Source organism: Semicossyphus pulcher, unplaced genomic scaffold (assembly GCF_022749685.1).
Source record: "Semicossyphus pulcher isolate SPU_LCO1_2020_fin unplaced genomic scaffold, fSemPul1.0.p SCAF_6, whole genome shotgun sequence".
Lineage (NCBI taxonomy): Eukaryota > Metazoa > Chordata > Actinopteri > Labriformes > Labridae > Semicossyphus > Semicossyphus pulcher.
In genome coordinates, this window is record NW_027211737.1 from 4,620,689 (window position 1) to 4,735,667 (window position 114,979).

The window sequence follows — 114,979 nt, forward strand, 5'->3', positions numbered from 1 at the left end:
TTGCACGGCGGCCATTTTCTTCCAACCTCACGCTTAGGGTGGGAAGCTCACATATTTAACATCATTTAAAACAAGCAGTGAACTTATGGTGATTTATATAATTCCCTACAAATTGTAAATTTGTACACATGTGACTCAGTAGTGCAACATGTTAGCAAGTTAGCTTCACACCCTTAGTGTCTGTCAGAGGAAATGCCTATCATACAAGTATGGTGAATTGTAGACACTCTCAAATAGGTTGGATCACCCACATGGACCAATCAGATCACACTACGAAGGACTCATCACTCAGGTCTCTGTACAAAAACATTGTTCTTATTAAATCTCCCACAATTGCACGTGCAGAAGACAGTGAACAATTACACTACCAACAGAGACAAAAGCATCCCAGAATATCAGTGCAGAACATGCTATGGACAAAGTGACATTTTACAGAGTTTTGCCCAACTGGATTTTGAGCCACGTTTATTCCAGCTGGAGTAAACAGCTAAAGAAATCAGCAGAGCCAGGCCTCAGCTGCTTGTTCACAACGTACCCTTGTACATGCAGACACTGCAAGCACCACTCTACAAGCATGTGAACGCAGCTTTTGTTGGTCAATTTAGCACGCACTTGTATACATTTCCTTCTCTAATTTACTACATTAAGCATCAAAACAGTTTCGACATCCACAATTAACATTAACACATTAAACCAAAATCCCTGTTGGTTGACTACACCTGCTCGGTTAGACGGTGTAAACAGGACAAATGTTTGAGATTTAAGCAGCTTTTTGTCCATTGAGCAAACGAATGGTTTCATGCTGCTTATTTGTTCTGCTCACCATTAGCCTTCACATCTGCACTTACAATCCACAGCCACATTCATTGTTTTCTTATGCTGTACCTCGTCTATGTAATTACCCTGGCAAAGCAGGTTATGTAGACTTCTTTCTCCATCTCCATCTCTCGTTTATCTGATTGTGCTCCAAGAAGCAGCTTTAAATGAGTTTGGAAGATCAGGCCTGCTCTGTAATGTTACCCTCTGATGGTGCTTTATAAATGATTATCTGCCATTTAAAGGGCAAATAACCCTAAAATACACTATAAAAGCATATTTTAACAATTCCTTGGTACACAAATGTTATTTCTTTCTACTACATTCTAATAAGTGACTGCTCATGCAGATATGTCATGTTGATCTTTAGTTTGGCCTGTGTGACATATATAGTTTATTGCATGTGCCATCTTGCATTTTACTGATGTGTGACACAAGTTTTGCTTGAATTAAACTTAGTCCCAAACTTCTCATGCAGGATTTAGGTAAGTAATGTAGAGGGTTGTGTAGCTGTGGTGAAGGGTGAGCTTCCTCTATACTTGCTGTTTACTGTATTTTATTTGAATTTCTGTTTAGCTTACTCAGGTACAGATTTTTCTGTGACTTAAGTTTGTAACAATGAACGTCTGCTGGCTAAACACAGTGAACAAAGACAAAAGATTAACTTCATTTTGTTGTTTTGGTCAGTCAGTGATTAAAATAAAGCAACAAAGTCCATAAAACATTTTGCTCAAAGCCTGGAAGATAAAAGGGTTATTATTCATCATTCAAACCTCTGATTAGTAAAGCAGCAGTGAGACATTCCAAACATTTTCTCTAACTAGCTTGGCATTCAGACAGAAAGTGACATTCTTCCTGCGACAAAGTGACGGCACAAGGAAAGGAAAGATTTGTGTTGAAAAAAAAAAAGAGTCTCCTTTGGATACAAAAATGATGACGACATACAGTGACTATGCACTGAAGCTAACCACAACGATGGCCCTGAAGGGAATAAACGAAAGGAAGGGAGGTACAACACCACACCACAGGTCTTACAATGTCTTTACATATTTAGTGGATTATAGAAATGCATGAATCTCACTCTCCAAGTGAGATTATTTAATTGATTAACAAAGTTAACATCCAATGAAACTTGAGACTATTTCTATTTTTTATTTTATTTGGCCACTTGATAAAACACTTTTGAGGGGCCCAAGGGCTCAGGAGGGCTGCCTAAAATAACGCAGAAGAGATGCAAAGAGATGGACTATATCAAAACAAACAACAAATAGCTACATGACATGAACACACTAGTGACTGTAAAGACTACAAAGGGTCGTAAAACGACTACAAAGAGAAACAAAACCCTTCAAAGAGATGCAAAACAAAAAAAAACACAGAAGTGAAACAAGCAAAAAGAAACAGTGGCAGTACTTCTAAATGACCTCAACATATCTAAATATTTAAGTCAATAGCGCGCCAACAACTCGTAGTTTACTTCCCATCCGACTAACGCTAAAAGCTGTTCCAACACTTCTGAAATCAGGAGACCGGCTGTCACAGCGTCCTCCAGAATGACACAAAGGAGGGGGATGATGATATTTCTGCTTATATCCACTATTGAGGAAATACAGGTACAGGTGCACATTTTGTCATCACTTACATCATTAAGAGCTACACGTTCATATTTTCTCAACATTATATATTTACAGTGTTTGCATCATGACAGTAGAGCCAGTGATGTATCAGCTACACATGGATGGTTGTAGTAAATATAAGCTTTAAGTTCACCATTCAGGCAGTCTGTCACAAACGCATTCAACATATAGACATGACACGCAAGGACCATGGTCAGTTTCAGTAAGGCAGCATTTAAAAGTCAGTTAAACTCACCGACTCTGCAGGGATCATTTGTTCAAAGGTAAAACTCTTAGGTGTGTTGTCATGGGGGAACAAAGGTATTCAAAAAAATCACTTCATGACTTGTGTATTTACCTACAGATGTCTTTACTCTGCAGGCGGCTCCTCTGTGCCCTCTGCCTGGGCGTTGGGGTCCAGGAAGTCTGGGTGCTGGAGTTCCTTCAGGTATTTAGGGGGTGTGAGAATGTGGGTGGAGCCTGCAGGGGACAAAAGCATGAACGCTCAGCAAGGACTAAATCATGTATGAAAGCTTGTGACGGATACATTTTGGACTTTTCTTTGTCAGTTTGAATAATGAACGGGGAGCTACAGATGATTTTGCAGGTTGTTCTCCTTCAGCAATTCCATGAGATTCACAAGAACATATTCGCTCTCGCAGATAACCTGATTAAAGCCGTTCCAGTGAAGTGGAGCTCTGCTGAATCAGCTGCACAGGGAACGTATACATCACATTCCTAACAGCAAGATCCAAACACTCAGGAGGGGTTTTCCAGCTTTCATCCATGTATGTCAGTAGAGGCATGCTGGATCAAACATCATCATGAACCCTCTAAATGTTGCAAATACCCGATCACAGCTTAATAACGAGATTAAAAATGTTAAATTGGCCTACGAATAAAAATTAGATGTTATCATCTCATTAGCTGACACTTAAGAATTTATAATGCCTTTTAACTATTTTCTATTAAAGAAATAAGACTGTTTTTAGCAGTATAATTACTATTGTAAAGCTGCATCACAGGAGAGTTCAGTCCCTTGAATGATTGACATGTTGATAGGAATAACATTTAGAGTCAAACACTGTAGGTGCTTCTTTACTGAAGATAATTACAAACTGTTACTACATATTTCACTCTGTGTCCAGTAAACTCACCGATCAGAGCCTCCCACTTGCCGTTGGCCTGGGTGACCTCGTACACGCAACGCATCTCGCTGTACGTCATCCCTCCGATGATGAAGACGATGATCCTGGGCCCCGTCTTCATCTCTGTGGGGCCCCGGTTCTTGTGCCAGTTACCATAGCGTGCACTGCAAAATGTGAAGTAAGGAAAGAAATGCAAAATATAGAAAGTTTCTCATTAGGAACATTTTTTATTAAGACTATTTCTTGAAGTTTTGTGTATATTAAAGACTACACACCTGGATGGAGCGCTAGCTTTGGAAGAAACTTGTCTCTGAGAAATGTACGGGTACTGCTTAGGGTCAAGTTTGTCTTCAATGGCGTCCTGAGGGAACACATTTAAGTTACTACATCTGGCAGACGAAACAGAAACACGAACAAAAATATTCTCACCCAAAATAATATCTAAAGACACAATCAGACAGCATTAACATTCTTAGAGAAACAGGGTGACAAAGTCTTGAACAGGATGCTGTCTGTTACAAGACGTGGACATTCAGCAGGACAGAGCCGAAAGAATACCAGCAGCACCTACATGAACCTGTAGCTGACATTACAGCCACACAGAAGCTCTCTCCCGATTGTTTTTTTTTTTAATTCTGTAGTATTATTGGTTCCTGAATAGGCCTGTGTGTTTTGAGAGCTTATTTCCATCTAACAGATTAGCAAGAATACTCAGCATCAGAACCAGAACAATGTGTCATGATTTCTGATGTGAACGCATCTTCAATAGGATAAATCTGAATACATTTTCATGACCACTAAATGATCTGCACAACAGCAGATGGGAAACAGAGTACATACACTAAAATGTGACCTCCACATATCGTTAATAAAATGTGACAGTTCCACTTTTTAAAGAAATACAATTTATAACAGGAGTGCATTTCAAGGACCATAGTTTTTCACAACAGCGCCACCTAGTGCTTGGATGACTGCAAAACAACAATTGAGGCAGTATTCAACCAACAATACTACTTTCTGTATAATGACTTCTGTGAAATGTTGTTGGGCTCAAGAAAAGCTGAAAGCCGAGTATGACATTTTTAACTCGTCAATACCAAATGTTGCATATGTGTAATAGATAGAAATGCATTTTCAGGGAAGGGTTACAAAGTACTAATCCCCCATATTGTGTGAAGTATTACTGTGTCCTTCATGTTAGCATGTGAGTGAAGTACCTCGATGAGATCCTTGATGAGAGGAGTCCACCTGGAGAGCTGGTAGGTCTGCTCACTGATTCGCTCCTTGCGGTCGGGCTTCTTGGCTTTCTTGATGGTGACCTAAAAAGAGACGACACTGATCAATTATGACACGAGGTAGGTAGAAGGACCCAGAAGCAGATTCAGACAAAGGAGTTGGTAAGTTGAAATTCTTTTACTGAAGATTTCAAAAACTTAAGTACAAAACAGGAGCACTCTCGAAGCAAAACCAAAGCACAAAACCTAAAAACTGAGAGGCTGAGAAACACCGTGCTCATTTGCTAAATGCTCTCAGGCAGAAATAACAAAAACAGACTACTGTCTAGACAAAGAGCTTGCTGATGCCAGCTCTCAACTTAAATAAACTCTTGATGAAACTCCTCCACAGGTGTGCTCTCAGCAGTCCAATGATCTGATTGCACACAGGTGTGCTGGTACCATGGATGGCAAGAGAAAACAGTACTCAAGGGGGTGGGATCGTGACAAATGATGTGTTTTTACACATCAGCAGATCAACTCAGTCAGACAACCAAAGAGGGAGTCATTTCAAGACTAAGTGCCAAATATAAGGCTTTTATTTAGGCTGATTTTCTTTGTCCCAAAAGCAAATATTGAGCCACTGGGTTGAGGTACAAGTGTTTAATCATTAAACATATTTTATTAGAGATTTAGGCCCTGAATGAGGTTCAGTTTGACTCAATCCCACGCACACTGTCTTTCTGCTCCAAATACTCACTTGTGCACCAGATTTGGATTGAAAAATAGTCCCCAACCACTGCATTACTTCCTTCTGCTTATTTGCTAAAGATACACTAACTATTTTAACGACTGAGACTTTTTCAAAAACTATATATTTGTGACAACATGATGGTTTTGAATCTTTTTTAAAATGGGATCAACAGAGTTGATCCAGCTTTATCTTTAGGAACAACTCATTTTGAGTGATCAAGATTAGATTAAAGATGGTATATAATAAAAGGTCCCGGGTCAGGACAGGTCCGCTCACCTCGGAGACAATGGGTACACCCATGTGGGCCATGTTGGAAATGATGTCACTGTCCTCTGGTGGGATGTTGGCATGCTGAAGGAGCTTACACAGGTTTTCCTCAGTCACACCTGACACACACATGAAGACACACAAACACGTGCAGCATACATTTACACACATGCATGACAGCATGCACTTTCACAACTTTGGTATAATGCATGCAGACACAAGACAAACTGAAAATTCACTGAAGGCACTCAAAAGACAACAGAAGATAATGTCAATGCATGCATATTTAAGATAATGTGAGGGCTTTTCATTATAATGCAGATGGTCCAAATGCTATGAGGTGATATGAAAAGCAGCAGGGCAGATATCTGACCGTTCTTCATGAAGATGTAGAGCAGGATGATGCGGATCTTGTCGGACACGCTGACATTGGCGTCCAGCAGAATGGGAACAATGAGCCTCATGGGATCTTTGATCTTCTCTCCCTCTGCGTCGATGCCCATTGCCAGATCCTTAGAGCAATCAAGCATAGAAGAGTTTAGCAAGAGTTCTTCCAGAGTACACATTTACCAAAACAGGAATTTATCCAAGACGTTAGAGAACCTGTATGAGTCTGCAAATACCTAAAGGGTCTGAAGGTTTTCCTTTGACCTTTCGTTTTAAAACTGTCAGACATTTGTGTGATATTGGGTCGGTTTCAGCAAATTCACTTTTGAGACATTTGGAGAGATTTAGTGACCTTTGACCTTTAACCAGCAAAATCGAATAATGCCACCGCCTTGCTAGCCCCAGCTAGAGGGCATAAGAACACGTCTGCAACTCTAAAATTACTGTAAAAACTAATTGCCAACATTACACAGTGTGGAGACAGATCTAACTCCATAACAGAGGTATGTGTGTGATTCACCTGTTCTACACGACACAGTTTGTCCACTGTGCCCTGGTAGCGGTTCATACAGTCCTCAGCCAGGTGGAGGTGGGTCGAATACTGAGGTCAGACAGGAGAGATACTGTCAGTCGGATTAACACACAGAACACAATGAGCTGCAGTGTTTAAATACTCTGTTTTTCAGGGTTTTTATTTAAACTTTGGGAAATATTCAAAACAAAGTTGACACCTTTGAAGTGCAATATATAAAACACCTGTTCAACATCACATGGCACGGTGTGAATGTCTTCTAATCACGGTTACAATTGTATTTTTAATGTGTCTATACACACATGCACATTGAGGCCACACTATCTTTAACTTGACCTTTCTAACTCAGAGAGGGATGTACTAACTCTGCAATGAGCTTTGGATGTTAAAACCAAACATAAAAACAGACCCATGCCATCCTGTAACTGTACAGAGAACAGTGACTCTTCAGCTCGTACCTTGCTGAGCTCCTTCTGGTACTGAGGCATCTTCTTCAGCATCTGAGACAGCTCCTTCATGGTGGTCTGAAAAACACAGATGCAGATACACTCTTTACTGTTATTACCAACATTATAACCAGTTAGGTATTAACAATGGGTAAATCTGGTTAATATTAAGCCTCTTTCACACATGAAAATGAGAGCGCCTGGACATTTTTACACTAGACTAAAGAGGACCATTTGACCTGCATAGGGAGAACTTCTGCTTTGATACTTTTATCGTAATTATTTCATTATTTGAATGCAGGACAAACTGAAGATCTGACTCCTTTTCTAAGGCTAATCCAAAATGTTTTATCTTATATGTGTTTTGCTTAAGAACAGGTGAAGCACTCAAAGCTTTTTATATTCGTACATCCTTTAGAAGTCCATGTTGTGTCCTCTTCCCATGCGTCCCCAACTAAATATATAAATTCAAATGACTCTTTTTGAAACTTTGGATCCACGCCACCTCCTTATCATCTTCACCTGTCTCATGAAACATAAGTGTTCTTTCAATCTGAGTTACTTCTACTATCAAATTCTTGTGTGTGAAACCTCGGCTCTGTGTGAGTGTATGAAGGACATTTGGGAGCAGAATCACAGTAACACACCCTGAAACCAGAGCAGACACAGTGATACATTTTGTCCTCTACCTTTTCTCCTGTGTTCATCTTTTTGCTGGCAGAGAATTCTTTGAGAGAACGAGTCACAGCCCTGAGCACGAGAAGGACAGGGAGACAGAAAAAGACAGAGAAGGTCAGGAGAAATCACTGGGATGGTTCTCTGTATGCAACAGCCTGGTGTCAGAGCTGCAGGTCTGTGGTGGCAGAAGTTGCTGCTGTGGTTATTTAACTATCCCAGGTGTGTGTTTGTGTGAGTGGAAAGTGCAAGCCGCTCACGTTGACACCTCTGCGATATGTTTGTGTCTCAGAGTCAGCCACAGGTCGTCATCCTCGTCCAGAACCACCTCCTTCAGTCTTGTCTCTCCCATCCCACTGGTCTCAAAGCTACGGAGAGAGAGTTTCAAACACTTTGTAAGTGTTCGTCTGACGGCGGGAAAACATTGTTTTTTTCCAATGCAGAACTTTTTTCTTTATGTTGTGAAGTATGATTTATTTGTTTCTTCCCTGCAGAGAGATATGGCTTGATTTGGCAATGTTCCTGAGAAAAAGATGTTGTTATTGCCTTGTGAACTAAACTGAGACATTGGGGTTGTATTTCACCCATGCAACATTTTCAACTACGTGACTAAAAAAACCTAGAAGAAAAAAGACAAACATTGAAATAAGAGGTAAACCTCTTTCAATAGATCATTTACCTGTAGACGTCGTTCTCGACGCCCAGCAGGTCGTAGGCCATGGCCTGCAGCGTGAGCTCGTGCAGGACGGGTGTAACACAATCAAAGCCTCGATCCAGGATGAGCAGCTGAGTGCGAGACTTGTCGGGACCCTGAAGGCATCAGAAGGGACAGAAAATGAACCACATTTTAATCTCTTTACTGAGAACGCTTTATTTAAAATTGCAGACTTCAGGTATCAGCACTACTTTTCATCCTTTAACAAAACATTGCAGCTGATTACTGAGGAACAAAATCTGCACAATGTGAGTTATTAAAACTTATTTTAAAAACTTAAACTTGATGACAATTAATTATTGAAAAGGTCTCAAAATGTAATAATTAACAACATGTGAGGTGTATTTACTGTTTTACCACCGGTCATTTAGAGTTGAGATATGAGAGAGTTTAAAATACCTTCATTAGAAAAAATTAAAATAACCTGCACTTTATATCACATTGTGCCAGGAAAGTGTTCATTATTTAGTGTCAATAGAATTAATGTATTCCCATTACTGTGTCATTATAGAACATCTAAAACAAATCAAATGATCTGAAAGGCGCTGACATCTCGTTTAACCCTGCTCCCCTACCTCTCCCATGGAGGGGTCGTCCGCCTTGTATCCATCCAGCTTCTCCTGAAGCATCTGGGCCAGAACTGCACAGTCTTTGTACTCCCTGAACCAACACACAAGATCATTGAAGATCATACAGGAACAGCTTTTTAACCAGAACATGCTGATAATACAAGAAATGATCATATGTACATAAGAATGTGTGTTTGATTTGAACAAGGTGAGCAAGCTGCACTGAGGCCCAATCAATCCATCCCTAAGCCCCATTATCTGGCACTACCCCACTGTTTTCTACACTGCCCCCTAGGGTAGCTTGTCCTGTTTCTTCTGGGGGTCAAAGGGTAGATGTCATTTGGCACTCTAAGTGGACCTTTTTAAATTGAGGCACCAAACAGAGTGGACTATAAAGAACTCATAGAATGACTTGCAAATTAATCGGCGTAACACAAAAGAACCAAGTCCCGCATCTTTGCAAATATTCATGCAAAATCTTTAACTTGCTGGATCATCTTGGTTTCATGTTGATGCATGATGTGTGTGTAATTGGATTGTTATAACAAGTTTTTCAGGAAATTGTCTGAAAATGTCTGTAGAACACTCACCGATTTGTGATGCAGTTATTTTTGTGTCCTGTTAATAAAATATGAACTAACAAGTGGTGTTCCATTTCCTTTGTAAAGATTTCAACCCATACACCTTTGAGCACCTTTTAGCTAAGCTCTGAAAGGCCACAATCAAGTTGAGGGCACTCAAGCTAGGTGTCGGGAAAGGAGAGGGAAAACTCGTTCATGCATAATTTGAAGACATTGTTAAAATGACTGTTGAAAGTGGTTGTGGTTGCTGGTCTCACACTCTGTATCGGACTCCAGGATACTCTTTGAGAGTGGCACAGAGGGTGGCGATCTGCTCTGCACAACGCTCCAGCATGTTGTTCTTCACGTCAGCCTTGAACGGGCTGTAGAAGTCCTGAAAGGCATCCACTTTATCCAGGGAGAAGACCTGCACACAGGGGACACGACGGAGACGACATAAGGTGCTATGACAACTTCAGTTATATCTGCAGGACTAGGGTTAGGGTTGTTTACATGAATCCATTAAAGTACTTTATTATATTCAGCTTTTAAAAGGGGTTTTGGCTTTCTATGGTTATCTAAATGGAGTTTTAACATTTAATTATCAGGGCTTGAAAATTGTTAAAGGTACAAAACTAAATGAAATATATTGGCAACATATAGAAGTATTGGCTCTGGCACTGAAAGCTGACTCCAATCAAACCCTTTCCCACACACACTCGTGAAGAGCACATGTAAACATGCACCCATCTGTTCCTGACTGCATCACATGATAACATCCCTGTGCTTTCACTTGTCACACATCTTATCTGCGCTCCCATTGGCTGCAGAGAATAAGCGTTGGTTCCATCAGCCAATCAGGTAACAGGATGGGGGGGCTGACAGGATGTGCCCCGCCCTCTCAGGATTAAAACAACAGGACAGCAGAGGATTGAAGGCTAAAGCTGATCACAAAACACTGTCAGCTCTCTTCAGCACTCTTCCTCCCTCTGTGGAGGTGAGGAGGAGGGATGGAAATTCTCTTTTAGATTCTGTTCCCAACCTTTGTGTTTGAAATGTGCCTCTTTTCTTAACTCTGCAACAAAAAAAACTATAATCCTGCAAAATTCTGCTAAAATATACTTTTAATGACATGTTTTAAGTTGAATGGAGGGAAAGACGTTCCAACTTCTCCGATTGCAGCTATAAATCCTCCTGTTATGGGAACAGTGTCATTTGTATTGATGAACTTGATGAACAAAATATCATCATTATCTCTTGAGTTCAAACACGTGTTACTTGCAACTCGTCAAATACAGCAGCTTGGTCAGCTGCCCAACGCTTAAAAAATGTGACAGTCTCGGTCCCGGTCAGTTTTGCACCTGCAGGGCTCCAGAAATAATAAATATGCAACATACGATTACACGTCCAAATTTAAATGATAACTTAACAATAATAAATAGGTCTGGTTAGACTTTCAAAATAAAGCTTGCTGACACATGTTCACAGCTCAGTTTTAGAGGTGCAACAATAATTGACACTGGGTAACATTGTGAAATGGTTGCACTAATTGTCTTATTGAATTATTATTATTATTATTATTATTTGAATGCTTGGATTGAATAGTTTGACTTTGATCTTGGATTATATGTCAATAAACTCTGTTCTGAGTCATGTTCAAACGCTGTTGAACACGACTCTGTATAATCGTTCAGTTCCTTAAAGACCTCCACCAGTGAAAATCCAGTGTTTAACCTTGTAAACATCTCCATGTGGTGTTCTTCATGTGCTACAAGACATATCAGGGACAACATCAGCAGTCATCTCCATGGCTGGGCCTGTCTGCTTTTAAACTGCAGTGTACCAAGGACAGGCTGAACAACACGTGTTCAGATTGGCAGGTTTGAGACGTCACAAACCTAAGGAGCCAATCCCGTTAATGGACAGGGTGACGCCATGCATATCATTATGTGCAACCATGGCAACCACTTCAGCAATGTGTGAGCCAGCTGTAACCGTCATCGTAGCAAACTCACTACTGACTACTAACGTTAACGTTACTACTACTAATCACTACATTTCAAGCTAGCTAAGTTTCAAACCACTAAACGATAGCAGAGATGGTTTTGTTTTCGCGACGGAGGGGGCGGTTGGAAATATCTGCATAGTCCCCGCCCACTATTCAGATAGGGGAATTTTTAATGAGGGAGAAGGAGGAGATGCCTTGGAAGGATTTTTAAAAGGTACACATCATATCAAAAAGGTACATATCAGACACAATTTATTTTTTCATGCAGAGCATTTTATACGTGCTAACACATAATTTGCATCCAAAGCACAAAAACTGCTAGTTCTGAAGCACTTCATAAATGGCAGTAGTAGAAATAGAGATACTTCAGTAAAATAGAAAATAAAAATGTCTCTGCTTCAATCCAAAGTGAAGATACCTGAAAGCTCTACTTAAGTGCAGTAATGAAGTATATATATGTAACCGCTGCAGACAGCAGGTTGAGAGAAAACAAATCCAATTTTTTTTCATTGCACAGGATAACTTTTGAGCCCACAAATCCAAGAAGCATAGTAGGTCAAGGTTGAAGCACTAGTGTGAACTGTAATGGATTTTTACATCTGACAGTGTAGGTAATTATTTCACTCAACCCCCGTCAACCCCTAGTGGTTATATACCAGGTAGGTGTGTCTTTTAAGGTGAGTTTTTACTAATTTTGTTGACATCATGAAAATCTTTTACCATGTTTTTTTCAAAAACAAATTTCCTAAGTGTCGAAAAAAGATAAACCTTACACAACACCTTCTTATAAAAACAAACTTCAAACAACAAGAGAAGAGCAGGTTTTCTGTGCAGCTTTTACACACAGCTGGCTAAAATCCCTTCAAATCGTCACCCATCATACCTGTGCGGGTTGATTATGGGCAGCTGCTGTGGTCTAATCCCAGTCTAGACAGAGTCTCACCTGAGATTCATAGGGCAGAAAGGCGATGTGGATCTCAGTCAAGGCCTTCATGGCTTTGGAGGCGCGGGATTTGGTCAACAGTCCGAACAACATGTCTGGGATGGCTGCGGAGATTCACAGAGGAACATGTGGTGACTGAATGAGATACTGAGTTAGTAGCATTTTGTTAATCAATTAGAAAATATTTAAATTCACCTGATAAGATCAAATAAGTTGGTTCTCTTAAAGGGGAACAAGTGGTAAACTTAAAGGTCAGTTTTATATTTACAGGTAGTATAACACATCCTGTGAAATTCTGCTGCTCTGACATAAAAGTAACCCTGATGATATCAGCATTTATTTCAGCTTTTACTGGGAGAAAGATTATTAACAAGAGCCCAGTGGAGCATGGAGAAGTATCCAGGTGACTGAGACCCGACATCTTTTAAACCGGACCCCTGTCATGTTGGGTTTAACAGGAAGTGTTGCTTAAGTTAGCGGTGAGATATGAAAAAGATCCATGAGTCCAGAATGTGTAACAGAAGTCTAAGTCAACACTTTACGGTGGATGTGATCTAAAACTCTCTCTTGTGTGCAGATGCATTTAATTGGAGGAGCTGTGTGACATGTGCAAAACTGATGACTACATTGTACATTCATCTTTTAATGGCAACCTCACAGCACAGACACATTCAGAGATATCTCTTTGGTACGCTGTTTGATCAGCTTGCTGAAGATGGATATCTAACGTCCTTTAAGAAGAACAGATGCTGTTATTACGTTGCTCTTACTTTAGCAACAGTTTACAACAACACACTTTTATAACAATGTATGTATGTCCCATGCATGTATGTTAAGATGGACGGCATTTGCAGAAAGAACACAGCCAGAAGCTAATTGCTAATTGTTTACCCAGAACAATTTTTCTTTTGTCTGGTTATTAAAAGGTTTAAACTTTCCCTCTGCAAAGATTGGAAATGTAATCTGTTTGGGGCTGTTTACCAGAAATAGGTGATCATGAGTCTAGTCTGAACAGCAGGCTTTATGTAAACTTAGATACTAATGACCAGGTAAATTATCATGATCTTTATGTCACAAGACATTTTTTGCGAATGGGGTCCTGCAACAAAGCTTTCTGCATCTGCGCCTCCTCTCCATCCGCAGGGTCTCATTGAAATAAACAAAGAAATGTGTTTTTTCTTCAGGACTTTTATCAGACTGAAAACAGCCTGATACCTGAGTGGATATCAGCAGCGTCACTATCAGCTCTGATGAAGTGATACATTGTTATCATGGAAGGACAGCACGTTTGTCTTTTGGGGTGGACAGAGAGTTTGAATCATGACGTGTAAGAAATATGACACATACCTCTGCTCTTTTGGACCATGGTTGCTGGTTAGACAGTGGAGCTTAATGCTGCTTCAAGTGTTTGTGTTTATCCATCAGGTTAAAAAAGTCTGTTTCTGCGTTTATTGAGCTCAAGTCTGACTGTCATGTCTGAAAGGGGCCCTTTCAGATCAGCTCTCTTTATGATTAGGTAGTATTAAGCAGTATACCGTCAACAGTCAAGTTGCTTTTTCCCACAGCTACGACATGTTATTGAAGTGGGTACATTTTCTAACTCTGGAGCCACTGAGGAACATTTTGTTTAGCTTAGAGTGAGCACAAGTATCTCATTAAGGAGTCTGACATGTCCCGCTCATACTTTGTTGGTGCGTAATGGATGTACTCACTGTCGGTGAAGAAGACGTGAGCCGCTCGGTACCTCGGATTTTGAGGGTCTCTGAAGTCGTCGATCAGAGCCTCGACAGACTGAGACAGAAGAGATCAAAGTTTAAGCTCATGAATTGTGAATGTGGATGGGAAGGATTGACAATACATTTAAAACTATAATTTCATAACATTTAAATGGACAAAAAATGCTTCATGAACTAATTGGAATTTAACTTTAACATCTTGAAATGACAATAAAGTGGAATTTCTCAGCTGTTGGTCAATTTTGCAATACACTGTAGGATGAAGAAAGACAATGATGCATCAATGGAGACTGTATGTAATATACTTTAGAGCTATAACCAGCCTGTCGAGGAGCTGTTCTCGTTACCTCGTCTGAGGGTGTGATCAGGTAGATGGCCTCCATGCTGGGCAGAGGCTCACGCCGCTTGGTTATGTCTTCAACAACTGGAGAGCACAAACAGATGATAATAATCAATCCTCATCATAATCATCCATAAGATTTAATAGACCAGAGCTATTTTTACCACCTATAGTATAGTAGAACATGAATGCCCTCAGCTGAATCATTGTTTAAAGTGTCTGCAGAAGCCCTGCACAAGGAAACCCATCTTTTTTTACTCAAAGGACTATAAAAACATCGAATGTCTCAGCAAGTTTTCAAAAATCATTTCTTTGAGTCATTTCAAAAAGAAGGCAACCAAACCATTTTGAATATGTCTGTATATCAGAGCCAGTAACAATCATTAGTTAAGGAGTTACTGGCAGGGCTTTGGTCTCATTGATAGCTTACTGGACCTACAGTAATAATAATGCAGTTCCTCTTTTGTCCACTTGAGACTGTCTCTAGCGCTGAGTCCAACTTTACAGCAGAAATAAACACATTTACAGCCCGGTACAAAGAACAGTTTTGGTTTCTATAGCTCATTTCTCTCTTCATGACGACTGTACGGGGCTGGAAAACACTGTTATTAGATATCCGACAGCTAATAAAGTAACCTGAAGCATAGACTATAACTGATCATTTTGCGTCTTCTAGCTCCACCCTTTCATCAGAATATGGTCACTTCTGTCTACAAAATAAAACTAAAAAAAGATAGTGATGGCTTCAATGCCAAAATCAAGGCTGAATGGCCACAAACCAATGTTTGACACCTTGGTGGTGATGTCATATTGGGAACCTTGAGTGCTCTTCAGTTTTACCATTTGATCTTTTTGGAGAGATACAACAGGGCCGGTATTTGTGGCCTAGTATAAGATTATAAACCGGGTATAAGTCAGTGAATATTGTGTAAGAAAAAACAAGAGCTTCTGCTGTCTTTGAGTTTGCTGTTATGGTCAGTTAAAGTTGTAATCGTGAAGATTTCATTTTCGTTCTCTTTGGCAGCACCTTATGGTGATAAACGGTAATTGTGGGAGCACACTTCCCAGAAATCCAGACAGTGCTGCATGTGTGACGTCCACGGTTGGCTGCAGTTGTAACTCTTGATTTTCCTCTCTAATGGTCGCTTTCCTTTTTAGACTGTTTGCTTCATCTGAGCGTTGAATTTGTTTCTTTTTCTTTGGATTTTCACTTATTGTGGAAGTTGTATCTGTAGTCATCCATCTTTTCTTTGTTTGTTCAGCCATAGTAGATTACTGTTTACTCGCAACACTTGCAGGGACCGCTTAGCTCCGCCTACCCTCTCTGGCAGACCAAACAATGCTGGCTGATGGAAAACGCGTCACTAACTGGGCGCCGCTTGTGATTTTTTCTGCAAAAGTCGCCAGACACCCAGTCTTTAATAATACTATATACTGCAAATGCAAAGGCTTTCATCAGTGGGCCATAGGCTCAATCACCATTGTGTTTCCTCATTTGGCGATAGATAGAGACTTAACATTTATTTAAAAGAAAATCTCAGAGATGATCACTTTAATCTCAAAGTCCTTCATTTTTGGCCAATGTTCCAAAGACAGCAACAGTAAGGCTCCCATAAAGAGCTATCTGTATAGCCAACTGACTTCAAAGCTCCAGCTGAAGTGACCTGAGCTGACCTGTGTGGTTGTACTTACTGGTGATTCCCTCTGACATGATGTCTGTCATCTTACAGCAGGAGGAAACCATCCTCATGCTCAGCTTGTCAACCACCAGCACCTGAAACACAGTCACACACTCAGTCAGGGCCTTTATTTTCATTACTTCAGGGTCAAGATCACAAAGAAAGAAGCCAGACAGGCCTGTTACCTTCCATTTTCCTTTTTCTCTTGCCTTCTTGATGACATCATTCATGACCTCTGTAACAAAGGAAAAGTGTTATTAGAGTTCAGTCTGTTAAGAACTCAACATGAAACCTTGACTCGCAAAATAATTCTCAACAGCTTAGTGTAAGATCCGTCATCATCATCATCATCATTTAGTTTTTTGCTATTAAGACATATTGATATCTTGAAATGGCAAGATGAAGCAAATCATCTATGAACCTGCACTTTATATAAATTCTACAGATTTTGTTCCCCAGAGTTACGACAGGTCTAAGAAAAAAATAGAAATAAGCAGCTGTTATTGCCTGGAAATTATGTAAAGGACCCGGAACTCTCAGAACTTTTTGAATTTAAGTCAATGTTAACAAATCAAGGAAACAAAACAGTTTGTAATTCTGATCGCTGCAAAAAGATTTGATTAAAGTTATACCTGTTTGGATATCTCTTTTGCCTTATGTATATTAACTGCATACTGTGTTAACTCATTTGTAACCTAATTACGTCAGGTCACTTTTGAAAAAGACATTTTACTCTGAATGAGCCTTTTACCTGTTTAAATTTAAAATAAACCCAAGATACTTGTGCCCTAATGATAAGAATAGGCGTAGGCGCTCAGTGAAGAAACCCCTCCCCTTGTGCCCTTATCCCAATACTTATAATTAACATACCACATGACCCTTAGTGGTCACCGCAAACCAAGCAGCTTTGTCAGCTTCAACAGACCCAGACTCCAAGCTCCAGGTTCTGACAGATACTACCTACCCTACCGCATGGCTTTTAACGGCCCCCTCAACTCAAATTTGTAATTCGATGGGTAGTGAGAGCCAGCACATCAACAGGGTTATCAAGTGGGCACCTCCCTTCACCTTTGTCCATTAGAAGCCATAGAGTCATAACTGTATTTATATAGTCTGATCCTTTTTTTAACCAGTTCTAATCCTGTTTTCTTGCTGTACATTGTAAAGTGTTGAAATGTACTTATCATAAATCTTGTGACCAAAGAGTCCTCCAGTGAGTGGACAGAAGATCTGAGCAGCAGGAAGCTGTTTGGTTCAGGGATACAGTCGGTAAGTTTATCTAATGTCATTTTAAAATGACTTGCATTAGGAAAGAAACAAAAGTCCCATCAGCAGTTATACTAAAACTGTGATCATTAAAGCTGTCTTCAAGGCTCGACCACTGTATGAGCATTACGCCGTAGTGTAACCAACTGTTAGCGTCGGTGTGTTAGTTTTTTCACGATAGAGTTGTTCTTAGTCCCGCCTACTTTGCTGTGATTGGCTAGGAACATGTCAACATTTACTTTATATTTTAACCCACACCACGGTCTTTTCCTAATCTTGTAGTTGAACATAAACATAACCAGGTATGTGGTTACAGCTGTGAAACTGTTTGGCTGGGTTTAGGCACCAACACAACTTGGTTTAGTCTAGGAGAAAATGTGGTTTTGGTTCAGATCATTTCTAACATACATACATCAAAAACAATGAGTCAAGTGAACTTATACATATGACAGCGGTCACTTGTACTCCTGTGTGAAAGAGCTTCCTGGCAGAAAGCACCGGAGTCATTGCCTGAGTTCAGACCTTAAACTCGCCAACTCCATCCCATTGATGGAAACAGAGTGTAACAAGTTCACAATTTGGTCTGGTATAAATTTAATGAAGGCAAACGTTGAGGCTACGTGTACTTGTCAATCACAGCACAGTCGGTCGGATTGAGGGGGTAAATAAGGCGGCAAAGACCATGAAAGCAACTATTAGAGGCACCTGGATCTTAAAGGACAGCAGAGGCTAAGAGGCTGAAAACATGAAAGAGAGGGAACAAACAGTGCAAACTATGGAGGATAAAGGACCCTCCAGTTGTTAAAAGATTATGTTTCTCACATCCGCCGAAAATATTTTTTCAGTTATACACCTGCAGCCCCAAGTAGCAGGAATAAGTGCTTTTTCTCCAAATGATGCAGTTTTTTTGATTCACAGTATGTACGTAATGTTAATAGGTCTTATTTCAGTGTTAATAGGACTTATTGTAGTGTTAATATGTCTTATTTTAGTGTTAATATGTCTTATTTTAGTATTAATAGGACCTATTGCAGTGTTAATAGGTCTTATGTTAGTGTTAATAGTACCCATTGTAGTGTTAATAGGTCTTATGTTAGTGTTAATAGGACCTATTGTAGTGTTAATAGGTCTTATGTTAGTGTTAATAGTACCCATTGTAGTGTTAATAGGTCTTATGTTAGTGTTAATAGGACCTATTGTAGTGTTAATAGGTCTTATGTTAGTGTTAATAGTACCCATTGTAGTGTTAATAGGTCTTATGTTAGTGTTAATAGTACCCATTGTAGTGTTAATAGGTCTTATGTTAGTGTTAATAGTACCCATTGTAGTGTTAATAGGTCTTATGTTAGTGTTAATAGGACCCATTGTAGTGTTAATAGGTCTTGTGTTAGTGTTAATAGGACCTATTGCAGTGTTAATAGGTCTTATGTTAGTGTTAATAGTACCCATTGTAGTGTTAATAGGTCTTATGTTAGTGTTAATAGTACCCATTGTAGTGTTAATAGGTCTTATGTTAGTGTTAATAGGACCCATTGTAGTGTTAATAGGTCTTGTGTTAGTGTTAATAGGACCTATTGTAGTGTTAATATGTCTTATTTTAGTGTTAATAGGACCTATTGTAGTGTTAATAGGACTTATTGAAGTGTTAATATGTCTTATTGTAGTGTTAATAGGTCTTATTTTAGTGTTCATAGGACTTATTGAAGTGTTAATATGTCTTATTGTAGTGTTAATAGGTCTTATTTTAGTGTTTTTAGTGAGTTTGAAGTTTCCTGATGAAATAACACACTAGTTTTATAGTGATCGTGTTACGAATGGACGCCAAGTGCAGTCTCTCTGGTTGTCGAGAATAAATGACACCTGATTGGCTGCTGTGTAATGTCACACTGGATAGGTCAGAAGAGAGGTATTATAACGTCAAATTTGATCACATCTGTCGAGTCTGAACTTTACACTAAACTGTGTAAAGAGCCGTCCCCTCCCTGCTCATCATCTACATGTAGAACTGAACTCTGTCAGCGTGAAAGCTCGGTGCTGCAGCAGAGAGATCAAACTGCAGCACTGAGCTGGGATATCATCACCACCAGTTGTTAAGACGCGGCATATAAAGAGGTCGCAACCCATTCTTTGTGAGTTAGCCCTTCAGTGTATCAGTTAAGAATAGCTTATTAGTTTGTGGAAACAACAGCATTTCGAACATCACCAAGCAACTGAACACTGAGCCCTACAAAAACACCATATACACTGATCAAACTTGGACACTATCTCATGTCACCGTGATTGAGTAAATCCTTCACAGCGAGCAGCAGGGACGCAGAGGGACAAAAGGGAAACACATGATCCCTCAGGAGGAAACATGACGGTCAGAGCAGCAGAGTAAAACTGTTTCTACTGTGATTGAAACTGATGTTTGAGAGACACAATCCAGCGGTTCACAACTTCCTGTCACTCGTTCTGATGAGCAGCGTCCCAGTTTCACTCTCCCACTCTCTGGGGGTTTAAAGTGTCTGTCCAGCGTGCAGAGTAAACATGAACGGACTCACTGCAGGAGGGGGGTGGGGGGATGGTGGATGAGGGGGGGCGGGTCCACTGCAATCAGCGCCTCTAATCTGCTCCCAATCCTCTTACCCGTCCACCGCTCCCCAACGCTATTTCTGTGCTGTTTCTGTGTCAGCGGACGTGATGTCACGGGGAAGCAGCATCATTCACACACACACACACACACACACACACACAGCACTCATCCTACAAAATAAGTCAGCATGTCCTGTTTCGACAGAACGAGGGAGACATTTCACTTGAAGAGTGTTTCCTAAGATGCCACAATCACATTGTACTTGTATCATGAGATATAAAGAGTGGTTTATAACAAAAATCATGAAAACTATAGATGGTTTATCACAACAAATTCCCATAGAGTTGTACGAGGAGTTGTACGAGGAGTACGAGGAGAGTTAATGACAGTAACTGGTGTTCGCAGAGTCAATGGTTCTGTTCATCCAATTACTGAACAGGATTAAGAGGAGGTGTGTGTGAGAGAATGGGACGCCAGCTAACAAGCAGAGGGGACAAACAACAACACAATGCTGCTCAGACATTGGCAGTGATGGAAATCACATACTACTGTAGTACGGAGCTGTTCAAATGTATTTTGCAGTATGCAACGCCAGGCGCCAGCTCCTGGTTTTGGAAAACAGAAGTAAACAACAGCCCGCCAATAGCAAAAAGCTGCTTCTTTAGCTATAGCGCCCCCTTCTGCTCGAATGCTGCTGCCGTCTGCCATTTCGACTGCCGTTTTGACGTTTTAGCGCTTTGCATTGTGGGATACAGTACATACTGGATGCTTTTCAAAAGCATCATATATTTTTTCAATTTAGCTTTTGACCATACCATTTATTCTATACCGCTGACCCTCACAGGGCTGAGAGACAGACAACAGACAACACTCACATTCACACCTACAGGCAATTTGGAGCCACCAATGAACCTAACGAGCATGTCTTTGGACTGTGGGAGTAGGCTGGAGTACACAGAGGGAACCCACACATGCATGGGGAGAACATGCTCCACACAGAAAGGCCCGCTACGTCTGAACCAGGATTCAAACCATGAACCTTCTCTCTGTGAGGGGACAGCACTGCTACTGCTACTATTATGACATGGCCAAATTGTTTATACTAGAATAAGTGCAGCTATGAGGGTTAATTTCAGGACTTACAAAACAGGTACTAAAACGTCAACAAATGTAAAGAAACTATGTCCTGAAGGATCAATACGATCCTGAATACTGTGGTTATGTTCAGAATCAGACCTCTGTGTGAGGCCATACTGCTGCCATATCTCTCTGTCTGAGCACTATCCTTTAGTCTTATGTAATAGTTCCACCATCTTCTGTCCTCGTGTGACTCTGGTCCCACACATGATCAGGTTCACAATCATTAAGAACAATCCAGCTCTCTGACTCCTGCTCTGAGCCCCTGATCATGTCAGTGACAGACTGCTTTACAGACTGAAACCTGACCATAGGCTTGATGTGATCTTTAAACTTTTCCTGATGATGTTCTTTTTTATATTCTTGGTGTTTTACTGAGCTCCAAACACAACCATTTCTGCCTTTGTGTTTGCTCACGTTGATCACAGCCAGTGTTGATACTGTACATAAGAGCAACACTCAGCGTCCAGATAAAGACGCTAAAAACTGAGGACAGAAACTGAAGAGAAGTTCAGAATTTTAGGATCCTCAGCTCAGGTACATCACGGCTCCACACTGCTGATGATTTTAAGATGTAATCATCCATATTTTATAAATTAGCAGTGTCTCAATTAATAATGGCTGTATGTAACATGTCTTTTTGGTAGCAGGCTGTTCTCACGCACTGGTCGTACCCAATTTATGCATGATCATGAACCAGGTTGGACCCATTGATAGCATCATTAGATGCTCAGTATGTGGTCCGTAGCGAAAGACTTTTACAGTCTTGCAGTGGTGGTTGAGGTGGATGAAATGAGCAGACTGGGGTGTGAGTCCGGTGTAAAACATACGTCTATGTTGACTTGTTATTATGATGGTTTGGGTTAAAATATTACACTTAATCATGTAGTTTTTGTGCCTAAACCAAACAAACCATTTCAGGTTAACCACCATCTAAACAGTCCTTAAACAGGTGCCCAGAGGATCTTTGATTGACATTAACTTCTGCTTCTGTATGTTTTGGGATTGGATTATCAGGGATGAGAATACATTCAATATTCATACGATACGACACGAAAAACGTGCATGACTTCTGGTAGGTTATCATGGGAGCCGTTGTATGAGGATCATTTTGTTGTCGTGATGATGACAAGAGAAATAAATTAAAACTGTGAAGTTTGCTCTTCTCTTTTGAGCTTTTTAGCCTGTTTGACGTTTCCTTTGTTTTTAAGGCCCACAGGTTCGAGCTCGAATAAACCACAAGTTCAGCAGCTGTTTTAGTGAAATAGCTGTCATGAGACCCAACCAGCTCAGCCCCAAACAGCAGACAAACACAGTCAGAGACTATAGCTGGTGAACATCCTGGAGCATTTCGCAGCTTACAGCTAACAGAACCACATATATGTTTCCCAGGAGCAGTCTGCTGTCTGAAAGCAGTTTTTATACTAAGATGGGTTTTTTTCGGCTTTTGCCTTTATTTGATAGGACAGCTGAAGAGAGACAGTAAATGTGGGGAGTGGAGAGTGGGGGATGACATGCTCCATGATGATGATCGGCAGGCCTGGAGTTGAACCTACGACCAATGTGTCGAGGACTGTAGCCTCTGTATATGGGGCACCTGCTCTACCAGCTGAGCTTACTGAGCTCAAGTTTGAAACCCAGTGGATGAAAGCAATCAGACTGAACCAAAAACAACAGTGATCACTATAAAACCAAATCACTGAGCTTGAGGAGACTAAATTGCTCCTTAAAGCTGAGGGGAAGTTCAGTGTTTGTGATATTTGTGGGTTGTCAATAAAAGAAACTCTTTTCACATACCCTTTACTAATTTCGTCCATTGTGAAAATGAACATAAATACATGTTATTTTATGAAGCTTTTAATTCAAGCTCCTGTAGCACCTGTGTGACTGGCCAACCCCAAAGACATCCATTAAAACCTTCACTGGCCAGTTGTCTCCGATAACAATATAAAGTAAATTAAAACATTTAGTTTCTAATCAACAGGAATGCATGCTAGAGGAATGTAGGTTGAATGTGTACAAATCGGAACCCCAAATGCCACTTTACTGCTGGAACTGTATGACAAGATGTGGCAGTAGAATTGATCATCTGTGGACCTGCCTCCCTTTTGTTGCTAAAGAAAAAACAGATCCGATGAAAATGCTCTAAAACGTCTCTGTTCCCTTAAATCACTGATGTCATGTCTCAGGTAATTTTATTCCCCACGTCCTCCTTGCTGGAGATCTACAGATGTCTCTGCTGTCTGTTAACTCTGTGGCATGGCTATAAGTATTTATCCTAACATTTGTTCTATTGATTCAAATATAAAATATATGATTTTCAAGCATCCAAGTTTAAAAAATAATCCACTTGACCTAACAGAGGAGGGCGGAGGAAGATCACTACTACAAAATAAAAGCATAAACAGCAGTCAGTGGCGCTTTCACAACACTTTGTTCTTCTTAGATTAAACACACATCAGCTTACCTTCATTACCACTTAACTAAGTCTGAGTCTTGTTTCAAAAGGCACAATTTAATGTGACACCCAGGCTAAAGTGGAAACCTGTAACATTAAATTATTAAATGATTCCCAATTTAAACGAACTTGTTTCTTCTAGCGAAACGATCAGATTGTTCAGACTTTGCCAGAACTTGTAAAAATCGTTAATTTGATCTTTTCTTTTCATCTTCATTTAATTTTCTTCTCTTTTCCAGTAAATGCATTGTCACATGTATTCTCGTGAGAACAGGAGAGTACAGGACCAGGCTTAAAAATACAAAATGAGAGGAGGAGGATTTAATTTTTATTTTGCATTTTGAAATAAAGTTGAAATGTCGAGAATAAAGTAAGATTTACTCTATAAAACGATATACTGTAATACTCTCCGTTCATGAGAGCGTCACGGTTGTCGTGTGACCGAACACCACACAGCTGGCCATTGATGTATTTTTATATTATAATAATGTCTACATGATATATAACGATGGACTACTGAGTAACGATGCTGATAGACAGTGAAACACACACTTGTTTGGTTGTTAGCTCCTCTTCCTCTGAGGATGATGTCAAAGCGCTTAATCCGCACAGACAGGAGATTAGTGAGCAGGATTTACACCGAACCGAACCAAACCAGGATCTCACAAAAACAAAAAAAAAGGCTCAATAATCGATAAAAACTTCCTCCAGAGTCTAACAAAACACCACCTAACAATTCATTGTTCGTAAAATTGATTTAATTCACAATAAAATCTGGTGAAATAACCGTTTGGAGGACAGCGTGGCTCGGATGTGTGCGCGCGTCTCTTACGCGCCGAGTTCCCAAAATAAAAGTGTCACCAGGAGCTTCAATTTCACCACCAATCATTTAAAATGAACTTAAAGCAAGATATCTTCACTGGAGGCTGAGAGGGGTGTTCCATCATACCAATACAATGTTTTAAGCCTCATGGCTTTGGAACCAAAAATAAAATAATGAAACCAGCTGTTAACGTGTCAGCATGTCAGTAAAACAAAAATAGTATATTGAAATAATAAAGTTCTTACTTTCTCCAACAATGGCTTTTAGTCCCATTGGTGCCATGATGAGCCCTCTGCTGCGCGTCCACCTCCAACCACAAAATTCACCGAGACTATAACACTGTAAAGACAATCAAAATAAACAACACACTTCCGCTGCGATTGAATACAAAGTAAAAGCCTTCAGGTGACAACGGTATAAGCCCACAGTGCGATTGTTAAAAGAAGAACAATTAAATAAATTCGCACAGTTGTTTAGTAAAAAGCCTACTGGGTGTTTTAAAAGGGAATTTAAATGTGGAAGTATGAACATTTTGTTACATGTGGAAGTTCATTCTTGACTTTGGGATCAGTACTATGTGTGACACATCAGCATGTGTGTGTGCTTTGAGCTGTACATTTAGAGTTCTGACACTTTGATACCATTGAATGGGACTCGACTTGTTCGATTGAACGCAGTCCAAAGGGGAAGATTTAAACAGCATAAAGTTTAAAGTCTTTTATTTAGAAGACAATCTGTCAAAACCGGAAACACAAAGCTTGCTCTTTAGTTATGACTTACCTCTCAGAAGGCTGTCAAACACTATAACATTGAAATGAAACTTAAAATAAAAAATGTATTTATAAGTTTAATATTTTGTGGTTAGATACACAGGATTTTTCATACTTCACGGTGAAGCTGTTGGAAGATGTCCTAAAATATCCTCAACATCTGCTGCAGAGTAAAAGTAAGAAAGCATGAAAGAGAAATGCAGACCAGAGTGGGATATTAAAGATATTATATTATTATTCCTGGTGTCCACACAGACATGGCAACAGGAGAATATAATGTCAGAGCGCAGTACAGGTGAGTCTAGAGAAAGGTGAATGTTGAGTATGTCCGCGAGAGGGCAGCAGAGGAGAAGTTAACAACTCATCTGCTCTTCAAGTCTGACGAGCAGAACAGAAAGGAGGTCTCACTCTGTGGGAGGAAAAAATCATCACAAACGTCCTGCTGTGGATTTTTCTTTAACGTAAAGAGTTTTGAAAACGTAGTGAGTCATCTTACTGCTCTGACGATCTTTGGTTGGTTGAAATTTCTGGATTTTATGGAAAGAAATTCTCTAATGTCTCTGTTTGTTTGTTTGTTTGTTTGTTTGTCTCTTTGTCACGTGACTGCAGTAAACCACCAGTAAATGACACAAAAACATTTTTAGTAAATGCATCTCTCCACACAGCAGCTAGTGGTGCGTTCAAGGCTGCGCTGAAAAAAAATATTGCTGATATTTTCTTTGACATTGACATTGCGATTTGTACGGTCTATTTAATATAAATAGCTTTCCCTGTCAAAGAACAAACTAGGCAGTAAATTGAGGACAACTATACATTTACTCACCATCAAATGACAACCAGATCATGTCTTCTGTCTTTGTCTGACATATTTTAGGTTTTACAGGTGCCAGATGTAAAAACAATTAGGGAAGGAAGATTTTTGAAATAAATAAATAGAAAAATAAAGAACAGATTTTTTAAAACTTTTGCCTGACCCTAAGCTCCTACAAAGAACTTTAGTATTTTAGACTGAATTAATTTAAATTTAAGTAAAGTTTTGTCATCTGGCAATGTGAGAGATCTGAGAAATAAAATGTACAGAAAGCTAACTGAACTAGTTATATATGAAAATAATCCAAATACTCTCACAGTTGTTTGGGACTTATATTTCTGTGTCAGTGTTATCAGAGTCTTAGACCCATGACTCTTACTTTCAACAAAACCCCCGTAAACAGATATTTCAAAGCTCATGTCTGCCATATTCCCAATGCGACTTCAACAACTCAAATCATCAAATAACAAACCGAAATATCTATTATAAATAAACCCACCAAATAGGCTACCTTTTTAAAGAAACATACAGCATACTAGCAAGAATAAAAAGGTAAACATATAATTTAGTACCTCCTAAGGCACCGTTTATTTTAGGATTGAAAGGTGAACTTAAAGTTATTTTTTAATTCCACAAAACTTGAAACAACTTTTTAAAAAATCCACGTGTATACATTTCCTTACGTGATTTGAACGCACCGCCGCTGAAGTGGGAGTTCCCCTCCTCTAACTAATGAGGGTGTGTCTCTCCGAGAAATAGCAGTCAGTTTGTTAGACAGCCAACTTTTTTCTCCCCTGCCTCCTGTTTCTGAGAGTTTGCAGCCGCCGGGTTCTTCTTCAAACTTCACTCAGTCCAGGTTGATTCTGCGAGGAGCTGAGGGGGCTTTCAGGAGTAACAGGTTTCCTGAGTTAGTCTAAAAGGACCAGTTGTAAACCAGGGGAGTCAATCAGGGACTTCTGAGTTCCATCCACCATGGGGGACGTGATTTCCAGTCACCTGGATGAAGCCAAGCGGGAGATTATCACAGGTGAGCAGCGTTTTCTGGGCGTTTGTTTGCTGCGTGCTGCTTTGGCACATGTGCGTTTTGCGCAGCGGTCCATGACACTTGTGTCAAATATTCAGCGTAATTAAAGACAAATACGTGGAGAGTCGTTTCAAAAGGCTCAGAGGGAGCACTGAAACGTCTAACTGCGTTTTCCCAAGGAAATGTGTCTTACAGGTCGCTTTAATCGCCTGTGATATCAGTGTACGGCTGCAGAGGACAGTGTAACAAGACAGTTTGGGCAGTGGGCAGAAATGATACAACACTGGATGATTAGTCTGATCAATCACCCACCACTGCTCATTATTGTGAGGTGAAACCAGTCTGAGAAAGTTGTATGTAATAGGGATATTTTTGTGTTTATAATCTCCATCTATTCTGAGACAACTTTTGTCCTCGTTTTAGGTCCAGAGTTTCCTTTGAGAATGAGGTAGTCCAGGGGAAACTGTTTTCTTCTGTTTTGGCCTGAAGATGGTCAAATGTGTCTGGCATTAACAAAATACCTGTTATCTGTACTATTTCTACATATTTAGGGTTGTAAACAACCTAAATATACAGAAAGGAGCCTTTAAGAAACCAGATTTCCATCAAACAATGTTTGTGTGACCTGTGTGGTGGCTACTGTGAAGGCATGAGAAGGCCAGCTGTAAATGTTCACATCTTGTTTATTCTTTTTATCATTTGGCCTACAAAATGTTACGTGTTAGACAGTTTAGTTTCCAAATGGTCAGTAACACTTTTGCAAATGTTTTGTTTGTCTGACCAACGTTTCCAAACCAAAGAAAGACAAATTCATAACAAAGAAAACAAGTAATAACCTAATTAAACTTGAATTACTTGTCTGTCAACAAAATCCTTTTGTCTAATTTGGGCTTCCATACTTCAAACCCCCTCCCTTAAGTTTCAGTGTGCATGGTCTCTGATGAAAGGCAGTCAGGTAGCTTGATTTCTATTGAACCGGGTGGAGCTGCCCCATCCAGCCCCACCTTGGTGTTGACATTATCACAGTTCATTAACCAGGGTTGGTCGTTCAGCCTTCAATCTCCCTAAGTGTTAGACATATTTATGAATATTGCAAACAAGGCCTCAGCCTGTGATCTGTTATCCTGATGTGTTTGTACAGTTTGTAACAATCGTCAAACTCTGATAGTGAAAGAACCCTGAACAGATCGAGGCTGCACGTTTGTCAGCTTCAGCTCTTATAGACGAGCGTCTGGCCTGGTTATTCGGCCTGTTAGAACTTGTTCAGTTATAAGTGATGTCAGATCTTAAGCAGAGTCGACTGTAGCAGATAAAGCACAGCACAATGTGTGAACATGATTGCTAATCCTCAGTGTGCATCAAAGGTCTGTGTGAACCTCTTTGTAATCTGACTCAGGATCAGGTCAAAGTTTTAATCTGAACACTTAAATACCTGCAAAACTAACAACGATCAAATCTGCTTCAGTTGCTTTCATGCTTATTGGTAAATGTTTATTTTATTAGGATCACATAAACTAAGATAATGATGATGATGATGATGATGATCAACCTACTTTTAAGTGTACTCGACACTTTTTAAAACATGATGCAATGGACACATTTTGACGGGTGCTACCAAAAAAGTATAATGGTTCGTTCAGACACAAAACTGATGCAAGCACAATTAACGTTGTGTTCAATGTAAAAACACAAATATGCAAGTTAAGGCAGGTGAATTTGTGCAAGTTGTGTTTTTATTTCTAGAAGGAAATTCAAAAGATGCTGTGTCACAAAAGCCAGTCAGCGCTGAGATGTGCAAAAGAAATCTGAACATTTTTAAAGTTGTCTGCTTGTCTCGTCTATGTATTTATGTATGTATGTATTTATCTTAGATTGAAATTGCTGTAATACGCCAGCATTCAGCTGACATGTGACTTGTTAGCTACAGTTGGTGTCCATCAGAGAAATCCTTGTACTGATCCCAGTTAACAGCTCATCAAACTGGGCACTGGTCAGCCTCAAGTAGCTGGAAGCAGCAGGAGAGTTCATCCAGACACAGTTCATGGAGGAAGAGGGGATGTTGGCACCACAGCGTTTAGTTTTCTGATGTATGTTGAAGGGTGAATGTTCGTGGATTACGTTTAACCAAAGCAGATAAGCACAAATGATCCTGTGGTCAAAGTTGCTCAAGAAACACAAGGCGAGAATTTGCTTCTTCTTCTCGTTTGATACATCGGCCAGATGATTGATTACAAACTTCACCAGGCAGGGAATTGTCCTTTGACCCCAAACTCAAGGGCCCCTAAAGGCCCCAAGTTTACTGTGTGGTAATTTAATTATTGGTATAGTAAATTAGCTCTGTTCAGAATATTACAAAGCTGCCATGTGTGCCTGATGGGAGTGTAAATACCACAGGATACTTATTCACTGCACAGAGAATGGGAGGAACTGGCTGCTCAACAGACGCTCAGTTTGGGCCTGTGGTCTGGTGGGTTGACTCGCCCCTCCCCAGCACTTATTGCTTTCTGTACAATTCTGTAAAATGTGACAAGAGGAGCACTTTATCCTATTTCAACTCATCTCCTGCTGGCCTTCATAGACCCTGCAGATCCACTGATCCTGCTGTGTTAGTAATCTAACTTTCCACTGATTGAAGTGTAAGATCACAGACAGCTGACGACCTCTCCAAGAAAGAGAGAGAGTGCTATGTTACAGGCTGAGCGTCATCTTTTTTTCTAATGCGCAGAGTGGCTAATTCAGAACGAAGCACATACACCTTTCAGATGTGGAATCTGAGGAATGCATGGAAACGTGTGTGTGTGTGTGTGTGTGTGTGTGTGTGTGTGTGTGTGTGTGTGTGTGTGTGTGTGTGTGTGTGTGTGTGTGTGTGTGTGTGTGTGTGTGTGTGGCTGCATGGAAACCTCCTCCAGGCCTTGAGCTGCACAGCCAGCGCCACACAGTCTCTGCAGCCAAGACCAGCCCAGTGCTTGGCTCACTTTAAGGGAAGTGCCTGGATTTATCATTAGAGCCCTCCACAGACACACACACACACACACACACACACACACACATTAACTCATTGTATTCACTCCCGCTGCACTGACAAAGTGATAAACTTCTGTGCCAGAGATCAGATCGAGGTGATCATGTTCACAGATGTCGTCATCTCTCAGTGCCATTGTTCTGAGGTGATAATTTATGAGCAGCTGATGAACGGGCCGCACCTTTCTGCTGTCATCTCACTGTAAGTGGAGCTGATAAGAATAACTGCTGGAGTCTCTGAGCTGACTCATCTGTTACCAGTCAGCAGTGTGTTTGACTTACCTCATAACCTCCAGCATGAGGTCAGCTCTGGAGGGAGGCTGGAAATGACCCACATCACATGACCAAACTCTCATTTCCTCTTTGGGAACTCGCATGAACGCACGTGTGTGCTGGAGTGAGGCTTGTGCACGGACACATGGAGAAGCTGTTCTGCAGAAAACATCCCTGTCAAAACAACCAGTCAGAGCCCTTCACCTCTGACAGGATGCAGTTTGATGTTCAGGGAAGAATAAGAGTAACACTTGATTGCTATGGGAACATTTAATGTAATATTTGGATCATATACTTAGAATACATTAATGTTAAATATAGTTTTGTTGTTCAGGAGGTTTGAAGTGTTAAATCATCCCCGATTTATTTAGCGATTTATCTTGGAGGGAGCGTGAAGGGAAACTTGATCAAGTTTTTTTGGTCAAATCTAACAGGGGACCAAAAACTACATGAAATTAATTTTTCTTAAATTAAATGCCGTGTTTTTATATGACAGTAAACCACACAGATATATGAGGGCGATTACCATCATCCAATATAGTGCGATACACTTACCAGTCCCTCCAGGAGTTGCGATTCAGCGAATTAATGAAAAATCAGCCAATCTCCACAACTATTTTGTGACCTTGCAATTTTGGCAGATCTCCTAAACTTTTGCGCAAATTTCCACACGGGCGTCGACGTGTACGTCACCAAATATTGATCTTCATTCGTCTGCAATGTTTATAAACATCGGAGAGTATCATTTACTTTGCCTATAATATCTCCAGGCTAGAGAGAGACAGCTGATCCGTTCTAATGAGACTCCGGTGCGATCGTCTCTCTTTCATGAGCTTCCTGAGCCGACTTCCAACTACAGAGTCTTTAATGAAACTCTATGCAGTGAATCCATCATAACAAATCCAACACTCAATGTCTTCTTGTGATTATTTATCCATGTTGAAAACTGTTAGCCCTTCACTTAGCCACTTCCTGGTAGTGATTTCTGCAGGGATCTGTACCAAGCGAAGATATTTGATACTTTCGTCTGTGTACGATGTGTAGGCCAGAACATCTCTGCAACACATTTAAATTAAAATGGTATTTTAACACATTTCACCCTTAAAAAATATTGCGGCTCCTGCGATTTAAAAATGGCAGTAGCCGATACTGACCTGATAACTTTCAACCAATCAGAGGCTCTGTTACAAACATGAGTGAGTGTTGATCTCCGAGTGTTTGTACAGCGAGATAGTGATCACTCTCTGTTATCAGTGGATTTAAACAAGTGTAACAGCTTAAATGTGATAAATGTGTAGGTTCATCTTTGGGCAGATGGAGAGCATTGGAATAAGCACGTGCAGTGTGAAATTACTATTCCGAGGTAATTTCCTTTAGTTTCATTCAGTCGGACACAGAAAACGACCTGAGGTGATGTCAGCAGACAAACAGCTCGCTCAGCCAATAGATGGCTTAATTGGTGTGTTTGTCGTTGTGCGTTGCTAAGTGCGGCTCATGGTGATCTCATGTTGGGGCTCTCTCTAAATAATATAACTAAGAGTACAGTCTCGACCTGCTCTTTTTGTAAAGCATCATGAGATAACTTTGGTTGTGATTTGGCGCTATACAAACTAAATTCACTGACAGTGGATGTGTTCACAAAAAAGCCTCAAAACACAGCAACATGCATTGCAACTTTTTCTAAAATCGGCAGCAAAATCAGGAATTTGTGGCCCCAACAATCGCAGAAACAGCCTGCAAAATCCTTGAGGGAATGACTTACTAGCCATCACTGATATTCAGAGAAATGTGATGTTATTGGTAACGTATGTAAGTTTAGAAGTATCCCCCGAAAGGAAAAAACAAAGTCTCATGTGTTGATCATTTATTTGCCCACTTTCACAAAGAGCTCCCTCAGTCAGAGTGGTGTTAGCCTGGTCAGTGGGTGAGGGGCCAGGAAACGGGAAATCCTAATGTTTTTCCCTGGCTCTGTTAAATGTTCAGGCTCTATGGTGGGGGTGGGGGGTAGATGGTCTGCTCTCTGTTGAAGGTGAGAGTGCCACACCTCGCCAGGCAGCACACACCCTGCTCAGCACAGAGAGGCTTGTTTTAAACAGGTTCTTATGGTGGAAATACCTACTGCTGGGACCCCACAGTACATACACTAAGGCAGGGGTGCCCAATCCTGCTCCTGGAGAGCTACCTTCCTGCATGTTTTAGGTTTCTCCGTGCTCCACACCTGATTTGAATGTTTTGCTCATTATCAATCCCTTGAGAAGCTTCAGTTGATAACGAGCAGATCATTCAAATCAGCTGTGTTCAAGTACAGAGAAACCTAAAACATGCAGGAAGGTAGCTCTCCAGGAGCAGGATTGGGCACCCCTGCACTGAGGGGTCATGACCACTGGAGCTACATGTGTGTTTGATTACTAATATGTAGTTATGACTTAAGTAATAAATTATACCGCAAAAGATCGAGCCTTTCCCTATAGTATTGTTTTTTCTCAAATGGCTTAAATCTGAAGCCAGTACTGAAGTCTAAAGCTGCAGTTCCTCTCTTGTCCACTTGAGGCTGTCTCCAGCAGTGAGTCAGGCCCCATAGAGCCCCATGTTAAACCAATTACACAGGCACACATCACAATTGCAATGGTCAAATTATTATTTTACTCCCTTTAGCTACAGATGCAAAAGACGTGATGATGTCGAACAAGAGAAGCCAAATGCAGATAGCGCTCTCTGCTGTTTAAAAAATAGTATTGCGATTCATCTCTTCATCTTATCAGTTTGACTCATCACTTCTATGAATCAGTATTTTTACCTAAGTACTGATTTAAAACGAGTAGGGTAAGTTAATTAAACAACAGAACAGACTGGACTACTTCAAAACATAAATCAACAATTTTTGAGAAGGTACTGCAGAGGCCTACTTCTTATCCTCCCCTCTATTAAAGGATGGAGTTTGAGTTTTCCCAACTGGACCTGAACGCATCTCTCCTCCCCTCTCACTAGCTCTTAACTCAGCCCTCCTGTTTTTGCGGTGCATTGACGCACGTTATACAATACAAATCAATGATAAACAGAAAAACATTTGTTATTATTAATTCCTGTGTTTTTGGTTGCTTTAACTGTGTCGTTTTCTGTATCTGGACATCATTGCAAATGAGGGAAACCTGATGATTTTCGAGGCTTAAATAAAGGTTTGAATGAACGAATTTCAATTTGAATCACTAGCCTATATACTTAAGAACAGAGGGTCATTTATGTGGTCCTAAATGGTCCTCATCTGTAGACATGCAGTTTTTAATGATACAGCACAATTTTATCCTTTATTATACATTTATTATAATTATTTCGCGGACCCCCAAGCTATGTTTCACGGACCCCCAGAGGTCAGAGGACCCCACTTTAGGAACCACTGCTTTATTGGACGAACAAACCGTCCAACAAGTCTGACACACAGTTTGTACACTCAGTGAAACTCGACTATTATTGTATTTATATGTTAGCACTGATTAGCAGGTATCTGAGTCTGTGCTCCCCATACCTGCTTGTTAGCTCGTTCACTGTTTCTCATACAAACTACAGTTTTTGTCCACTGCCGTGCACTGAGCTCTCTACATACTGACTGAACATTGTTGATGTGAGCATAAGTGCAACCAATCTAATCTGTAGAGACAGGTAATAATCATATCCTTTATGTGCCTCAGTGTTAGCTTTGCTGATTTGAAATTAATGACAACAGTCATCAGAGTCAGACAAAGATACGTTTTGGATCATCTAAAGATATTTTGACTCTTGGGTCACAAACTGATCAGCCCTGGTGGTCCATTTTCTGAGCCTGGAAAAAGTCTGAAGCATTAAAATGTTTGGCTAACGTGCACTCCTAAAAACTTCTCCAGAGAAATGTTTGAACAGAAACTCCGGCCCTGCCTCTAATTACCTCAGTAAACATGTTTAAATCGAACTAAATCTGCCTTTTTTAAGTGGCCTAGATCCTTGCACAAGCACAGCAGCTGCTCTTGCTTCACTCTGATGGGAACACAGTCTGAATTTATGAGTCAGCCTGTGGGTCTATCTGAGAGGAATGTTTTTGTTAAGGCTCTGTGGAGAGAGAAAGGAGGGGGCGGGGAGGTCCTCCTGTGGCTCCATTAAGTATCAGTCTGCTCTTAACTCTGATCTCTGTGATCAACATGTGCTGGAAGTGTTGAATCCTCGTCGGTGATAAGACGAGCTGCCACGTTACCAAAAGTACCGCAGCGATGCATATCAACACAGCCATCATCATCATTAGAGCTGAAGGCTGGCCTCAGCACTGCAGAGGCTCCCCGGACAATTAGTGTGGTAGTCGACTAGAGCGACACGGAGTCAGCGAGAATCCCAGCAGCAGCTCATACAGCTGCCTGATCGGTTCTACCTCTGAGTCTCACAGATACTCAGTGAAGAGAAGATTTCTGTGAAATGTCTCTCCAGTGTTTAGAACTGTGAAAAACACTAAGTTCTAGTAACAGACTTTGACTGATACCTTTAATGTTCTTAACGTGGAAACATGGAGTCTTTGGGATACTGGAATATTTTTTCCTGCTGTTCTGTACGATGTTTGCTTTGAGCGCTACTGAAGTTGTTTGGAAACTGACACCAGTATTGGAAACACCTCTGATACAGCCTAAAATGTGGTAATGGGTATCAGCAAGCACGCTAGTCAATGCACAATCCGTTTGTATGTCTCAGTAGGTGATTGCAGTCATGCTACGCTGCGGATAAGAAAATAAAACTCTCATTCTTTGGGATCTTTCTGTGTACGAGACTCTTTCTCTTTCCTTGCTTTTATTCAACAGAAGTAGTTCTCAGTAAGTTGTTTGTGAGTGGAGGAACTTCTACATCAGCCCTCAATATAAATATGGTGCAAGACAAGCATGGCACAATCCATCAGTGTTCCTCGACTAATGGTAGGAAAGAAAGACGAGAACTTCACATAAAGACATTCCCAGGTTTTCTGAACAGACTCTTCCCGTTAAGAAATTAATTTAAGAGTCATAATACATCCCTTTTTTGTGATCATACGCTTTGTTGGACCCTCTCTGTTTTTGTTGATTAGGTAAGAAACTGAAGGGATGATGATCTCAGTCAGGAAGTGGATGATCAGTGGAAGCAGTGAAAAGTTTGCTGACATGTACTAATGTAACCAGGACAGTTCAATAAGGGCAGCATTATCTTTGAGTGCATCTCCTGCTGTCTTCAACAGTCTGAAATGAATGAGGTCTTTGATTCCCCTCAGATGTTCGACACAGTCTGCTTGTCATGTGATTACACTGAGTGGCTCCTCTAAAAGAAGCCTGTCAGCCATCATTCGTTTCAAAGCAACCACTTTGTAGCAGCTGCTGTCAGCCTTTCCAGATGGACGACAGTGAAGATCAGGGTTTAGCTGAGTTGCTGCTAGTCTCATATACTAGTAAGTATTGGTATCAAGAACTGATACTAAGATGGTACTGGCTCCTGAGTGGTGAGCAAAGAAATATAAGGCTCCTGGACAAAGTGCTGCTATAGGAATTGATGCAAGTGGAAGCTGTTGAGTACAGAGCCTCACCACAGCGGCCTGGGTTTGATCCCAACATCTGCCTTTTTCTGCATGTCATCCCTTCTATCTCTTCCCCAAACTTCCTGTCTATTGTCAGCTTTCCCTATCAATAAAAGCAAGAATGCCAAAAATAATCTTCAGAAAAAGGAGTTGTTTGATTGTTGAAGTCAGCTATACCAAGGGGTAATCTCTGGAGCAGAGATGCCTTAAACCTGGGCTCATGTTGCTTTCCTGCTGAAACCAGACTTACTCAGCGATAAAGAAGCTAAAGGTTAAAAACTGTTAGTTAGTACACTTTAGTCCTTCCTCGTATCAGTGTCAGGGAGGAGGGAGTGTGTGTGGCATGCACCCTCCCCACAAGCCTTCTCTTGTGTAGTCATAATCATAAGGATCTTAGTGCTGCATGACTAAGATGAGTGTCAAACGTATACAGACAATTGTATTATCACTGTCTGCTGTGAGTCAGTCCTGACTCTGTTTTCTGGTCTAACACCCATGATGCCGTCATCCTGCTGTCCCCGAGCCCCTCCCACCTGAGAATGGGAAGTTAAATGAAAGTGCCCTGATGTTTGAGAGGTGCAGTATCACCAAGGTGAATGTTGGGATACAATTTTGTCGACACAATTTGTCCGGCCTTTTTTATTTAATTTTTTTTTTTGACCTGACCTCCTCAGCCCTTACAAAGCCTCCAGGCCCCTCAGATCTTCTGACACTGGTCTCCTGGCGGTCCTCTGCTCTAATTTTAAACTTTCTCCATCAAGGCCCCTCGACTGTTGAATAGCCTTCCATCCTCGGTCAGGTCTGCCCCCTCTGTTGAATCTTTCAAGGCTCGCCTCAAAACATACATGTACATGCTAGCTTTTGAATCCCTTGGTCCTGAATAGGCCGCCTGTTGTGTTTAAATTGTTGTTGTGTTTCAGTTGTTTAGCTTTTTTTGTATTTTATTTTTTGTATTTTTTTCCTTTTTACTTTGGTCAGCCGCTGCTGTTTTTAAATGTGCTTTATAAATAAATTGACATGACTTGACTTAAACTAACAGCCCCTCCCCCAGGGGGCGATGGAGAGATTTGGGCTTCACTTTTGGGGGAGCTGGCGTGTCATGTGATGAGCACCTACCTTGCAGCGGCAGTTTATAGTGGAAGAGTAAACAACAGAGACCGTGTTTCGGTTCAATAAGTGACCATGTTAACTGGCGACATTCAGCCGAATGTGTCTCTGTGGTTGTCATAGTTACAGCAGCTGTTGAAAAGAGAATAAGTAGCTGTTCTCGTGAACACCTCTTTGTTGTTTTTCATTACGAGCTCAAAAAATACTTCTCTGTTACGTCTTTGAAGTGTTGTAACTTGTATCTGCAAACATGTCACGTAGGCTGCTAACGATCGGTCGCGTTTTGCGCTAAAACGGAAAGACAGCAAGTCACTCGTTACACCAAAACATAGTTTGTGGTTTGTGTTCATTTCAGACTGTTTTTCAAAATTTGAATCCTTAAATGCTGTGGCTGCTGCGTCACTTTGAGTACAATGATGCAGCTAAAAAACACGAGTGCATTTAAGTGACAGACAATTACGTGCCCTATGTCTTTTTCAGAGAGTGCTACATGCAGATTTCATACAAGAGCATGAAGGGAAGGGTGTCTAATAGGAGAGATCATGTCATAGATGTCATGTCAGCTGATTTGTTGACCTCTCTGACACAGAAGTAGCTCTTTACTCTCCTTGGTTGACGCCTTGTATGTGTCATGAAGTGTGATACTTTCTCTGTAGGAGAGAGCTGAGCAGGAGGCGACTGACTCGTACTGATGAGACGTGGAAGAGAAGCTGCTCACTCTCTTTGTTTGAACTGTGATGATTAAGGCGAACTATCATGAATAAACATCCTGGTGACCAATGATCTGTGGCTCATTTCACCTATTTTCATCCAGCATTATAAAAATGTTGTCCTGGAGTGACTCTCTGAACGTTTCCAGGAGCTCTATTTGCCTTTTAGCTACAAGTCAGAATTCCTAATGCACAAAGAAGAAACGTGACACATTCTCTGGGTGATTTCCCTTTTTATTTCTAGACTTACTCATGATTTTATGTGGCTTCCTCTCTAATGTCTTTACCAGAGTGATTCATTATACTTCTTCATTAAAACTTACAGCATTTCATAACCACTACGCAGAGCAGAAGGGATCAGTCACTAACCCCCCCAATGTGGTCCTAACTGTTGGACGTGTTACCAACTACATCCATGTGAAATTCTATTCTGTTAATTACTACTGCTGCAGGCTACCAAACCTTTTTATTTCAAGTAGTATAAAATACGGAAGAGGTATGTTGTAACTTTTGTTCCTCTTGGATATTTTATGTTGGAAAGATTCGAGAAGAATTATTGATTCATCCAATTAAAGCCGTATGGCTCGTTAGACAATTCTTTCCTTCCTTCAGTCTAATTTGATCCAGCTTCAACCACAGAAGCAGACCATTCCCAGAATTCCCAAGTAAGTGATGTCTGTATTTTAGCTAAAAGCATCTGCAGCTCTGAGCTGATCTACATTATAGGTTTTAAGGGAATTGTACTGACGCAACATCGGCTCTACATCCTTTGTTTACTGAAACCATAGAGTGTATACGTACACACCAAGGTGTTACCCATTGGTTTATGTACCACCCTTTAGAAGCCTTGAGTTTGGCATTTTGGGTGCCACCAAATTTGGATAAAAAGGGTGGGGCTGTTTTACAGCCGAATGCTGAACAGGACATTTTTATGGTGAAGGCATCACAGCTTGTTGATTTTTCCAATGGGTTTAGGGTCAATCACTAAATTCTGGCCTTCTTTCATACAACATGATGTCTACTTCGTAAATTATGCTCCAATTTAGTGTAGCCTCCATTAGATGACAAAGCCAGTTATGATTTAGGGCGGGGCTACCTGTGATTGATAAGTTGCAACCACGGCTACCTTTCAACCTGGATAGAGATGTAACTCTGTGACTACCTGATCATCCAAATAAGGTCAGTTCTGCTCCCGAAAAAAACCAAGCTGGCGACAGATACCATGCCAAACTCGAGTCTTCAAAAAGGAAGTCCACGTATAATCGGTTGAGGACCTGGTGACCACATCCTCCTCTCACAGTCTGTGGTTAGGAGGCTTTGTTTTACAATTGTCCTGCTTTGCACCAGATACACTGTTGTATCACTCAGTCATGTAGACCTACAGTTTAAATTGGGTGCAAAAATACATACATGATTTATAATAGTTTGTCTATTGCATGGCAGGCTGAGTAAATAAGCAAATGAAAATGTAATTATATTAGTCCAAATGATTTAAGATGGACGGCTGTTTGTGTTTTAAATTCAGGAGAGTGAACAAAGCACTTTGTTGTATTCTCGTAGTTAAACACAGTTTTGACTGCTGCAGCTAATTTCTCTTATTAGCCTAACTACATTAGAGTCTTGGCAGCGTGACTGTTGCACATGTGTAAATAGTGATGTTATTGCTGAAACTGTTTAATTGTTCAGCCCTAATTTGGTGACAGCAGCCTGGCACTACTCTGACGCTGCATGAAGTTCAGTCTTTAGCCCCGGTGATGTGGGAAATGAATGTGAACTTTTTCATGAAAGCATGAAACTTGGTGTACCAGTTTACTTTCTGCCATAAGTGAATTTTAGTTTTGCATCTTATCTCTTGACTAAAGATGATTCAAGAAAGGTGATGTCTTTCCCAACCTTTGATGATCAGGGGTTACAATCATACCAGACACGACATTGTATAATGTGCAGAGGAAAAGATAATGGTGAATTCAGTCATGTGAGAAGGAAAACTTAGCATAACCCTGACATAGAGACCAAGTCAAAGGATTATCTTAGCGCTCTGTGTTGTCCACCAGAGAGGAAAAAGTATATTTACAAACTCAGTATTGTCAGCTATCATCTCTAATAAGAGAGGCCTCTAGTCACTGACAGTTATTTACTGTCTTTATAACACTGACCCGATTTAAACAGGCAATAAACTCATATCAACCATAGTGTGCATCTTCCACAATAGGCTTATAGAAGAACTGAATAGGGTTGGCCATTTCAAGCAAAAGTACTTTTCGATAATCCCTGGTAACTATTCGAATATCTTTAGATTTTTCTGAATCTCACAGCACCTGGCACCAATACCTTCTTCTTCTCTTCGCTTTCAGAAGTGTTACAGCCACCGTCTGGTGGTAGTTTAGAGGAGATAAGATTCACATGTACTTTAATTTGTTTTAAATTAATGACTATTTGAATATTTAAAAATAATGACCCATCCCTAATTGATAGCTGTATCCTTGAAGAGCAAGAGGCTTAGGAGTCTCCATTGTACAGGTGTGCACGAGATTAAGCCAACCTGACCTGTAGCAAAAGGCAGTAATGTCGCCTCACTGCGTTTTACTTTCACCTTAATAAGAGAACAACTCACAGGACCTGAACCATCACAAAACAAAGATTCGAGTGACGTGGCCATGAGACCGATACGACCTACCTCTTTTGATTTACACTCCTGATTAAATTATATTCTACATCCGAGAAAAACGTTATTAAAAGTCAACCAAGGCTCAGATCTAATAATTTTAACCACCTCATCAGGTGTTTTATACTCCCTTTAAGGGATGTGGAAACATCTTAAGAGTCATTGTATGTGTGGATCTTTTCTGACTCACATTAATAAGACCCTGTTTACAGTGCACGATGACACAGACTACTGTACAGCAGACCCTGAAGCTGAGCTCATTGTTTCAAACACAATGTGAAACACAGTGAGCTTTACAGTCATCACACGCATACACATTTACTGTTTGAATATCAACAAGACTAGGTCAAAACCTCGTATGTGGCTGACCGCGTCAGGTCAATGTGCGCTTTCATGGGCAATGTGTTACAATGACTGTCCTTATGAGGCCGATGACAACGTGTTTGAAAGCAGGTCGTAGGTGAGGACAGCGGACGACCAGCGGAGGAGCAGCCCCGCCTACTCCACAAACAAAGTATCCAGAGCGATATAGACAGAGAGTCGCGTCAGTGGAGGTCCAGTCATGATCCGCCATTGCGATGTCGCAACTCTCTCTCTCTACAGCTCTGAAAGTACTGTCACTCACTCAGCCACTCAGTCACTCAGTCAGTCACTCAGTTAGTCACATACAGACCGCGGTGGCCAGCCAAAAATATAGATATATATATATAGGTCATTTAAGTATAAAATACTAAACAGTGAATCTACTGTCCTAACTGTGTGTGTGTTTTTGTGTGTCTGTGCGTGTGTTCCAGCTCGGACCGGGGAGGTGACGGGGGAGTTTGGGCGTCTCTATGAGCAGCAGTATGCAGTGGCTCTCTTTAACAAAGTTCGCTTTGACATAGAAGGAGGAGGTGGCCCGCAACCCCAGCTGCTGCACCGCAAGGTAAATCATCCCCTCATACCACTCTGCAGGACTCTGAGCACAGAGACCAAACTCTGGATTAACCTGAGAAGAAGTCTGCAAACAGTTTGCAGAATGTTTTCCTAACTTTAAAGTGATTACGGCAAAACCACTAACTCTCTAAGCATTATGTTTTCTGGAGTTGTCTCTACATCCATAAGTCATATAATATCTTAGAAAAGCCTCAAGAAAGTTTTCTCAAGTTTGGCGCAGATGTCCACATGCAGGCTACCCAAGGATAAACTGATCAAACTTTAGAGCTCAAAGGTCACTCTGACCCCACAAAAATGTTGAGCGATAACTCAGGAATCCTCATGTTGATTAGTCCTGCACGATAAGAGAAAAATGTGTGCAATAACATTGTTCAATATTGCAATGAGAAATACTCTCTATCAACAGATATCTGCATATGACTGAAGAGGACATGTGACCATATTTCACATTGTTTCCGATAGTGAAGTTGTGACACTGACCAGTGGTGTTTGGTTTGAGACTGTGGCAATAATTTAACTTAATTATTCAATATTGCAACCTCATATCTCATCATCAAGTACTGTCTAAAAATTCCAAGTATCCCGGAATCACTTACTTGGCCGTGGCCTGGTTTAAGAGGAATGCACTCGTCTCTCTTGAGTTAAACGAATGTAACTGGATGTCTTTAGATGAAGTGACAGCTGCTTATGGACTGATTTCAGATGTGGGTTTTCATAAAATGCATACTGAAGCTGGTCTTTTCCCTGCTACCGTAGCTTGAAAAAAATGCTCTTGCAGTGTGCAAATAGAAATGTGTCTTTTTCCTCTGTGGTGTATAAAGTTTGAGCTGAAGTATGTTTTCGTTCACAGATTCCTCTGGAGAACAAGTCCATCTTCTCCGGCTTTCTCTTTCAGTACCTGGAGGAAAACAAGAAATGGAGGAACCGTTTCCTCTTCGTTCCCGACTCCTACAACATCAACTTTTACGACAACAAAGCGGTGAGCTTCTGAACAGTCTGTATTACATGATGCTGGTGTGATTCTCTGATGTTAAAGTCGAGCTGAAACGGCATTTCGAGAGTATCTAGCTTCCGTATCGTGACGTATTTCCGAGTGAAACAGGATGTGCAGGCGGGACATATCATTAGAGGGATTTGATTTGATCGTTGAGAAGTGGGCGCAGACAGACGTTCTCCACAGCGCAGTAGCTAGCTAACTGACCGAGCGTTCTTGGTGCTCTGCGGCTAAATGTTGCAGATTGATTGGTTGAAATTGTTTGGTGCTAACTTACATAAGCACGCGTGAAATTGAGTTTTACCGGAAGAAAAAATGATCGGATTTTGATATAAGAATAAGAAGAAATGCATTTTCTGTATTTATTTTGGCCTATATTGTCAAATAGATGCACAATATTACCGGGGATGTGATCTAAAAGGATTAAAATGACATTTTTCATTTCACCTCGACTTTATCTCTGCTCCCTGTCTGAACCTCCAGGCACACGACAGACGCCTCAATCCCAAAGGAATCATCAACTGTGCTGGGTACAAAGTTTTGACGACCATGGACCAATACCTGGATCTGATCAGCAACAGCCTGCCAGGTGAGGAGGAGGGGGGGAATAGTTGTGTTCCTATCAGGATGCAAAAGCTTCTAATCATATTAATCAGCCATGAGACAATCAAAGTAAACCGGGATATTAAACATGTATTCATGAGGGTGAGAGAAAGCTTCATAAGTTTGTCGGACTAACACTCAGGCGTGGTGAGGAGATATGGAGAAGTTTGAGTTTGGGATTTTAGTGTGAGCTTAAACACGGAGGACGTGATGCATGTAAAGAAAAGAAGACCTCCGGTGTTTGTTGGGCAGAGACGCCCTCGGCGAGGCAGCTGCTCACCTAAATGTCACAGTTAATCCTTTAAACATATCGGCAAACTGGATGTGTGTGAACCTGCCAGAGACTGCTGCAGCTGTAGATCATGACTGTGGGATTACAAACATTCACACAGGAAATCTGTGATAAGTTAGAAAACAACTTGCATATCAAAGTGATCCTTGAATGCAGTTTCCAAAATCTGACATATCCAACATAACATCTTCGTTTGTGTTGATGATGCTTTGCTACCATTCATCATTACCCTCCTGATGATTATTCGTACACTGACACTCTACACTCACTATAATATGGAGGTTCTAAAGAAGAGAATCAGCCCCGGGGCAGGTTGACAAATAAACCTCTGTGTTGCCCTGTGCTCGTCCGCTGCTGGCGTGGCTGCAGAAAACATCTGATGTGTTTGGCTGCCTGGTTCCGACCAACACGTCGTAACAGAGCCTCACAAATCACCACAAAATTAAAGATTTATTGTGCATAACTTTCTCTACATGAAACATGTCTTCTTTACGAGCAGTTTATATGTCAGCAATGTCAAGTTTTTTGTCTCTAATGATATGATATGATATGCAGTCCCTCCAGCAAGTTGTGAAATTGTGAATTCACGCATCTTTAGCCCCCACAACTTTTGGCAACCTTTTGACCACTCTCCTAACTTTTTGTCATATTTGACCAATCAACCTATTTCCCCCACATTCGACGTGTACATCACCAAATATTGATCTTCATTGGTCTGCAATGTTACATCGGAGAGTATCGTTTACTTTGCCTATAATATCTCCAGAACGCTGCAGGCTAGACAGACAGCTGATCCGTTCTAATGAGGCTCCGGCGCGATCGTCTCTCTTTCATGAGCTTCCTGATCCGACTTCAAACTACAGAGTCTTTAATGAGACTAACTGTTAGCCGTTCACTTAGCCGCCTACTGCTGCCTTTAACTTTCCACCAATCAGAGGCTCTGTTACAAACGTGAGTGAGTGTTGATCTCCGAGTGTCAGTGAGATAGTGATCACTGTCTGTTATCAGTGGTTTTAAACAAGCATAACAGCTTAAATGTGATGAATAATGTGCAGATTCTTCTGTGGGCAGATGGAGAACATTGAAATAGGCACGTTCAGTGTGAAATTACTATTTTCAAAAGTCTGCTGTGAAGTCGGGCGTTTTAGGCTGCAACAATCACAGAAAATCTGTGAAATCCTGGAGGGACTGGTTATAACGTTTAACTGAGGTTTTATTTCTGGTTCTGAGTATGACTGGATCTGGAAGCAGTGTTTCCTCCAGGATTTTTTTCAGCAGCGGGGGTAAAGGATTTTGTTGTACATGCGCACATATCAAAACTATTGCTGTCATCTAATTATTTAAAGGCTTTGTAATTAATTGATAACAATTAATCGCATATATCAATGATTTCTGTGAGAAGCACATCACATGTAGACTTACTCAGTCTGGATTACCCTCTTTCTAGATGGTTCACACTTATATTGTATCTCTCTTCTTCACCATATTAAGTTTTAATTCACAATCTACTTTAATCTGATCTCTTTGCTTTGCTTCAGTCCCCCAACCCTCCTACACCTCTGCTCTCTGCACAGCTGCTTGCCCCGCCCCCTCTTCCTGTCTGTCTCTCTGTCTGCTGTGTTGACCGTCTTCATCAGCAGTCTGTTTAATTAAGTCACTAAAGTTAAATATTTTCTCTCACAATTCAGTTCTCACAGCACGTGAGCCGGACTCTCTTTTGCCGTTAGAAGACTGTGTGAGGAGTAAACTGGTCCCGCTGTTGTTTATTTGGTTGCCATGACTTCATGTGTGATTGACGTCCTGTGACTCTTGTCACTGTTTCAGGACTCTTCCCCAGCGAGTAGAGAGGGCTTCAGGACACGTTATAGAAATGTGAAGCAGCGGCGGCAATAATTCTGTGGAAGCCGGCCGCCACACAAATTCTGTTTAACTCTTAACTCTGTTTAATTCTGTAAACTTAATTATCTCTTATGTGCAGAACAAAAACAGTACAGTTTTTTTAATATCCCTCTGACTCATCTCAGCTGTTACACAATTCTGTAACATCCCCAACATGCTATTTGACGTGTTCATTATCAATCAATCAATCAAATTTTATTTGTATAGCGCCAAATCATAACCAGGGTTATCTCGAGACACTTTACAGAAAGAGCAGGTCTAGACCGACTCTTTGTTAAGTTATTTAAAGAGAGGCCCAACATGAATCCACCATGAGTAGCACTTAGCAATTCGGCACATTGGCAGAAAAACTTCCTTTTAACAGGCAGAAACCTCGAGCAGAACCAGACTCATGTTGAACAGCCATCTGCCTCGACTGGATGGGCCGAACATGGGATAGAAGGAGATGCAGGATAGAGACAGGCAAAGAGAGCAACAACAACATATGTTCTTGTTACCACAACAACATATGTCCTTGTTACATGGACAACAACAGACACATACTTATGGTTACAATGCCAATAATAGTGGTAGACTAGGGTGAAGATTAGCAAAATAAATAAATAAATAAATAAATTAGCGAGAGAAGCAGAGTAATGATAAAGGCTGAGGTAATCGTAATTGTAACAGTTGAAGTCAACAGGTCTACTATTAGCATTAGCAGCAACAATAATGATACTATGGGGAAGGCTGATGTTAGTAGTTGTTGCAGTCGAGCAGGTCCACAGCAGCAGGTGGTCTGCAGCAACGATCCTCAGGAACCTTCAAGACAAGGGAGCACAAGAACTCCCGGGAAGATATGTGGTTAGTAATGTTAATGGGACCAGAAGATACAGAGTTTAGTTTGGAAGCACAACGCGGTATTTTTCTCTCTGGTTCCAGGCTGTATAGACTTATTTCAAGATGATTACAACACCATTGTATGTTACATTTCAGCACATATTCCTTCATGTTAAACAAGTAATCGTTAACTATTTTCTTTATTTTAAGAGCAACATTTTAACTAAGATGTGCTAACCTTTACATAAAGTGTCATTTCAAGATGAGGAGGAAAAATGGAAACTGATTCTTAGAGGTGTTTCTGTTGTACTCTGGACAGACTAGTTTATCTTGTTTATTGACAACATGTCTGCTGGTTGTTTAACACAATATTTTACTTGTTTTAAAACTTCTTGGTCAGTGACATGTTCTTGTTCTGTTGGCTGAATAAATGATCATTTTACTAGTTTTATGTAACCATGTTCCAATTTTATTGTTTTATTTTTTTAAGAGTTGATGTTTGCATTTTGTTTAAATGATTGGATCTGTTTGCTGCTGTTGGCTTTACATCCTGCATCAATAATGATGAACCTGATGGAGAACTAATTAACCTTTTTAAAATCCCATAATAGATGCTGCCACCATGAGATCTGTATGATGCTGTGTGTTTTATAAGACATGCAGGTTCCGGCTATCTGCTCGGTGTGTTTATGTTGTGTTCATGTTTTTTCCAGGCGTGAAAGCCAAGGTGGGAAGTTCCCCCTTCCTGAAGTGTGCGACCCAGTTCCCCCTGATCCTCTGGCACCCGTTTGCCCGCCACTACTACTTCTGCGCGGCGACGGAGAAGGAGCAGCAGAAGTGGCACGCTGTCCTGCAGGACTGTGTCCGACACAGCAACGATGGTGAGTCCGCTTGACACACGTCCCTGTACAAACATAATATCTGTATATGATGATGGATGTAATGCATAAACGCAGATAAAGATGGACACATTGTGCATTTACGCGATAAGAGCCTCCCATGATGCTCTGGGGCAGGTTTGTGTGATAAATGTTGTTTTGGGTCCTTTGATTTAGTCTGTGGCTGTCGGCGGCTACAAGCTGAAGGGAGGGGCTTAAAGACTCCCCCAGGTCGCCTCTAAAGCGGCCCAAGAGTGGCAGTTTGCTCTCTGTTCACTGGCCACAGAGACATTTGTGGACAAACAGAGATGCAGTGGCAGAATCAGCGCCCTGACCCTTGTTTTGTGCCTTCAGGATTCTGTAATCAGCACAAACGGTGAATATTTTTGATGCCTGATATGTTTTGCAGTTGGAAATGAAAGAATGACCTTTCTACACAGTTCATTAAACAATACCTGATGATGCAACAGATCAAGTCTTTAGCAAGTCTCATCTCGTCTGTGTTTCATCCACTCAGAGCAGGATTTCTTTCATTGTGGGAATGTATAATCCAAGCTCTTTAATGAGCCCCACTCCAGCATGAAGCCATGACAGAAACATTTTTGATTTCTTTGCACTCAGTATCTTGTATCGGAAGTGATGATCGGGGTGAAATGACCAAACGGGTAAAAAGCAGGATGACGCTCTGCAGACATGGTCCTCCATTATTTGTCATAGTCAGCATGCTGTGAACTTTGTGTGCACATGAGGTGACACATTCCTCATTCTTTGGAGTGTTGAAATCAAGCAGATGGGGATGGGCGATTAAAGTTGATCAAAAAGAACAACATGTGGCTCATTCCAATGAACAATATAGTGAAAATAATTAACATTAACTTTGCTCCAATGTGTAAATCAGTTGGATGGGGAATGTCTTGCTGCAGGTCGTCGGCCATGTTGGCTGCTTCAGTTTCATCCGTGTGGCTCCAAGTTCTCCCTGTTGCCCCTTCTCCACGCTCCAGTTTCCCTCTCTGTCAGTTTGTCTTGACACGTCTTTTGCCTCCTTTTTTTCACATTACGCCTGGAGACACCAAGGAAGCAGCCTTTCTCTGTGTCATTGTTCATCCATTCAGGTTTAAGCTGGTCTTCATGTTGGGAAGGCGAAAAATACAGATATTTGAGGTAAAATAGAGGGGGTAAAAGTAAAACGTTAGTGGTCAAGTGAAGTGCAAATACCTTAAAAGTCTACTGAAGCACTGCATCAAAGTATTACAGTAATTCATAACTTCCCACCTCGACTCAGTGCTGGAGTAAACTGGTCCATTTCAGGTGCAGGTCTGAAGTCTGCTAAGGTACTATATGTCTACTGGGAGCTGGTTAGCATTAGCCCACTCCGAAGTCTATAAAATACAGTTAGATTAGTTATGATATCTCTGACATGGTAATTCAGTTAGTCCACATGTGGTCTGAGCTTTAAAGAGAGAAAAGAGTTTTTCCATACTGGTGCATTTGGTGTACTTGTGACTTCTCAGCTATGTGTGAAGCTGCCTCAGTCAGAGCTGGATGTGAAGCTGTGCAGAACGTTGTAATAAGAGTAAATACCTGATGGCATCATGCCTTGACATATTTACCTGGTTGCCATGGTGCTCAGCTCTGATAAGCAGGTGTAAGAGTTAAGAGGAACCTGTCACATATAACAGGAGCATTGTTCTAACTTCAGCTCTGCTGTTTACCTCACAGAGGGTTTATTAACCAACAGGTGAAACAGTGTGTCCTCCAGACCTGCACTTACATTCACAGACACACACTGTGTTATTGTCGGGTGGAAACAGGACAAATAGGTGTTTGCGACTGTGTGCAGTTGAGTTAATATATTATACTGCGTGAATGTTAGCAGGTTGAGCTCTGCAGACTGTTTTTGTGTGAGACACAAACAGAACCAGCAGGACTGACGGAGCGACATTCTGACTGAGATACAGGACATCCACACATCCAACATTCAAGTTCTTATACACAAAATACCTTACACTATATAGGCTTCACACCACAAATCACACTCCCCTGTAGCCATCTTCACAGGACCTGGACATTAAAGTCGCTGTAGTTAAAGAATTAACCAGAGTGTTGGGCATCAGCTCTGGTGGCTGAATCGCAGCTAGAAGACTAAGCTGCCACACCTGGTGGGATTGAGGCTTTACTTTCTGCTTGTCTACATATAAAAAAAGCATTACGTAAATATTCCTGCACTTTGGCATTTTAGCAGTCCAAAATCCAGGGAATTTTTTATACCCAATGCCAAAGTTAATAAAAGGACCTTCATGTGACACAAGGAAAAGAGCAATGTATAAAATGTACATGTTGAAGTTGTGCAGCAGCATTCAGTGTTACAGCATGGTTAACAGAACATATTTAATAGTCGTTGTAGCAAAACCTCTTTTACTTTTAAAGGTTTCACTGAGTTTCAGCTCCACAGGCCTCTGCATTGTTTCCCCTCTGCTCACTGAGACTGACGCTCTGGCTTTCAGTGCTGCCACAGTCACTCTGTAAACCTGCTTAATGCTTTAACAACTATAAACAAGACCTTTCAATTTTTACACAAAATGTTCTGTAGCTATGGCTGTGAGTCAGAGCTTGTGCTCATGCCATGTTCCTCTCAGGCATGTAGAACATTAGGTTATGGAGCGACGCGGTGCCAGAGGCAGTGATTGTTTTTTTTACAGTGTGCTTTAACAACAGCACATTGTTCAGACTGCAGTGTGTGGACGTCTGCTCTCAATAAGTGTCTGTAAATTCCTTTAGTCTGTCTCATCCGGCTCTTTCTCTTGCTGTTTATGTCGGTGTGTTTTAGGCCTCTTAAAAATAATAACATCAAGCACACCGATTCTGTGCAGCAGTTTGCTAAAATGTGCTTCTGGGGAGAGGAAGTCTGACAGTGTCAGCCGTGCAGAGCGTTGATTGGAGACCTGTGTGAGCTGTGAGGGGAGAGGCTGTGAGGAACCTGAAAGAGGAAGCAGCAGTAACAGTCAACATGCCTGAGCTGTGACACAGGCCAGCTGCATGACGTATGTGCAGCTGAATGACTCCATGTGTTCTCTGTGTGGCACACAGAGCTCAGAGAGCTGCACGGACTCTTCAACAGCTCTGTGAAACACATGTGGATGCAGCCAGCTCACAGCAGGTCAGCCAGTCATTCTGCTGCACACAGAGGGTTCAGTCAGCGTGTAAAGGTGTACTGCAGCGCCAGGGTCACCTGTGGGGAGCCACAAATCAACTGAAACTCTTGTTGATACCTGTCCCAGTATTCTTTTTGCATTAAGTTCAAATTGAGATATGTTATTAAAATAATTTATTAAGAAGCTGATTTCCATTGATCATCATCGTCTATCCAGAATGTCAGTCATGCCTAAACTCCAGCTCATCAAAAGAGATCATTTACCTCTATAATGAGACGGCAGTATAATAAAACATTTTCTCCACTTTGTGAGATTTTTTAGTTAATTTCAAATGCAAAACTGTCGACATGGGTCCCCTCAACAACAGGCCCTTATCTTAACATGTGACAAGTGAACACACTAAAAGAAGATGTCTAAAATCTAAACAGATGTGTAAAATGTGAGAGAGCCCACACATGACGACAGATAATGACAGATTGAACAGTTTTGTTCCTGTAGTGTGTGGAGAGCAACGATCTGACCAACAACCAGAGTCCGACTCTCACAGCTGGAAATCTCACTAAATCTCTGGCGGTCAAACGAGACTTTAGAGTTAACAAGCATGACGGACGACGGGCAGAAAGAATTGGTGATGATTGTTCTTTTTTCTTCCTGAATTTTCAGTAAAAAGTCCAAAAACTAACTGTGGATGAAGTGGTGGAGACGGCGTGAACACGGGCTCTACATGTAACTTTATGCTTCACGTTTGCTTTGTCGCCATGGCTGCGGTTGTCGTGCTTCCTCCTTCAGTCAGCTTGCTTCCTGATTGGCTATCGTTTGGTTCCACGTGACGATCCACAGAGAGCGTGCTCGGCTGTCCTCGGGGTTCCCCCCACACAGCAGGATATCAGATCGTAAATACTGAACATGTTTAATATTTGAAATCGGTGGGGCCACAACGCTCTTCCGAGCAGATCGGGGGAAATAAAATCACTCTTAACATCCCTCACACCACAGGAACATCTGGCGTGATCATCTTTAGATCCATCGAAACATCAGGGCTTCGCTTACTTTTCTTTGAAGGAGGGAATCAGGCCCAAAATCGTCTTGATCATCTTGTAGTGTGTACCCTGCTTTAAATGGTATTTAAGGTGGTATTGTAATTCCTTGGAGTATTTTTAAATGCTTATTAATATTGCTGAAATCTGTACAACCTCTATTTATCTAACTAACTATCACCACAAAAAACAAAAATGAGAAGTGTTTTTTTTTTTTTTTTTTTCAAATTTTGCCTAACAAACGTTTGGAACATATTGGTCCAAAACACTTCTTCTTAAACATGAGCAACATATTTCTTTACACTCCAGATGTTATTTGAAATGTGCACAACAAAATAAGAATACTTGCAATCTGCAATAGAACTACAGGGCCTAATTTGGTGTTTTTGCTTATTGTGATGTAATTTTTTGGTCCATCGTCAAAAGCTATATATCCGTTAAATTCGTACAATCTAAAGGTTATGAGAGAAATGCTCTATGGCTGTAGTTTAACTTATGATTAATTCAAACATGATTAAGCACCTTCCATGGCCCGGTAGCAGACCGTAACCCAGACATTAAAGATACAATGTCGAAGATTTTCATTTTTGTGCTCTTGAGCGCCTACTACTAGTGATAATCAGTAATTACAAGAGCACTCTTGCCAACTTAACCAGACGTACACGGTTGGCTCCGGTTGTGATTTTCCTGGCTGACGGTCGCTTTCCTTTTCAGACTGTTTGCCTTCATCTGAGCGTCGAGTTTGTTTCTTTTTCTTTGGATTTTCACTTATTGTTGAAGTTGTATCTGTAGTCATCCATCTTTTCTTTGTTTGTTCAGCCATAGTAGATTACTGTTTACTCGCAACACTTGCAGAGACCGGAAAAGCAGCTGCTTCGCTCCGCCTACCCTCTCTGGCAGACCAACCACTGCCGGCTGATGGAACACGCGTCACTAACTGGGCGCCGCTTGGGATTTTTTTCTGCGAATGACGCCACAGACACCCAGCCTGTAATAATACTATATACTGCAGATGCAAAGGCTTTCATCAGTGGGCCATAGGCTCAATCACCATTGTGTTACCTCATTCAGAGATAGATAGAGGCTTAACAGACATTTATTTAAATAAAAAAGTTTGAGATTGTTACTTTAAACACGCAACGTACGGCGACTTCACTGAACATAAAACGTGTTGATGTCTTGTTTTTTTTTTTTTTCATTAGTATTTTTGTTTTTTTTTGTTTTGTTTTTTGTCATTCTTGATACAACAAATTTACCAGAAGAGCAGATTTCAATTGCAAATCTTTCATTCTGTGAATTGTCTGAGCATTCTCTGGCTCTTTATCTTGGGTTTTGTTCAAATTGAATATACACATTAAAACAGGTAGATGGAAATGAACCTATATGTACCACGATTTCAAACTTTTCTGTCTAAGAAGCTTCATATGCATTTCTGTTTCTCTGCACATCACAGTTATCACCAGGATTCTTTGAAGACCGGTCATTTGCTTTTACCTGTGCTGCAAAGTAGTTTGACATAAGCTTCAGTCGGTCTTGAGAGAGGCCTCGGCTAAATCCAGGAGGTGTGAGTGATTTGTGATTGTGATGTATGTAAGAAGAAGCGTTTGTGGGTTCTTTCACTAGAAGTTACTGGAAATCTTTATTTTGGTTTGTTTGAAATCCCCTCATACCATTTGAGTCAAAATAATAACCCCCCTTTGAAGGGGTCTTGGGACTTCCTGTCTCTGGTCCCGTCACTGCCCTGCCCCCCCACACATACACAAACTTCCTGGCTTTGTATGAGCTGGTCCTTCTCACACTCTGTCCAATGGGGCTGAGTTTTCTTTATCTCAGAGCACGGTGTTAACAGGCTGCTCTGGTCCTGAGTCATTTTCTTTGGAAACTCGACAACGGGAGGAATTTGTTAAAGTTCCCTTTTTTAGAAGTCCTCTCTTTCTCACAACCCGTCTGACTCCTGTGACTCTGCCAAGCTGAACCAGCAGAAAAGCACTTTATTATTGGATTTAAGCTGGTCTTACTTTGGTAACAGACTGAAAACAAAGAAGTAAAGACCATGCACACATGCACACACACGTTATCAATATTCAGTATTATCATGCTTCTGTGCTGGCGACAGCATTGTGTTTAAGAATTGGCACAAACGTCCCCCTTTTTTGGATGAGCTGATTAGATTTAGGTGGTCAAAGGTTAAAGGTCACAGTGACCTCATGCCTGTCCCCTTCTCTAGAAACTGTTTCGTACCAACATCTGGAGGGAATTTTAGGACATCTGGCTCAAGGCCAAAAATCAGACCCTGTTAAGAGTCAGTGTAACTGAGAAATTGATCGCCTTACTTGAGCTGGATTTGGTCCTCTCTTTGTTTGCTCGATGTCTTTGTTCCTGCTTTGTGTATTTATTTATGTTTATTCTAAACTGTTATGTTGTGCTGCCTTGGCCAAGTCTCCCTTGTAAGAGAGAGCCGGCTCACTTGGTGTCCTAGTTAGCTAGCATGCTGAGCACAGCATTTTTCTGGAATGTGATCGGCCTCTTCCCTTAAAAAACGATTATCCTATTAAAGCCTATTATCCTAGGAGAGAGTGTTACTAACGCTATTGCTAATGAGAGCCACAGAAACTGTAACTGAGGCCGATGCCAATATTTAATTTCAAAGCCTTTATCTGGCAGTGTTGTGACTTGCTGACCTTATTTTGCATCCCTCACTCACTTTCACGACAGTGTGACAGAGGGCTGACATGTTCCCTGACCCTGAAACTGAAGCAGCTAAATGGAATCCAGCCATTGTCTCTTTCATTATTCACATGTTTTATTCCACTGTGACATTTCAAATAATTCAGTTCATGTTGATTTGATTTACGGATACAAGTCTCTTGTTTTCAGCTTCTGCCAAACTTCTACATAAATAGTGCACTAAATGCTAAAAGCTAACAGCTAATAATCTTTCCGTGTCTCCAGGTTTGTCAGAGGAGAATAAAGTCCAGACGCCCGCCTTTACTGACGCAGTTCGACTCTACCGCCAAGCTCAAGGGCAATACGGCACCTGGGAGATGATGTGTGGTGTCCCAGCACAGGTAAGAACTATCACTGTCCTCCTCTTTTACTGGCTGATGGTTCCATATTGTATTAAGTAAATCAGAAATCTGACACGCTCTCTGTTAACGCAAGGTTTCTTTGGGTTGTATCAGAACATTAGAACACATTCCTGTCTTAACCTTTTCCTCTAACCTGATTTCTGTTGGGAATCTGAACAGGACACCGTTTACTGTCTAAAGTGTTCCCACTTTAGACCTGTTCATGCTTTGTGTGGCCTGAGGGCAGAATAACTGTCTGTGCGAGGCGTCTTGCAGGCATAGACTGGTGCAGGTGTCTGTACCTCTGACATGGAACAGGTTTTTCTGGATGCTGCAAACATGCAAATACTTAATATCAGAGACATGATTTATGAGTTTTTATTTTCCTACTTCTGATGGCTGATGCATTTCAAAACTAAAGAGTATTTTTTTTTTCTTTTTACAAGCAAACAGATATTTTTGTAAAAGGGCTAAAGTAAGAATTGATCTCAGACGTATTTAGTGATTATGGGCTGGTGTGAATTTCTCAATCCAAAAACTTTGCGAGTTAAATGAGTTTTAAACAGTTCCTGTGTCCTCCACTCAGTCAGTGTGGTAGAGCAGCTTACTTTAATGCGTCAGCCTGGGCTTCAACGTTTCATCCTGCTGTTGATGGACACAATCTGATGTGTGTTTGTACACAGTTTGACAGGTGTGTATACCAGGGTTCCTACGCATTTAGGAAAGTATGAAAAAGTATGCAATTTGATTTTAGTCATTTCCAGATCTGGATAGGTCTGGAAAAAGGAAAAGGGTATGGAAAAATATTTGTGAAATGGACTGTTCTTTAACAGCTGCTTTAACACTACATGTGACACGCACCCATTCTCACACACATTCACACACTGATGGCTTTGCCACCGAGAACAATTTTGGGTTCCGTATCTTGCCCAAGGACACTTTGACATGTGGACTGAGGGAGCTGGGGATCGAACCGACTCTACCACCAATTAATCTTTTTTTATTTCCAATCTGTTCCTTCCATGTAGATCCTGTCTAACCTGGTGATGGAGGGTCTCCTCCCTGAGCTGAGGGAGCTCATCTCCCCCCGCCTCAAAGGGAAACTACATGAGAGGCAGAGGAACTGGATGCTGGTAAGACACTGCTTCACACTCGGGGGGAAAAAACAAAAAACTTTTACATTATTATCTCAGTCATGTAACTTCTAAAGAACATACACCTTTGCCCGATAAGGTCTGTCCCAGAAACATTGAAAAGGAGCTCACTGATTGGCTGAGGCCTTATCTTAAATTTTAACTGTCACCGATGGAGTCAGCCACTCGTTCTGATCAATTTAATATAGAATATATTTTTAAAGTTGAGTTCCCCGAAGCTCTGTAACTGAGAGTAACTGTGTTCCTTGTCCCCTGTATGCAGATCAGTGATGCGGTGTACAGCCTGGTGCAGACGCAGTGTCAGGCCCAGTACGAGGCCGTGCTGCAGAAGTGCGAGGCGGCCCGCTCCTCTCTGGAGGCTTCTATACGCACAGACATGGACCAGATCATCACCTCCAAGGAGCACGTCACCAGCAAGATCAAAGGTCAGTGAGAGAGCGGCCATTTTTATCCACTGATAAATGAAAGTTATGGAGTCTGAAGGGACTCAACAAAGACTGTGATTAGCCTCTTTATGTGCTGGAGTGTGTCTGTGGGGTCAGAGCCGAACAGCTGGCCAGATGAAGCTCCTGCTACTGCTCCATGTTTTGGACAAACTTGTATTTGTGAATGCCACACTGCATGCATGTTCCTAGTATTTAACACTGTCTCTAAAATTAAACAATAAAAACATGGAAACAACCAGTGTTAAAGCAGGAGAGTAATGCACTGATTTAATATAAAAGCTAGATCCATTTTTAAGTTCCGTTATTACTTTAAAATGTAAAGACACAAAGGTAGATGTACAAAGTTCATTCTTTAACTGCGAATCTAAAAGTCGTTAAATATGTCATATTCATTTAAATTTATTGCATGAAAAGTGACCTCCTGCAGGTCTGGGAGTTTGTCGTTTGCATAATCCCTTAAAATGATAAATAAACACTAAATAGCTCTTTGGCAACAGAAAGCAAAGGCTTACTACGGAGCCCCTCTGATGACATGTCAGGAAAATAAATAACACGTGGCCATGCGTTATTATCTCGTGATTATCATCAGAACAATATGCTTTGTGAATCGGACCTTAGACGGAGCAATTGATGCGCAATTTATGTTGCCATTAGCGGCCACTTCTTAGTAAATTCGTATTAACAGCAGCTCTTACCAATTTTAGACACTTCAACAGACAACAAACTTCACACCGCAACTTCCCACAGACATGGCCTAGGGCCAGTTCTTAGTTTATATTTGAGGGAGCAGTCAGGAGTCAGGTGTCGAGCGGATGCACCGACATCGATGGGCACTCAACGCACGTTAGAGCTGTTTATATGAGACACGAGTGGCCATGAGATTATTAGGCGTGGCAATGCTTTATTATCTCATGGGGTCATTGTTTCCCCCCCCAGTGTCACCAGAGGAGCTCTGTAGCTTCCTTGTTACATGTCATCACGTTGTGTAATCATTGATGACATCATTATGTTACATTTTAAACAGATAAAACATTTTAAACAACGATCTCGCTCCAGGGGAAAGTCTGGCTTTAATTACCAGTTCAACAATGAAGAAGAGGTCTTTACTGAAACTGTAACCCTCCGTGTTTCCCTCCCTATTCTGTGTCCCTCCCTCCCCCCACAGGCGTGGTTCTCCCCAAAGCCGAGAAGCTGCTGAAGGTGAGCATCCAGCCGTACATCAGCTCCATCCTGGACGCGCTGATGGAGCCGACCAGCCGAGGCTTCTCTGAGGTCCGAGACGTGTTCTTCAGAGAGCTGGTGGACATGAGCAAGAACACGCTCAACGAGGGCACGAAGGAGACCGTGGCACAGGTGAGGAGGGAGGGGAGGGGAAGTTTTAGTCTGTGTTGCAGCAGCATTGTTGATGTGCAGCTGATCAGACCTTTCAACAGTGAAAATAACACATGCATTAACTGTCCAGTCATTTAATGTCTATTTTGGGTTATGAATATCTACCTCCTTCTCTTCTCCCTCCTCCTCCTCCTCAGCACATGGAGAAGATCTCCATGCTGGCCTTCCACCCGGTCAAGATGCAGAGCTGCTATGAGAAGGTGGAGTCGCTGAGTCTGGAGGGTCTGCAGCAGAGGTTTGACGTGTCCAGCCCGTCAGTGTTCGTGCAGAGAGCCCAGATCCTCATGAGAGAGGTGACGCTCTAATAATGAAACTACTTACATCCCTTATGATTGGGTTTAATCTGTGGTTTATAATTGGCACTGTGTTGGTTGCTGCTTTAATCCAGAATAAGAGCACTCTTTTCTGTTGTGGCTGGAGAGCTTAATACTGGTTCCGGGGTTCCTGCGGCTCATTAAAAGGTCTTAAAAGGTGTTGAATTAAATTCAGCGAAATTGTAGGCGAAAGCTGTAGGTATTAAATTTGAGGATGGTGCGCTTAAGGCTGATGGGAAGATTGTCACACAGTTGTCTAACATTATTGTAACAAAGCGTATAGAAGCAATCTAAGTTGTTTGACAGTAATGTCTCAGAGACTTGACGTTATGTTGGTTAGCTACAAACAGTGACGTCTGGATGCGTGACATCGTTTCGTTGTCGTGATTCGAGGTTAGACACTATTGAGCTAAGGTGGGGAGAAGCAGGTTTAGCTAAAAGGTTGGAGGAAGAGAGGTTTCAGAGGCGGTTGGCACTAGCAAGAAACATTCTCGTTAGGGACCATGGTAGTGAAAGCTGTTGAATCCCACATAAGATCTCAAAAGCACAAGCGGTAAGCAGCAGAAGCTAGTAGTAGTGGGGCAATGCCTGCGTTGTTTGCAAGAAGCAGAATCGAAAATTTACACTCCCCAAGAGAGGAGCACAAACTTGTTAAAACCTGATCACCTGACCTCAGTGTGTGTTTGTGATGCGTGGATTGCAGTTATATCTGTGGGCGCAACGGATAATTCAGATTGGGCAGGCCAGGTTACATAATGTAACATTCTGATTAATAGCAGATGAATACATTTAATGAGTGAAATATCTTTTACATTCTCCAAACTTTGAACATTTCTTAAGTTTAAATACTAACAACGATCCACCAGCAGCAGAAATGATAAGTGTGTCTCATGACTTCATTGATGACTTAAATTTCCTTACTGTTATTAATGTTCTGTGCTGTTCTACACATATGAGACGTCAACAAAGTTTTAAGTTCGGTTCAGTGAATTGACACTATTTTCAGCACTGAACAAAAGAGACGGGAAGTAAAATTTTATTTTCCAAAGAAGGACTCAAAAGATTCTCTTTGCTATCAACGGAATTGTTTCAATGTTTTGGGGGTCTTAAACTATATTTGTTGAGGTCTTTAAAAGGGTCTTAAAAAGCATTGAATTTGATTTCAAACATGTTTCAAAAAGAATCCTGGGTTTGAAGTAGCACCACAGTCATTGTTAGAACCCTCTGTCTCTGATTGTCTCACGCATGTTTAATGTGTCATTTAACGGTTTTTCAGCACCAAAAGATACGATACGCTGACCGCTTCTTCAGTCAGACTGTTAGAATGAACAGCAATGCACTAAATAAATCTAAATGTATACATTTATTTTATCACCTGATAAACTGTCAGTGCCTCCTCTTTATTTCTAATATGACAAACAATCTTTGCAGAGCTCTAAAAGTCAAAACATGATGCACATGGTTACAACAGTGCAGTCAGGAACTACAGGCACTGTCCCTCTATAGTCACAGTAGTATTTTGCCAAATCAAAGTATATTAAAATTATTGATTAAATATGATCTGTGATAAATACCTACTGACTGATCAATTTTATAATCGTCATTGTAAACGGACTCGGCAGGAAGTCAGGACCAAGCATAGAAATGTAGCACACAGTGCGTGTAGCTGCTGTGTCTTCATCGTTTAGTCAGTGTGTGGATGATCTGCTTTGTGAGCTTTAATGTATTAATATTAGCTGAAGAGAAAACGGGGACAATGAGCTGGAAAAGACTGAAACATATAAAATATACTTTGTTTTCCACCCACAGCACCACCTTTACTCTTTCTCTCATAGTTCTTCTTTAAAGCCCAGAGTCTCTAAATCATCGTCTCCCACGTATCCAGACACAAGAATTCACTCTGAGATCCAGAGGCAGGCTTTCTGGCATTCACCCCCCCATGGAGGAATCACTTATCATGACCTCCTCTGTGGGGCCCGGGGCCAGAAGGGGGGGTCTACACTTTAACTCAGGGTCATTCAGAGTTCAAGTGCTGTTTAGAAACTACAAAGTCAAGCTGTTCCTACACTCCTACACCGTAACAGCTTTGCAGCACTTGCTGTCTGGCCTTGAATGATCATTGTTTGCATAATCCTGCACAAATGTATTTGATAGAAGAGATACCATCACAATAAGCAGAAATACCAGGTGTGCGCTGTAGTTCTATTTCAGATGAAACTGAAGTGTTCAATTAACTTTGTTTTGTTCCTGTTTCTACTTTTAGAATAGTTTTTGATCATCGTGGTTTGTGTGTTTATGTAACCAGTTTTTAAGAGACATTTTTTTTCTGCGTTTTCATAATTTCTGACACATTTTCAATACTTTCATCAATAATTATTGTTAATGTTTATTTAGGGTCAATTAAGTTTGATTGTTAAAGTCTGTGTTGCTAATATGATTACAATACAAAAGCCAATTTTACGAATAACCTAATATACCCTGTTTACGTCAGTCACCAGAAGCTCCTGAGCCTGGAGGTTTCACTTCTCTATATTTATTTTGATACAAATTACATGATATGTGTTTCCTGTTTCTGTGGATCAGGATGTCACAGAGCGCTTTATGCAGCAGCAGAGGACTCATTTAAACAGGAAGTAATGAGGTCAATATTTGATAAATGAATAATAACTAAATGAGTCCCTATGGCAACAAAACTCAAACATCTAATGTTGCTGCAGAAGCTCGGTGGAGCTTATTTATTGTCCTTGTTTGAACTCATCTGCTCCCATAGACCTGCTCTCGCTGTGGTGTGATGAACATCTGTGTAACATACTTGTTGGTGCTGTCAGTCTTACAGAAACATGGAAGAGTTTCACTGCAGCTCCATTTGTGGAGGGATTAGACAGCTTGTGCTGACAGCTGTATGTACAGTAGAACTGCAGGAGGGTGAGCGCCCTCTGCTGGTGGTCCAGGAGACTGCGAATGAAGGGAGGTTTGAGAAGGGGATACTTGTGTGAGTCACATCATGGGACCAAGACAGCAGGACCGGTGGTTTTATATATTAAAAGCCTGAATATTTCCTCCAAACATCAAAGCAAAATTGCAGAGTTTGAGCTACAAAAGAAAACTTTTAATACCAAAAACTCCTCTTGCCATTTATATATATTTTAAGTTATTGATTTAAAACTTTGCCAACACTAACAGATTTATTTAAACACGGCCTCTGTAATGTGTGTGTTCACAGCAAATGGATGATGCCGTGTACACGTTTGAGCAGATCCTCCACCAGAGTCTGGAGTCCCAGGGCACCGACGAGCTCTGTAAGACCATCCAGCGCTGCCAGGACAGAGTCATCAAGGTAAAGCACACACACACACACACACACACACAGTAGGCGAAAAGATCATCAGTCTAATAATCAATCTAACTAAATCAGAGCAATAACTCCAAATGCAAAATAAAAGTAAAAATACTTTAATTTTCCTCTGAAATACCAAGTAAATGTACGTAGTCTCTTTCCACCACTACTCTGGTCACTGTTCATGATGTAAAATGATTTCTTATGATGGTATTTTTTTCTCTCTTATGTTTATTTTTTGCTTCAGAAATTTGACTATGACAGCAGCACGGTGAGGAAGCGTTTCTTCCGCGAGGCTCTCCTTCAGATCTTCATCCCCTACATGCTGAAGCAGCTCAGCCCCACCTGCTCCCCGGTGAGTCCCACAGCATTTAGACACATCAGTTTTGTGCTTCATCCTTTCAAAGCTGTGTGATATCAAAAATGCATGGCAGTCTAAAGTCTACTTGTGAGGTGTAAAACTGTAACAGGTCTCTTTTCATTTAGCTTTAGATGTAACACAGGGTAGAAGAATAAGGATGTCTGGACTCCACTGTCTTAAACAGTGTTAAAACAATAGAACATGTCTCTCTGAAAGGGACGGTTCACATCCTCAGATGAGGGAGTTCAGACGGATGTTTAGAGAAAAAAAACATTAAATTCAGAAGTTTAAAGGTTTTGATTGTCCTTGTTGTGAATATCAGGAGCTGCCGCGCTTCCAGGAGCTGATCTTTGAGGACTTTTCCTGCTTCATCCTGGTGGAGAACATCTTCGAGGAGGTGGTGCTGCATTCAGTCATGAAGGACATCATGATGGGTCAGTCTTCAGTTTATCTTTTTAAAGGGTCCAAGCAGCAAAGCTTTCTGCTGGAGATCTAGTGTTTTCCCCCCATGCTACTTCTTTGTTCCTTTTCTCCACTTTAATTGTTTTTACAGCAAAAAACTTTAATACTAAAACTCCACCCACAACTTAAACATTTAAAATAACCTTCATTGACCTCAAGCAGCCGAGAATTAAAAATTCCATTTCGTGTTTTGATTTTCATCTTAAGTCCAATCATCTTCTGCTTTTAAAATGTCAAATAGTCACAGTTTCACACCCTGAAACATTATACTTTAATTTAGGTCACATGAATCACATTTTAACCTCTCCTCTCTCTCTGTGCAGCTGTGAAGGAGGCGGCGGTCCAGAGGAGACACAACCTGTACAGAGACAGCATCGTCCTCAGCAACAGCGACCCCAGCCTGCACCTGCTGGGAGAAAACCCCTCCATCGACTGGGCCGGGGAGTACGGAGGAGCCCAGGAGGAGGTGGACGGAGCAGGGGAGGAGCCTGACGGTGAAGGAGAGGGTGAGGGTGAGGGAGAGGGTGAAGGTGGGGAGTCCCAGAAGAGGAGGAGGATGAAGCAGGTGGTGTCCATGATCCAGGTGGAAGGCTCTCCAGTCCTGCCCAGCGAGCTGCCCGGCGTGGACGACATCCCGGAGGAGGATGGAGAGGAGGAGGAGAACTTGGATGGTAAAGCTTCTCCTGAGCAGAATGGATCTGCAAGTCCTGAAGTGTCAGAAAAGCCTGCAGACGTATCAAACAGTTCTATGTCGAAGGAAGAGGAAGCAGAACCTGAGGGTAAAGAAGTCCAGCAGGAGGTGGAAACTCCTCCAGAAAGCTCTTTAGCTGCTGAGGAGAAATGTAAAGGAGAAGACAGCCAGCAAGCAATGGCGGAGGAGCAAGCATCCTGCAACCAGGAGGTGTCAGAGGAGGCGCTGCCCCCACCGCCTCCATCAGAGGAAACTCCATCTGAAGCTACAGAACCAGCTCCAGAGGCGACATCAGACTTCCCCCCACCTCCACACGACGACAGCGGCTTTCAGTCTCCCAGCAGCGAAGGGGCGGAGTCAGAGGAGCAGGAGGGGGAGGTGGTCCCCAGCACAGGAGCCCCACAGCCTGCAGGGGAACACCCTGAGGAGCTGCAGACGAGTGAGCCAGCTGCACCAGAAGCAGAAACCAGAAGCAGTGACTCTGAGAGCAGAGAGCAGTGATGACGTGTCTCTGTGTGAACTGAAGTCGCCCTGTTTTCTGGGTTTTCTTTTGGATCAAAATAAAGAAGCTTCATGATGTTTTAACCAGTTTCACATCAGTTACAGGCGCAGTGATCCCTCAGCAGGTTATTGTCACCGAGCAGGGCTCAGGTGCGGTCCTCATTTCTTAAAAATATCTTCACAACTTTTCAGAAAAGCCTCAACAAAGTCTGACCTTTGATTTCACATACATTCCACTCTTTGTTTTCTCTTCACCTGGTATTAATGTGAGCACGACCTTGAGTTCCTAATGGTGTTTTCTAAGCGTGACAGGTTGCAGGAACACCTAAGTTGAGGTGGATTCGGTGAAAAACGTGTAAATGGATTTAACTCTTCAGTCTGTCTTGTTTAACTATCGTGTTGCCTTTAATGACCGTCGGCAGTTTAGCTTTTTTCTGACATTTCTTTGTGTCAATAAAATCTACTTATTATTGGACCTAATTGAACAACAGAAAATACATTGTGTGTTATATGTCATGAATTGTCTCGATGTGACGTCTGCAGACTTGACAATTTCTTTTGTGTTGGTGGGAAAAACACTATTTTATCCCGTAACAAAGAAAGCTTTTGTATATTATGTATAAACACTTCAACACACGTCATTTTATATGATTTCATACGTTTCAGCTGATTTCTACCCTCATTTTATTTATTTTGCCCCCCCGTCTCTTTTTTGAACCACGTCCTTTTAGATCAATTTTACCTGTGTGTGATCAGATAACTGTTATTGATAATAAATCATAATTGATTAATTATTATCAGTTTGTATTCATGGTTTCTGTTGTTGCTTTTAAAGGCAGAGAAGACGTCTGATTCATTATTTTCCATACATTCCATACATACACACACGCACACACACACACACACACACACACACACACACACTCGACTGCACAGATCTCAAGTAGCTGAGTCTTTCTGATTCACTGGATCAAGACTTCCATGTTTGTTGGCTATTTTAAAGTTGCACATGGTCTGATTGTTTGGTCACCATCCATATTATTTTCTAATAAACTAATTCATAACATCAGGCTGAAACAGATTGAGATCAGATGTTTACCCTATTTCACCAGAAGAAATCAGCACAGCTCATTTCTGGCCTCGCTTGCTGAAAATATTTTAAAAAACCTAATGTATATTTATTAAAAATAGTGTTTTCATTTCAATAACTTTTAATAGTTCATTGGGTTATGCTGTGATCTACATGCCGGTTCAATGTCACTGCTTACACGCACACCTATGCAAAAGGGAAACATAGATACTGTATGTTTAGAAATCTCTAAATGCATTTATTTGGTATTTATTAGCACTAATGATGTGTAAAGAAAACATGAGTAGTTTTCTGCCAAAATGCATTAAAATACATACAATGAACCCACTCATCAGTAAACTCTCATTATACAGCTCCAAAAAAAAATAAAGAGTCCACTCCAAATGTTCCTTAAATCAGCATCTCTCTCTGCATGTCATGGCCAGCTCAGCTTACAATAAAAGTTCCTTTTACTCAAACACAAACCGCTAAATAGTAACCAAAAAAACATGTTTTTGCAGTGGTCTCTTATTTTTTTCCGGAGTATGCTTAGTCACCAGGAATACTGATTGACATCAGTGAGTCAAACTTTCAGATGAGGTGCACATTGGGACCCACTGTAAAGAGCTGATCTCGGGTGAGGGGAAAGCTGCCATCAGATTATTGCCAAAGAAGTCACATGCTTGGTGCTGGAGAGAATCTGCAAGTTATTAGGAATATTGACATAAACTGCATTTATTCTGTGCATCAGTTCTGACTCACATCATGAAGTTTGCCTGTGTGCCACAAGAGAGCGCCACAGCATTATCCAAGTGTCAGCCTTACATCTTGTTTCTTCTGCTCACACAGTTACAGTCACAACACAGTCAGGTGGTGGTCATAGTGACCGTTTCTTTTAGTACTGGCCTCAACAAAAGTCATCTGGAAAGGAAGCATCAGTTTATTCATGCACTAACCCATCAACTCATTAAATTGCTGTGGCACTAAGCATACATCTACTGGTCCCACTGCATAATACCATATACAGCGTGTATATGATAAAACTGCATGTCTTGCATCTTTTAATGGTCCGTCCCTCTGTTTCTTCCTGCAGGATGCCCAGCGTAAGGGCCCTCTGGTTTTCCTCCTCTGCTTGTTTTCTCCTCCCTCCTCTCCTGCCATGTTCTTTGCTTCCTGTTTGTAATTTTCATTCTTGCAAAATGTATTTTATGGTCTTCTATGACTATCTTTATTTTCTTGTCTTTTTCTTATTTAATCTTGCTCTGGGAGGCACTTTTGGACTGCTATACACAGCCTAATCCAACCATAAAAATATAAAAATAAATAAACAAAGATAATCTAAATTATAAACAACAAGTATACAAAATATAAAAAGATATCTTTATAAACTGTCAGTAGTCTCTCAAGCTGTCTCTTAGGGCCCCGATGTCTCCTGATGATTAAGACCTGACCCTGCATCACTCTCCTATTTGCACCATTATTTTAAAAGGCAAACGTCATTTGAATATTAAACCTTTTGCACATGATCTCATCTGGGTTGTGCATAGCCTATTTCTTGGTCTTATCATGGATTTTTTTTAATTGAAGCTTGAAAGAGCATGTAGAGTACTTAGTAACTGCTGCAGAGTTCTTCTAAAAAGCAGAGAATATGTCCTGCATGTAGGAAGCCTCTCCGGGTCTCCTGCTCATCTATCTTTAGCGCTTTAAACGGAATCAGTCGCTTTTACTACACAGCAGTGACTCATTTTTAAACGGTGGGTGTCTTAGCAGCGCCTGAAGGCAGCGCAGCGTACTGACGTCACAGACTTACGTGCATCTGCTCCAGCTCAGCAGAAGACACCACAGGCAGTGAGCCAGTGATCGAGCATCCATGTTGCAGGTCGGAGGTGCAGAGCAGACACCCTGCGGCAGACACACAGAGGGGGTCCGGCTGATCTCTGCTGCTGCTTCCATCAGAGCCTGAACTGACCCGGGTTCGTCATCCGGCCTTATTCTGAGTCCTCTCCTCTTCCTCCTCGGGTTTCAGGGGATGGGGGAATGATCAGCACCGACTCCCCCTCGCCTCCTCCTCTTCCTCCTCCTGCTGCTCCTTCGGTCGGTGTCCGTGTCTGTGCCCAGGATGCGAGCCCCGCTGCTCGGCCAGGCTGCGGTGTTTGCGGCCCTGTGTGCGCTGAGCTCTTGCCTGACAGGTGAGGAGCTGCTGCTTACACTCACACATAGGCTGCTGTTTAAATGTGCACGTTGTACCTGAGATGAAACGATGATGGTGTGAGTGTGTTTGTCGCGAGGTTGGTCCTCTGTCAGGAAGTGACCTCAGGTGCTCATCACCTGCTGTGGTTTGGCTGCTTTCTGTGTGTCGGTGTTCTCTGAGGGACCTTCAGTGTGTCTGACACTAAAATGACCTCCGTGTATTCAGTGGTGATTTTTCAAAGATGTAATGATAGGTAGAAAGCCTGAAGGATTAGTGAAGTCAGCTATTACAGTTGTGATCACTGGAAACGGGAAATGTTTTTGTTTTGTCTCATTTCGCTGGGAAAACTTTTTCCTCTGGGAAATATTGATTGTGTTTTTCATAGTCTATGACCTTTAAATGCACTGAATCATTAATCAGTTTATGGGGGGAAGCACAGAGTTATCTGAGGCTGCAGCAAGCTCAAGATGGAAATGATTGTCTCGATTAACACATGGTGAGATATTTTAAATGGTGAAAAGTGTCCATAACAGTTTCCGATGTCCTCAAAATGTGTGTTTTGTCAGATCGTTTTCTTCTGATGGATTAATCAGTTTATTGATTCAGCTAAGGATGCACTGGTTTGAAAGCTCTTGTTAGTTTTATCAGACTGTCGGAAGAGAGATTAATGAGATTTACGATAAGTTTTACGATATTCAGACTTTCTTGACTGTATTTTGTGAATGTCTTTAAAGTTATGTATAAACAAACATTCAGAGTAATGATGGAGGATTTAATATATGATAATACAGAATGTGACTCAGCTGTTCCACCCAGTGACGGGTACTTTTCATCCGTCTGGGAGAGCAACGACAGAAATGACTATGGGTGGGAATCGCTTATCGCTTAACTTATGTTACTCGCAACACGTGGCCATGATAACGATAATATCACGATACAGCGATTCTTAGATAATTGATATATTGCAAGACAATCATATAATGAGACATCACGATATCTGATTACCTGAAGAATACAAAATGCCCCTTAAAAGCTAAAGTGCAGGATTAATGTATTTATTCACTGCAATTTGGTTTCAGTTTCACAGATTTTGACACAAACTGAGATGAAACAATGAAGGTGTTTTCAGTCAGAACTGAAGAACTGAAGAAATCAGGACTTTGGATTTGAAAGTGGCTGGTGCATCTCTTAACTCTTTTCCACCGCTGTCCGACATCATCCTGCTGTCGTCTTCTTCTTCTTGGATCTTTTTAGAGCGTTGTATATTTGTAAATTAAAATATCGATATTTGGTGACAGCCTGTCCATAATTCTATTGCACGAGTCAGGAATATATTGGAATATATTGGACAAATATTGCTGTATCAATATTTGGTCCCACCCCTAGAAGTGACCAGAGGCAGTGAGGAGGGATACGGCTGATTCAGAGTCAGAGACGTGTCTGGAAGCAGACGTGTTTCAGAGCTGGAGTCTTACCCTCAGTACTCGTGGCAGAGGTGTCGGCTGTGGTCTGCCTGTCCTCACAAACACATTCCTGCTGTCAGAGCTGAAGAGTCCTCCGTCACCAACGTCACGGTTTATTCTGAGAAACACTCGGAGTGATTTTTGAAAGCGGCTGTGAAGTCACCACATTGTGATGCAGATGCACTCATGCTGCTTTGGTTTGTCTGATACAAAGTAACGTGAACGTACTCACTTCATATTTCAGCTCAGCACCAGCATGCAGACCATCATGTGACAATACTGTACGACTCAGCTGCAGGGGGACACAGCCTGATCGTGTAGTGACAGTCCTGAATGACACACAATAAGACCACATGTTAAACTGGGCCCGGACCAGGCGTGCACTATGTGAGAAAACTTTGCAATGTGCGTTTAATATTACTATAATTACATGAAGGGCTAACTAAATACATATTAAAGAGTGTCTATTGGCAGTCTACTGTTCTGCATGTTTTACACAACCTGTGTTTGCAACATGTCCCTCCTGAATAGGGCTGGGACAAAATATTGATACAGCAATACAGTATATCGTCTTCCTGACTCCTACAAAACAAATATCGATAGGCTATTTACAAATATATGACACTTTGAACAGATTTCTCTGCAATTTGGACCGCGTCACTACTTCATGACTCCTCACGGTGGGGCTTATGACATGAATGAGGGTAACGTGGACGTAAATTCATTCGACCGAAGCAGAATTGCATAAAGTATAAAAAGCAACATTTTCTGTTCAACAGAGAAATTGTTTTTTCATTAAAACCTAATCAAATGAAAGATGTTTGAGGTTTAATTTGATGTAAAATAGTTAAGTGAAAAATAATGTAAAGCAGGTTCATCTGTCAGACACTAACCGTCACAGACACTGTCTGTGTCTCTGACCTGGTCAGCCAACATTTAGACTGCTTTGACCTTTATGCAGATTTGTAATTGGACTTCTGGTGTGAAAGAAATCCAGCACCAGGCCAGGCCAGGGTTTGCTCTTAAAGCCTTTGATTCTGATGGCTGAGCCGGCTTTTTGTTTGGGTCTTTTTAAGCAAATGTGTTAGAGGACAGATTCATGTTAATCTCAATGAAACTGTCTTAACTAACATTGTCTTGTTGTGATAAGCTAGGAGTAAAGCCAGAGACAGACTGCTCTGTGCTGTAAAACTGTAAGGAACAGAGACAGGGTAGACGTTCTGTATGTGCTCTGACTCTGCATTAGACGACTTTGAAATGACTGAAGTCTGACACCCTCTCAGGTCTGAAAACATTCAGGTATCCTACAGGGTCACTATTTATAAGACTGCAACTAGATTCCTGTTGAGATTATTTCTCAGCATGCTCCTGGTGGACGTTTACAGGAAGAAAGCTAAAATGATGGCGCAGAAACAGAGGTGCATTCTGTCCACAGCTGCCCTGTGTGTGCTGTGGTTTGTGTTATTAGCAGTGCATCACAACGAAGCATGAGCTGGGTTAGCTTTGCACGCTAGCAAGCAGCTAAGAGCGATCCATTTCTTCAGACTTTCACCGGAGCTAACTGTGGCCATGCTAACAGCAACTGTGACATCACATTCAGTGAGGAGAGGCTTACTTGTCTTTATGACATTTTCTGTGAACGTGAAATCCCTGGAAAAGTTGTTTGATGTAAAAAAATATATATATTTCACTCGGATAAATAATCCATTTTGAACACCTTATCACACTTTTACTTTGACATGTGATGTTGTTTCACTTTTGTATTTACAATTTAAAGAAATGCTATTTTACATTCATACGTTTCTCTATACGACACACTTTATTTTCTCCATCCTTTAATTAGAACTCAAATCTGAAAACATATTTGCTCGTGAACTCACAGCACAGGAAAAAACTGCTGCAGTGAACAATCAGTGTCGTATGTGGTGAAACTTCTCGTTCAGCGTTTGGTTGTTGCCTACCAAGTGAATACATTCTGTTTACAGCCTGTTTTTGTTTTTTTCTGAAGCTAAAATTAGCACCCTTATTAATATCACAGCTATCATGGATGACATCTGCTTGAGCTAAATGATAGTCACAACCAATGGGTGCCGTTAAGGTGGCTGTTTGCCTAGTTTAACTTTTAAAGGATCCAAGAACAGCTGCTCTCTGCTGTTTTTATCAAATGTTGCTCAAAGATGAAGAAATAGTGAATTAATGTGGGACTATTTTCTGAGGTGGATTTCTACACATTTTCTGAGTAATTGGTGAAAAAGACAGAGTATGTTGTATGAAGTCAAACTAATCTGCAGGATGTGTTCATGGTCATGAAACATGTCACCTTGTGTAACAGTGTGACTCATTGATGAGTTTTAATAGTTTCACGCAACAATGGAGCGCTATGGCAACTGTCTCTGTAGGGAAAGAGCTTCAGTGAGAAAGGGCTTATAGAAATGGTGGATATGAATATAACCTGGCTGCATAACCCCTTTATGAGCTTTAATCAACAGGAGACACATGAGGGATTTGGGGCTTGTGAGTTCTCGTCATGAGGACCAGCACAGTCTCCAGAGACGAGTCCTGCTCAGTCTTTTTAAACATTCAGGTCATGCAGTGCAGCAGGGTTTGGAGGTGGAGGTTTAGGCCTCAGGCTTGGCTGCGGTCCCTGATGAGCTGAAACCAGGCTCCCACTCAGGCTATTAAACCACACATAACCTGATTAGGGCCTGTGTTTGTGTGAAGGGGGCACAGCTGCTGCAGGCTCGCTCTCCAGGATGCTCTGCGTCTGTACAACAAGATAAGGCTGCTTAACAGACGGCCTTTTGCGCAAGTTTGTGCAAATGGTAAACTCATAAGATGAAAAATATGAGATATGAGAAAGTTATTGTGAAAAGATATGGGATTCAGTTTGTAGTGTTTCACGTGTGTGTGTGTGTGTGTGTGTGTGTGTGTGTGTGTGTGTGTGTGTGTGTGTGTGTGTGTGTGTGTGTGTGTGTGTGTGTGTGTGTGTGTGTGTGTGTGTGTGTGAGAGCTGGTCTCGTTGGATATTTAGAGTCTTTGCTGTTGGCCCGTTTTGAACCGAAGTGCAGTAAAGCACCGATGCTTTATGTCTCTCTCAGTCTGTATATTTCTGCTGTAGCTGCATTAGTTGTATTGGCTCACTAGAGATCCTACAGAGATTTAATACAGCTAATTCACTTAAAGTAGCCCTGCACGAGTGCTGATTTGCAGACATGAATATTAATCCGTTCAGTCCTGCGTATCTTTGACCTCTTGTAAAACAACTGTAGCGATGAGAGCATCAGTGTTCTTCTTTTTAACAGAAACGTAAATTATTCTTGGCGACCAACATACAATCCTCCTCCCATTGCAGTAAGCATGCCAGGTTTGGTACTATCGTGCCTATACCCGTCCATACCTGGCATCCTGAAGTACAGCTGGAGACTCTGCACAGAATAGCTGGCCGGTCGCTGCACTGTTAGCAATAGTTCAAGCACATTACTCTCCTTTAAACCGCACTGTGGCATTTTTAATTTCAGTTTGTGTAAAGATTTAACAGGAAGGATTCAACATGTTCAGAAGTTCACTTTAGAGTTTAGTTTAGAGAACTGGGCTGGTTGTTTCTCTCTGCATCCGGTCTTTGTACTGTGCAGGGCCCCTAGGCTAAGGACTCAACTAAGCTAGGCTGACGACTTCTAGGCTTTATGCTAAGCTAGGGCAATGACTACCAGTCTCATTAGAAAGTTTGGAACTTGCGAAAGTTAATCAAACGACTTCCAGTCATTATGTGAAACTACACTCATAACTTCCAGTCTTTATTCTAAACGCAGCTAAAATCTCCCAGTCTTTATTCTAAGCTGGGCCTGGCCAACATCTCCCAGGCTTACAGAATGATCGGCTGAAGGGCGCCAGTTAAGCTCAGTCAATGGAGGAGGCACCCCAGAGTCAAAGTCCTCAATAAATTGGCCGCAGGCTGGACTCCGACTCGCCGGCCTTCGGTGCATGTCATCCTCACTCTCTCTTCCCCATGTCTCCTGACTGTCTTCAGCTGTGCTGTCTAATGAGGCAGAAGGCCAAACAAGTCATCTTTAAAAAATGATTGGCTAACAACCTCCATTCTTTATAGAAAGCAAAGCTCGCTCTTCAGTCTTCAGAAGCTAGGCTATTGACTTTACGTCTTCGTGCTGACCACGTTGATCAACATCACTGTTTCCGTCTGACTCTTGGAAATCAGGATCAGAAATACTTTATTTATCCCCTGTGGGAAATTTGGGCGTTACAGTTGCTCTGACACAGAGAAGCATAGAAAAATATATGGCATAAAAAGTAAAATAAAAAGTAAAATATTTGCTTCGTATACAAGAGATAAAGATAAAGATTCAATGCTGAGAAGTGGATCTATGGTGATTTAAATATAAATGCCAGAATAAAGTTAAATGCACGAATAAAGTACGATGCAAAAAGGTATATACATAAGAATTATTTACAAAGTGATCAGATGAAGAATATTTCCCATGGTGAACATCACACACAGCAGTGTGAGGCTGGGACCTGGATCAGAATCCTCCTCTAACAAGCAGAGTGACCCTCTTAACTTTCCACGTGTCTCACCTATTAGCAGGGATCCTCTCTCCATGTGAGTTCAGACATTAGTCATTGACTGACAATAAGCCCATCACAGCTCTGAACTCAGACAACATGGTCGTGTATCAGCCTTTTCCATCTAACAGGGACAACACGAGGACCATACATGCTTTTTTTAAAGGAACAATGTGCGTGGTGTCAGTGGTTGTGTCCTCACGCTCACCATGCAACTGCTCTATAACGCTGCACCCTGCTTGGGCTGTGTGAACAAACATTTACATCTCTGTGATGGGATTTTGATTCTGCTGAACATCGCCACCTCAGGACAGCAGGAATATGGAAAAAGCTTCAGATGAAACTTCTCGTGACTCCACACGGATCAGTTTGAATGCAAGAAGGCAGGCTGGACATGAGACACTGTTATGCTTAACTGGTTCAGTAGGCAGCAGTGTACAGTAACAATGATGATTCATTTAAATACACTTCATCATCTCCGTGCAGTGACTCTCAGCGAGCTGTTATGAAGATGAAGAGTGACTCAGATACAGGCTGGGGATGATGATTTATCAAAGTGCTGTGACTTGCTTTAATAAGGTGTCTATTTCTCCCTCTGAATTTTGTAGTAGCTTCTATTTTCAGAGCCCTTCCTGTGAACCTCAACCTGAAGCCACAGATGATGGAGCTACTGCAGGAATAGAAGCAGTATAATTAGAATCTCTTGTATAATAAGTGTCTCTGTGAATCGTTAAGACCTAGTTTGAAGGCAGATAGGTCTTCTTCAGGTGATGCTGACCCTTTTCAGAATCATAAGAAGGTCAGACGCAAAGAGAGCAAGCCTGACAGATAACAAGTCTGTTTTTTTATCAGGATGGACCCCTCCCCTGAATGTTGATAAATGTTCACATAACATATTCCTGGAAATAGGTACATTTCTTAGTACGTAACTGTCTCTGTAATATAATTTCAGCTTTAAAAAATAAATCCCAATTTTTTGAGGGTTTGTCTATAAGAGGAAATAGCGTGAAAAATTCCTCCATCCTGTGCGACCACAGAAGCCTTCCTCTCTAATACGACCCGCAAAAGTGGTTCCGAGATTAGTGACTAGTTGTCGTACCTGTCGTAAAAGTTATTTTGAGGGAAACACATGAACACGTGGCCACAAAACTCCTTGGTTATGTTTAAAGTGGTGTGGGTTATAATAAATAAGCAACTTATGTAACTTTAATTACGTTCGTGGTTTCTTGATGCAATCTCGGGTGCTAAAATTTGGCACTAATTGACTGTGAATAGTATTGATGACATTTAGTAGGAACTTCAGTAGCCAACCCTGAGATCAATTTAGCCAAATATGTCCAAAACATTATTCTCTTTTCTTTTATCCTCTAACAGATTTTTCAAAAATTAAAGCTGCATTTATTTAGTTTTTGCTTCTTGGTGGCAGCAGAACAAGCTGTTAGCGCAACATTTGTGTCGAGACTTATAATTCTTTTCATGTTGCTGCTTGATCATCGTTAGCATGTGGAGCAGTTCAGCTTCAGGAGCTCCAAAGAAACCGGTTTAAGACATGAGATTGTTTCACAGTTCAAAAGAAAAAAAATGCACAGGAGATACTGACAATAAATAGAATAATAAAGACAGTACATATGTATAGACTGTGTACACCTTTCACTTCCTGATAAATGGATCCGTTTTGCACAGAAAAAAGTACCAGGTTGTTAACACACGGTGTGTAGCACAGCGATATGATAAAGTGAATTCTGCAGAGTAAACATTGCATAACCAGTGGAATCATGTGATACGTGTTTAAATCTAAGACAATGTGAATGCTGAAGCTTTCCAACATGCTGCTTTAAGAAACTCCTTCCTGCCTGCACTGCTGACCGTCTGAACCTGCAGGAGTCAGATATGAAATACGTGAAGTTCATGCAGCAGCACTGGCCTTTAAAAAAACATGAAGAACATTTGAGGACAGGACGTTCAGTCCAGCAGCGAGACGACGTGGAGAGAAAAGAGAATTTTCTTTGATCAAACACGGGAGGTTGCTAGGAAACTGTGACGTTACATGAGGGTGTTTGACAGTGAGGGAATGTCGCTGCTGCTCACAGAGTAAAAACAGAATACTTTCTCTAATGCACTTTTCAAAGAGCCTCGATAAAGCTGCTCTGCAGTCACTTTCATTTGAATGTGGATTTATTCAAAGCAGAAAGAGTTCTGAATTCACTCGAGAGTTTTTCTTCTCATTGTGCGACAGGTTCAAACAGAGAGACGGTTACACAGTACAGGGTTCTTTTATACAGCACACAGGTTTCTCTTCATTATGTGTGCAGAGTGACACAAAATCTCCTGTCAGGGTGTGACTTTTCAGGGTTTATGAAAGATGGTGCTTAGACCTGTTCATATGTGAACATGTCAGACTGAATAATAAAGTGAAATTTGAAGGATAATTATCAGGCTATTAAATCAGTACTATAAATAATCCAACTTATTTACACCCCAACTATACAAGTGTTTTCTTATAGTGCAGACTTGTTCAAGTGCTTCTTCTAGTATTCATACTAGTGCTTATGTATCTGCTGTATCATGGATGCAAAGTATTGTTAAGACAAACAGCTGGATCCAAACGTCTGAGACCACGTGGAAATCAAGATCATAATCAGACTTTGAGGATTTAACATGTTCAATTTAGAATAAATATTTTAGTTTCTGCACGATTTCTAGGTCCTCTCTTGACTTCAGACATTATAACTTAGTTATGATGCCATGTGTCCAACGACCACGTTGCTACTTTGTAAGCAATGACCTGCTGGAAATATAAGGCGTTTTATAACAGGTGAACTCTGCAAGCTGCAAGATCAGTTACGTGACCAAGCCTTCAAATGAAGCCCATCGACGTGTCATCTGAACGCTGCTTCAGTGAAAGTAATACAACTGAAGAAACTCTGACCTGCTGTGCAAAGGAGTTGAACATTTGATTGCTGACCTGGTAAATGTGGTAACGTTTATCCTTTATTTTACAGCTTCAAACCTTTATTTGATGTTACCAGATCCTTACACTTTCTGATTATTTCCAGGCTAGCATGAAAAAGGTGTCAGACATGTGGACTCCACTGTCTGTCCTGTATTTTTCTTGTCTTTGAATGTGGTTCTGTATACGCCTGTGGTCTGACCTGAGGCTGAGAGAAACAGGAGAGCTTTTTGTTCCAGTGCATTCTGCTTTCCATCAGCCAGTTGTAAAGCTTTGCATAGATTAGTCACTGCTGTTGTAGTCTCCGAGGGCCGGGCATTGTGAGTATGAATGTGTTGTACATTTGATAGAAGCTTCAGTGGAGGTTTTAATCATAGTGCAAGCAGGGATCGTTTTATAAACACAAGCACCTACAGTTCTGTTAAAAGACAGAAACATGGCTCATTTCACTGTGTAGGATTTACTGTTTTTAAACTGTCAAGTTCTCAAACATGTCTGTAAATATCTGTGAATGCTGCCGGGCTTTGCACTCTTGTTGCACATTATTCTTGCATCCTTCCACATGTTCAGTTTTCATCTTGCATTTATCCTCCTTCTGCCCGACTCTCCAGCCTGAGACAAACCGTCCATCCTCGACTTCTGCATCTGTGCGGTGACTCACCCCCCTGATGATGTCACACCTCCTCGGTTGCCATGGCAGTCGCCCCGGCAACCGGTGTCTGTGTTCTCTGTAGCAGAGACTGGAGCGGCTCTGACGATGAAGCTAAAGGGGTTAATATTGATAGTCGGCCCTAATTATTTCCCCCCGTGGCATTAGGAGCTCGTCCAGAGGCCCTGCAGTAATAATCTGCTCTGCTCGCTGATTCTGCGCTCAGATATCTTCTTCTCACTGAGAGAGCACGGTGAAAAGAAAATGTCTGCACTGTCACACCAAAACAACGAGTGCAACTGATACTCCCTGAGGTGCAGCGCATGCAGCAGAGCAGTTCTCCTCAGCGAGAGTAATGTCAGGTTAAAATGGAGGATAATAATAATCATGTTTTACAACTGACAGAAGTCATTACCACTTTATTGTTGTTTACATGAAGGTATTAAAGTGAGATGGATAGATAATATTACTACTGCTTTGATTTACCTGTACACACCTGTACACTACAGCTCAAAACTACGTTTAGAAAGAAATACTGAAAACATTAAAACAAAAATGAAATGAATTGTTTCATGTCTCTCTCCGCAGGCTCTCACCTGTGCCCTCGGAGTTTAGACTGTGCCCGAGCAGGACGACACTTCTGCCAGCCGGGGGGCTCGCACTGCGGGCCCTGCCTCCATCCACTGGTGGAGAACTCCCATGGGCGCTGCGTGGTGAAGAGGAGGCACACGCCTCACTCTGCTAAGCCCGTTAAAGGTGGGTGGAGGTTTTTTAATCACAAAGACTGTGTGTAAGAAGTGGACGTGGGCTCTTGGAAAGTGAATCGAGTGCAGAAGTGCCTTAAACCTCAATCTTTCTAATGTCCAGCAGAGGGCGACTACACTGGTTGTAAAAGAAGTGTGATTATATTGAAGTCTATCGGTGCGTCCGAAACCGCATACTATAATACCATCATACTAATCATACTAACCGTGACGTAAAATTGAGTATGTCGTGCGTTCCCATCTCATAGTATGCAATTTTGTGTATGCGAGAAATGCCCGGATGTATACTAGATCGGCCCGATATTTGAGTATGAGATGGGAGCTCACTGGTTGTACTCAACCGCCCCAAAATGCATTGCGGCTATTCAGCTTCTACTATGGCGGAGATGGACCGGAGATCAAACAGACAAATCTGAGTATGATGCCACCGGCATCCTAATAGTCAGGTTAGTAGGCAGTATGCAGTACATACTGTTTGAGTATGTAGTAGGCAGTACGTTAGTATGCGGTTTCGGACACAGCCTATGAGAAAATGGTCCTCCTTCTCTCCTGATTTATTCCCTCAGTAAACATTTTCCTAATGAGTTCATGGTCTTAGTTTCTAGTTTCAAGTTTTCTTCAACACAGCATGATGTTCATTGAGTCAGTGATGCTCCCACTTAGAGTCACAGTGAAGGAGGGCTTTCTTTTGGGCGTGGTTACCTGTGATTGACAAGTAGCTACCACCACATTGTCAGTGTCAGGGTTAGGGTTAGAGACATGCCAATAAGTAACTGACTTATGATGTGATTGTGTTACCTTTCAAAGTTTGCTCTCGACCTCATATTTGTTTATTTTTTGAACAAGTTCCACACAGAACTCTTTGACGGCTGCAGAATCTCTGCAGTTGTCTCCAGTTCTGAATCTCACAGCTCTACACCCGCTTTACCGGCACCTGGTACTAATGCTTTCTTCTTCGTCTGTTTTTTAAAGAGGACAGCAAACAGCTTTCAGATGCGCTACTGCCACCGTCTGGTGGTAGTGCTGCATTACAACCAAGCACCGGGAAAAACAAATAAAAATATATTTTTAAGATGAGTTAAATCCGCATGAACTCTTCGATTTTTTTAGAAATGAATGACTATTGGAATATTTGAATATAATGACCCATCCATCCCTAATGCTTACTAGTTCTGACGATCATAGCAGAGATCTACAATAGCTCTTAATTTGGAGGTATCATTTAGGTCTGACAAATCAAAATCAGAAATGTATGTGCCGTCTTGAAATTGTAATTAGTAAGAATGTAATCCCAGATATCATAAATTGTATTTCAGATATCGGCACTACGATTGTAGCTTGGGAACATTCTACTAGTAAAATGTATTCTCAAGTCAGAACAGAAGAAGATAGAAATTAGATTTACAAAAAGGAATTGTCCTGTGTCAAAATGTGGATTGTAGATATGCTCAGTGATGTCGGTACATTACATTCGGCTTCATATCAGAATTGGTTTGTTGATCTGTTGGATATATTAGTAATACAAATGTTGATATCTGAAATGTGAAATTACATTTTCTCTATATTCCCAGTCCTTTTTCAAAATGATGAAATCTGGAGGTAACTTTAAATATTATTGTGCCAAGTGTAAAAGGAATAAGTGATATCTATAATTAGATTAAAGATGAATTAGTTTCAAGGTAAAATGTGATTTCCAAAACAATATAGCTACTACCACACTTATGAAATATTTACGGAGTATTAGAGGCACATTAAAGAAAAACCATTAGAGATTACCAGAATAAAGTCGTCATATTAAGAGAATAAAGTCTTAACTTTAGACTATTGTTGGCCTAAATGTTATTATGAGGGGGAATATCAGAAGAGCAGCCAGCTGCCTCTCCATGAATTAACATGGGAGAAACAGCCACATGAGCAGTCAGCAGGGTGCGTGAAGCTACACATTAGGTGTGATTTCACAGCCTGACAGACCCTGAATGATCCGTGTTCATGCCCCTCTGTGTTCTTCATCTACATGAGTCATGTTCTTCACTAAAGGTCGACTTCAGAGACTCCCGGTGGGTAACGCCAGCCTCTCCAGTCAGCAGTGTGTCACAGCTAATGATGCTTGTGTGTCTCTGCCTCCGTGTCGGGCTCTCCCTCTGCTGAGGAGAAGTGAGAATGAGTCAGGGCAGAGCTGCTGCGTCCAAAAGCAGGGAAAGATTCAGCAACTATGTCTCAGAGGATCAGGTTTAAGGAACAATATAACGATAAAATGAACACACTTTGTTCAGTCGGTTTTTGATTGATTCAGTCTGATAAATCTAATTTATTTTAGACTGAAGAGCTGTATAAGAATCTATGGATAGTATCAGGATGCAGGGATTATTTAATCAGATTTCAACATGCAGAAAAAACGTGTTCCCTCTAAAAACGAACAAACTAGAAAGTAAGTTAAATGAAAAAGTGACACCTCATCCATCATACCAAGACATTATTATTAGCCTGTAGTGGAGCCACTTTAAAGGTTACTGATACACTGTGATTATTATGCAATATATTGTGATACTATAAGCAGGGTAATATATTGTGATTTTTTAATATCTAATTTAAGGAAAACTGTAATTCATGTAATCACAACAAACCATCTGTAGTTGTAGTTACTTCACATCGTGAAAGTCTGAATTTGTCGCAATGAATGAGGAAAATAATTTCATGTAAACAAGCCGTGCTTTCTCAGCTGTCGCCCTGGGTGTACTGGCTTTCATACCATCAGATGGAGAACAAGCAGCTACCTGCTCCACCCAGATTAACTGGTGTCAACTTAGTGTTTTTGGATTTAAACACAGGTATTGTTAAAACATGCCGATCAGCCGATCATAGACACAGAAAGTAAAGTCACAGCTGATATGCACTCTTTAATATTGGTTTATTTATTGCACTTCATATCTTTATCGCAGTATTGAGCAACGTTATCCCACCGCAGAGTTTTCTCTTACCGTGCAGGCGTACTATCTCAATATTGCTCAAGTGTATTGATATGTTCATATATATATATATATATATATATATGAACACCCCCAGATATTCACAGTGCTGCTCTTAGTTTACTTTACATTTCTTTACTTTCTTTACCTTCAGGTGTCCTGAGACGGGTTTAACACCTTCCCTTTACCTCAGACAGACAGACAGGAGTGTCTGCCAAGCAGGACTTACCTGTCTGATCGACTGACTCGTGTCCTCACTCCCCTCTTCTCATCTGAACAACCCACAGCTCTTGTCGTCCCTCATTAGACACAGTCATCCTCTCTGTGTTCCTCCTCCACTGTGCCGCCTTATCTTCCTGTCTCCACCTCTTCCTCTCTCCTCCTCTCACAGTCATTCTGCTTCACTCATAAAGAGGAGGTTGAAAGTGTGAAGCCTGACCAATATACGTCAGCTGATATTTTTAGACTGATCTGGGCCTATACTAGAAATTTTGCTATCAACGTATATGTTGTCCGATCCTGTTGTTATTACTGTATTCATCAGTAACAAAAAAAAGTTACTGAACATACAATGCAGAAAGCAATGCCCTGGGTGATGGTGGAGCTTGTTCAGCAGACAAGCTAAATCTACTACTTTATAAACTCAGTTGAATCGGCTGTTAAAGACTGTTGATTATATTGTGCTAATAAATGGGTTATCAGAACCTGGCTGTAAATTACAGCGCAAGACTGCTGTTGTCCTTTTTTTCTTATAATAATAATAATAATAAAAATAATTTATATAGTGCTTATCAAAGTCTGCGTTACAAAGTGTTTTACAAAACCTAAAACAAAAAAAACAACAACGTAGGAATAAAACAGGAGACATACAGAACAAAAGAGGAACGACTTAAAACAATGGCTGAGGGATAATAAATAAATAAATACCAGGTATAAAACATAGAGATTAAAGGAAGACCTTTCAATAAAAATAAGTCTTGGTTGGACACTCAAACACTGGGAACAGTAACGTCAACACTGACCGAACAAATGAGTCCGTCATACCAACAAGTATTAATGAAACTTTATTCCAACAAAGATATTCACACAGCCAGAAATGTAACTGCAGTCTTTAACATATAATAAAATTGTGCACACTTTATATTCAACTCAGAATCACTACGCATCGATCACACTCACATTTTTGTTCCGCTGGACCTTTGTGAAAAGTGTTTTCAACATGTCTTGCAACAATGATCTTAAACAGCCATGTTTGAATACGTCACACATACAGTATGAGAAACAAGAAGGACGAACAGAGAAAACTGAGACATCGTCCGTGAAGCTTTCATGCATCAATCAAAGTTAAATAGTCACATCAACCAACTCCACAATGCTTGTTTATTTAATGGAATCTCATTATTGAGTCTTTTGATGGAAAAAGTTTGTAATTGAAATATCCAGTTTGATTCTCTACTGTTTATAAGTCTATCAGCGCCGTCACCCCGTGAGGCTGATTTTAAACTCTCAGAAACCTGAATGATTTTTGACCCACATTCACCGCCCTACTGCCCCGAATTCTCTCTACAGCACCAAATCTGGATTAATCTGCTGCTGGAGCGAGGCAGGACTTATCCTGTAAAGATCATCTCTCACACCACTAACATCATGGCTGTCAAAGACCCTGTCAATACTCTGTGAGGCTTCACACAGACGGTGTCCTGGCTTTGTTTCTCTTCTCATCTCCTTTCTTTCCCTCCTCCCTGTTGCCACAGTGATGCCTTACATTCATGATTCTGTTTCTCCCTCTCTCTCTCCCTCTCTCTCACTCCCTCTTTCGCTGCCCTCAGCCCACACTTTGAGCAGCCGGGCATGACAGCAGAGCACCAAGCCAACCGCCCACACGCAGTAACGCACACACAAACATGCACACACAAAGCACACTACATCTTCTCGCCCACTCACTCTAAATAGTACTATGATGTATAAAAAACACACAGAGGAACGTATTTAAGACATTTACACCTGCATCCACTCCTCTACGCACAAACACACATATTTTTCCTTCTGCAACATATAAAAAGAGCTGCGCTACATACACATACACATACACACACACACTGCATCACTGGGGCTTCCTCCCACTCATCAGCGTTATGAGCTCCCAGGCAGTGTGATGTTGCTCTGCAGCAGGATCACAGCAGGTGGAGGGGACATAATAACAATAAAGACTGCAGTTATTTTTTATCACCACATGAGGGCGCCGTTATCTGCTTTTATTTATTTCAGGCTCCAGATATTATTTAAACCCTTTAAATCCCTGATTGTTATCTGAGTCTTCTTTAACGTGTCTTCCACCTGTTTTTTATTTTTATTCTGTTTTCATGAATTCTGGTGTTTTATTTTATTAGTTTTGCTGTGAAGCAGTTTGTACTTTGTGTTGGGGATTGCTCTCTGAATAAAGTTTAACATTAAAATTATCAAAATAGATGAATAAGAAAACATAAGACGGCTTTGTGCAGGTTTTGTTTGAATTCTGTGATTTTAAAGGTCTTTCTTTGCTGATCTGAGAGTCTAAAATCTGCCCTGAAAGAAGAACCATCCGTGGTTACCTCACTGGTCAATGTTAATGATGGATATGTTGTATTTGATTGGTGTCTTCAGTGCTCCATGCCAACACGTTAGCAGTTACAAAACTCGCTTCAATGGCAGAAGGTATTTTGGGGGTCTTTATGGTTAAAAAAGGTTAAAGTATTAATCTTGATTTTCATGTGAATAAACACCTGTTAAGTCTCTATCTATCGCCGAATAAGGTAACACGATGGTGACTGAGCCTATGGCGGACTGATGAAAGCCTTTGCATTTGCAGTATATAGTATTATCACAGACTGGGTGTCTGTGGCGACATTTGCGGAAAAAATCCCCAGCGGCGCCCAGTTAGTGACACGTTTTCTATCACCCAGCAGTGGTTGGTCTGCCAGAGAGGGTAGGCGGAGCTAAGCGGCTGCTTTTCCGCTCTCTGCAAGTGATCGATGACTACAGATACAACTTCTAAAATAAGTGAAAATCTAAAGAAAAAGAAACAAATTGGACGCTCAGATGAAGCAAACAGTCTGAAAAGAAAAGCAACCGTCAGCCAGGAAAATCAAGAGTTACAACCGTAACAAAGGGAGCCAACCGTAAACATCTGGTTAAATTGCGAAGTGTGCTCCCATCATTACTGTACATCACTGAAATCTTAGAGATTGTCAGTTTAATCTGGGGTGTTTGATCCAACAAGAGCTACACTCACTTGAAAAGCCTGTGATGGTCAAAATGTCTGTGAAGGTGCTCAGTCATCCAGGTCATGTTGATTCGGAGCTACGAATCAAGTCCAGTTACATTTTGTATTTAGGTTTGAATCACAATAGTAAAGCTTTGATTTTTCAGGAAGATGAAGTTAATGCTCTTACCTTAAAGAGGTAGTCCAGTAATTTTACACCTGACATCCAGGCAGGTGTTGCGAGGTCTGCTTATTCTTAACAGCTTTGGACTTGTTTCAGTGTACGAATTATTGGGCCTTTTTTTCCACCATTCCTCTGTGATGAAACAAAAAAGTATTTTTAAAAATCAGTAGCAGAAGATATTGATATGTTTTTAAAATGCTGTCCTGTTGCAAGATCCACAACCCTCTCCCTCTGCCCTTTCCCCTCCCTCTTTGCTAATGGCAAATTTAGCTCCTTATCTAACTTATGTAAGTGGCATCTTTTGGACTTATTTCCACTGACCTGGTTTCTTATTTCTCCTAAAAGATCTGTGAACATGATTTCTGCTTAACTGCTCTTTGGGTTTGGTTTGGGTTTTTTTCCTGTGTAACGGTTACATCATGTCTCCTGCGGCTCTAAAGGAACTTTCATAAGTCTGACTTTTCTGGAGTGTTGTGTTGCATATCTATTTGTCTCCCAAAGTCCAGTAGGTTCTGAACTAAATCACTGACTACTTTTTGATCTGCTCATGAACTTGTTTCCTTTCAAAACAGGAGCCAGGAAGCATCTTGATGTAAATATGAATTGATGTTTAGAGTAGCCAATAACAGAACCACAGTGAAACCCACAACTGTTAGCTAACTTGTAGGCCCTGCACGCCATGGGAGAGAGACCAAAAGTTGGATATTAGGAGATTTACATGTAAAAAGAAATCTAGTCCATAAATATCCTGTCTTTTTTTTCTTGCATTATATCTTGCATGAATTTGGGTTTGTTTAAAGGCAGTGCTGGATTCTGTGTTAGAAGTTTCTGGTTTGTGTCCCTGCAGGGAAGGTGAACACCTACCCTGAGCTGGACGAGGAGATCGACTTCCTGTCTGCCATCATCAGTGAACAGAGAACTGAGTCCAGGCTGCCAGGTAACAGGATGTGTCACTTCTTTTTACATGTATGTATTCACCAGCACATTCCTGCAGACATAATAACTCTTCATTCCTTATCTTATGTAGCTCTACCTGTCCAGGATGTTTCTAAACCTGAATCCAAGCTCAGCGAGCCTGGTGCTGCCCAGAACGGATCCACTACACAGCTGCCTACAAGCCAGAGCGGCCCGTTCACCAGCCTGCCCACCACCACTGCCCCCACAAACCACACCCCCGCTCTGCTAAGGGACCCCATCATCATCCCCTACCCCTCCAATGACCATGTCTTCATCAGTAAGCTTCTTTGTCTATTACTGATAGTGATGCTATATGACCTTATAGCCCATTAGCGGCACACGCACCATTGTCGATTTTACTACCATGATTTAAACACGGTAGTAGGATGAGTTTGTAATTGTCTTAAATCGGCTGTTAAACTCAGATCTGAGTATTTTTATACTCCAACATTTATAGCTTCATTTGTTTGTCATTACTTTAATGTTGTGTGGAGATTCAAGATGAGCAATGACTTTTAATCTTTCTTCTTTGGGTTCAAAAACAACATTAGTTTTAACTGTGTTTTGCTGTAGAAAAAAAGACTTGTTAAATGCAATAATTAAGCAAAAGTAAGGGGCTTCAGTCATGTGGCGACACTGTCTTGTAGAGTAGTGTGTCATCTGCGTAAGGAATATTATATTATTTTCCATATTTAAGTACTGGGAGCATGTACATGTTGAATAAATGAGGCCTGAGAATGGAGCCTTGAGGAGCTCCTCATGTGATCTTTGTTTGCTCAGATTTATAATTTTCAGTTGGTAAAAGAAGTACTCCTTATTTTATAATATAATATAATTTGAACCAATTTAACCGGATGCAGAAAATCTCACCCGCTTTTCAAGTCCGTCAGTTTCCTCTGGTCAACTGTACCAAATGAAGAAAGAGATCCAGTTATACTAAAACTGAACTTTTTCATGCGTCACTACCAGGGGTGGACCTAGACTCGAAAGGCCGTAGGTCCGCGACATTTACGTAGGACGAGCTCCGGAGAGTTACAGTGGGAGCGCATGCTGGAAGCAGTGACTCAGAGTTCAGAGAGAAAACAAAAGAGATCAGGGTGCTGCCAGAGAGTAATTGTCCGTGTGAGTCCTTGAGTCATATTTCTTCTTCTCTCTAAAAAAGAGAGAGAGCGTCAGATCATGCAGTGACGCCATAGGTGCAGCGCTGTCCACAGTGCTGAAACCACAGACTGTATCTAAAGATATACAGTCTATGGCTGAAACATAGCTTATTAGGGGGCCCCCACTGAACGTGGACCCTGGGGCTGTGCCCCTGCGGTTGGTCAGCTCCAGGTCACTGTGTCTGTTATCCACACAAAGATGCAGTTAAAAAGGTGTTTGCACGAAAGCATTAAGAAGAAGAAAAAACTTTTCAAATTGGCTCTATATTCATTTATCACTGACGCATTTTAGCTGCTGTGGTTTTAAGGACTCCTTGAAAAATGCCTGGCTGAAAAAATCTTTTGAGTATCTGACGTACATCTGGTGATACGCTGTTAAAAAAAGAGCTTGTGGGCGGAGTGCCAGGGCAGCAAGTGGGAGGCTTAAGGTTTTGAGCACAAAGTGTTGTATGGAGGCAAAGGTGACAACGCCGTTTTGTTAAAGATTACACTGTAGACTGTTTTGACTTCTCTTTAAAATTTTGTCTGTGGAAAAAAAAGGTTTTTCGCTCTGCCAACAGTAGTAAATAAGGTGTCTGCATTATTCTTATTTTAATTAAGAAGCTTGGAGAAGAGGAAAAATAGTCTTTAAAAACCCATTTCAGCAAATCATTTTATGATTTTGGCTTTTGAAGGTCAGACTTTAGCATGTGGCTGTGATAAGCACACACACTGTTGGCCCGTGGTCCCCTCTGGAAGTTTCCCATAGGGAGCAGATTTTGGAACAAACATCCTGGGAAATTCCAGGATCTTATTTCCCCACAAGGCAGCCGCCCGGAGGAATCCACATAAACTGGCCCTAATGTTCAATCATGGAAACAAAAACATTCATCTTGACTGCAGAACACTCAGATATGTTCTGTAAAATAACCTTTTTTTAAAACTGTTGGCAGCACATGCTCTGACATCTTGGGACTGACCTCAGATTAATTCGGTGTTGAACAGAACAGAAGTCATACGTTTCTGTCGATTCGTTCTGCCTCGCTTCATTTCTGCCATCAATGCTGTTTGTTGTTGATGCTGCAGTATGTAACCAACACTCAGCACAGACTCGCAGTTATTTCCAGCAGCTCCTCTTTGAGCTCTTCAGTCTGCTGCAGGCTGTAGAGCTCTAGTCAGGGATCATGTCTTCTTTAACTCAGACCTACAGATCTGCTCCGTTTTCTCTCCCGCTGACTGTCTGTGTGTATTTCTTCTCAGTCATGAGCAGCGTCTTCATCGTGGCCGGCTCCATGGCTCTGATCATCGCCGGGGCCTGTTGGGTCAGGTAAGAAAGAAAAACAACCCTTTCTACACGACTGCATGAATCGTCCTCTCCCTCCTTTTCAAGGTTTTACAATAAAGCCTTCAGATGTTCTGGGGGTTTTTTTCTGTAAGAGTTTAGACATTTAAATGATACAATACACAATCACCAGGTATGTGAACACGTACGAGGAACATGACTCCAGCTTTACATTGCTCTCAGTGCATGACACAGAAATTGGAATCAGAGAATTTCTGATATTTTTGCTTGAAAAAGTTAAATCGGTTCACAAATTGAAACCATGTCAGTCGATTAATTACTGTAGCCTCTAACTTCTGTAATGTAACTTTAATATACTGTTAATTGTTCCCAAAAACATCTGCTCAGTCTGTGCTCCATTAGCATTTGTGGCTAAATCATAATTTAAAGGAGTTCTTCACTAATTCTTTGTTGCAGTTCCAAACAGTTGTGTCACCCGTACATACCACAACAATGATCTCGTAAATCACAAAAGAGAAGTTGATCATTTCAAATAACTTTTCATTTCTGCTATATCACGGTGTAATATTTGAATAAGACTAAACATGCATGAACCTTTTTTTCTAGATTGCAGAAAAGTGTGCGTCTGACTCAGAAGGTGAACTACCCTGTATACGGACTGATGAGAGCCCAAACCTTTGACAATATGGTGAGTAGAAAATCTCTGTAGTGTTACAAAGATATGGAGTTACACTGAGAACATGGGCAGGCGTGAGGAATCATGATTAAAGCCCTTATACAGAATTATAACACACTGTCACACTCTGAGTTTCCAGTGATTGTGACGACAATTCAACCCTATCTGTTAATCATATTTTGTCATTATTATTATAATCGGGACATCAATCAGTCTCGCTATACGAGGCTCAACCCCGGCACACGGGCACACTTTGTCCACGTGTGTGGAGACGGGGACGGGGAATATAATATCTGAACCAGGAGTTATTGAGGGCTTGTTCAAGAAGTGAAGCTGAGTTACAGAGAGTGAAACTAGTAAAACACCTGTCGAGTCTGGACTTTACAATAAACTGTTGAAGAGCTGCCCCCTCCTCTCCCTGCTCATCATCGATCTGTGCATGCAGCATGAACTCCGTCAGTGTGGAGCTCAGTTAATGCCTGAGAGCAGAGAGAGGAGGTGCAGACAGCTCCTCTTCACAATCAGACACAAAACAAGAGCAAACTGCACGGCTCTGCGAAACTTTATGAGAGTGTTTGTGCTTGAATATAATCAGTGCATTTTGCTTTGTGAATCAGACCTCGAGACGGAGCAGACAGAGGGAGCAAGTGATACACAATTTATGGAGCTATCAGCGGCTACAATTCATTCTTAGTGAATTCCCTCATTAGTGTTTGTATCCTCATTCACCATGTTGTCTTTGCAGCTTGCTCTGCTGCCCCCAAGTGGCCAGACATATTTATGCAGCTTTTAATTTTTATGTAACTTTGTAACTCCAACCCGAATATTCTTTAATTGTTTCTGCTTAAGAAATTGTAGTCATGTAGACAGATTATTAGTATTAGGTGTTCATATTGATTATATCACTAGTTATACTCATGTCTTTGTTAATCAAAGAACAATTTAGTTGTGGTTTTATCTTTATGTACTTTACAATGCTCTTGTTTTGTTCATGTTAGCCTCGCAATCAGCTACCATTAGAATTAGAAAATACCAAGAATACAGAGTTTAACAAATGATTGGCACTAAAATTGTAGTATTTATCTGTAAAACATCGCTGCAAAACATGATGAGTCTGAGTTCCACCCGAATATTTCCTTTAGGGGATCAATCAATAAGTGTTTTCAGTGGTTTTCCAGCATGTTGCTAGCTTGTGCGTCAGTATGCTAATGGTGCCTGAACGAGCCTTCGTTTGGGGGCTTGAGTTTACCCCAGTCCACCCCAAAAGGACAAACGTGCGTGTCCTTCAGCAGCATGTGCAGTGTGGACACATGCGGCTTGAAGTGAATGTCAACTGAACAATGTGACATGATGTGGATGGTTACCTCTGAGTTTCTCATGTCCCCTCTGCCCCCTCGGTGTGATCCAGCCTGGGGACAAGAAGCTGGCCCACAGCGCTCAGATGTACCACTACCAGCACCAGAAGCAGCAGATGCTCTCCCTGGAGAAGTGAGTCCTCCTCTGACATGGGCACGTGTGTCTGTGTTGTCCCTCCCTGCTCTCCCTGTCTCTTTAAGTCTGTGAATATCCTCTGGATATTTTATGACTGTGTGTGTGTGTTTGTGTGTTTGTGTGTGTGTGTGTGTGTGTGTGTGTGTGTGTGTGGCTTCTTCAGACAAAGGGACGAGCCAAAAGTTCCTGACTCAGGAGCATCAACAGACGAGGAGAACGATGACGGAGACTTCACAGTGTATGAGTGTCCTGGATTGGCACCGGTGAGTAAAATCTGCATTGTCTGACCCTTAGTTTACTTACACTGTTAACATCATCAGGTCAGCGTGCTCATCTGAAATGAAATATATATAAAATTATCACCAAACAACCAGCAGACAAAGTTAGTGATGTAGGTAAGAGCCAGAGACCAAACCAGAGCAAAAAGGGGAGTTTGTTTTGGACCTACTTTCACCAGATGGACACAAACACAACTCCTAATGAATTGTAATGTTGGTCTATGTCTGCTTTAAGGCCTGTGTCCACAGACAGCGCTTTTTGTGCCGTCAGCACCTAATTTCTTTACAAAACCAATGCAGTTCAGATGTTTTTAGCCCTCAGCGTCCTCTGCGCAGAAATGCCCTCAGTGTCTGCTGTTTTTTGCTGCTGCACTCGCAGCGCTCTCAGTGGAAAATAGTTCAACTTCTGGAACACTGTTTCGCTCGTCAACGTCACTTCTCCGTCACAGACCAATCAAAATTAAGAAGGTGCCATTTGCCAGAAAAAGGGCCCCTTGCCACCACGTAGTTAAGAGCATTCTTAAAAATATTGTCTAAGTATTGAAAGAAAGGCTCGGCAGACAGGCAGGCAATGGAGACTGGCAGAATCTAATGCAAAGAGAGTTTATTCCTGTACAGATGAACAAAATACAGCAACAAACTCTGAGCGTCGCCCACGTGAGACTGAATTAACTTCACAGAGCTTGATCTTATATTCTCTTTAAGGCTCCTCCTGTTTTGTTAACACTAGTAACCAAACTTTTTTTAATTACGTCTGTCCCCTGCTCATTTTCTAACCGTGTCAGAAGAGATAGGCTTTACCTTATTTGGAAAACTAATGGTGTCACTTCCTGCTGTCAGCACTTTGTTGTTATATTCGAGTTTGCTGGCACTCGACACATTTCTATCTGAACACAGGACAGAGTACATTTTTAAAAAGTAGCTAAATAATTTATTCATAGCTTAAAGCATTTGTCTCTTCATCATACTGTTACCAGAATACACGTTTTCCTAGAACATAGTGTTCATCACTCAGATCAAAACTTTACTTCAAGGCATTTGATGATGGAGTTTCAAAACATAGTTTCATACATTTCTTCCACAAGGGGGCGGGACTTCAGATATCAAGTTTGTCGGTGGTGAAGGAGAAGCTAACCCTTTGGTTTTTTCAGGGGTACAATTTCCAGGTGTAAAGTGGCTGCTAATGCCAGGACACGCTTCCTTTCATTCCTCCTTCCACTCCTTTTGTTTTCTTTCTAAAATATCCTTGAATAAAAGAAAATATTATTATTATTAATATCTAACAACCGTAAGCGCTGATGAGAAGCGCTCTGAAATTGAGGTTGTAGGCGCAAAAAGCAGCGTTAGTTGACACCGGCCCTTAAGCTTGTATTTGTAAAATATCCTTCTTCTGTAGACCACATCATGTACATTTCATGTAAATTGAATTTTAAGGCCATAAGGTATATCTTAAAGTTTATTCCTTCAAATACACCTGTGAATCGCTCCACATCGCAAAACTGCACAGTATAACCAAAATGTCTGACTTCCTGTTGGGCTCCAAGAGACTTTTTTCAGTCAGTCCTATGTCACATTTAAAGGTGCAGATATGTTAAACTGTTAGTTACACTTGTGCTTTTCATTATTTCCCTTTTAAAGATGTTTACACATTGCACATTTTGTCTGCTACTAATTCCAATGTGGTGTACTATTTCATTCCATTTTTAAGATCATGGAGCGTCACCAAACCTTATTTATCAAATTAAAACCTTATTTAAAGTGTGACTTGAAAAAAGGTCAAACAAATCAGAATAGTCTCAGAAATTCTCTGAAACTTGACAGTTCTGTAGCTGAAACATGTCGTTGTTTATATCCCCGTTGTCCTAACCTCCCTGAACCAGTCAATAACATGATTCAATACTAATGATTGCCTTACTGATGTTGGATGACACATAACCAGTCATATTGCTGATTTGGGAAACCAGTAATATCTTAATTAAATGTATATCTGTTATTCTATATTCTGCATATGTACTGTGCTTTGTCACATTTTAAATGCACTGTAGATCCGCAGCTTAAACACAGTCATAATACAAACAGAGAAACATTTAGTTGCTGTTGATGAACTCTAAACTTCCCCCTCTCTGTGTCTCTGCAGACGGGGGAAATGGAGGTGAAGAACCCGCTGTTTGACGACTCCACCCTTTACTTTCAGAGGTTTCCTAAGTAAACCTGGACATTGAGGTGTTTCACTCTTCCGATGCAGCACTCGTGTGTAACAAGAGTTGAATTTACACACATTACAAACACTGTACACATATATTCGTGTGCTCAGTGTGCAGCCTTTATAACAGACTGGATGAAGAGTGTGAGGAGGAGGAGAAGGAGAAGGAGCGAACGGACATTTAAAGACAGTCACGGGCCTGCTGTCTCGTTTGAAGCACGACTGAATCTGGGACCAATGTCTCCCATTCTACAGCCACATCCTGTTCTTTTTATATTTTCACTCCCTTTTTCTGTTTTGTTCATAAAATGATAATCAAAGAACTGTTAAGGACTTCTGTCAGGTGACACACTCACAGTTTGAATATGACATCCTGAAGTATTTATATTAGTTAACTGATAGATTATCATGAACGTCCACTTTTATCTGTCGCTAAATTCTCCTTCTGTTGCTGCAGGTTTTTCTTTCCTTCAAGTATTTTTTTAACAGAAATGTGATTTTAATACATCCTGACCTCCGTGCAGCAGTGTGAACTTTATCAGTATGTTATGTAGCCATTGTGTTCTCAGTCTAGTTCCTCTATGCATGAATTGATGATGCTGTGTTATGAAGCCTGAGAGTCAATATGCATTTACAGTCCTTACAAGTTTCTTGTGCAAACTTGCTATAATTATATATATATATGAATATATATAAAAATATATAAGTTGAATGATTTCAAAGGAATTTGAAACTTCTTTACGTAGACCTCTGAAACAGAGCGTGTCCCTCCTGTACATACATTATCTGACTAACATGGCTTGTCCCCATGGTTGTGTGATGTGTAAATAGCTGCTAACGTGTTGTACAGGGAAGATGTGACCTCTCACTCCGTGTGTTTGCGAGTGCTGTGTCAAATATATATCGCTGATTATATATCTGCAGGGTTCCTGCACGTGTGGAAAGGACAGGAAGTGTCTCAGAAAGAAGTGACGATATAACATATTTGATGTGTTATATTTGTTATTGTGCAAAATAGTGTTTAATTAAAATGTAGAAGTTTTGTAGATCAAAGGGGAAAGCAGAGAGCATCTGTACAACATCTGACATGTTATTAGAGCAGTACAGGCAATGTTTCAATCCTACAATGTCTGCACCTGCAAGAACTTGAAATAAGAGAAAATCCATGTTGGAATAAAATGAATGACGTCATGCAGGCATCAAGGGAACCCAGTTAATGTTATGAGGATAAATACTTTTAATATGACAAGGCATATGGTCATGAAAAATCTGCATCATATTAATCTCAAACATATTTTCAACTATTTTAAGACACTAAATAATAGTCCACGTTCAAATATATACGTAAGTAATGGTCAAGTAAGGGAAAAGAAATATAGAAATTAAGGACTTATAATCATTATACATTTACATGTGAAAGCAGCAAATTTTAAAATTAATTTCACAGACAAATCATAGCCCTTTGGTTTCCTTAAGATAATGCTTTAAACCTGCATTCTTTGTAATGGCCAGCAGGGGGCGACTCCACTGGTTGTAAAATGGTCCTACTTCTCTCTTGATTTATTCCCTCAGTAAACATTTTCCTAATGAGAAAATTCTCAATCTCTAGTTTCAAGTCTTCTTCAACACAGCATGACGTTCATTTAGTCTATGATGCTCCCATTTAGAGTCACACAGACAATAAAGCCGGGGAGGGTTTAGGGAGGGGCTACCTCTGATTGACAGGTGTCTATTAACCAGGATAAAGGCATAAAAATGTGTTTTCATCCTGGCGTCCAAATATGGTCACTGAACTCAAGCTTTCAGATGGGTGACACAATGGCAGCTTCATCCACTTCTTATATACAGTGTATGGACAGATTTCAAAATAAAAGTTTGGGAAAACTCAACAAAATTTTTCTTTAATTTAATTATCACTATCAAATGATTATACTTTTGAACATAAAAACATAATTAAGGACATAAGTCACACTCAGATGGAAAAAGTTGTATTTATTATTTTATTTAAAATTGGAATCTGTGGACAGCGTGCAGAATAAATAATACACTCAACTTGATAACGTTTTGTTGGCCTGTCTTGACTAAATGAACAGAACATTAACTTTTCATACTGACGGATATTCTCTGCTTTTTCCTTCACCGAAGCTGCTAATCTCACCTGGCCTAAATACTGTACTGTACAATTTCCATTATATAGCCCCACTACATAGATCATGTTATAGAACACAGGCAGGATGATTCTTCAGCTTCAGATGTTTGTAAAGGTCACCTGTGCAGGAACCCTGGATGTACCTGTGGCCTCTCGCTGTCGTCTCTCAGGAAAGCCGCCCTGTGTGGCTCCTCTCTTCAGCCTGCTCCCTCTCTCTCTGCCTCTCTGCTCGCCCACTGTGGAGGAGCATGACAAACTGTACTTGACCTGCACACATTACACACACACACGAGTGTCTACATGTAAAAAAGATGCCAGAGAGTATTAACACTGGAGATGTTTAACTGTGTTGTAAAGACTGTTTTATTCAAACTGAGCTCAGAGAACAAGACGGAGGACGACTTCTCGGTCGGAGGGGAGACACCGCTCTCATCATGTTTGCCTTTTTTAAATGTTACATATCTCTGCTTTCTGTTCACCAGTGCTGGGAGCGAAACACAAACCGAGCAGGTCGTCTTGTTGAAGGAACTCTAGAACAAGTAACTACCTAGACTAGCTACCTTTGATACAGACTGTTTTCAGACCACATAATGACTTCTGTAACACCCTGTTTAGCATGCATGAGGATGTACCAGAGCTGACATGAAGGAAATAAATATTTATATAATCTGAAGATAAATGTGTTTGTTACAGTCTTTTTATTCACAATATAACTACTCATCACATTTTAAACTGTTCTGTCATGTTTAAAAGGGATGAATCCAAACATGCTGTCAACAAATGGCACGTGCGTATGCACTACAGGAAGGTGTCACTTAGTACCTGTCCCAAAGATGGTTGGGGGAGAAACCATAACATAAAACCCAGGGAAAAGAAGGGAGGAACAAATTTAAAAGCAAACTGACAACGAGCCTCTTATCAGAAAAAAACACGAAACATGAAGGCCTCAAAGGAAAACACCCTCCTTCCACAGAGGGAGAAAGCTAATGCTGTGCTTTTTACACTCTCTCCTTAATTGGCAAGTTGACACATTACCTGCTGCATCAAAGGGAGAGCAGCACCTGAGGAGCACACAAGTGAGAGAGAGAGAGAGAGAGAGAGAGAGAGAGAGAGAGAGAGAGAGAGAGAGAGAGAGACAAACACGCAGCACGTAAAACCTCCCCCCATAAGAACATGAAGTGACATTTTCTCAGTGATTTTATCTTACTTTAGTTTTGTAAACACACTATAGGCTACAGTTTCAGTTCGTTTTTCTAAAGCCGAAAATGTTTTAGACAGTCTGGTTTTATACAGGCCACAGGTCTTCATCTCATCACTGACAAAACATGAAATTAATTAAACTTATACACTCTTGACCATAGTAGGCTATTTCATTATGAAAAAAAAAGAGAAAAAACTGTTCATTTAAAATGAGTGCTGCTGTTATTATCGAGAGACTGCATTCAAACAGCAAAACTGTAAACTGTAATGTAAGGCAAAAATAACCTCAGAGGACATGAAATAGGCTTTTTAATATTGATACATTTAATTTCAAATAGATTGTTTTATTTCTACTTCTTCGAGTCCCTTGACCTTTGACCTCTCTGATGTGGAGAGGGAAGAGAAACTCCTTGTTAACAAATATGTGGATCACATTTGTCAACTGTTGAAATAAAAGTGGAGCAGCCTGTAAACTCATAAAATAAAACTGACAGTTTAAGGCCTCTCCACCTTTGTGTTGTATGTGTTGTGTTGTAAGTGGAGCTTTTTAACTTTAGTTTAAATATTGTTGTGTATGGCATGTATTAACAGCATCAGAACATGATGAACAGTAACTTCAGTGTTCATTGAAATGTGACTTCCTCCACATCTAAAAACCCTGATAAGTTTGGTTTGTTCATGAAGAGTTTTTTAAATTAATAATATTAATATTATTAATAATAATAATAATAATAATAACTAGTTAGTTAGTGTTTGGTTTGCACACTAACAGTGACCATTCTGAAGGCTGTGATGCTCTAAGCCATTATCTACAACAGAGATCAAATGTTGAAACTCAACTTACAAACTGGACTTTAAAAAACAATATATTTTTATTCCAGGATCAACTTTACAGACAAGTAAAAAGCACAGCCATGGGAGCTGCCTACGCTCCCAACTATGCTGGGTTATACTTGGGACTTTGGGAGGACAGGTACCTGTCAGCCAATCCAATCCCAACCCAACATTTAGTGGTACGGCAGATACATGAATCACCTTTTTTTCATCTTTTCAGGGTCAACAACACCTTCAGGATTTTCACCTGTACTTCAACACCAGTAACCCTACCATCAAACTCAGTTTGGAATACAGTGAAACAGAGCTAAATTTTCTGGACCTGAGAATTATAGTCGACGGTCATGGACAACTACATACGTCGATTTATAGGAAAAACAGTGACAGAAACACCATCCTAAAGGCTGATAGTTTTCACCTTAAAAGCCTAATTTCCAACATTCCTCATGGCCAGTTCCAAAGGTTTCTAGACAATCTAAAAGTCATGGCCATTGAAGTAATCCCTAGTAGTGTCAGGGTCGGTGACGGGCTGAAACGCCTCCTGCAACGTGAGACTTTTTGGCTCGACACCCTCAAGGCCATGTCCTTCCTGGGCCTTAATGAGGAAGTAGATTTTTCGCCCTTCCTCTGATGTTTTCTGATACAGCACTAAACTGCATCTTCATAGGCACAGGTGGTTTCACGCTGTTTCAGTATATCTCTACTTTCATTCTCTTCATTATTCCTCACTCTACCCTGATGGTTATAGCTTTATGAAAAAGTCTCTTCTACTTGCATTTCTATCAGTGTCAGATTGTCATATTTCCATTTTTGATCTGTGTTAGATTGTCATATATTTCCTTTATAGTTTAAAGATTATTCCTTTTTATATTGTGTTTCTTTACCCTTACCCTTCTGTAAGTTTTCATTTAATTTTTCAGGGTCACTCAGGTTCGGTCATTTAATTTACTCTTGTGTTCATTTATTTGTTTAGTTTGGTTGACCTTCACTCATATGAGACTTTCTATGTTTTTGTGACTTTTGGTTACGTTGACATTCATGTTTTATACCTTCTTTTCTTTGTCATATGGTGTATGGCCTTTTCATTTCTTATGTTTAGTCACTTCTGAAAAAACAAATTCACCCATGTGACCTGTGTCACATGACTTGATCAGGGTTAAATTGCTGCACCTGACAGCCTTTTTTAATGTATGTCCTGATGAAGTCCTGCTGAGTCGAAACACGTTGACTTGACCTATCCATGTTACAATCAAGGATTTTTATTCCACACCAGAGTGCCTCGGATCCACACCTTGGATTTATTTACCGTCAGATAGCTGGACAGTCATTCTTTCTTTGTCTCTACTTAGTTATTGATTTATTTCATAGTGTGATGCACAAAAATGTGCCACTGCAAACAAAACAAACAAGTGATAAGACAGAATGAGAACAAAAGAACAGTTACACCTCAAAATATATCAAACAATGTCTAATAAAGTATGAAAAACATCAAACATAAAGCGTGCTACTACGCTGTTGGAAAGCCTTAAACACAAACTCAGCCAACTGAAATACTTCATGTGTGAATAGATACTGAAGTCTGCATTCATCAGACATGGAAAACAAATCAGGAAAATCTGCAGACATTTTACTGAAAAGGTAACATCTGAGATTGTGATACAGAGGACAGTAACTAAAAATGCATGTCATTTTCAACTTCTCCCAGATCATTGAGGAAACCCTTTCTGTTCTCCTCTGGAATAGAGTAAAAGCGCTGTGTTTCCAGAGCCAGAGGCAGGATACCTCACCTCAGCTAGGCTAGGGCAGACCTCTGTGCTTGGGTTAGGTTCAGGGTGACATAAAGCTCTAATCAAACATTGGGCCTCTTGCAGCAACAGTCTCTTAAATGTTCTTTTAATTTTCTGTTAAGAGAAAAAATAAGGGAAGTCAACGCTGGATGCACCAAACGTTCTTAACCATCCCAATCTGCTCTTACCCAGGAGAGCTGAATGATGAATTCCACTTAATCTCAAACTGGAGGGGCATGGTTGATGTAATTAGCATAGGCAATGCCCCTTAAACACCATATAAGGGCAGGTGCATGTTGTGCCGTGCGCAAATCGGAAGAAATGCCACCGAAAAAAGGTTGTAAGAAGAAGACCTACAGCAGTTGCGAAATCGAAGTACTTTTAAATCAACTTCAAGATATAATCTCAAAGATTTTCACTTAATTAGAATCTGTTAAGTCACTATCTATCGCCGAAGGAGGTAACACAATTGGGACATGTATGCCCATAATTCCCTTGTATCACCATTAGGAGCCGCCCAATAGAACGAAACTGAAAACTGTGTTAGCCGAGGGACACACGGTAACTGAAATAAAAAAAAAAGCGGTTTGATATGAAGATGGAAGCTGAAACGGCTCAGCAGCCATTCATCCGTCTCATATTAGATCTGTGCGATATCTCAAATTACACTCTCTGCTAAAGGCCTGGATGGCCAAAGCATCTAACAGCTGTATGTGAGCTATTCAGAAGCAGAAAGCACACAAGCATCCATTTTATAGTCTTAATTGGGATCAATTGAACAGTAGTATCTCTTTAGCCCAAAAATTTAATAATCCAATCATTATAATTACCCTAAAAAAATATAATGATATATGTTTTTCAGTTTTAAAACTTATATTTCCGTGCATTGGACAAACATTTGTAGACCGTGAAATCCGGAGGCTTTTTTTCTTATCTTGGTAAGAGTGCTCTCCACCAGTCATTTTATCTTACCCAAGAGAAGAGCAAAAATAAGAAAACATTGGTGAGTCCAGGAAACCAGTGGGTAAGAACAAAATAAGAAAAACTCGTGGATAAGATCAAAAATAAGAGAACATTTTTCCTTATGTCGCTTCTTGCATGAGGCCCAATATGTCCTTAACTTTGGTTTATTTAAGACTTCTTTAGACCATTTCTGTTTAAAATTTTCAAATAGTATTGTTTTAATTTGACTGACACTATATGATAATTTGTTTCTGTTGGAGACCTGCTGCAAATATTTTCGAAAGCTCCCTCGACCAAGGATAGTTATTTGAGAGATCCCAGAGAAAGATGTTCTTAGTTGGTCTGTTATCTGGTATGTTAATCAATCTGTTCCAAAGTCCAAATCTGTTCCAAAGTCATAACTAAATGCTCTTGAAAACAGACAGAATGAGCATTAAAACCAGGATAAAGTGTCATAATACATTATAATAACATGGAAAATAAAACATACTTGGTAACAGAAGTAACAATAAGACCAAAACAAACAAACATGAACATATGATCAATTACATACGATGGGAATTTTAAAACTATGCAGTACCCTGTTTAAAATACACGTTGTCTACATTGTCCTTATTTGCATTTATGGGGTTAAAATGTTTGTAAGGGATAATAGATGTGAAGTGACTAAAAAAATGTGAGCAGTCCTTCAAGCTGTCATGCACTGCTAAGAGTTGCTTTATTGGTTTAGACAGGTGTCACTCATGCAGGGAGTCGTTACCTGCTCCTAACCAATCAGGTAGAGGGGCGGGACGAGTGTAGCGCAGAGAGGACAGAGACGAGAGAGGCGGGAGAAGGAAAAAAGAGAACGGAAGAGAGGGAAACTTTGTTTGCAAATTTTGTTTAGTACTGTTACTGAAGTATTTTATTGACCAAATGTTATTTTTGTTTGTACTACGTTGAGAGTGAGTTGTTTGAAATCTGTGTTTGGTCGGTAAAATCACGTTGTTGATGCTAACGCTGTGACTACGTTTTGAGCTGTCGCTAATTAGCCGAAGCAGCCGCTAGCATAAGGTGCGTGAGGAAGAAACCGTAATTCTTTGCCAAGTTCCTGAGTAAGTATAGACTGTTGGAAACTACAATCATATGAACATTTACCCTTATGATCAAGTAGTTTATTTGTGGTTGGTACATTTTAAACAGTGTGCTTCGGATCTGCTGCCAAGCCAGTGATGGTGCTTTGAAGTGCTCGGGACTCGCTTCAGCAGGGTGGAGTATGGCTGGCTGCACATGCCACAGCGGTGTTTCTCATCACACATGGGACATTAGGTGTGTCGAAGGAACCGTGAGTAGAGACAAACATTAAAGAAAGGATTCAAATGAGCTCCAACATTGTGCCAACTTATGGTACTAATAGACTAGAATTTATTTTTTTGTTTGTTTCATAAACAAATGTTATTTTTAATAACATTTGAACCTTGTTGTACAGTATTTTTCTCGAGGAACTTTTGCTCACACTAACTGTCTAGCTAAAATCATAAGCTAAGGCAGAAACCTATGTAGTTGGTAAATGGACTGTACTTATACAACAACCATTCAAAGCTGCTTTTACACTAAATATCAGATCACATCACCCATTCACACTCACATTCATACACTGATGGCAGAGGCTGTTACGTAAAGGACCTGGGGTTCAGTGTCTTGCCCAAGGACATTTCGACATGCAGCCTGAGGAAGCTGGGGATCGAACTTCTGACCTTCCAATTGAAAGACCACCGACTCTACCACTGAGCCACAGCCGGCAGGGGTCGACAATGAGCACATTTTTTCAAGATTACTGCGGGGTTCTGCGTAGAAAGTAATTTCGGCCCGTTTATCAGAACTGTGAATCTCAGGAGGGCTACTATATTGTTTACATTGTGGGCTAGTGGATCCTACTGGCATAGCAGTTAATCTACTGGCCGGTCCTTTGTTGTTGTTGTTGTTGTTGTATATCCTCTATTAGTAGACCTCTTACCAACTCATCACCCATGCTAAACAGATACTGAAGTTTGATACTTAAGTTTGTGTATGTGTCGGTCACAACGTCTCTGCAGCACAATATTTAAATTAAAATGGTATTTTGTACACACTTCACCTTGAATAAGTATTGCGCGTTATTGCAGCAGGCCATATTGCGATTTCGATTAAATTTTGATTAATTGTTCAGCCCTACTAAACAGTATCATAGAGTCATCAGGTGTAAAACGATTACTCTATTGCATGGCGTTGCCATATGGCAACAATTACTTTATCTCAATTTTACTAAAGGGCAGTGATATAAAATCCATGTTTTACTGTTTAGATGTGAAAAGGGGACCTTTACTTTAAAAGGACAAATACTTAATGATGTCACATGACTAGGAAATCCTGTTTGCAGCCCCTTTTATCATGGACATTTGACACTGACAAGATCATGATCTAAGGGCTCCCAAAGTTGACTGATTGTTCGATATTTTGGCAAAATTCCTTCAAGAAAAAAAGTGAAATACTATCTGGGGTAAGTTAACTTTTCATTTTTATCATTAAAACCAGTTTAGATGTTAAATGGTAAAATGAATTTGTTGCCATATGGCAACTATATGCGAATATGGAAGTGATCTATGTGCATTCAACCTATTGGGCTGCAATTGACTTACATAGCACTAGGCTACTCTGAGACTATGTTTACAACTTTTGATTACATTCAAAAGGGAAAAAACACATTTTTTTATTTATATTTTGTAATTTCAGACATTTTGTAACTGTAACTTTTAACAACAATGTTTTCTTCCTTGAAGATAATATATTGTAGATGCATTACAGGTGGGAAATACACTGATATATAGTCCAGACAGTACGGTAATTGGAATTGTAGGCAGCATTTTGTGCTATTTTTTACTGTATAGCCAGTTTACATGCTGCTTTCATCCATAGAACATGCAAGCCAGATTCTCCTATGTGTGTGTGCACACACATGAGTGAGTTTCTGTGTGTAAGGAGTTGACTTTGAGTTGACTTTAGGAAGGAGAATAGGTTACTGCAAAATGAATTTGTTACCCTTCCATGATGTATGTAGAAAGTAAGATTTTTTAAAAAGTAAATAATAAACCTAAACAAAAATAATATGTTTCATATATAGCACCTTTCCATCATAGTTATTTACAATGTGAGTCCTTATGTTAAATTTCACCAGGTGGACCAGTGAGGCATGCTGTACCAGAGTTCCATAAGGTGAAAAACCTGAAGTGGCAAACAAAGAAAACAATTCCACCAGTGCAACAATGGAAAGAATCTCTACCAGAGTTAACTGGAGTATCAGAACCAGTAAATTACTTTCGCCGCCTTTTCCACAGAAGTAATAGAAGATGTCGTCAGGCAAACTAATCTCGTGCGTTACGGTGTGATGTTACTAGAACCCTCAATGTTACTGCAGACATGGAGCAGTTCATTGCACATGTTGATGATGACCAAATGAAATGAATGATATTGAATGAGAATAATTAAGTGAAATTAAACAGGAAATAAATTTGATTTTGATCAAAAAAATGTGTGTAACTATCTTATGATGTTATTGCCAAATAACAATTAAAATTATATTAATTTAAGTGTGTAAATATTGAGTTATACATTTCACTAAGTATAAGTTGGATTTGTTTAGTCTTGCTTTCAATAAAGGGATGTTTTTAGAGAAAAATAAGATTTTATGGTACTTTCCATGATTGTGCATTGTTGCCATAAGGCAACAATTTACCAACTACCCCCCTATAAAAATATTTTAAAAAAAAATTCAAATATTTCCATGATTTAAGTCATTTTAAGTGATAAAAACACATTAAAATTTTAATGTACAAAATAAGAGTTGTGCAGGAGGACTACACCTATTTTACAAAAACACACAAAAACTGTCCAGCCTATTTTGGTTGCTGCTCTGAGGTTCTGAAAAAATCTCCCATTTTTCTTCTACCACTGACAATTTAAAATCACATTTATACAGACGTCCTCTTGCTGCATTTTATCCTGTTGTTGGCTTTATTAAGAATAAATAAAATGACCTGACTTTTCCATTATAGCCATGAATTAACTCACACTGATTTAATGGAGAACATAATGAGCAGCAACCTTATATGACTGCACTACCTTCATGTCACCAGCAGGTGTCAGTCATGTCCGTTACTTCAAACCTGCAGTGCTGTAACCCTTTTCAACTGCGTTAAACATCCAAAGCCTTCATGGGTCCTTTTCTGACCAGGTACACTTGAGGCATGTTCACATTAAATAATAATTAGTCTTTTCCTTAGCAAAGAGTGCAGATGAAATGAAAAGTCCATAACATCAGAGAACGGCTGGCCCTGCTGTGAAAGGACTCCTACTCCAGGTCCAGCGATTGTTTGACAGTGCAGTATTGATTTGTAGTTCTGGAGCAACTTTTTAACACCTGGATAAACTTCCTCTGTGATCGGGGATGGAGCGCTGCTCAGTGCCATGCAACAGCCTTTCTGCCAGAGAAAAACCTCTCAGGTGATCAGACGGTCTTCCAAAAAGCTTTGCTAGTTTACAATGTCTGGAGAATTAGGAATGTCCAGAGTTGCCCTTTCACAGTTAAAGCACACAACAGGAGATTGTCATGTCAGATGTGTTCTCGCCTTATGGAAATACTTTGCTTGCTTCAGGCGAGGGATGCAGGGGGCAGGACATGATGAAAAATGTTATAACTCAGCGCTTTTAACATTTCCTTCAGAAATAAAACAGCTTTTGTTTTATGGGAAACAGGAAGACCCCTCTTCCATTAAAGCTAGCTTAACGGTGAAGCGTTTAGGTTCAGTGAAAACGCAGCGTCGGCCGCATGTGCAAAATATAGCAGCTGTGGATGAGAGGAGAGTTGACTGCTGGAAGTCAAAGATGTGTTATTTTAATTTACCTTCTGCTTGTTCAACAGTTGTTTGATTAATTGCAGAAATGCAAGCAGAGACTATATATTTTTTTATTCTCAATCCTTATGATTTTGGCACAATAAACAGCACCCAGAAAAGGAGGTCTTCGCCTGGAATCACCGCTGGCTGCACCTGAAGCCCTGAAAAATCCTCCTTTTCTCCCAGAGGCTACATGATCGTCAGAAGATAGTGGATGCGTTCCATGACTGGAAAATAGCTAACGTTAGCATTAGCATGTAGCTAGCTAATATTATCTACAGCAAAAATTGGCTGACTGCATTAACTCCTGAAGATGTTATAGGATACGATAGGAAAGGGTTAAACAGCAATTAACCACTTCACAGCTAACATTTTACTTTCCTATTGTACGGTTCAACACTCATTGTAACTGTTGCTAACAGGTTATTAAATGTCTTGTTTAGAAACATGGCGGAGAGTTCATCTAGATTATCACAGCCTGTTGTCTCTTCAGTGGCTGATTATTGTGAATGGGTGAACTGGTAGATATTTGTCAGAGTCACTGAGTTCATACAACTTACAACCTAAAGTTTCAGCACTTAAACATAGGGGTGGGCGGTATACCAGTTTCACATAGTCACCGGTGTCACGTTCTGCCATGATATGGATTTTGCAATACCGTGTGTGATAAACACAAATGTTTTGGTTTTCGTACACGTTTTCCATAACTTATCGACAGAAAAAAGTCGGTCTAATATCACAAAGTGCATCTCTTCCGCATAGCACACAGAGACCTAGCGCTCTGCATTCAGGGTGTGTGTGTGTGTCACTTGCCTGTAGACATGCGCGCGACGCTGCAGCCCTTCTATATAATGTCGGCGGAATGATTGAGTCATACGCGCAGTTATGTGAGTCGGCTTTTCAGTGAATGTGAGTTTTGTTTCCAAAAGTTCCCGTCACGAGGCTGGTCACGCTGATTTAAACATACAGTACATTTGAACACCGTAAGAAACGGAAGATGACAAGTAACCCAGCTGCAGCCCACAAGTCTATTTGTAGTCGCTGAACCAAGTGTGGAAAAGTAGGAGGGGATTTTTATTTTGTAAAACAGACTTAAAGTCCCAAATAATATTAAGTAAAATTGTTAATTGTTTATATGTACATAAAAAACACATTGATGTGTTCCCTTACATTAACAACAGAGCAAAAAGAGCAAGAATCATGTTTTAAGTGGAGCACCTTTTCATTTAGGAATACCGCAATATAATACCAAGACCGCCAAAAGGAAAATAAATATTAATAGATATAGATTTTAGGTCATATCGGCCACCCCCGCTATAAACCTATATATAAGACCCAGACTGGGAAAAAAAATACTGTGATATACCATGAAACCGCAAGTGAAACAGATTATTAGTCATACCGCCCAGCATTAAACATTATAACAGTATTTAAGCTTCCACCCTGAGCGTGACGTCATAGGAGGCCACAGTTTGAATTTGGTGAATTGCAGGTTGTTACAAGTTTCATCTCATCTTGTGGCGTCTCTTTGGTCTGAAGCGGCCGTTAGCTGTGAACCCAGCCCTCCAGGTCCTCGTAGACTCTGTGTGTGGGTAAACTGGGGTATTGAACACAGATCTGGCACAGCCTTTCTATCCAGTCAGTGTAGGTTTTTATTCTGTGAGTGCGCTGCCACTCAAAGTACTCCTCATACGCCCGCCTGTCTGCAGCCACACGCTTCAGATAGGCAGCCAGATCTGCTGTGCTCCTGAAATCAGACACATGGATGAAGGACCCTGGGGGGGCCAGGGCCTCGTATGTGGCCCTGCTGGGGCCGAGGACCACCGGTACGACTCCTGCTTGGAAAGCGTTCCTCCACAGCTTCTCACTGATGTAGTCAGTGGCTTCAGAGTTCTCCAAAGACAGGTAAAAGAAGCACTTTGCAATGGTGGGCAGCAGCTTCCTGTGTGACAGCGGTTTCTTGTTCCACCTGCCGTACACCTGGATGGGGACGTACTTTTTTAGACTCTGGTAAACAGCAGCCCGAGCCTGCTGAGGCCGGTATCTGCTCACCACCCAGCCCACCAAGCAGGAACGGTTTGGAGCGGCATTAAGGCCGTGTCCATCACTTCCTAACGCGGTCTGTCCATAAGGTACAGATATGTCTGCATCCCGCCTGTAGCTCATGGTCCAGTTGAAGAGGCCGTTGAGCTGTGAGAGGTTCACGTTGTTGACGGGAGGCTCCATGGACAGCCACACCCACCGCTGGGAGGCCGGGCGGTCCCGGTGCAGAGGCAGCAGGGAGCGACCTCCGCTCAGCTCCTGGTGATGGAAGACGACCACATCTGCAGCGGAGAAGGTGGAGGTGTTATCAGTGAGGAAACAGCTACTGATGTTGTACTTTTCCAGGCATTGGTCTCCACGGAGCCTGAAGGAGCGGCCAAACGGCCGGTGCCACAACAGGATGCTGATGTTTCTCTTAGGACCAACTGGGTGATATTTCAGCAGAGGGAGCGTCTGCTCTAAGAGGCTGTAATAAAGCAGAGACGAGCTGAGGAGGAGCAGCAGGAGGAGGAGGAGGAAGGATCCAGATGTTGTCATGGCTACTGGGTGCATTCCAGGTCAAAGGGGCACAGATCACTGGTGTGTAGCTCCTAAAGAGGAAGGAAGGGCAGATCAGAGATATTATTCTGCTTTCATTTGTTCTCATGAGGGCAGGAACTGCAGAGGGTACGCTGCAAACACAAACACACCTCTTTTATTTCTTCTGACTCCACGTTTCAGCTGATTACTGTTGTTACAGGATGATTCACAGTGAGCTTCTAAGAGATGTAACAAACACAAATCAAATATTATAAGAAAACTGCAGTGATCATTCTGAGTTTATTTGTAATCAGACTTTTTGAAAATTATTTTAAAAACTGTTAAAAAAAACTCATCAGTGTTTCTCACTCATTTCTGCTCTTAAATGAACGAAACTTAAACATGTTAAAAAGCTGAGAGGACAAAGACAGCACAAACTAAAAACTCAGCAGCTCCTATAAAGTTCCACTGATCTCAGATTTCACACAGATGTAGGAGACATGATGTAAAAGGTGTGTGCTGATTTTCATAGCTGTAACATTCGGTGTGGCCGTGTTAAAAAGTTGTTCCTCCATGTTTGAGCTCATGTAGTTCGGGTTGTTTTAGGGCCATATTAAATGAGCACACTTTAATAAACTAGAGAATGTTGTCCTTCCAATTAGTCATCAGGTAATATTTAAAACAGTTACACTATATCAAAGCCTATACAGTACTGTGCAAAAGTTTTAGGCAGGTGCGAAAAAATGCTGTAAACTAAGAATGCTTTCAAAAATGGAAGTGTTAATAGTTTATATTCATCAATGAACAAAATGCAGTGAATGAACAGAAGAGAAATCTAAATCAAATCAGTATTTGGTGTGACCACCCTTTGCCTTCAAAACTTGGTACACTTGCACACAGTTTTTGAAGGAACTCGGCTGGTAGGTTGTTCCAAACATCTTGGAGAACTAACCACAGATCTTCTGTGGATGTAGGCTTCCTCAGATCCTTCTGTCTCTTCATGTAATCCCAGACAGACATGATGTTGAGATCAGGGCTCTGTGGGGGCCAGACCATCACTTCCAGGACTTGTTCTTCTTCACGCTGAAGATATTTCTTCATGACATTGGCTGTATGTTTGGGGTCGTTGTCCTGCTGCAGAATGAATTTGGGGCCAATCATACGCCTCCCTGATGCATGATGGATAAGTATCTGCCTGTATTTCTCAGCATTGAGGACACCATTAATCCTGATCAAATCTCTGACTCCATTTGCAGAAATGCAGCCCCAAACTTGTAAGGAACCTCCACCATGCTTCACTGTTGCCTGCAGACACTCATTATTGTACCGCTCTCCAGCCCTTCGGCGAACAAACTGCCTTCTGCTACAGCCAAATATTTCAAATTTGACTCATCAGTCCAGAGCACCTGCTGCCATTTTCTGCACCCCAGTTCCTATGTTTTCATGCGTAGTTGAGTCACTTGGCCTTGTTTCCATGTCGGAGGCTTTTTGGCTGCAACTCTTCCATGAAGACCACTTCTGGCCAGACTTCTCCAGACAGTAGATGGGTGTACCTGGGTTTCTGAAGGAAATGTTAAAAACGTTGCCCATTTCTTTGTGCTTCTTCCAAAGAGCTTGAACAGCACATCTTGAAACCCCAGTCTGCTTTGACATCCTTGTCTGGGAGAGACCTTGCTGATGCAGTATAACTACCTTGTGTCTTGTTGCTGTGCTCAGTCTTGCCATGGTGTATGACCTGTGACATGAAACTGTCTTCCACAGCCTCACCTTGGTAGCAGAGTTTGGCTGTTCATCTCCCAGTTTTAAGCCTCCTACACAGCTGTTTCTGTTTCAGCTAATGACTGTGTTTCAACCTACATGTGAAACTGATGATCATTAGAATCATTGGTGTAATTGGTTGATCATACACCTGACTATAATCCTACTAAATCTCTTACTTTGTGCAAACCTGTAAGAATTAATGTTGGTTTGAAAGCTAAGGTTAGTAACACCAAATATTGATTTGATTTAGATTTTTCTTTTGTTCGCTCACTTTGTAAATTGTCATTTTGTTAATTGATAAAACAATTATTTGTATTTTTGAAAGCATTCTTAGTTTACAGCATTTTTTCCACAGCTGGCTAAAACTTTTGCACAGTACTGTATGAATTTTAAAATCAGTCACTGTCTGATCAGCACATCTGAACTGTTCAGTGTGGGCTGCTGATGAGGCGTCTTGTGAAATGAAACTGGCAGATAGAGGTTTTGTAAAGATGGCACATCCTGGCAGCTCGGTGCATCACAAACTCAACATGACTAAGATCAGAAGAGTTCAGAGAAGAAGGAGCAAAGAGACGTGAACAATAAATCCCTGTGAGACCTGATTTTACACACCTGGAGGACACATACAGCAGCATCCTGTACATTCTGATTCTGCAGGAAAATCTTCATTTGAAATAAAAACAGGTTTGCAGAGGCGTTGGCACTTACCCGGGTGACATGATACCCGTCTGTCTGCTGCCCGTAAAAGCTTCGTCCTACTCGACACGTTCTTCAGTATAAAGGAAATCCTGCTGCTGGCATGATTTTGACTCATCCTGCAGGCTGGTACACTGAGTCTGGTGTGTCTCATGTTTGTAGGATTAAAGGTGGTTAAACCGTCAGCCATCAGCACACTGTGCCACCATGCCACTCTTCTTTCACACCCTTTGTTTCCCTGCTAAACGGCTCATACATCTGCTCTGTATGAACACAGCCAGCAGCCAAAGTCAGAAACATCTCTGATAGATTCACAGAAACCACAAGCTGGTCTTCCTCTTCCTGTTCATGTGACAGTGCAGAGGAAAGGGGCACAGGGTTACACAGCTCCTGTAGGCACACACCACATCAGAACGTCAAAGCAGCTGCATCACCCTCACACTATTTTTAACACATAATCAGATGCAAAACGCTGCTCTCTCTCCAAACTCACACACTTTACAGCTGCACGACTTTAGCTCAGCTTTTGTTTTCTAAGTGAAACAAATGCAATAAAAACATAAAATGTGGCAAATATATTTATTTATGTTAAATTATGTTTTAAACTATCATATCATCCTGCAGTGGTTATGAAACTGTGCCACTGTAATTCTACTGAGTCCACCCTAGTGGTGGCTGCTGGTAAATGTTCTCTGTAGGGCTGTGCCACATCCAATCATGTTCAGCAAACATCATCTGTGTTTAAAGCAAAAAGTGAAGGTATAAAAATGCATTTCTACTTTCTTAAATTAAATATGAAACAAATATTTTATTCAAACACGAAATAAAGAAGTTAATGACGACTTAACAGACATCTCAACATGTTATGTTGGTGACCCACACGGGCAGATTCACACACAAATGTAAAAGTATATGTGAACATGGAGAGCAGTTGGCAGTAATGACACTTACATGGACACAGGCATGGCAGTAAAGTGCTCTGAGGTGCAGAGAAAGTGAACTCCAGCAGACTTGTGCTTCAAAGCTAAAATGTCTCACCTTACTCAGAGGCACGATCTGCTGGTCTGTTTGTAACTGCAGCTTTATCAACAGAGTTACTATAACAAAGCATCCAAATGTGTCAGCTGTAGGATGAGCGAGGTGTATGAACGCTTCTAAAAACTGTTTGACAAAGTTTCACAGTGTCAAATGAAAGTTTCCTGGAAGCTGCTTTAAGCAGCAAAGTCAGAGCATGAAGAAATCCTGCGTCACTGTGAGGAAAGTCTTGTTCCTCTTCAAAGTAGAGAAGCTCCTCTGAGATAGCTGTTGTGATGGGTGTGGTGATGAGCATCTGGAGAAGACTCACAGTCTCTGTCAAAGTTGTCTTAAGCAGTGGTTGTCAACTGGTGGGTCTGGACCCAAAATTGGGACGCATATGTGTGGTTGGGAAAAAAACTTTATGCTGCGCTTTTATTTTGGAGGACAAAGGTTTCCTATGCTTGCAGTGGTAGTGTGGTTCATTCACACTCCATGTATCCACTGACTGGGTAATCCCAACTACAGTCACATTTACATTCTTGTAACTTGATGAGCCCTACAGTCGTTGCAATTATGGTGCACTTCTTTAGTTATGTTTGTGGAGGGTATATTTTCCTCTAATGCCACCTGCTGGTCATTTTGGGTCATCATTACTGTTGTGTTTTGTGATGTTGACTCACTGTGATGTTTTGTTGCGTCTTAGGTCAAAACTGCACCATTTGTCATTAAATAGATAAATAAATAAATGTGATTGGTTAAATAATTTCAGAAATTTGGGTCATGATTTATCATTAAAGGTGGTGATGGGTCCTGAGGCTAGACCAGGTGAGAACCACTGCTCTGCAGGTTAATGTCCATTAATAACTGGTACAGAAGCTCTGCTCTGCTGCCAGCCTTAAACTCACTGTTCTTATGAATGAGGAACTGTTGTACATGAAGTACGCTGTCGCATGCTGCTCCTGATCCAGCGGCATGCCGTTCTCTACTACTAAATTATATCAGGTTTAATCAATACATGCAGCCCAACGTCGACAGCAGTCGGGTCAGACAGGTTTCTATGATATGTGGGATCCTCTCTTTCTGCTATTGATTACTCTGACTGGCTAAGGTGGCTAGGCTAACAATAAACAGGTGGCAGATGTACACACATTCTATACTTACGTAGAAGTACAGATACCTGTGTAAAAAAGTATTCCTCTGAAGGACATTTTACCGACAACTTCTGTGCAGATATAACGATATACTGCTCATATTGAGCATTAACTTTGTTCTACAGTTGTAACAACACCAGAATTTTGAACTTCAGCAACACACGATACCTCTTTTGATAACTGGCAAAACAAAAAAAATCCTCGGCACACAAGGATAGCTTTCTTCGTTTATTATCACTGGACACTGTCTGGTTTTGCTGCAAGCTGAATTTCAGACAGAATAATAAAGACTGAACCGACCTGAGGTCCCAAATGAGCACCTGGATCATTTTTTACAGGTTTGAAATCACTCTTGATGTTGGGAAGGCAGCGTGCAGAGACCAGCAAAAAAATAACCAATAATTCCCCTCACATGCAGTAAAGTAACGAGCCTGTTTGGAGAATGTAATGAGTCTAAAGGATTTTTGTGTTCAAATGTAGGGAGTAAAAGTTGTCAGAAAAATAAATACTCAAGTAGATTTTTCAGGTATCTGTACTTTAATTTACCCTTTTCTGTATTTTTTTGGCCTATATTGTCAAATAGATGCACAATATTACCGGGGATGTGATCTAAAAGGATTGAAATGACATTTCTCATTTCACCTCGACTTTAAGAATAGTAACTGTATTGTATTGTATTGTACAAGTATTTGTACTTCCCACCTCTGACAATAAATAACTGTTAGCTGAGATAAGCTTTGCTAAGAGCTTACTGGTAACGTCGTCGAGGATATGAAATTAATTCTCTGTCATCACTCTACCTCAGGAAGTAATCAACCATACTTTCAATACACATGAAATATGGACAAGAGAAACTTATACATTCCTTTATGTACGTCACTATGTTGCACTTTGCGCGTTGTCAGTAAAGATAAAAATGTATATACATTAATGTCGTAAAGCAAGACCACTGGTAAACACTTTCATAAACATCATGGGGGAGGAACATTACTTATGTTACGTTACTGATGTGACTGATAGAGGCCTTCCACTTTCAAGCGCCACCTGTTGTTGGAAGACGAGTGGCATATCATTGAGGGGATCTGCATACCAGTCTAATGGCAACTTCCATCGCCCCAGAGCTGTTGATACTTATATGGAGCCCTTCGTTAAAGGGGAGGGATTAAATACAGCGCTGAGCTGAGACGAACTCCCCTCACTCTGGCCGAGACAGGAAAGGTGTGTAACCATGGTTTCATGTCACACAAACAATAAAAGCTTGTTAATACCAGTGTGGCAGAGTCATTAAAATCACTCCACATCATGAGGAACGTAAACTTCATCCCGAGCTCCTTGGTGACTTTTCTTATCTGTAAATATATTTTTAATGTGATGTTTATGACCTGCTGAGTTTTTACAGCCGTCCCTGTTAATATAAAACACTTGAAACTTTTCACTTGTATCGTTTCTAGAAAAGAAAACGGTTTATTAGATCCGGAAATTAACGTTAACTTTAAGAAGCTGACATCAATTTATTATTTAATTCATGAGAGACTTCATTATGAGTGAACAATTTTATTTACAATTTTGGAAATGTGCAATGAGTGAAAACAAATAACTAGCAAAAGAAAATATGATCAAAAATCTAATCTAAATAAAGCAAACGCCTAGAATAATCAAACTATACTACTTATTATTAGTAAACTAAATACACAACTAAATACACAAATAAAGAGCTCCTACACTCCGGCCCCTGATTGTGCATAATATCACAATTATAATTATCTGCAATAAAAAAGGAGCTACTCCTGCAACATGAACTACCAATCAGGAATATTCTGTGTGTTACACATTAACCTTAAATAAATCATCTTCTTGATGAACCTGCAACAAAACAAGTTAGACAGAGAGAAAGAGAGAGAGAAATAGAGGTAGAGAAAGAGAGAGTTAGTTCATGATGATAGACTGCTGCTTCCAGTAGCAGACAGAGCTTCATCACAGGCCTCTCCAGAATGCTGGTCCTCGTTTGAAGGCACACAGAGCGTACCCGTCCCTTTGCATCTGGTCTGACATCCAAAACTTTCCTCATCACCCAAGATCCTCTTGGAGCTGTGGCGTCTGCAACAAGTGTCTCCAGGAGTGAGGCTTCTTCTTGGCCTTGTCCATTTTCGTCTCTCTTGCATCATAGGCAGATACTCAGAAATCCATCTCTTCCAAAAGAGCCATGTATTGTATTTGCTTCCACCTTATCCTGACGTACAGATCCTTTTGGTCAAACAGTCCTGGTGGCATGATTGACTTGCCCTTTAACATTAAAATGTGGTTTGCTGTGAGGGCTTCAAGGTCATCCGGGTCATCTCAGACTTCAGTGACGTGTCTGTCATTTAATATTGCCTCAACCTCACAGAAAATAGTCTGGAGCCCTTTGTCATCCAGAGTTTCCTGCTTAAGAACTGAGCTGAGAACACTTCTGACTGAACGAATCAGGCTCCCAGAAACCACCCTGATGGGAAGCTGCTGGTGGGTTGAAGTTCCATGTTATGCCATCCTGCAGGGGCGGGTTTAGTGATTTTAGGGCCCCATGCAAAGACCGATGTGAGGCCCTTCTCCATCCTGCTGAACTGAATCATAGCCAGTGAGCAACTATTTGGAGGCGCTCTTTTCAGTTAACAGAGCCACATAACTAAAGGACAGACCCAAATGTGAATTGTAACTGCTCTAACAGAAGAACTTCAAGTAACAGTCAGTTGGAAGAAAACAACAGAGCAAGAAAAAGGTTATAAGAATATAAAATGTCACTTTTAAGACAAAAGTTTAATACATGTTTTGTGATGAAGTATTTGACATTCCATTATTTTCTAGCTGAAGTTTGTGTGTGTGTGTGTGTGTGTGTGTGAGAGAGTGCGCGCGTCTGTGTGTGTGCGCACACCACGTGCCTGTGTGCACGAGTGTGTGTTTACAATATGAACTGTTGGTGTGTATGAGAATTCACGATTGACTCATTTAAACTTTAACAAACTGAATTAGCAGCAGCTTATGGCTGTCAAAGGCCAATTTAGAAGGTGTTAGTGTAAACCAGGGTCTAAAAACTACATACAACTATTAACCTTTGGGACCTTGATCTCTCCTTTTTGGGGCCTTTGTTTACGATTTCAACCCTCTCCTTATCTATAATTTTATCTGGCCACAAAGCGGTCTTCACTAATGATCGTACTCGCAGTCTCACTCACAGATTTGACGCTCTTGCTGCTCAGGTCGCGCTGTGTCATGGACTGTACTTGTATAGCGCTGTTCTAGTCTTTGCGACCACTCAAAGCTGCTTTTGCACTACATATCACATTCACCCATTCACCAGGAGCAATTTGAGGTTCAGTGTCTTACCCAAGGAGGACTTTGACATGTAGCCTGAGGGAGCTGGGGATCGAACGTCCGACCATCCGATTGAAAGACGACCTACTCTACCACTGAGCCTCAGCCGCCCTGTTGTGGCTGTTGTGTGTTGGTGGCGGTGGAATTGCGTCTGCTGAATGCTGAGCTGGAGCGGAGCTAGATGGCATTATCGCTCTTGCTGGATCAGAACAACAACCTGTAGCCACTTTGGTCCGTTTGGTAACAAACTCCTGATGTGGGCTGAAAGTTTCTATAAGGGTTTTTATTGCTGTAAACCCACTTCTTCCTGTTTCAGTTGCCAACCATTTGTGTGCTTTGAAGCTAAGGTTAGCTAAGGTCAGCTAACGGTAGCATCCACAGGTAAAAACACTGTTTTGCGTCATAGTTGATCTATTTCACCCTCTGCGATAACATACACGTCAGACACCCGTTACATACACATGGCAATCAATAAAAAGACAACTGAGGGTGTTTTTAGACTCAGAGCGGTTAAAACAGGGAGGAAAACAGCGCTGAGACATTTTGTAAATTGGAGAAGTGAGAGCAGCTTCGACCCGGAAACAGTTTAATTGACTGTATCCCTTTAGCCAATTATATTCAGGAGCACTACAGTGACTGTGCCCGCCCACTCACTGCCAAAGGGAAAAACTAAAACAGTTTACAGGCAGGTGACAGACTCAGCGTCAGTTCACTCTGTGCTCTGATGAAGAGCTGCACTAATGTGATATCAGACTTTTTCTGTGGATTACTCATGGAAAACGAGAAACTGTCGAGTTCTCCTTTTGCACCGAGCAACAATAAAGCAGCAGCTTGATGTGTTCCACTTCATTTGCCTCACAATCACACGTCCTGCGATGTGACTATTGCACATGTGCACTTAAGAATTGAAATATTTTCCGTTCATTATGAAACTGTGGTGGGAAAAATTAGACTATGGCGGGCCGCCTCAGTCTAAGTGAAGAAACACTGTAGTCCTCATATTTCACTGATGAACACAGAGCTGCAGAGGAGCATCAGGCTTCATGATCACCTGCTCCCTCCCTCCCTCCCTCTGCTCAGGCACAGCAGCTCTCCCCCTCTCTGTTCTGTGAGTCTGCATCATGTTTTTTCTTATATGATATTTTTAAAAAGTCTAATGAAGGTGAACGAAGCTCCGAGTTCATTCGCATACAGAGCGGGAAAGTGAGATCCGATCATAAGTGTTCACTGAAGACGCATTTGAGGGGTTCGTTAACTCCAGGTGTGAACAGCTGTGCTTAGAGACGACCACTTGTGATCGGATCACAGGGCCTGAGGATCAGCTGGAATAATAACAACACTGTCTTTAATATTTTGTGTTCAGCACAGAGGAAAAAAACATTTGGCTCACATGTTGATGCAGGCGGGGGCTCTGACATTGTAGAGGCTCCATGATCTTATTGGAGCCCTTCTCATTTATTTGAACGTGTGGAAGTTTCTCTCCATTCTAACACCTTCATTAGTGTTGTGGTGTCAGCTCACTGGTTTCTGTAAATAATGCCGTCTGTTACAGAATATAACGGTT

The 114,979-nt window shown here is 41.0% G+C and overlaps 4 protein-coding genes across 4 annotated transcripts; 2 read left to right on the plus strand and 2 right to left on the minus strand.

Annotated features, from left to right (window-relative positions):
- Positions 1–2,802: 2,802 nt before the first annotated feature.
- stxbp1b (syntaxin binding protein 1b) lies at positions 2,803–24,946 on the minus strand. Its single transcript, XM_069682881.1, has 19 exons — positions 24,910–24,946; positions 16,591–16,640; positions 16,419–16,500; positions 14,734–14,810; positions 14,363–14,441; positions 12,651–12,754; positions 9,978–10,126; positions 9,146–9,230; positions 8,535–8,665; positions 8,116–8,223; positions 7,870–7,930; positions 7,193–7,258; positions 6,723–6,803; positions 6,189–6,327; positions 5,825–5,934; positions 4,798–4,899; positions 3,856–3,941; positions 3,590–3,744; positions 2,803–2,912 (listed from the first exon to the last, which is right to left on the minus strand). Exons 1-19 carry the CDS (start codon positions 24,944–24,946, stop codon positions 2,803–2,805), a joined length of 1,812 nt encoding a protein of 603 aa, XP_069538982.1.
- Positions 24,947–27,107: 2,161 nt separating this feature from the next.
- niban2b (niban apoptosis regulator 2b) lies at positions 27,108–63,710 on the plus strand. The gene is made up of 14 exons (XM_069683087.1): positions 27,108–27,272; positions 41,394–41,524; positions 42,386–42,514; positions 43,013–43,118; positions 46,856–47,023; positions 54,162–54,277; positions 55,306–55,410; positions 55,694–55,856; positions 57,043–57,230; positions 57,407–57,562; positions 60,807–60,920; positions 61,168–61,275; positions 61,604–61,715; positions 62,067–63,710. Exons 1-14 carry the CDS (start codon positions 27,218–27,220, stop codon positions 62,933–62,935), a joined length of 2,520 nt encoding a protein of 839 aa, XP_069539188.1. The 5' UTR covers positions 27,108–27,217; the 3' UTR covers positions 62,936–63,710.
- A 2,400-nt stretch (positions 63,711–66,110) lies between these two features.
- npdc1b (neural proliferation, differentiation and control, 1b) lies at positions 66,111–93,859 on the plus strand. The gene is made up of 9 exons (XM_069682256.1): positions 66,111–66,193; positions 76,424–76,591; positions 83,838–83,927; positions 84,018–84,224; positions 86,347–86,413; positions 86,996–87,077; positions 88,474–88,553; positions 88,720–88,819; positions 90,972–93,859. Exons 1-9 carry the CDS (start codon positions 66,124–66,126, stop codon positions 91,041–91,043), a joined length of 936 nt encoding a protein of 311 aa, XP_069538357.1. The 5' UTR covers positions 66,111–66,123; the 3' UTR covers positions 91,044–93,859.
- A 10,129-nt stretch (positions 93,860–103,988) lies between these two features.
- Positions 103,989–108,132, minus strand: LOC138610507 (alpha-(1,3)-fucosyltransferase 7). The gene is made up of 2 exons (XM_069683270.1): positions 107,912–108,132; positions 103,989–105,513 (listed from the first exon to the last, which is right to left on the minus strand). Exon 2 carries the CDS (start codon positions 105,473–105,475, stop codon positions 104,426–104,428), a length of 1,050 nt encoding a protein of 349 aa, XP_069539371.1. The 5' UTR covers positions 105,476–105,513; positions 107,912–108,132; the 3' UTR covers positions 103,989–104,425.
- Between the last annotated feature and the right edge of the window lie 6,847 nt (positions 108,133–114,979).

Coding starts and splice junctions, on each gene's coding strand:
- stxbp1b (XM_069682881.1), bottom strand. CDS start 24,946: ATGGCACCAATGGGACTAAAAGCCATTGTTGGAGAAA. Junction 12,755..14,362: donor TCACGTCTTCTTCACCGACA/GTGAGTACATCC, acceptor GAATCTCCGCAG/CCATCCCAGACATGTTGTTC. Junction 9,231..9,977: donor CCTGGAGTCCGATACAGAGT/GTGAGACCAGCA, acceptor GTGTTGGTTCAG/GGAGTACAAAGACTGTGCAG.
- niban2b (XM_069683087.1), top strand. CDS start 27,218: ATGGGGGACGTGATTTCCAGTCACCTGGATGAAGCCAAGCGGGAGATT. Junction 55,411..55,693: donor GGCAGAGGAACTGGATGCTG/GTAAGACACTGC, acceptor CCCTGTATGCAG/ATCAGTGATGCGGTGTACAG. Junction 61,716..62,066: donor CATGAAGGACATCATGATGG/GTCAGTCTTCAG, acceptor CTCTCTGTGCAG/CTGTGAAGGAGGCGGCGGTC.
- npdc1b (XM_069682256.1), top strand. CDS start 66,124: ATGCGAGCCCCGCTGCTCGGCCAGGCTGCGGTGTTTGCGGCCCTGTGT. Junction 87,078..88,473: donor CCCAAACCTTTGACAATATG/GTGAGTAGAAAA, acceptor GGTGTGATCCAG/CCTGGGGACAAGAAGCTGGC. Junction 88,554..88,719: donor CAGATGCTCTCCCTGGAGAA/GTGAGTCCTCCT, acceptor TGGCTTCTTCAG/ACAAAGGGACGAGCCAAAAG.
- LOC138610507 (XM_069683270.1), bottom strand. CDS start 105,475: ATGCACCCAGTAGCCATGACAACATCTGGATCCTTCCTCCTCCTCCTC.